Below are 144,179 nucleotides of genomic sequence, written 5' to 3'. Positions count from 1 at the left end.
GAGCGTGCGTGCGTGCGTGAGAGTGTGTCTATGTGTGTGTGTGTGTGTGCGTGAGAGTGTGTCTATGTGTGTGTGTGTGTGTGTGTGTGTGTGTGTGTGTGTGTGTGTGTGTGTGTGTGTGTGTGTGTGTGTGTGTGTGTGTGTGCGTGTGCGTGCGTGTGTGTGTGGTCCTGTATTGTTGCGCCAAATAATCCTCTATGAATTATCTCAAATCACTTCTTATTCCTATTTCTATTCAAGACAATTCAGGCAATCTTTTGTATGTATAATATAAGAACCATTCATTTAAACATGTATCCCTTTATGTATGTGTGTACACATGATCTTTATAGTCATGTGATCAAGATGGATCTGTTTGATTTTTCATATTCCATCCTGATTGGCTAAAGTTAGCAGGAGTGGCCCGTTTTTAATGAAATGCCTCAAATCATGGACACAGCGTGCGATTTCCGTGTAATTGTGCACTCACATTCCCACAAGGCCAAGGAAGAAATACCACTTCAACTTTTTCAAACCAGCCTTATGGTGGCGCTATAAGAGGTCGTGCTTTTACCTATGATTGCACCGATCTTTTTTACATCTGCCTTTTATAGCGCCACCAGGAGGCCGACTTATTTGATACATATCACGCAAATCGGTAAACATGCTCTTTAGAGTCATGTGATCAAGACGGATATCTGTCAGATTCTTCATATTCCATCCTGATTGGCTAAGATTGGCATCTAAAGTTTGCAGGAGTGGCCTGTTTTGAAAAAAAAAGCCTCAAATCATGAATGCAGCATCTGATTGTGGTGAAACTTTGCACACACAATCCCACTACGTTGAGGAACAAATGCCATCATTTTCACATTGTCCTATTTTAGTGCCACTAAGAGGCCTATTTTTACAACAAAAAAACGGTATAGTCATGTGATCAACACGGATCTGTCCGATTTTTCATTTGCCATCCTGATTGGCAAATTCCGAACATTGCTGGCCCACAATAACCTAGTCTGCCATGTTTCAATATGCTGTTTTTCACCTGAAGTAGAAAACCAACTGCAAATCAGCCTAGGGTGCTGTATACCCCTTTAATGTAATAATCTCATGTTTATTAATGTAATAAATGAATATGCATTAATACACAGACAGGAATGTATCTATCCATGTTGCCTAATAATCTCATGTTTATTAATGTAACACATACATATGCATGTCTTTGCAGTATCGTCGTGCACAGACAGGAGTTTATCTCCAGATCTTCAGGACTCGGCTCAGGACGACATCAAAGAGACGCTGGACAATAATTCTAATAATTCCTCGGACAAAGAAACGAACAATACAGAGAACGAGGAGCAGAACGGAGGGACGAAGCGCAGAGGACCCCGGACCACCATCAAAGCCAAACAGCTGGAAACGCTAAAGGCTGCTTTTGTGGCGACACCCAAACCCACCCGACACATCAGGGAACAGCTGGCCCAGGAGACTGGACTCAACATGAGAGTTATACAGGTACGACAGATCCATAAGACCACACGCACGGCTCCTCACTATGCTATGTAAGACCACACACCGCCTAGTGGTGGAAAAGGTACTCAAATGTTTTCTACTTAAGTAAAAGTATCAATACCGCAAAGTAGAAGTACTCTGTTACAAGTAAAAGTCCGGAATTCAAAATTTACTTCAGTAAAAGTACAAAAGTATTGGAATCAAAATGTGCTTAAAGTACCAAAAGTAAAAGTACTAACATGTTTGCAAATAGCAGATATACAAGCTCACAACACGTCGCAATGCGACGCGTTGTGAGCTTGTACATCGGCTATTTTCAAATAGCCAATGTATAAAATAGGGCTAAAGTGGTTAATGTATGTAAAGATTTCAAATAATTGCAATGGAGTAAAAGAACAATATTTGCCTCTGAGATGTAGTGGAGTAGAAGTAAAAGTATTGGAAATTGGAAGTACTCAAGTAAAGTGGAAATACCTCAAAATTGTACTTAAGTAAATGCACTTAGTTACTTTCCACCACTGTCTATAAGACCACACACGTCACTATGATAGCAGGTCTGTTAGACCACACTGCACTGATCACTAGAGATCTGTAAGACCACAAAGCACTGATCACTAGAGATCTGTAATACAGATCTCTGTACTAGACATCGACGTGTCGTCACCTTAACAATAGGCTCTATGCACAGCAGCCATATTATCACTTCCTTCCCAGGTGTTACCAATGATACTAATGAAGGCTCTGTTCCATTTAATCTAGCACAGTGGTTTCCACGACCCCCATAACTCTGAGAGTGTACAAATGGAACCAAATGGACCCTTACGGGTCCATTTGGTTCCATTTGTACACTCTCAGAGTTACGCACCTGTAAGGGGCCATTTGGAAGCCCATGAGGGTCCCTGGACCCCAACTGTAGACCCACTGGTGTAACAGAGTGTTTCCTGTGGGCCAACATGCACAATACCAGCACCCTGACTCTGTTTGACCAGAATGGAACAGAGCCTTCATTAGTATCATTGGTAACACCTGTGAATGTCTTCATAATATGGCTGCTGTGAATAGAGCCTATTGGGTATTGTCATCATGCATGTCAAATGAAAATATGAATTTGGCGATGGTAAAAGAAAAGCATTTCATCTAAATGAATGACACATTTAATTTAAATTTTTAATTTGTCTGAAAACCTGAAGGAGATGTCATCTTAAATCATGATATGATCAATCATGCAGGTTCTATGGCCTGAATGAACGTGACAGCAAATGTCATCATGGACAATTTTACATATTCCTTCGCCCCAAAACAAAGAAATTGTCCTTTTAAAAATCAGTAATGATGGTCATCCATAATGCTTATGGCCTATATAACTGACAGGGGAATGCTCATTCACCATGTTTTGTGTAATTGCCTATTGATTAATTCATATTAATAATTAAAAACAAAATAATTGAAACCAATCTAGGCCCTGAATTACGAAATTTTAGCTAATGGAAATTGCTTCAATTCAACCATTGTCATTCTGTAAATGTTACATAGCAGCTATGCTAGCAGTAAAATGCAAATAGGCCTACAGTGCAAAAATAACCGGGTGTCTTTTTCACTTTAACACAAACATATGCTTTTCTCTGTCACTGTCTTTGGAGTCGACACACTACACACTACACACACACACACACACACACACACACGCACACACACACACACACGCGCGCGCGCGCGCGTGGTGGGTGTTAGCTGTGTCGGGATGATTAGCACCATCTCTGCCAGCTGTGATTTGGCTTTTTGTGCGCTGAGTGTAATTATCACTGATTTCACTGATTTACATATACTCCCCCTCCACACGCGCACACACACACACGCACGCACGCGCGCGCGCGCACACACACACACACACACACACACACACACACACACACACACACACACACACACACACACACACACACACACACACACACACACACACACACACTCACACACACACACACACACACACACACACACACACACACACACACACACACAAACACCTCTCTACTTACACACTCTAAGCCCATCAAGCCCTTATCAGTCCACACCAGAACATCACTGACTGATAAACATCTCTCTCGAGCGCGCATGTGTGTGCGCGCATGCGTGTGCGTATGTATGTGTATGTGTGTGTGTGCGTGTGTGTGTGTGCACGTGGTTGTATGTCTCGCCTGAAAAATAATCTATTAATCAATCACCCAATTTATCCAATCAATGCAGCCGTCATCCCCTCCACATGAATTAAATATATCTGTTAATTGTTTTACTGCTAAATGTAGCAGAGACACCTTGAGACAAAATGGAGGCTCCGCTTTCTTCTCTTTGGGCTGGTGTGTGTGCGCGTGTGTGCGTGTGTGCGTGTGTGCGTGTGTGTGTGTGTGTGTGTGTGTGTGTGTGTGTGTGTGTGTATGTGTGTGCGTATGTGCGTGTGTGCGTGTGTGCGTGTGTGTGTGTGTGCGTGTGTGTGTGTGTGTGTGTGTGTGTGTGTGTGTGTGTGTGTGTGTGTGTGTGTGTGTGTGTGTGTGTGTGTGTGTGTGTGTGTGTGTAAATAAATAAATGTCTCCCAAAATAGTTCAGCGTGGGTGTGTGTGTGTGTGTGTGGGGGGGGGGGGGGGACGTGTGTGTGATCCCTATATACGACAGACAGACAGACAGACAGACAGACAGACAGACAGACAGACAGACAGACAGACAGACAGACAGACAGACATTAACATATAAAATGTATCCTCCAGTCAGACATTGTTCTCAGTAAGCAGGTGTCTCTCCTTTTGCTGTTGAAGCACGGAGCAAAGCCTAAGTGCTTTTTAGGTGTGTGTGCGTGTGTGTGTGTGCGGGTGTGTGTGTGTGTGTGTGTGTGTGTGTGTGTGTGTGTGTGTGTGTGTGTGTGTGTGTGTGTGTGTGTGTGTGTGTGTGTGTGTGTGTGTGTGCGTGCGTGCGTGTGTTTGTTAATCTGCAGCACAGTGGGACTCTCTCTGCCTGTGGTCTGAAGCTGCTGTTATAACTTCATTATGCAGCAGCCATGCAAAACCACACAGTGTGTGTGTGTGTGTGTGTGTGTGTGTGTGTGTGTGTGTGTGTGTGTGTGTGTGTGTGTGTGTGTGTGTGTGTGTCTGTGTGTGTGCACGTGCACGTGCACGTGTGTGCGTGTGCTTGTATTACTATACTTGCGAGGACCAAATATCCCCACAAGTTTACAGTAGAAGAATATGAGAAATAGACATTCTGCGATGTGTTGTGAGCTTGTAGATCGGCTATTTTACGGCTTTAGGCTTACACGGTTAAAAATGGCTCTGTTGATTAAAACTAGAGGTCCGCCATGCGGCCCTCTCTCCTACGCCGATCCGACCAATATGTCTGAGTCATAGTGTGGGGAGATTTTTCCTGCTGTACCCGTCTGTCTGTGTCTTTTGAATACGTCTGTTCATGTCCCTTTATGTCCATACATGGAGTTCCCTGATGCGGTCAGTAGGCTATGCCCATATTAGGGGTGGGCAACTGTGATGATGGAGAGGGCCACTATATTTCCACACTCACTCCAGAGCCAAATGTCATATACTGTTGGGCAGACACCTCTTATCTCTGTATTTTAACTTTTTTCATAAATTAATGCCGTATTTCGCCTTTCTATGTCACACAAAGGTAGCAAAAATAGCCGATCTACAAGCTCAAAACGTGTCGCACTGCGACACGTTTTGAGCTTGTAGATCTGCTATTGTTGCTATTTTTGAATTGGAATCCTGATTTACTTCTTTGAACCTAAATACAAATACATTGGACATAAAAAAGACAATAGAATTTTAATACTAGTCATTATTAAGCTACTAATATAGACTGAAGTAATTAAAGCGGGTCATGTTTGCATGTTTGTAATTGAACAGCTGAAATAAATAATATATCAGTATTCCCATATTAACCTGTGGGCCCGCATTAAATGAAGGTGGGGGCCGCCAGTTTCCAATGTATGCCCATATATCGGCATATTGGTTGGATTGGCAGTTCTGTATGGATATCACTGATGTCATCAGTATATGCCCATATAAGGGCATGCTCCCTTGTTTGCCCATATATATATGGAGCTGACTGATTTGTTTGAGCCTGATGCCATGATGACACATTGAGGTGACAACACACTCCATATGTGATTATGTCAGAGTGACGTGACCGTGGTTTGTTTATGGTTATGTCCGAGTGACATGGCCGTGGTTTGTTTATGGTTAGATTGTCATAGTGACGTGGCCATGGTTTGTTTATGGCTATGTCAGAGTGACGTGGCCGTGGTTTGTTTATGGTTGTGTTGGCATAGTGACGTGGCCGTAGTTTGTTTATGGTTATGTCAGAGTGACGTGGCTGTGGTTTGTTTATGGTTATGTTGTCATAGTGACGTGGCCGTGGTTTGTGTGTGTGTGTGTGTGTGTGTGTGTGTGTGTGTTTTATGCTAAGCTAAGCTTATGCTAAGCTATTCCCACCATATGTTGACATTCATACTTTTATGTATCTCTCGTTGTTCCTCGTCAAAGACAAAGATTGACTATACAATTCAACCCTATTATTAAAAAAAACTCTGCCACAGGTACACACAAGAACAGCTCCAAAATGTGTCTCTCAGTTAGATTTTTTTTTTCCTTCTGGTTGCCATTTCAAAATGTACCTGTTTTAGTCTATTATACACAGCAGAATATTCAGATAATGAAATGGAAATGACTCTCCCTCTTCCTCTTCCCTTCCTTAACCCATTCAAGTGTCGTTATAGATTTTAGCTATATATATATATAACAGCAACATACGCAAAACTCTTAAGATTTAGAACAGTGGTTCTCAAAAATAGCAGAGACACAAGCTCACAGCGCGTCACTTTGTGTTGCGCTGCGGGCTCGTGCATTTGCTATTTTTGGACATTTTTGAAGAAATCTTGAAAGGGTTTGAAAAATGTTGAATCATTTTGAACAAATCTTCTCCTCTTGGGGGGTCCCTGGCACAAAAGATGTCCGGCCATATCATTTGGGGGTCCTTGGCCTCAGGTCTTCATGGGTTATATACTGAAGTTCATCATTATTTATTCATCCATATGTTCGCTATTAAAAAATAGCAGATGTGCATGTTTGTACATCCGCTATTTTTGTTTTGTGTGGGAAATGTTGAATCATTTTAATCTCTTCTGTCGGGGGTCCCTGGTACAAAACATTTTCAGGTGGGGGTCCGTGGCCAAATACGTATACATTTTGGGGTCCTTGACACTCAAAAAATTGAGAAACACTGTTTTAAATGAACACGGATGAAAACAGTTGAGAATCTTTTTTTTCTTCTTTTGTTTTCTCCGTATAGGTGTGGTTCCAGAACAGACGGTCTAAAGAGCGTCGTATGAAACAGCTGAGCGCCCTGGGGAACCGGCGCCACGCCTTCTTCAGGGGCCCCAGGAGGATGAGGCCCCTGGGCAGCCGGCTGGAAGACGCCGATATCCTGGGACCCGGAGCCTACGGCTACTACGGAGGTACACGATCTGTTTAACGTTATGGGTGGGACGATCCAGTGTTCATTTCGTTGGAAACTACGACGAAAAATGTTCGTCGACTCCCTTTTTTTCACTGACGAAAACGGAATATAAACTAAGCCATGATGACTAAAACTTTGACTAAATATATTGACAATTTTGTCAACAAATACAAACTGGACAACAATGTTAGTGAGGGACTAGTGGAGAAGAGATCCAGTAGAACTAAGACAAGTCATTTTATGCTTGACTGTGCGTGCGTGTGTGTTGCGCTCCGACAATAGCAGATGTACAAGCGTTTTTTCGGCACGCAGCTAAGTATAAATCAGGCATTGCGGCAAAAATACATTTTAGTCGACTAAATCAACTGTAGCCGACTAAAATCTTACTAAAAGACTAACAGTAAAACATTACAGATGTCTAATATATGACTAAAGATTAATGGAATTCTATTCAAAAGACTACGACCAAAACAAAATCGAAATTTGCTGTCAAAATGAACACTGACTGTGACGATATTTGGCCCTCGATATAACGGTGATATCGCGACACAAGATATCTGCGATAATCGATGTGTTGCAAAGAAATGCCATCCGCCCTACATGTAACTGAAGACGGAAAACATACCCATAAAAAGGGAAAAATAACCTAATCCTAACCCTAACCCAGGCATTATGCATGTCTTCACTATGTCTTCCACGTTGCATTGTTGTTATGCTACGGTTTGAATTCACTCCTTATGTTCAGCCCGTTCCTGCTTGGAAATACTGTCTGTGTGTGTGTGCGTGTGCGTGTGCGTGTGTGTGCATGCGTGCGTGCGCGCGTGTGTGTGTGTGTGTGTGTGTGTGTGTCTGTGTGTGTGTGTGTGTGTGTGTGTGTGTGTGTGTGTGAGATTTCTGTCTGCAAAGGTTATTCACACCCTCCCACACACTCACTCACTCTCTCTCTCTCTCTCTCTCTCTCTCTCTCTTTTTCTCTTACACACATGCGCGCGCACACACACACAGACGCTACATGTCTTATTCTCAAGGTCGATCAAACCATCAAGGTTCTGTTTGTGAGATCCGGTAATGAGCTTGTTTGTGTCAGACTCATTATTCATTCTTATTTTTCATTACGTTACAAACACTCACAGACACACGGTGGAATGCACGTTGTGTCTGTTCATATTATCCTCCTTGTCGGGTTCAATCACAGGGTTTTCCCCAAACCTTTTCGGTTCCAGACCCAAAAGAGACGATGTTGATGTATCCCTGGCACCCAACCGTACCAAAATACACGATGAATTAACCAATCTGTTTTCTGTTATTGTGGGGAAAGCTTTAGCTGGATATTGTCGATCGACAACGCATTTTTTCGATCTCATATTTCCTGCGAAAGCTTTCCCCACAATGCAGGTGCTGTTGATTAACCCATCCAATCCGGGGACGCATCTCTGTCATTTTAGATTTCTTTGGCTATTCAAAAATATATAGATATACAAGCTCATAGCGCGGCAGTTTGTAGATCTGCAATTTTTGAAAAATCGTGAAAATCTTTGAATATATATATATTTTGAAAGCAAACATTTGTAAAATATTTAGTTCCAGGGAACCCCCCCAGAAGCAAAGATGTGAGTTAAAAATGTTCGCTTTAAAAATATATTCAAAGATTTGCACAAATCTTCAAGATTTTTTAAAAATAGCAGATCTACAAGCTCATAGCATGGCACTCAGTGCCGCGATATTAGCTGTAGTTCTGCTATTTTTGAATAGCCAAAGAAATCTAAAATGACAGAGTTCCCGGATTAAATGGGTAAGTGGTTTAAAAAGAATAGTGAAAATAGGCAAACTAGGGGCCACAATGCGATGTTGCGTTTGGGTAGAATCTATAATCTATAATTCATAACATTGAATCATATTTTTCAGTTGCTCATTGAGTGTGGAACCAGGAATTATATTGTGTCTCTCTCTCCATCCGCACATGAAGAGATGCAAATTGGAAAGCAGCAAGGCATATTCCGACAAAATATATAAACATCAGTCCTGTCACTTATTTTTGTGAAATTGAAATGAATATTGATGTTTTCTTAATCTATCGTATTATATATTAATGTTATATTATACAGTATATTAATGTTATATTAATCTATGATAATTACTGAGAATTACTATATCAACCCTAATGGGTGTCCCTAACATCACAGAATCTGACAGGGCACATATTTCAGTGTAACAGCTGCTGCACTTTCAAATTCCAAGAATACATGAATTTGGTTTTGTTTTTAATATATTGGAAGAATCCACTTTGTTTGCATCAATGTATCTGTTTATGTAGTCGTTACTTAGTGAAATAGCCCTATGGTGACCACCAGGTAGAAAACAACCCAAGATTCAACCACAGATCAACATTTGACCATTATGATATTCTGTGTTTAAGTCTTTTTGTAGTCCGACACCAAGCACCGTCCACTCTTCATTGTAAACAAACATGTTGGAACCCGTAAATCTTTTTACAATAACCTCCTTTTTCAGAAAGGAACCATTGAGGGTTAAAAAGGGTCGTAATGCTAATATTATAGACAGTAAAAAGTAGGCTAATACATATATTTATATACATATTCATGAATATATTATTATTTATTATTAATATTATATTCTTATTTTTTTATATAATATATATATATATATATATATATATATATATATATATATATATATATATATATATTTTTTTTTTTTTAAATATTTATGTATATATATATTTATGATATATATATATATAAAATAACGATTTCCTCTTCTCTTTGTCATTGCCAGGAAAGGGGTAGAATGACACTTTAGTCGTTATTTTAGTCTCAGATCTGTTAAAACAGCGAGGGACACAGCTCTGCGCATATTGGCAAAACACACACTTGGACCCGAAAGTTGTTCTTACGGGGCGCATACAACAGAATTAAGACGGGAATACATGGGTCCCCACTGCGCTACCAACAGTGAACTATTGCAGATCGGCTACGCAGAATTGTGTAGCGCAGATCTAGTTTGTGAAATCTGCTTCGTGTGTACTTAATCCGACACAGGGGACCTGATTTACACTTTGTCGCGAGGCGCTGTCACACTTTGAAAAAATAGCAGATGAAGGCTGGTTAGATGTGCTATGTTCGCCGCGCGATACCGACGTACAAACTGAGGCGTTGGCAGTATGAACCCACTGTACGTGGGGAAGTGTGTGTTGTTGACAATGGGGGATGTGGAACACACAATGATATAAAAAAAAATAAAAAATAAACTCCAGGTGATTTATGCTCTGTTGGCAGGCTGTGAGAGATGCGGGTTTTCAGTTGTGGTGAAAGCCTTGTCAGGAACCGTATCTCACTATAGCGTCAGATTGTGCAGATGAGACTAACATTAGACCGTTGGTTCTCAAAGTGGGGTCCGAGGACCCCCAGGGGTACTTGAGGGGGTTCCAGGGGGTCCCCAGCTAAATGATGGACAGGGACCAAATGGACCAAGAGTTAAATTAACATTGATTTTACAATATGAAGTGGGGTCCAAGAGACATACATGCCATTAAATGGGGGTCCGTAGCCCTAAAGCATGTCAAACTGCGGGTCCTTGAAATTAAAATGGTAGAAATCACTGCTAGAGAGCCGTAAAAATCTTCTATTATGGGGGTCCCTGGCTTATTTCTTCAAATGGGGGTCCGCGGTTTAATAAGTGTCTATTTGGGGGTCCTTGGCACGAAAAAGTTTGAGAACCACTGCATTAGACTATAGAGATGATGTGGTTCTCAACTTTTTCTGGATTCAGGGCCCACTTGAAAATCTCGAAAATGATTTCACACGGCAGCCATTCAGCACGTTCAGTTCATCATGTTTATTTCAATGGTCAATCAATCTGATTGTGTTCATGCTTGGATCAATGGAAGTAGCCTATTATACAGTATTATTTAGGCTACCTTATACGTTCCTATTTATTGGCATAATAACGAAAACACATTTTTCAAGACTTTTTCCCCATACATTTTTAATACTACATACATACATAAAATGTATATAGAACTGTTCTAGGTACTCAAACTCGCTCTACAGAAACAGAATAAAAACTGCTTTATTAGAAAAAAGAGGAAAAAAACAGTTAAAGGTGGGGTACGTGATTTACTTTAGTTAAACTAAGTGTTAAATAGCTCTATATTCTGATAGTACTCATTTCTATAGAGTGTTTGTTCAGTAAAAGGAGTCTCCCATGTCTCTCCAGCTCTTTAATAAACAGAAAATGCATTTTCAGTGCTATCTCCTGATTGGCTTAAATGTTGTCACCTACCTGAAAATGTAGGTGAAAATGTTCTGTTAAAGAGCTGGAGAGACCCCTGTGACCAAACAAACGCCCTGTAGCAATGATTACTATCAGAATATAGTAATTTAACCTTTTTAACAATAAAAAAAAAACAGTTAACAAAAAATATCACTTACCCTACCTTTATTTAAGAGAAAAAAACAAAAAAAAGAGGTTATGGGTAGGGTTGCGTTTTGAGTGTGGTTTTAAACGTGGTGAGGGTGGGGGGGCAGCTTTGATGTGTTTAAGATACCAATGTGATGTTAGCATTCAAATCTTAACGTTTTGCCAATAGGCTCTATGCACAGCAGCCATATTATCACTTCCTTCACAGGTGTTACCAATGATACTAATGAAGGCTCCCTACGGGTCCATTTGGTTCCATTTGTACACTCTCAGAGTTACACACCCGTAAGGGGCCATTTGGAAGCCCATGAGGGTCCCTGGACCCCAACTTTAGACCCACTGGTGTAGCAGAGTGTTTCCAGTGAGTCAACATGCACAACATCAGCACCCTGACTCTGTTTGACCAGAATGGAACAGAGCCTTCATTAGTATCATTGGTAACACCTGTGCATTTCTTCATAATATGGCTGCTGTGAATAGAGCCTATTATTTGGGGGCCCACTTGCAGTATCCTCACGGCCCAACAGTGGGGGCCCGGCCCACAGGTTGAGCATCGCTGGATTATGTGATTAGTAAAAGGAAATTATTTTGAACACGTCTTGTGGTTTATGAAGGGCTGTTGTTGAAGGACTCGTTTTTTTTCTTATTATTTTTTCTGATCAGGCGCCGTCTGCAGAAAGTCGGCCACAGATTGTGATCCGTGAGGGAGACAGCCGTAAGGCTCAGCGTTTTTTTTGTTTGGGAAAGCAGCACACATGTTCGTCTAAGCCGTCGCAATTGACAATGTGTTGACATTGCGGGGTTGAGGCCGGCTGTTTGGGCTGAAACGGCTTCCTGAGGGGCTTTCGGGGATGGATTTATGTATTTGTACTTGGAGATGTCGCAAGATTAGTGCTGGGATGGGATCTGGAACCAGTGGAACCCCGGAGGAACCGGATCCAACGTTGAGGATCCTTGGAATCGGGTTCCATCACACTTGAAAGCGTTTCTGGAAACCATTTTTTTTTATAACACTGTCAGAGCTGGTATGTGGCTCTGCTATGCAATCACAATACCGGAGGTTCTCAAACCTTTTAATTTCAAACTACAACTCTGAGAGTGTACAAATGGAACCAAATGGACCCACAAGGGTCACAAGGGACCCACAAGGGTCCATTTGGTTCCATTTGTACTCTCTCTCAGAGTTACATACTTGTAAGGGTCCATTTGGAACCCCTTATTGGAATCGTTAAGGAATCAGAATCGTTTAAAATCCTAAAGGATCCCAACCCTACACACGATGTCACAAGATGTCTTGGTTGAGGAACAAAGCTGAGCATCTCTCCAGAGTTTTGTCAGAGGTGGATCTGAAGGTCTGGGCAGAGAGAAGACTGTCCTAGATCATGTAGCCTGGGATCAATACCATTTTCGGGTTTCTGATCCGGTCAGGTGCATGCATCACCCCAAAATAATTCCCCGCAATCAATGGCTTTTTAATTATAGGGCCAACCAAAAAAAAAACCTTGATGCAGCGTTATTTAGCTTGTAGAAGACTAAGAAGACTGGCGAGACTAAACTAGTAGTTATACTCGATTTAGCATTTCAATGCTAACAGGGGGAACGAAAACAAAGCGGCACCGAAGAGAACCACAGGTTTTGTTTCCTTTCTTTTTCAGTAGGCGTGGCCTAGACCTTATCACACAGGCCATTTAATAACAAATACCAGGCTTTCCTCCGAGGTGGAAAGTCTGGTGATGCGAGGTTAGCTGTGGAGAGGAGACATTTAACCACTCTCCCACTGCATTGTTTTAGTGTGTCTGATGACAGCAGTCTAAAACAGAGTATGCTCTGGAAGGGTCCCAGGATGGCTGAGCGCTGGCATCTGGACCGCTTGGAAATGCCAGCCATGGTGTTATAGAGCTTCGGACCAACATAGACGTTGTGGTCATATTTCTCAAGTTGACGTGGGAAGTGTCTGTAGCATAATGTTTGCATTATAGAAGTGAGGTTGCTCCGGAGGTTTTAGTCAGGACTCGATTCTACTCTGATGTGGGGGCTGAGGTTATGGAACACTCTGAATCTGAAGGGAATGAATGAATGAATGAACGAACGAACGAACGAACGGCTGAGTAAATAAAATAAATAAAAAACACGACAGGAGAATAAAGATTTTGAATGAAGTGGACAACAGAATCATATGTGATCAGACTGGTTGTTGTGTCAATTAACAAACAGTAGTGATGAGAACAGTACATAAATCAACTGATGTGAGGAGGCAATTAATTGAATTCACTGCACAGCAATATGCTCATAGAAACATGGTGTACTTTTAACCACACAAATTCCTATTCTGAATCAGAAACAGAATCGCTTTTATTAGTATTATTACAGGCTTAGGCTTCATGGTGCAAAGAAGTGGTTGCCCGATACAGCGACTTACAAGGGTTGAGGGACTTGATTTTACCTAACCAATCACTACGAGAGATCAACATACCCGGTGCTCTTGGTAAACTGTGTGGTTTGGGGCCATTCGTCAATTAAATAAACATGTTTACATTATTGAAGTATGAGGCACATTTCCAAGTGCCTGGTGTTTAGATCCCATAGCCTGAGGGGGGCGTTTGGCTGAACGTGTTGCGTTGATTGATCCAGTACGTATGGCTGGCTGTTTCAGTTCAGTGAGTGACTACAGTGAGTGCAGGCGGAGCTCTAGCCAAGCGCTGAACAAACTGATGAACGAATCATTTGAATGGAATGTTTTAGCTTTTTTTCCTCCTCACCAGTCATCTCAGCTGTCAACTCCTGTGAACAGTTCACTTCTATTCTTCCTGACAACCGTCTGTGGCGCTGATTGGCTAATTCTTAGACACCCCCCATACACCCAATTGGCACCCACTGGAGAATCGCTTTATTCAAAACCCAATGCCAGTGTGCGCGCCATCATTTCGGGTTAGAACCCACTTGAAAATCCTGAAAGTGATCGCAGTCAGTAACAACATCAGTAAAGTATAGCAAAAAGAAAATAATTTATATATATATAACATACCATATACAATATACAACACTATACACACCCTCAGCAGTGCTAGCTTAACCCATTTAGACCGGGAACGTATCTGTGTCATTTTCATTACTATTCAAAATTCCCCCCCTAAAACATGATCATCAGGTATTATGGTTATACTAGGAGGAAGATTTTTTTCAAAAAAGTGTACAGAAATTGTTAAAATTATGTTTTTATGTGGACACGCCGCCAGTTCATTAAGTATACCTGGTTCTCACCTTAGCACCTCCTCCACCACCTTAGCACCACCCATCTGTCCTAGTCCCTCCGCCTCCTCATGCCCACACCTGTTGTGTTATGATAATGAGGGGGAGGGTATGTTTTTACTATGTCACTAAAGCGCTGTTTCTCTATTGGCACGTTTGACCCTCAAGGTTTCAGCCTCCAGGTAGTAACTCAAAATAGTCAGAGAAAAACAGAAAAAGTGCAAAACTATGGCACCACCCCTTTAAATTGTTTGAAAACCACCGCGTTTGAAGCCCTAACCCTGTTTGAATTGTGTTCCCCACAGACTACCAGGGCGACTATTACGGACCGGCCGGCGGCACCTACGACTTCTTCCCCCACGGTCCCCCCTCGTCACAGGCCCAGTCTCCGGCCGAGTCCCCGTACATCCTGGGGGGCTCCTCCGGCGGCCCCGGCGCCACCCTGGAGGGCTCCGTGTCGGCCCACCACCACCACCATTCCTCGGACGACCAAAGGTTCACGGACATGATCTCCCACGCCGAGACCCCCAGCCCGGAGCCCCCCGGTCTGCCCGGCTCCCTGCAGCCTGTGCCCCCTGGGGGCGGCGGCGGCGGTGGGGAGGCGTACGGAGGGGGTCCCAGTCCGCCGTTCTCCCTGGCGAGTAACTCCAGCTACGGCAACGCTCCCATGTCCCACCAGGGTCAGGACATGGGGGGAGAGACCGCCGTGTGGTGAAACCGCAGCACAGAGAGAAAGAGGGTTGGAAAAATAGGCTCTATGCAACAGAAGCTATATTATCACTTCCTTCACAGGTGTTACCAAAGATACTAATGAATGCTCTGTTCCTTTTCTTCTGTTCATTTAGTGTAGCACAGTGGTTCTCATATTTGTTTAATTTCCACGACCCCCATAACTCTGAGAGTGTACAAATTGAACCAAATGGACCCTTACGGGTCCATTTGGGTCCATTTGTAAACTCTCAGAGTTACACACCCGTAAGGGGCCATTTGGAAACCCCTTAAGGAACCATGAGGGTCCCTGGACCCCAATTTTAGACCCACTGGTGTAGCAGAGTGTTTCCAGTGAGCCAACATGCACAATATCAGCACCCTGACTCTGTTTGCCAGAATGGAACAGAGCCTTCATTAGTATCATTGGTAACACCTCTGAATGTCTTCACAATATGGCTGCTGTGCATAGAGCCTATTCCGTTTCAGTCCAATCGACTCCTGAAGACGAATCGGACATGAATCGCCGTTCAGTCTTTTTTTTTAAAAACCACATACTGGATTTCAGCGATTTTAGCGATCTGGAACGGACTGGAGATGGGGAGTCGGAGCGAGACACGCGGTGGAGAGTCGGGTGGCTCGCCGGAAATAAGACTTAGACGCTCGATTTATAATTCATTGTAGGGCGGTGTCGCGCACCAACATTATCCGATCTGCAAGCTCAAGACGCGACGCGTCGTGAGCTTGTAGATCGGCTATTTTTACGGCACGCGACATTGTCATGTATAACTTTTGGCATGAGTAATACTTGATGCCTCCATATCCTCCTGGAACAATGGTCTGGAAATATAGATAATATACAGAAAGTAATGTCACTCTAAATGCCATGGAAACACATTCCAGACAGACAGAGTCTGCAAGTCAAAAGGGAAACCCTAAATACTCTTAATTTCTTACCTTTTATCTTCTTTTCTTCTTTTTGTTTTGTTTTTTGTTTTGTTTTTTATCTTGAAAGCATTTAATTCCAAACAATATTTTGGTTCCCCTGTTCTATGCTGCCTGGCCTATATGTAAACTACAATTCATGTCCATAAACAAAATCACATTGCAATCAGAAGAATTCAACCCATTTTCAACCTATCTTCATATAATCCTAGGTCCTCACTAATGCTCATTATACGATGCCACTATTTCCATCTACTCACTCTGATGTCACTAGTATACAGGTTGCTGAATTGTCCTCAGCCCTCCTCTGAGACACAGAGTGAGTAGACAGAGATGCTGCCATCTTATTATGAACATTACTGAGGACCAATTATACGCCAATAAGGTTGAAAATGGGTGAAGTGCTCCTTTAAGCATGGTTTATACTTTGTCATTCAACGGTGTCGCCGGTAGTAGATCTACAAGCTCAAACAAACGCGTTTATTTTCAGTGAGCGACACTGGCGTACACGACAAATTATGAATTGGGCGTTTCGTCTCGTCCAATCACCTCGTAAACACCATATCAAACATATTCTCTGTTTTATGAAAATTAAAACAAGGATTTCAGCGATTTGGACGGCAGGTCCCCCCTCTATATAAAACTACAGAGACTTTCATCACCTCTGTTATCAAATAGAATCCTCGGTTTCAATTCATATTGTCGCTGTCTGGTGGAAACCTTGTATGTCCAAAACATAGTTTTTAGTGAACATCTACAAGCTCTCAACGTTTTGGGCTTGTAGAGCGGCTATTTTAACTACCTTGGCGCTACACTCTTGTGTGATGAAGCGGGGCGTTAATTTAAGATAAATAATATATGGAGATACGACGTTTCAGCTCTACCGCGACTATATAAAATACGCATTCTTTATAATAATGCCTTAAAATTATGCTCTCTCTCTCAATCGCTCACTCATACACAAACGCAAGCAGGCACGCACCCATGCACACCCCACACACACACACACACACACACACACACACACACACACACACACACACACACACACACACGTACACACTCGCACGCGCACGCGCACATACACACACACACACACACACACGCACACGCACACGCACACGCACACGCACACGCAGACAGACAGACAGACAGAGAGACAGACAGACGGCCCTGACAGTCTTTCTCTCCACTCCACTGCTTCACCTGACCTTCTCTTTTGTGTCCCGCTTCCCTTAAAAAAAAAAAAAAAAAAAACATGTTTTAATGGAAATGATTTTCTAAAAGAACATTGGACCTATAATGGAGAATCTCCTTCAACAGCTGAGGTCTCTCCTTCCCTTCTATAGAGGCAAAACAAAAGGCGGGGCGAGGGTGGGGGGGGGGGGGGGGGGGGGCAATGGCCACATCTGTGACTTCTCTGCCACTACAATAGTGTGCCGCTCTGAGGCAGGCATCGCCATCTAGTGGCGAAGAGTTGAAATGCAAAGCTATTGTGGCTATTGTAGAAGCTAATATATATAGTTGCCTCTGGTGGAAAAAAAAATCACATGTCCAATTACGGTTCAAATTCAAAAATAGCAGATCTCCAATCTCGCTGCGATGAGCTTGTCGATCTGCTATTTTTTGCTACTTTTGTGTGACTTTGTAGTATGAGGAGGAAGGGCATAAATTTCGAGAAAAAAAAACCCCAAGACATACACATTTAGAATATGGAGATATGAAGAAATTATATCTGAAGCGGAATCAAGGTGCAAAAGAACCACACACAAAAAACAACAACATCACTGGAATGTAAACGGCAAAAATCTACTTTTATAGATAATTCTCAGGGCCAAGTGTGCCAACATGGCCTATGTTTCAATGCCAAAGAATGCATTGATCTATCTCCATATTTCAACTTTTTATGATTTCTTTGTAAATGAATGCTCTACTTTGTCATACTGCAGTGTCATACAAAAGTAGCAAAAATGACAGATCTACAAGCTCACGTTAACGCCTCATTTGAAATTAGATAAAAATGCAAAAATGGCACAAAAATAAATTGGATTCCAATTCAAAAATAGCAACAACAAAAAACGCATCACACTGCGACACGTTTTGAGCTTGTAGATCGGGCTATTTTATCTACGTGTGACATAGAATGACATGGTAGGGCATTAAGTATGAAACAAGTTAAAATACGGAGAGAAGAGGTGGCCCTCTGGAGTGAGTGTGGAAATTTAGTGGCCCTCTCCATCATCAAAGTTGGCGACCCCTGCTCCAGACTGTATGACGTAAACATTTGAAAATTGTGGGGGGCAACAGTCTGGCTCGCGAGACTATTGGAACACAGGTCTTTTTTTTTTTACATTTTATTCCTGAAAAGTAACAGTTTTGGACATGCAAGGTTTCCACCCGACAACGACGATATTGATCAGTGGTATTACTTATGTTAGGCGTCCCCTTCACAATTGCTGCTGTTCAAAAAAAAGATGTACAATTAGGGTCAATTGATCCTGATAATGAAAAAATGTCCACAAATATTCCATGCATTCTTATGATGAATTAATTTAGTACTTGCTCTGCCAGCTTCATCTCTAATCTAGGGCACAACGTGTCATTATTATACGTGACATTACATTTAACCTTTTGAAATACATGCGCTTTGTTCCCCAACGAGTTTAGTTTTGACTTGAAATTTGTTTTTTTTTTATGATGAGTTGTGTTTCTTCTGGACGTTGTACAAGATCTAGAAAGAATGTATCTTTATTTCTCATGTACCGAGGTATTCTCCTGTGTGTGTGTGTGTGTGTGTGTGTGTGTGTGTGTGTGTGTGTGTGTGTGTGTGTGTGTGTGTGTGTGTGCGTGTGCGTGTGCACATGTAAGGGTAAAAAGTGGCTATATTATTTCACTGTAAATAAAACTGTAATAAAAACAAACAAACAAAAAAACAACAACAACAACCTGGCAATGAGAAATTAATTTCTGTTCCGGCTCGAACCAGTGTGTGTTCCAGGAGAAGGTGCAAATGTTGCCTCTGTCTTATTGACAATTTGGCCAATGTTTGACCAGTTTCTATAGTATAGTTTCGATAACTGTTGATGCAGTAATGGTCTTTTTCTTTTCTTCCTTTCCTCTCTTTTTTTTGTCTTAGACCCCCCCAGGGGTCCTTTCATTTTTACGTTTAGCCGACAATTAGCCGATCTACAAGCTCAACGTCACCCGGGTTTATCCTCCACTGGTCTGAACTGTGTGTGTGTGTGTGTGTGTGTGTGTGTGTGTGCGTGCGTGCGTGCGTGCGTGCGTGCGTGCGTGCGTGCGTGCGTGCGTGCGTGCGTGCGTGTGTTTGTGTGTGTGTGTGTGTGTGGGGGGGGGGGGGGGGGGGGGGGTGTCAGGTGGGTAGGATGGTGGCCCAGGTCTGCTCTCATTTTCCGCATGACTGGTTTTAATGTAAAGAGTAATGCCCCCCCTCCCCCATCTGTCTGTCTGTCTGTCTGTCTGTCTGTCGCACGACGCACGCACGCACGCACGCACGCACGCACGCACGCACGCACGCACGCACGCACACACACACACACACACACACACACACACACACACACACACACACACACACAGTGTACCATGGATCTCTTTATTCTGTAAATGTAGTCTCTCCAGAGTCTATAGCCTCCAAGCCTCCTAGCCTTCTAGCCTCCTAGCCTTCTAGCCTCCTAGGCTCCTATCCTCCTAGCCCACTAGCCTCCTAGGCTTCTAAGCCCCAAGCCTCCTAGCCTACCAGGCTCCTAACCGCCTAGCCTCCTATCTTCCTAGCCTCGTAGCCTCCTAGCCTCCTCGCCTCCAGCAAGACCGAGAGCAAGGCAGTGGAATTTGCTTCATCTCAGTTAAGTGCACAAACAAATCAATGACATGAACAAATGAGCACACACGCACAGACACACGCACGGACACACGCACGGACGCACGCACAGACGCATGCACACAGAGAGGCATGGACAAATGGGTAACCGCCTTCCATTCCGACATCCCACTACTCCGACTACGTGGCTTCCGCGTGCGGTTAGGGTTAGGGTTAGGTATAGTAACCGTCGGAAAGGCGACATGTCGGAAAGCCGACATGTAACCGGACAAATGGACGCACGGACGGATGGACACGCGCACTACTACTTGCCTTCGGAACCAATATATCTCTATGAAACCTGTCATAACCTTCACCTTCCTTTCACCAGTAGCCCCCCCAACAATGGACGTGTTGTTGTTGCTGTGTGTGTGTGTGTGTGTGTGTGTGTGTGTGTGTGTGTGTGTGTGTGTGTGTGTGTGTGCGTGCGTGCGTGCGTGCGTGCGTGCGTGCGTGCGTGCGTTCATGTGTGCTGCTGTGGCTCATAGTAGCTGTTATAAATCACTCACTTGTTCCCCCTCCCCCTAACACTCATGCAACACGCACGCACGCACTCACTCACTCACTCTCTCACACACACACACACACACACACACACACACACACACACACACACACACACACACACACACACACACACACACACACACACACACACACACACACACACACACACACACATACACAATCCTATTAATGTATGAGGAAGAAAGACACACCATTAATTAAAGAGGTGGTGCCATGGTTTTGCACTTTTTATGTTTTTCATGTGTCTATGAGGTTGATAGAACTTCATTAAGGCCCCCGCTGGTGGTTTTATGGTGTTTCATGTCTTCTCTGACTATTTGGAGTTTTTTCCTGGAGGCTGAAACCTTGAGAGTCAAACGTGCCAATCCAAAAACAGGGGCATAGTGACATCACAGAGCCCCCAGAAAACATACCCTCCCCCTCATTATCATAACACAACAGGTGTGGGCATGAGGAGGAGGAGGGACTAGGACAGGTGGGTGGTGCTAAGGTGGTGGAGGAGGTGCTAAGGTGAGAACCAGGCATACTTAATGAACTGGAGGCGTGTCCACATAAAAACGTTTTTTTTTAACAATTTCTGTACACTTTTTTTTTTTGAAAAAAATCCTTACATAATAATAATACCTTATGATCAGGATTTAGGGTTGAAAAATATCATGGCACTCCATCTTTAATAACTCCATTGGATCCTCAAACTATCGATCAAACTAGCCTGGAAACCAGACGACCACCTTACCCCAACTCACTTAGTATTTCCTCGTCTGAATTTGTCATTCTAATCAATGATTGACAAAACCATCTCCGCATTAATGGAGCCCCAAAACCCCAAAGTGCACTTGAACTGTATTTGGGTAAAGTGATGATAATATAAGGACACATTCAAGTATCTGTATAAAGTCCCCATTCTTTCTTTGATGAGGCAGTTTTGTGCTTCAGAATGGGCCCTAGGCAAAGCCAGATTTTCGGATGTACAGTAGTCACAGTCAAAAGCAGTGTTGATATTGTCGACTAAAACTATGACGAAAAATATTCGTCGACTAAATATATTGACAATTCTGTCAACAAATAAAAACTAGACTAAAATGTTAGTGAGGGACTAATGGAGAAGAGATCCAGTAGAACTAAAAGACAAGTCATTTTATGTTTGGTTGCGCTCGGGTGTTGCGCTCTGAAAACCGCAGATCTACAACCTCACAACACGCGTTGTGAGCTTGTAGATCGGCTATTTTCAGCTTGCAACCAAGTGTAAAATCAACCATTACGACGCCATCAAGGCCCGCCAAAATACATATTAGTCGACTAAATCAACTGTAGATTTAGTCAACTATAATCTTATGATATTTAGTCGACTAAAACTAGACACAAACTGAAACATTTCAGATGACTATTAAAAATATGACTAAAACTAAATGGAATTTTATTCAAAATACTATGACTAAAACAAAACATTGCTGTCAAAATCTACACTGGTCAAACGTCACAAGCCAAACATGCATGTTTGCCCTTGTCCGCTAAATACTTTGGACGTCCGTGGACAGCAGAAGACAAGAAAGTGGTCCATGAAAGCTTAGCAAACTACATTGCGTCAATCTGTCACCACAATTAGGATTTGCTTCAACACGCATATTGCTATTTTCTTTACCTCAGTATAAAACATTTAAGACAGTGTGTGTCTTAGGCTACTCTTTCTTTACCATCCAAAACAAAAACAAGAATTACTTGGATAACATATCCAATGTGAGAGTGTGTGTGTGAAAAATATCAATATAGCAACCAATAACTTATACCAAATATCAAAAAAACGTTTTAGAAACAGGGACAAACTGCAACCACCAGTCTTTACAAGCACCTTCACTGAAAAACAAGGGCAATGTCGCTTACAATAAGTAGACATGGCAACCAAACACGCCCCCTTTCCACAGCCACGCCCCCACCATATATATATGGCAAAATTCAGTCTAAACACACCCCACCAATGGACAGGGTGTTTCATAAGCTGAATTCCAATCCCCCAAACTCGGTCACTCGCTCACTCTCCTTGCGTCCTCCACTCGCGCCTAAGCCCCGCCCCTGCGAGGAGGAGAGGATTAAATGCGAGGACGGAGTGGTCGACCCGTTGGCCTCACAGGATCGGAATGCACTCTAGCATCATTTCAAAGCGACGGCAAATTCCGCGACCACTTATGACGTCTCAGACAGCAGCTGAAACCAGAGCCGTGGATGAAAATATACATGCATAGAATAATATGCAGGTGTAGAATAGTACAGATATGTGGATGGCCACATCCTTATCTTTATAGTTAATGTTGTACAAAGCCATTTATTCCTGAAATAGGAATGAAGCGCCAGGATGCGCAAACTTACATTTATGAATGGAATTACCCTCCCTGTTTTTGCTCGTACTGTCCCCAGAACCCCACCCCCACCCCCCGCAGCAGTCCCGCACGGCACTGCTGCTTTACCACTGTATATAACAGAGTGTGTCTGACTCTGAATTACATCATATTCAGTCCACATATAAATACAATACATTATTTTAAACATAATCTTTGTCACAGTCATTTATAGTAGTCCGTGCACTGCATTGAGGCATGCACGCCTCACGAGAGAAATGAACTCAGCTTTTGAGACGGAAGAAGTGTGCACAATTATATTACAATATATAATTGTATTATGCTTCATATCATACAACGCAATAAAGCCAGTGGCTTGTTGCGGTCTTGTCAGTTACTTAATCAGCTGAAGCTCTGTAATTCAGCATTAAATGAGTGTCTTCACTTCACTTTTTAGTCAAGCGTGTGCGTGTGTGCGTGAGTGCGTGTGTGCGTGTGTGTGTGTGAGAAAGAGAGAGAGAGAGAAAGAGATGGCCAGCGAGTGAACGGCGGCGCCAGCACGCAAATGAACAATTGGGCCCAGACTATTTCCGGGTCAAGCTGGAGTGACCAAGTGGGAGTGAGCGAGTGGCCGAGATTTTGGGTGTTGGAATTTAGCTTTAGAGAGTGTTACAAATACTCAGCTGATGTCACATCAGAGGCCTCACTGCCTGGCCCACAGCCCCACCTAGAGCCTTCTCAAGGCACAGCAAGTTGAGGATAAACAAACAGAAATTGAACCACTGAGCAGTAAGCTAAGGGCAGTGGTGTAAAGTAACCAAGTACATTTACTCAAGTACTGCACTTAAGTACACTTTTGAGTATTTCCCATTTTCAGTACTTTTGCTTCTACTCCACTACATCTCAGAGGTAAATATTGTACTTTTACTCCACTACAATTATTTGAAAACTTTAGTTACTAGTTACTTTTCAGATATAAATCATGATATTATGAAACATTAACCACTTAAGCCCTATTTTATACATAGGCTATTTGAAAATAGCTGATCTACATGCTCACAATGTGTCCCATCGCAAAAAAACTCAAAAATAGCAGATATACAAGCTCATAGCGCGTGACTTTGTGCTGCACTGCGAGCTTGCACATCTGCTTTTTGGGGGGCATTTTATGCCTTTATTGATAGAATAGTAGTTTGACAGATTGATTGATTAATTGATTGTTTGATTGATTGATTGATTGATTGATTGATTGATTGATTGATTGATTGATTGATTGATTGATTGATTGATTGATTGATTGATTGATTGATTGATTGATTGAATACTTTATTTAGAAAGACATGGAAACAGTACATGGAAGTACAATTCACAATACAAAGGTCCTCTAAACTGGATCGCTCATAAAAGCACAAAGACTTATTTAAAATGAGATCTCCATGCACTCAAATCATGCTGACATTTAAGAAGACAGACAGATATACATATTACTATTCAGAACGTCATACAGTCAGTTTACAGGTTACTGGTATGAAAAACAAGAAATATGTACAATAAACAAGTATAGATAATTGGAAATACTCCAGTAAAGTAAAAGTACCTCAAAATTGTACTTCAGTACAGTACTTGAGTAAATTTACTTAGTTACTTTACACCACTGCACAGGTGTTACCACTTACTAATGAAGGCTCTGTTCCATTCTGGTCAAACAGAGCCAGGGTGCTGATATTGTGCATGTTGTTCTCACTGGAAACACTCTGCTACACCAGTGGGTCTCAAAGGGTGGTCCAGGGACCCTCATGGTTCATTGAGAAGGGTCCATTTGGTTCCATTTGTACACTCTCAGAGTTATGGGGGTCCTTGAAATTAAAACGTTTGAGAACCACTGTGCTACACTAAATGGAACAGAGTGCCTCAAGTCTCCATTGAGTCTCCTATGAGACTCAATGGAGACTTGAGTCTCCTACCGGAGACGCCACTGGTCATCAAATTATTGGCTCAGGAATGCGACAAAAACAAAACAATCTTTATGAATTCAAAGCTTCATGGGGTGTGTAATTGTAAAAAAAATATATATATATATATATATATATATACAATTGAAAATAAGTAATTTTTTTGGTGAACTATCCCTTTAAGGTCCAGAGTTACATGTATGAAACAGTCCACTGTCAAGTTCTGGATGGAGTTGTGTCAGGCACAATTCTCAGAGCTAAAAAAGCGATGTTTTTCTTTACCTTTTTCAGCAGCATATCTCTAGTTAGTCGTCCCTTTCGGGCAAATAATGCATGTGTACAATTTCACAGAGCCTTCTGAGATTGTAGATAGGCTTCTCCTGCCATCTGCTGTCTTCTATTGGAACAACCGGACAACCTATTTGAGAAAATGCCATCAGGGGTCTTCAACGTTTTTCAGGACCCCTTAGCACAGAGAGATGAAGCAGGGACCCCCACTATAAATTGTATAAAATTGTGTTGCAGATTTTTTTTTATTTTTTTATTATCTTTAATAGTGTGGTATCTTAAAACCACAGTTTACAGGTTTTAATGCACTATACTAATTGCCAACAACGCCATATTGTAAAGTTAGTTTGATGTTCCAGAGATGTGAATGAATGGTGAAGAATGGATGAGACATCACTCCAATAGTGAGGTTCGTTGCTTCGGATTTATTTCATGGAACAGACAGAGTACAAACATCTTTCCTGGGGAGCCTCAGCTCCCCTAAGCGCTCCGGCCTCGGACTAGCACACTAAGTTAGTTACATTTCAGTCAGTCCTTTATAGCAGTGGTCACCTTTGAGATCTAAGAGGGGGTACGTGTTGAGTGTGACAGCCCTCAAAGGTGAACCCCCACTTCCCCTGGCCCTCCACATTTGCAACTGTAAAGAGGCAGGAAAAGAACGGTGTCAGCCTTGATCCCAAATGCATAGCCGCTATGTCTATCAACTAGAACAATAGCCAATGTTAATTGTCACCCCCACCAGGCTCCTCTCTGTCTGCTATCTGTACAGGACAAAGTAGACCTGTAATAATTCTAACATATGACTTAAATGTGTATCCTATGTTGAGAAATATACTACAATAGTAATATTTTGGATTCATTTATGTGTATATCAGACATTTAACCACTCAATACATAGTCAACTTGACCTTTGGCTCTGTACTTGGTCTGCCCTTTTCCCCCCTCTACGCCAAATCTCTTTGGCGAATCTACAAGCTCACAATGCGCTGCGAGTCTGCGACAGGTTGTGAGCTTGTAGATCTGCTATTTACTTTCTTCAAATATGATAAGATAATACATTTATTTAACTGTTTTTTCACAGCAGTTGAACAGCAAAGATACTGCACAATGTCGGTGAAATGGAAACATTTGAATATGAATACAAATTGTACCAGCATCTAAACCAGGGGTGATGCAACTTTGATGATATTTCCACTATATTTCCACACTCACTCCAGAGAGCTAAATTGCATATACTGTCGGGCAGACACCTCGTATCTCCATTGCCATTCTATGTCACACAAAAGTAGCAAAAATAGCCGATCTACAAGCTCAAAACGCGTCGCAGTGCGACTCATTTTGAGCTTGTAGATCTGGTATTTTTGCTATTTTTTAATTGGAATCCTGATTTTTTTTGGTGCTATTTTTTAATTGGAATCCTGAAAAGTTTCATTTTTATTTAATTTCAAATGCATTTAGTTATACTTATGTTAACTTTTTGAACTTAAATACAAATACATTGGAGATAAAAAAAAAAAGACAATAGAATTGTAATACTAGTCATTAAGCTACTAATATAGACTGAAGTAATTAAAGCGGGTCATGTTTGCATGTTTGGAATTGTAACAGCTGAAATCAATAATATATCACTATTCCGATATTAACCTGCGGGCCGCATTAATTGGGCGCGTTCGAAAATACAGCACTGAGCGCACTGGCCAATACAAACTAATAGGCGAGTGTGCTCCGGTGCGTAATTTCCGAACGCACCCCTATGTGAAGGTGGGGGCTGCATGTGGCCCCCCGGGCCGCCAGTTGCCCATGTATGCTCTAAACACTTGCATCAAGCCCTAAGAGGCATTGATTGATATCATCTCTGTCGAGTGGAAAATGTCCAAAACGGTTACTTTTCAGGATAAAAAACAACAACTAATAGCTAAAGTAGCAGATCTACAAGCTCAAATCGCCCAACAGAATACTAGACTACGCCTCCCTGGGAGAATACCATATTAATGCACAGTTCAGATTGAATACCTAACAACATCAGGTTTGATAAGGAAGAAGCAGCAACAACAACGTGTGTTTCAAGTTCTAAACATATATTTACTTTATTTTGGCTCCGAGCAGTATACTTACATGAATGACTTAAAACTACAAAGAAAGGTCATGAGGTTATAAATATCTTCATTTATTACAAAACTCTTTAACCCATAAAAATATATATTTTATGTCCGATAATAGGCCTATTATAGGCCAAAACGTGAATGTAGGGTGGCATTTCTTCCTTGGCATAATGGGGATGTGCGTACAAAGTTTCACTGAAATTAAAGGCTGCGTTCATGACTTTATACCAATGGACCGAATGCCCCCACCCCCAGTTAACAATCACTAAATCATTAAAAAACGATAGAAAGCAATACGATGATTTTTTTTAACACTCATTCTTTACAAACTAATAAAATATCCCTTGATGTAAAAAAAATAAAGTTGTCCTTTAAAATGACTGTCTGTGTCCAACACTTTACCAGTAGGCTGGGGTGCCAGTGTTGTTACATGATTTTTTTAACACTCATTCTTTACAAACTAATAAAATATCCCTTGTTGTAAAAAAATATAAAGTTGTCCTTTAAAATGACTGTCTGTGTCCAACACTTTACCAGTAGGCTGGGGTGCCAGTGTTGTCCACACAGTAGGAAGACAGGGAGTGAGGGAAGGCCTGGTCTTCAAGATATACCACAACATTGGGATCCCCCTGTATTTGTCAAAATACTTCCAAAATGTTAATGATGTCCATGATCACAATACCAGAGGCAGCTCCACAAACCTTGTCCAACCCTTTTTTGGCTCAACAAAGGGAAGTAACTCGTTCTCAAGCTATTCATCAAAAATGTGTAACGCCCCACCAAAAGGAGTAAAGGAGTGTAAAACCCTACTCTCTTTCAAAACTGCCCTAAAGATACACCTTCAGGAGGCTGCAATTGGAAAATGGCCCCTGTCTAAGTCCTAACCTAACCTACCCCACCCCCCCCTCTCTCCTTCTTCTTTTGTACATATTTCTCTCTCTTCATACCAGTAACCTGTAAACTGATTGTATGACATTCTATAGTAGTTGTGTATATCTGTCTGTCTCTTATTGTCACGGTCCGCTCCTCGGGCCGTGGACTTTGACTTTATTATTTAGACCTTGAATGCCCTTATATGGTCATGGTCATGGACACTTTAGGCCGGGTAGGCCGACTTTATTGTTTAGACCTTGAATGCCTTATATGGTCGTGGACACTTTAGGCCGGTTAGGCCTAAAGTGCATACTGCATGTTCTGTATTCTGTTTACTGTATGTTTCTGAATACTTCTCGCCTTATTTGTATTGGTGGTTACTGTTGCCTTCTGCCCTGATGTTGTGTACCTTATTTTGTAGTCTTGTCTGCCTTGTTATCGCTTCCTGTCTTGTCTCAACAGTTTGTATTTGTGATTGTTCTCCACCTGTGTCCTGTTGTGCCCCAGCCAATCCCTGTGTTGATTGTAGCTTGTGTTCACCTGTGTCCAGTTAACCCTGTGTCTATATATATTCCCCTGTTTGTTCAGTGCCTTGTCAGGTCGTCGTTTATTGTCAAGTGAGTTGTTGTGTGTTGGCTACAAGCCTTTTTGTATTTGAGCCATTTAGTGTTAGTGTGTAGTAGGCTGAAACTAAGCCATCTGTATATTTGAGTCTTTGTTTTGACATCCCCATTTTATGGGAAGTTTGAGTTTGTTAACACATTCCCTGCCAGAGTTTATTCATAAGGTACTCACCCACTGCCAGCGTTTTTGAGTTTTATAGCCTTTTGAACCGTTCACAAAAAAATTATATCCATTAAAATCCGCGATCGGATGGTGTTTATAAACAGCAACGACGGACGTACGAGCCCTCATAATGTTTACACTTTTTTTTTTCTTCTTCTGTGTTATCAGCGGCGAAAAGAGGCTGCAAACGTCATATCCGTTTGGCTGTGACGTGGCTGTGACGTTTCCCCACCGGCCATCTTAGATTAGCTTAGCCACCGATCGGCTAACAGATCGTTTTTAAACACAAAGAGGATAACCGTTCGTCGATCAAAGAAAAGAAAATACAACCGGAGCTTACCATTCGTTTTTTAAACCGTGTGAAAACCATGATCTTTAGCCAAAACCAGGGAAAAACTGTTTCAAGATAAAAAACGAACCGGAAACGGTTGTCGGAAATTTTCTCATAGGATGGGTAGGAAGCGTCATGGGGAAAAAAAAATAATCAAGGATGGTACCAAAAAAAAATGTTTTCGTTATCAAAACCACATTAAAAGACGATCCCGAGATATCTCGGGATACGCAGGTAACGGGTGGATTTAATGTCCCGAGATATCTCGGGATTGGCAGTATATGTGTTAATAAACCTCCTGAACTTGGATTCCTGTCTCGTGTCGTACTGCATTTGGGTCCTCTGAACTCGCACTACAGTGAGACTGCATCAGCCCGGAATCCATGGATTGGGTCTCGCTTGGCCATCGTCAGGGGGAACCGGGCGAGGGGGTGGCATCGTCACCGCTCACGCCAACGATCTCCACCGCGGCCCAGCGACGGAGGCGACGTGCCTCCACTGCGGCCCAGCGACGGAGGTGGTGACTGTGAGCCTCCACTGCAGCCCGGCGACCAGTGTGCACCACCGCCCGGCGACCAGCGTGCACCACCGCCCGGCGACCAGCGTGCACCACCGCCCGGCGAGCAGCGTGCATCTCTACCCTTCGACGGTGAACCTCCTCAGCTGCCCAGCAACGGTGGCGGCGAGTCTCCACTGCTGCTGCCCAGCAACGCCGAGGTACTGCTGGTGCTGAGCGGCGTCCCGTTTTTCCCTGCGCCGGCGAGCCACGCCGACGTTCTGCCTTTCCCTGCGCCGGCGAGCCACGCCGACGTTCTGCCTTTCCCTGCGCCGGCGAGCCACGCCGACGTTTTGCCTTTCCCTGCGCCGGCGAGCCACGCCGACGTTCTGCCTTTCCCTGCGCCGGCGAGCCACGCCGACGTTCTGCCTTTCCCTGCACCGGCGAGCCACGCCGACGTTCTGCCTTTCCCTGCGCCGGCGAGCCACGCCGACGTTCTGTCCTCCCCTGCATCAGCGAGCCACGCTGACGTTCTGTCCTCCGCTGCATCAACGAGCCACGCTGACGTTCTGTCTGAAATCGGGACGGCCGATCCTGCCGACAGTCTGTCTGGACTCTGGTCGGCTGTCACTGCTGATGAACTTTCTGTATTGCCACTGTTTGTCGCTGCCGAAACCAACCCAGCACTGCAGCCGTTGGACTCAGGGCCCGCACCCCAGTCAGCGGGTCTTGGGCCTGCACTCCAGCGGTTGGATCCCGGGCCTGCAGTCCTGCGGTTGGACCCTGGACTGGCTCACCAGTTGCCAGATTCAGGGCCTGCACTCCAGCCGCCGGACCCTGGGACTGCTCTTCTGTTGCCCGGTCCCCGCTCTGCACCGCTGTGGCCGGTCTCTGTCCCCGACCCCAGGTTGGTTCCTAGCCCTGTTGTTAGCCCCATCCCCAATCCTGTTGTTAGACCCATTCCCAACCCTGTTGTTAGGCCCATTCCCAACCCTGTCTGTAGCCCAGTTCCCCAGCCTAACTCTGTTTTTCCTCCCGTCACCCAGATAGCTGCTCTCCCTATTTGTTTATCTGCTTGTCTCCCCGTATGCGTGTCTGCTAGTATGTCTGCTACTCTGCTCGTCCGTCTATCTAATCCCCCATCCACCAGTTTCCCTTTCGACCCTTTTACCCGCCTGCAGTGTCTAACCTCATGTTGGTCCGCCTGCATGGCTGTCTGTCAATTGATCTGTATGTGTCTCGGTCTGTCTCACCTTTTACCTGTCTGCTTGTCTGTATGTATGTCCGCGTGTCTGCCCTCCTGTCTTTCTATGTGATTCCGGTTGTATGATTGTGTGTTCTGCTGTCTGTCTGTCAGTGTTTTCTCGTTCTCTGTCCGGTTTTCAGCATTACAGCTAGCTGTCTGCTCGTCGGCTAGTCTGTTTAATATCTGTTGCCTGTGTCTCTTTGCCTGGTTTGAATGTGCTTGTCTTTGTATTTGTCCTTTTGAATGTCTGTTTTTTGCTCTGTCTTTTCCTACTTGTCCCCCTTTCTGCCCGTTTTTGTGTTGCCCTGCCCTTAACCCAGTCCAGTCCTGCCCTGTACAGTTCTGCTGGCCCAGTATTTTTGCCCTGCCCCAGTCAGTTCTGTTTCTGTTCTTTGCCCTTTTGCTGCCCCAATTTTCCCTGACTCTGGCTCCCTCCTCCTGGCCCCCACCACCCACCCTGTTTTGGTAGTCATGTGGGACGTCTGGAATCCGTCCCTTGGAGGGGGGGTACTGTCACGGTCCGCTCCTCGGGCCGTGGACTTTGACTTTATTATTTAGACCTTGAATGCCCTTATATGGTCATGGACACTTTAGGCCGGGTAGGCCGACTTTATTGTTTAGACCTTGAATGCCTTATATGGTCGTGGACACTTTAGGCCGGTTAGGCCTAAAGTGCATACTGCATGTTCTGTATTCTGTTTACTGTATGTTTCTGAATACTTCTCGCCTTATTTGTATTGGTGGTTACTGTTGCCTTCTGCCCTGATGTTGTGTACCTTATTTTGTAGTCTTGTTTCCTGTCTGCCTTGTTATCGCTTCCTGTCTTGTCTCAACAGTTTGTATTTGTGATTGTTCTCCGCCTGTGTCCTGTTGTGCCCCAGCCAATCCCTGTGTTGATTGTAGCTTGTGTTCACCTGTGTCCAGTTAACCATGTGTCTATATATATTCCCCTGTTTGTTCAGTGCCTTGTCAGGTCGTCGTTTATTGTCAAGTGAGTTGTTGTGTGTTGGCTACAAGCCTTTCTGTATTTGAGCCATTTAGTGTTAGTGTGTAGTAGGCTGAAACTAAGCCATCTGTATATTTGAGTCTTTGTTTTGACATCCCCATTTTATGGGAAGTTTGAGTTTGTTAATAAACCTCCTGAACTTGGATTCCTGTCTCGTGTCGTACTGCATTTGGGTCCTCTGAACTCGCACCCTGACACTTATATGTCATCATGATTTGTGTGCGTGGGGAACTCATTTGAAACAAGCTCAGTGCTTTTATGAGTCTTCCAGTTTAGTTGACCTTGTATTGTGAATTTGTACTTCCATGTACTGTTGTTCTCATGTCTTACTAAATAAAGTACATCAATCAATCAAGATCAAAGGTTTCACCGCCACCAGGAACGCACGCGCACACAAACACACGCACGCACGCACGCACTTACTGTAAAGGCCCATACATACCGGTTAAACGCACTCAAAACCGGTCTTGTTCATTCCTAAAGGAGATAAGCATGCCGTTACGGTAAACAATTAACATGCACTACTGAACGCCAATGAACCCAATCACCCGTTAGGACTACTACTAAAAGGCCCACCCTGTGAAAAGTAACTAAGTATATGTACTCTAGTACTGTACTTAAGTACAATTCTGAAGATGTTTTACTTTACTGTATTTGAAATTTTCAATACTTTGACTTTTACTCCAATACATCTCAGAGGCAAATATTGTACTTTTACTCCATTACAATTATTTGAAAACTTTAGTTACTAGTTACTTTGTACATTTTGATTATTATTACAAAACATATTAACCACTTCAGCCCTATAGTCTTTTTGAAAATGGCAGATCTACAAGCTCACAACGCGTTGTGAGCTTGTAGATCTGCTATTTTCAGAAGATTTGTATGCGTTTTGAAAACTTGTGAAATGGTAAATTCTGCGTAATGAGTACTTTTACTTTTGGTACTTTAAGTATGTTTTGATGCCAATGCCTATACTATACCAAGGCCTCTTCCGCCACACACTATTAACGACAAGTTGGTTTGCACGCAAACAAAATAACCAAATAATCAACCAAAAATAATAAGGACAAAAACATCAGAGGCAGCAGAGAGCTTCTCCTAACAAAACGAAAGGACAATATTAATAACTGATCAATGATTTTTTAAACAAACAAAAACTACACTATAAGCAGCCCAATGTTGGCCTTATACCTCTATTGGATATAGCCGCACTAAAACAATCATAAACGCCACGTTATCATCCTTGCTCCCTAGCGGATCCTAATATAGTGGTATAAGCAATATTCATGTTATACTATACATTTATTTATTTACTTGCAATATAGGGAAATATGCTTAGACAGGCTGTTCGGCTGCAGCATATAAATCATTGTGAGGGGCATGTGAATTAATGTAATATGTGTGGGACGGTAACCGGAAGACTAGCCCCAAAACACGCTCGCCCCCATTTTTTCTGTGGACCGCTCGACCGGCGAAAGTCACCGATTATTACCCTTTTCCGCACATCGTATCCAAAAAGTAAAAGCAGTCCGTTTACATCGTTTATTTAGTCAGCCTGTGCCATGTTTACTCATTGCAGCCGAATTGGGGGCAGTATTGACAGCTGCGGTCGGCGGTTCCCCCGGGTTGAATGGGAAACATGGCACAGGCTGATGGAACCAAATGGACCCGTAAGGGCCCATTTGGTTCCATTTGTTCACTCTCAGAGTTATGGGGGTCCTTGAAATAAAAAAAATATATATACGTTTTTACCACTGTGCTACATTAAATGGAACGGAACCTTAAATAGTATAATTGGTAAGACCTTTGAAGGAATTAAGGAAGAGGCCCACTTCTTTCCAATATGGCTGTTGGTCACGTATTTTTCCCCCCATTCTGAATTCCCATAGACGTGTTCAATATCGCGTCATATAAGCGAATATAAACGAATGGCAGTTTGACTTATATGGTCAACTGACGGCGAGAAAACGCTAACGTTACCGCCGCATTAATAACATTTTCGCCCGACTGACTATCGAAAACGATACAGAGGCACCTCCCTGACAATAGCGCCGGGACAATTTGTTTATTTTGGGACCACAATTCTTATATGAGACGATTCTAAGATGACCCAATGTTATTCTCGATAGAGAAATGACCTCCGTGACCCAGGCGATGAACGAGTGACGTCAGGACTTCAGTACTCTATTGCAGTGGATTTCAACCCTTTTCATGTCAAGGACCCCCAAATTGACACTTATTAGCCTGCGGACCCCCATTTGAAAAGATATACCAGGGACTCCCATAAGAGAAGACTATTTTTTACATCTCTGGCAGTGATTCTCAACCATTTTAATTTCAAGGACCCCCAGTTTGACATGCAGTAGGCTACGGACCCCCATTTAATGACATTTCTGTCTCTGGGACCCCAATTTATATTGTAAAATCAATGTTAATTTAACTGGTCAATTTGGTCCCATTTGTACACCCTCTGAGTTACAGACACATAAGACCCTTATGATAAGGGTCCATTTGGTTCCTAAATATCTATCATTTAGCTGGGGACCCCCTGGAACCCCCTCAAGGACCTGCCATCATGACTTCTTTCATGTCTCTCTCCTTTATTTCCCATTTTGACCAATTCTTGCAGGCTAATTCTGACTTTGACCTTGATCTTCAACGTACTCGACACAAAGGTTATGCATTGCTTGAAGTTGTTATTTCTTTTCTTGTTGCTTGTCCGTGTGCACGTGCGAGTTGTACAGCACGTCTGTACATACCGTACAAAATATACTTAAAGTACCAAAAATAAAGTAAACATTATGCAGAATTTCCCATTTCACATGTGTATAAAATGTATACACATATTTTGAAAATAGCAGATATACAAGCTCACAATAGGCTCTATGCACAGCAGCCATATTGTGAAGACATTCACAGGTGTTACCAATGATACTAATGAAGGCTCTGTTCCATTTAGTGTAGCACAGTGGTTCTCAGATTTTTCAATTTCCACGACCCCCATAACTCTGAGAGTGTACACACTCATAAGTGGCCATTTGGAAACCCCTTAAGGAACCATGAGGGTCCCTGGACCCAAATTTTAGAGCCACTTGGTGTGTTTCCAGTGAGCCAACATGCACAATATCAGCACAGAATGGAACAGAGCCTTCATTAGTATCATTGGTAACACCTGTGAATGTCTTCACAATATGGCTGCTGTGCATATTCGTCGCATCGCAACACTATTTTGGCTCATTTCAAATAGCCAAAGTTTAAATAGAGCTGAAGTGGTTAATGTGTGTTTTGTAATAATAATCCAAATCTACAAAGTAACTAGTAACTAAATGTTATGCGGGCGTGATCTAGGTGCCGTCTGTGGGTGGGGTGACAGGCCTGACTCTGCCACCTCACAGGCGCACCTGCAGCACATAAGAGAACTAATATATTTTTGCTCTTGGTTGCAGAGCCACACACGCACACACGTCCACATTCTCATGATTTTACTGCAATGTGTTGCAGGTTCAATGTCACTCTGTGACTGTTTCACTTCCATGTTATTGGACTTATGATAAGGTGACTAGTTACTTTGTCTCTGCTCCTGTGGCTGACCGTTTATTTTGATGCATTATTCCCTGGAATAAAACTACTTACTGTATATTACTGTGGAATAAAACAGCGGCCCTGTGTTGTGTCCTTCCTTTGCCCTGGGTGGTGACTAGTTGATCACAGCATTACACTTACGTTTTCAAATAATTGTAGTGGAGTAAAAAGTACAATATTTGACTCTGAGTAGTGGTAGTAATGAGTAGTGGAGTAAAAGTAAAAGTATAAACATTTGGAAATACTCCAGTAAGGTAAAAGTACCTCAAAATTGTACTTAAAGGGATATTTCACTTTCCAAAAAATGTCGGGTCATTTTATCTTATTCTCAAGCTTTTGTAAGCCCCCCCAGACAGTTTTTAAGTTGCTTAATTCAATATTTAGACATTTGATTTGATTTTATCAGACACGCCCCCTTCCTATACAAACACATTATAACTCCATTTTTAACATGTTAGATTCATAAAAAACACCCGTCCTTGGTTCTCGTGACTCATCCTGCCCTCCTAATACGTGAGGGAGCCATGTTTTTTCAATACATTTTTTCATTTATTTAATTACACATTTTTAATGTATTTTTTCCCAGAAGAATATAAAAAATACATGAAAAAATGAATTGAAAAAACACGGTCTCCTCACGTATTAGAAGGACAATATCAGTCACCAGAACCAAGGACGGGTGGTTTAGAGGAATCTAACATGGTTAAAATGGAGTTTGAAGTTACAATGGGTTTGTATAGGAAGGGGGCGTGTCTGATAAAATGAATATCAAATATCTTAATACCGAATCAAGCAACTTAAAAACTGTCCGGGGTGCTCCCAAAAGCCTGAGTAGACGATAAAATGACCCAATTTAGCTTTGAAAGTGAAATATCCCTTTAAGTGTAGTACTTGAATAAATGTACTTAGTTTACTTCCCACGCCCAAACCAGATGTGCAACTTGATGTTCAGTGAAGGGAAACAAATTAAGAGATACTGTTTTCTTCCTCATGCCTTCACAGTTGGTTCTGTCAAACTGTGATTTATTTATTTAGTGATGTATTTATTGGTGTCAGTTTCATCCTCGTTTCCATCACACTGTCACAAAGTGAGAGAAATACCATGACCTGGCACGTGACATAGGCGGACGCCTTTTTAGGAGACCGGAATTAGGTTGGAGGCTATACATTCCAACTCATGTATGAAATGTGAGTACTTTTCCTACCACTGATAATAGGATATTGCACTCCCCTCCCTGCACTGTGATGGCCATTATTATGAGGATGACAAATGTGTATACAGTATTGGCCCAACTCTTGAAGTGGCTACTGCAAATTTGCAGACTGCCTTCAATACGTTTCAATTGGCTCTTGAACTCTGACAAAAACAAAATGCATGCTATTTACTAGATCTCCAAACACAAATCCCTCTACAGGTATTCATATTCTAAAAGGTTGAGACATTGAGCTGGTGACGTCTTATAAATGTATGGTCATTTGGCTAGATGCCAATAGGACAGATTGGTTTCCTCTACAGAAAACAAGTCTAGTTTTCCTCTTGTTAGTAGAAAGACTATTGTTCAATCTGTAATAATGTCTGTTTTTGATTACGGTGATGTGCTGTACATGCATGCTTCACTCTCCACGCTGAAGCCTCTTGAAGCAGTCTACCACAGTGCTTTGCGACTCATAACTGCCTGGCGATGGTTTTCACACCCATCATTTTATGTGAAAAGGTGGGTTGGTCATCTCTCGCAGTTCGTAGAGAGCAACCTTGTATTTTATTTATTTATAAGGCTTTGTGTGGCAAGCTTCCCTTATCTATCCTATCGATCCTCCCTTTTAAAACCAAATGTTACTGGACATTCAACACGTTCACAGACACACATTAGTAGATATATCAGTCCAGGTGTGAACAGTGAACAAGTCAAGCCTGCTTTAATTTATTATGCTCCACACTTTCAAAACAAACTCCAGGACTCTCTGAAACTGGTTGGATTGGTCTCCATGGAGACATTTAGGGTGCTTCTTGAGGACACACTAGTGACTGCACCTGTTTCATGTCACCCTATATGTATCTGCACCTGTCACATTCTAATTGTTTTTCATTATGTATTGTGTCGTATAAGGCTGTGATCAGGGCGTCCTTGAAAAAGAGAGCTTGCTCTCAATGGGCTTCCCTGAATAAATAAGGGAAAAAGAAAGAAAGAAAGAAAAGTGTTTAAAAGTGTTTAATATCAGAATACTGATATATTATTGATTTCAGCTGTTACAATTCCAAACATGCAAAACATGACCCTCTTTTATTACTTTAGTATATTAGTAGCTAAATGACTAGTATTAAAAAATATTCTATTGTCTCTTTTTTTATGGCCACTGTATTTGTATTTAAGTTCATACAGTTAACATAAGTATAACTAAATGCATTTGAAATGAAATACAAATGTTACTTTTCAGGATTCCAATTCAGAAATAGCAAAAAAAAAATCTGGATTCCAATTCAAAAATAGCAAAAATAGCAGATCTACAAGCTCACATCGCTTGTAGATCTACTATTTTTGCTACTTTTGTGTGACATAGAATGGCGAAAAATCAGATTTATGGAAAAAATGCAAAAGCATCAAAATGGAGTTAGCTGGTTTCTGCCGGACAGCGACGATATGCAAATGTGGCCCTCTGGAGTGAGTGTGGAAATATAGTGGCCCTCTCCATCATCAAAGTTGCCCACCAAACATTTTTAACTCAAATCTTTGCTTCTGGGGGATACTACAAATGTCTTCTAAATCCTAACGTTGCAATCCTGCTATAATATCAGTGGTTATCAAACTTTTTTCATGTCAAGGACCACGCATAATGATATGTATTTGGCCGCGGACCCCCATCTCAAAATATGATGTTCCAGGGACCCCCACAGGCAAAGATTTTAGTTTAAAATGTTCGCTTTAAAAAAAATATATATATTCAAAGATTTGTACAAATGTAAAAAAATAGCAGATCTACAAGCTCATAGCGCGGCACTCGGTACCACGCTATGAGCTTGTATATCTGCTATTTTTGAATAGCCCAAAGAAATCTGAAATGACACAGTATGCGTTCCCGGATTGAATGGGTTAATAGTGGTCAAACTGATTGCTTTTGGTCATTCCGCCTAGCCAAATGGGAGGAGATGTGTTCGTCCTGTCTTTGACTGTGATGTGGGAAAGAACCTTTAAAAAAAAAAAAAACTGTCAGAAACTTTGCATTACCCCACTGAGCCATAGTCGGCTATTAGACCTCCGTCTAAAACCGGGTTATAATTGGTCTAACAGTGAACGTTTTTTAGCGGTCTAGGCTTAGCCTAGACGTTGATTAGCTGTTTTTTAAGCGTCTGTAGCCTATATAGACGTCTATATTATAGACGTCATTTCATAGACGGTCTATAAATAGACCGTCTATAAATAGACGCTTAAACATCTAATCAACGTCTAGACTAAGCCTAGACCGCTAAAAAACTTTCACTGTTAGACCAATTATAAACCCGTTTTAGCCTAGCCCTTAGGTCTAATAGCCCGAAAAATGCTCAGTGGGACATTGTATAACTCTGTACTCTTTGAATAAAGAAAAAAAAAAAGTTTGATAAGAAACACAACAGGAACTAGGAAATACTAACTAAATTACTGGGAACACTAGGTACACAAGGGAAATCTTTGTGAGAACTAAACCCTGGGAACAGGAGGTAAACACACACACACACACACACACACACACACACACACACACACACACACACACACACATACATACACACACACACACGCACGCACGCACGCACGCACGCACGCACGCACGCACGCACGCACGCACGCACACACACACACACACGCAGACAGACAGACAGACAGACAGACAGACAGACAGACAGACAGAGAGACAGACAGACGGCCCTGACAGTCTTTCTCTCCACTCCACTGCTTCACCTGACCTTCTCTTTTGTGTCCACACACACACACACACACACACACACACACACACACACACACACACACACACACACACACACACACACACACACACACACACACACACACACACACACACACACACACACACACACACACCTTTGATCTTCTTCCTCATTCTTAAACAAATCAAGATTATAGCTGACGTCCATTGAGAGAATCAAGAAACAAATAGCAGAGGCTTTTAAAAATCAATTGTGATCACATTTTGTTGGTAGGCTACTCGTGAGAATGCGAGCTTAGCGGAAATATGTTGCTGGTTCCTTCCTTTTCTTTTTGTCAAGCCTAAGTATTAGCCAGAGCTCTGATCAATTGTCTGTGGCAAGTTTGGCCACAAACTTGTTCGCTTGACGTTTATGCCAGACTCGCATGATGTGTGTGCAGAGCTATTGTACATCTACATCTCTTCAGGGGCGTCACAGGCTCTCAGAAGGTGGGGGGGATGGACTTTTGGTGGACTCATGAGTTAAGGCCCACCCCATGGCTGCACCCATGATACACATGATGAAAACAGAGCTATATTGTCCAATTTGACCATACTGTACAATACCAAATTACAGTGGGTTTGGATACAATAATAAGTCCTGGACTCATGGACTAATTTCGCGTTTTTTTGGGTGGATTTTGATAACGTTTTTCTGTTTTTGGCAACTTTATTTCGGTTTTAGGGTTAGGGTTTGGGTTAGGTTAGGGTTATGTTATTTAATTATTATTTTTGCCTGATTTTACCAATTTATCATCAAAACATTTAAAATTAATTAAAATATATATATTATTATTTTGCTAAATCGATTGGGTGGGCCAGCTTTCTATGTAGGTGCACCCATGGCTGCACCCATGATACACATGATGAAAACAGAGCTATATATATTGTCCAATTTGACCATATTGTACAATACCTAATACTCTAAAACCAGTTCACCCGTGATGCAAGCTTGTACATCTGTTATTTTTGTGCAGTATTTGAACATTGTTTTTATACTTTTTAATTTTTAAGACAAATGTTCTCTTCTGGGGGTCCCTGGCACAAAACATTTTCAGATGGGGGTACATGGCTAAAATCAAATGTATTAAAATATTTTTGTCATAATAATTAAAATCTACAAAGCAACTAGTAGTTACTAAAGTTTTCAAATAATTGTAGTGGAGTAAAAGTATAATATTTGCCTCTGAGATGTATTGGAATAGAAGTAAAAGTACTGCAAATTGGAATACTCCAGTCGAGTAAAAAAATACCTTAAAATTATACTCAAGTACAGCAGGTACTTGAGTACATGTACTTAGTTACTTTCCACCTCTGTCAGCATTAGATTAATTACTTAAGTTACTCACCTTCTACAAAGATGACGAAAGAGAACACACTTTTGTTCCATATGCCAACATTGTCTTGCTTTCAGAGAGCATGGTGGTAAATATGAACTTTTACCCCAAAGTCTTTATATTCCATAATATGTCCCACGTCCGTCCGGTGTTGTTTACTTTTTGAGAACGTCAACGTAAAGGCTTGACGCTGTGACGCACGTTAGTCAAGGAGCCCCCAGAAAGCTGTTTCCATTTAAAAAAAATGCACATTTCAATAAGAGTTATTTTAATCTATACTTGTAATGTTATAATTCAACACACATTTTATTTTGAAATACTACTGGAAATAGAAGTAGCCATGTAGCCTATTTCACGCTATTGGGAAATCAGCAGCTTTAAGTTATGGTACGGGGAAAAAAAAGAAAAACAGCCAGACAAAAAGTGGGGGGTATGAAATCACGGATCTGTGCAAGTGGGGGGGTCCCACTTGCTAGTTATTATTATTCTAGATGAGAGAAGAGGGAATAAAGGAGAGGAGAGGAGAGGAGAGGAGAGGAGAGGAGAGGAGAGGAGAGGAGAGGAGAGGAGGAATTAATAGAGTATAAGGCATTTCACCCTATATATATATATATCTGCGCCTGTGACGTTTTAATGTAGGACGTCCTTGAAAAGGACAGCTCTCTCTCAATGGGCTTTCCTGAATAAATATAGGAAAAAGAAAGAAAGAAAAGTGTTTAATAACAGGATGGGTTTATGTAGAACTCTTTGAATAAAGGAAAGAGAAAAACAAAGTTTAATAACAAACACAACAGAAACTAGGAAATGCTAAACTAAATTACTTGTAATTACGAGGACTATGAAAACTAAGCCAGATGAATTACTCAAGGAACTGGAGTTAAACAGAACCCAAACAGGCAAGAAAACCCCGGGAACAGGAGGTAAACACCCACACCCACACAAACACACACACACACACACACACACACACACACACACACACACACACACACACACACACACACACACACACACACACACACACACACACACACACACACACACACACACACACACACACACACACACACACACACACTAGGTACTAGGTAACTGGACACAGGTGAACATAACCAATCAACAGGGATAGGTTACTGGTAATTACGAGGATTATGAAAACTATAAGCCAGATGAATCACTCAAGGAACTGGAGTTAAACAGTAAAACCACAAGAAAACCCTGGGAACAGGAGGTAAGAACACCCACACACACACACGCACGCGCACGCGCACGCACGCACACACACACACACACACACACACACACACACACACACACACACACACACACACACACACACACACACACACACACACACACACACACACACACACTGACACAACCTGTCAGGTTGTGTCAGGTTAGCTTTCTCCGTTACCATCAACAAAGGTCAAGGCCAAGAGAATGACAGAGTTGGCATCTACTTACCTCAGCCTGTGTTCGCTCATGGCCAACACACAGCCTTCCCAAGGGGAAAGAGAGCCAGCGCTGTCAAAGTTAACATTGAGGGTAATGATGATGGAACAACTGACAATATTGTTTACACAGAACTCTTTTAATTATTTTTCATTATTATTTATTTTTTAATTAGATTTTTTAAATAGATTTTAATAGATTTTTTAATAGATGTGAGGGCCGCAAAGCGGCCAAAACCTCTAGTTATTATTATTACCCTACTACTCTAATTGACAAGACCTCCAAAGTACGTCCGGGGTTGGTCAGCACACGAGCACTCCACTTGCCTCCAAACTTGCCACAGACTATTGATCAGTTCTCTGACTAATACTTAGGCTTCTTTCTTTCCCCACCTTGATCAGTGATCAGACTCTCAGCTTGACTGATTCCCTGATAGGGGAGAGGAGGAGAGGAGAGGAGAGGAGAGGAGAGGAGAGGAGAGGAGAGGAGAGGAGAGGAGATCACAGGACTGGAGACAGAATCCCCAGCCAAGTGTGTTAACTTATATTAACTAGACCATACCCGGTCGACGCAGCCGTGGGGGGATATGCGCACATGATCTGGCAACCCGGGAGGCAGTTCGTCCCATAGCTGGGCAGCCCCGTAACCATGGCGACAGTGTTTGACACAAAAAGGCTAATAAGAAGCTGAGATTTGATGAAATTGAAAAAGGGGCTTCACAGTTGCGTTCAGATGGTAATGGTCAATGGCTGTGTGCAAAATCAGGGCAATTGGTCCAGCCAGTGAGGAGAACCGGGTGTCTTCACCACCACCACTACTACAAACGCACAGAGGTTACTAGAATTATAGTAGGATAGTAGGATACATGCGTCACAATCATGTTAACCACTTTCTACATTTTTTGGATGTTCACTATTCAAAAATAGCAGATATACAAGATCGCTGCACGTCACTTTGTGCCACACTGCTGTGGGAACCACCGTTTGGGAACCACCGTTTGGGAACCACCTCTCTAGACCACCGTCAACCAGTGGGGTCAGCACCCACAAGCGGCCAACGAACATCATATTTTCTGACCTATGTCTTGATCAACACCTGCCATTTGTTGGTATGGAAACATTGGCGTTAGACAGAAAAATGCCCTTAACAGGGTTGGCCCTTAATGGGGTTGTGAGGGGGGCTAGCAAGATTGTGGGGGTACAATTCAGCTGTCTGAGTCATATATACGACCAGCAGGTGCTTAAGAAAGCATCATCTATTAGAGCGGACAGCTCTCACCCCCTAAATCCTGAATATGAATTATTGCCTTCCGGCCAAAGGTTAAAGACCGGACCCCTGCAGCTAAAAACAATAGGTACAAATTCTCATTTGTACCTACTTCCATTCGTCACTGTGTCAGTACAGTTTCCATACCAGGCCGGGGTGCAGTCAGAGAGAGCATCAACGCAAAACCAAAATTCTATTTTTAGAAGTGAGAGGGAGCATTCCATTTGAACTTCTTCCTCATTCTTAAACTGATCAAGATTATAGCTGTCCACTGAGAGAATCCAAAAAACAAATAGCAGAAGCTAAAACAAATATTTTTGTTTTTCTTCTGGGGGTCCCTGGTAGAAAACATTTTCAGATGGGAATCCGCGGCCAAATAAGTCAATCTGGGGGTCCTTGACATGAAACAGTTTGAGAACCACTGGTATGAGGCATTGCAATAATCAGGCCTTGAGAGTTTGGAGGACAAGAGAAAACTGCATTTGCCCAAAATCTCCTATCATTGTAGGCTGTGGTAGAAAGTAACTATACATTTACTCAAAACATTGTTTTTGAGTAAACCTTTTATGGAAAGCATCTGTGTCATTTTAGATGTTTGCATTGGCTATTCCAAAATAGCAGATATACAAGCTCACAGAGTGTCACTTCGTGCCACTCACGCGAGCCTGCACATCTGCTATTTTTTAACATTTTTGAAAAATCTTGAAATTGTGAGAACCACTGATTTAGAAGCCATTTGTGGAATCGGCCCACAAGTCTTAATGGGTTAATGTGGACTGGACCCATCCAAATCAAATCAAATCAAATCAAATCAAATCAAATCAAATCAAATCAAATCAAATCAAATCAAATCAAATCAAATCAAATCAAATCAAAAAATCTGTACGAGTACTATTAAAAAAATATGTTTTGCAAAAAAAAGGCGTCCTGGTGGTGCTATAACAGGCCCATGTGAAAAATGTGGGGCAGAGGTTCTGCTCTGGTATCCAGGGGTTGTGTGCGCTGTGCGCACAGTTTCGCTGCGATCAAGCCAATGGTGCCGGAGATTAGCTGCTCAAAGAAGGACACACACACGGACACACACACGGACGGATGGACGGGACGGACGTACGGGACGAACAAACGGGGTGCAAAACAGCAACATACTAAAGCCTATACAACTTGTGCTATAACCACGCCCCTTCTGTGACCAACGCGGAAGTGCCTCTGCCTGCAACAACTGCGGGCTATTTTTTGAGCCCGTATAGTTCTGGACCGCGACGGAGGCGCGCCGTCTCAAGCGAACTCGAGCCACGTGAGGCACCACCGAGCGAGCTAAAGCGAGCGAGTTGCCGTGCCGAACGTTGCGAAGTTCGCTTGGGCCGACTCAGCGCCGTCCAAGTTACGTACCCATAGGGACAGAATCGTTAAATCATATTTTGGCGAGAGCGTTTGCCTCAACTGCCACTCAAAGTGGCTACTGGCCAATCACAGCGCGTCCTTGCACAAGCGTATTGGCCAATCACAGCGCGTCCTTGCACAAGCGGTATAGGTTTTTGGATCACGCCGCAAAACACAGTCTACCCATGCCTACGGCCTGGCGGAGACAATAACAAGGGAACATATTTATTGGCCAATAAATGTCCTCTCTCTCTATCTTGTTCCATCTCTGAACATCAAGTTTAATTTATAGCTTGGGGGCGTTCATGCGCTCATTGTAGGTCGATTACGGTAAGTGTATGCTTCTGTGGAAATCCTGCTTGTCTTGCTGGGTTGGATAGACATAGAGTTGTGTTCGTGCAGACGCCCCGAGCGTCCAGCTGTTTATTGGCTGCTTGAAGCGTCCTTGTACGTAGAAATACTCTGTTACAAATCAAAATGTACTTGAGTAAAAGTAGAAAAATATTCATATTAAAATATACTTAAGTGAAAGTACTCATTTTGCAGAATGTCCCAAGTTTCCAAATGTATAAAAATGCATTGAAAATAGCAGATCTTCAAGCTCACAACGCGTCTTTTTTTTTATATACTTTGGCAAATTTTCAAATTGCCCTGAAGTGCTTTTGTAATAATAATTAAAATCTACAAAGTAGCAAAAGTTTTCAAATAATCATTGTGCAGTAAAAGTACAATATTTGCTTTTGAGATCTATAGTGGAATAGAAGTAAAAGTATTGACAATTGGAAGTACTACTCCAGTAAAGTAAAAAATACCTCAAAATTGCACTTAATTGTTACTTTCCACCACTGCCATGCATTTCTACAAGCATGCCTAGGAAGATGCAGGGGTCAAATAACCTCACCTTAACGTTCTTCTAACTTTTTTATAACAAAGAAAATATAATAGACTCTACCCAGAGGAAAGCATAATCCAAGTTTGAGCTCTCATCTCTGGCTCATTTGTTTCTTAAGCCATAAATGAGATAAATGTGAGGCAAAAAGGAGATATCAGCTTATGGCTCCTGTTTCTCATCGTTTTCTCCTGAGAAATAGACTCAGTATGTCTCAGATGGAACCTCTGATGAGCCATACAGGATATCTCAAAAATGGCTTAAATGTTGCTCAATGTAGCAGCATTGTTGCATCTCAAATGTATGTTTCTCATTGTTTTCTCCTGAGAAATAGACTCAGTATGTCTCAGATGGAGCTCTGTTGAGCTATACAGGAGATATCAAAAATGGCTTAAATGTTGCTCAGTATAGCAGAATTGTTGCTTCTCAAATATAGCTCAGAGTGAGAGCTCAACATAATCTCATTTAGAGCTCTTTAATACTGAGATCGATCAAATCCCATAAGACTCAGATAGGCACCAGACCTTAATTATTCATAACATATCAAAAGTCTACCAAAGTCTGACCACTAGAAATGACTCAAAAGACTCCTTAATTTATTATTCATCATAGACAAATCATTTTGGTGATCCAATTAGCACATATCAATTATATAATATAGTTAAGTCATTATAAGCATATTTATTCATATTTATGGGTGGCAGTGGCTCAGGGGTAGAGTGGCTCACTGTGGCTGGATGGTAACCACAAGGTTGCCAGTTCAAACCCGGTTTCACTGAACCTCTACAGTATATTGCTCCTGATGTGCTGGTTGGTGCATTGCATGGTTTCCGCCGCCATCGGTGTGTGAATGGGTGAATTGATGCACAATCTATGTAAAGTGCCTTGGATAAAGGCGCTATATAAATGCACGATTTACCATTTATGTTAAAATCTAAAAAAGTCCAATGTAATTGGACATTTCTCCTTTTTCCACAAGACAAAATGTCCAGTATCAGTGATTTAATTTCAGTTATTATTAACAATTTGTTAAAGCCTTCAGGATATCTCATTTGACACCAATAAGGAATGAATTCATTATTTCTGGGACTTACTATGAAATACAAATACAACAAGACCAGGAGACCTGGTTCTGCCAGACCCAGAATAAATTCCCTTTTATGCCCATGTATGGACGAAAGGGGGACAGACTTTTACGCCCATGTATGGACGAAAGGGGGACAGACCGTGTTATGCCCATGCATGGACAGTGAGGTCTACAAACTTACAGTAGCTTGTGTTATGTCATAGAGAGTTATGTAGGCTACAACCTCGCTGGGTTAAGGATATAAACCCGACACTCCAATATTAACGTGGCGGCAGTCGCGGAACGGTATCACTGCATTCCGCGAGTCTCATGACTGCTTTATTTAGTGTAACTCGAACACGCACTGCTCGGTATGGGTTGAATAAATGGGTATACAAACGTATTCCATTCATGGCGATATGATTGGTATCATAATATGTCATTCATGTAGGCTACAAACCTAGCCTGACACTCAGCCTGAATTTTCAAAAAAAAAAAATAGCTGATCTACAAGCTCACAACGCCTTGCAGCGTGAGGCGTTGTGAGCTTGTAGATCTGCTATTTTTGGCTAAAGTTCTCCTCACAAAAGGGATGCTAAGGTTCAATTGGTTAAGGTAAAATAAATAATCATATCACACAAAGATTTGGCGGACCCCCTGTAGTAATTCTGAGGACCCCCTAGGGGTCCCGGACCCCCTGTTGAAGACCCCTGCTTAAGACAGTTAAATTAACATATAATCATATCACACAAAGATTTGGCGGACCCCCTGTAGTAATTCTGAGGACCCCCTAGGGGTCCCGGACCCACTGTTGAAGACCCCGGCTTAAGACAGTTAAATTAACACTGAGTTTAGTCTGCACACTTTTTACTGTTTTTTTCTAATCTGTTTTAAAGCATTGCAAATACGGAGACTATATGGAGGTCATGTTTTAGTTTAACAGTCTATTGTTATGTGGAAAGCAACAGACAAACACTGTTAACATGCAAACCATATATGTCAAATTATCTTTAGGTGAAGTTCTCACAGCTACACAATGGATGCTGAGCATTGAGGTCGGTCGTTGTGGCTCCACAGATCAACTTCCTGGCTGGAATGGCAGTTTTCCAGTTATTACAACTTTGGTGTACCAGGAGGAGCACGCCTGTTACACACTGGAATTCATTCAAAGGTAACTTTCTGCTTGAAGTAGAACCATCATGTGTAACTCGAAAGATGTGCTCTCTTGTAGAACAGCTGTGAGTGCACCTTTTCCATATGTGTTTTGTATGGAGCTCGGAGCACAGCACTCGGTGCTGCGCTATGAGCTTGTATAGTAGCCTATAGTTTTGATGATTTTTGACCAAGTACAATTAAGGGCCTTTTCTCTTTTCTGCACAGCCGTATGCAGCTACATATATGGACTTGGATCAGTGGAACCAAGAAACACCCAGTGTACTGCAACCTCCATCTCCGTCCAGTGATACTCCAGTAGAAGGTGTGGTTCCTCAGCTAAGTGTCAGTAGACTTGGCACTGTTGTCCTTCAAATTCAGGATTCATAGATGAGTTTTGCATTCTACTTTTTTTTTAAAAACTTTTCTTTACAGTTTTTGACGTGCTTTCAATCTTTCCAGGTCAACCAAATCCATCGGACCAGAGCATACCAGAGGGTCAAGGGTGGCAGCCTTGCGACTCTTGTCGGTTTGAGGTGGAGAAGCTCCAGCTCCAGTTGAGGAGGATAACCACTGTGCTCTCCAGTATCAGTAAGTTTTTTTGCCTGTAATGTTGCAGTTTTCAGTTGTCTGCTAATGTCTTTGTCTCACTTGAAACTTTACTTTATCCTGTACCTCTTTTGTGAGTTCTCTGACATGACTGGAAAACTTTGGTATCCCAAAATATCCCTACATTTTCTGTTTACTGAAGAGCAGGGGAGATCGACCCCTGCTACTGAACAAATACTCATCAATGACTGCTATCAGAATAGACTGTAGAGCTATATAGAACAGTACTCAATCTTATTGTTTTACAAATACACTCAGTAGACTCAGATTTGTTTGTCTTTTTTCTAGGCTCTGAGCAACTAGACACACTGAAGGGCTTTATCACCCTGGTGACCTAGAGTCTGGAGTGTCCAGTCTCGGGCAGCAGGAGCTATATCCAGGTATGGATGTTTACGTTTGCCATACATTTCACACTGAACCTGACGTTCTTGGTAGCGAGTGATCCGTGTTGTGAGCTGCAACTAGATAGTGAAGTTTTCAGAAGGTCACAGTTGTCTGTTTTCATGGTGCACTGAGCACAGAAAGGGGTCAATGTAGCTGAGCCTTACAAGTGCAAAACTGATGTCTTAAAATGCAGTTGGTTAATTGCTCGCTCTCTATTCACAGGCTGTGGACAGTTGATTTCCTCTGTGCAGCTGGCAGCCATACACCAGCGTGCCAGGAAGGACTGCAAGAGGCTATTCCACGCGTTGTTCGAGGTGTTCTTCACCCATGAGGAGTGCCGCAATGCCGTCATATGCGGAAAGCATGGTGTCATCCCAGAGGGGAAGAACAAACTGGATGAGGCGAAGAGGGATGCACTGTTCAGTAAGTATTTGTCACACCACTAGTTCCTCAGAGTAGTGTTATAGATGGCCAGTCAGTGGAGTTGGTAACCACTTATAGATATCTTGGGACCATAATCGACAATCGTCTGAAATTCGATTCCAATACTGAAATTGTTTGCAAGAAAGGCCAGCAGTGCCTTTTCTGTTTAAGGAAGTTAGCCAGGTTTCAGGTAAACAAATCAATGATATAGAGCCTTCATTGAATCTGTCATATACTTTGCTGCTATTTGCTGGTATGATAATCTAGGTATTAGACAGAAAATGCCCTTAAAGGAGAATTCCATACTAAAAGGCTTTCTTACCTTTCTTTGTAGTTGTTAAGTACACACCAAAGAGGTCCAGGTGTTATTTTGTGCAAAAGCTCCTTATTGGCCTTATTTCCCCTACCATGAGCCCTAAATGAATTGCATTGAATGGGGCTATGGGGTGTTGTGCTAATTCGCTTATTTCTTTTGCTCAAAATTATTATTATTTTTGTATATATCCTCTTTTCATAATGTAAATAATATCCCAAGCGGCACACTTTACTACTTATTTCGATGGAAATAAGCGAATTAGCACAACACCCCATAGCCCCATTCAATTCCCATTCCATGTTTATTTTATGCAAAAACTCCTTATTGCCTATTTCCCCTACCATAGGCCCTATGGTAGGGGAAATAGGCAATAAGGAGTTTTTGCATAAAATAAACACCTGGACCTCTTTGGTGGGGACGTAACAACTACAAAGAAAGTTAAGAAAGCATTCTAGCATGGAATTCTCCTTTTAAGGGGGCTAGAAAGATTGTTGGGGGTATCTTGTGACAATATATACATGTCTGTCTTACTGTATTGTGTTTTAGGGCGTTTATTATCTGCTGTGAAAGGCCCAGCTTGGGACATATAAATATACTTGATCCTTGACAAATCTTGGTTTTGTAGATTATATTCTCAATTTATGATGTCACCAATACATTATCATTGGGCAATTTGGCTGCCTTTGTGCAGTAAAAAAAATGCATGTTCCAACATGTTGCGCTGGTGGGACGTACAGTACACTCTGAACCAGGTTGGCCTCGTCTGTGGCTATGCTGTGCTCAGTCTGTAGAGTCATATAGTCTTTAAAATGTATATATTTAACCGGGGGAAACCCATGTTGACTGACTTGTGTCATGTCATCTTCTCTGTCTGCAGACTACATCTTGTGGTGTTCCTCTCTGGCATCGTGGACCAATGGTTTCAGTGAAGAGGGCTTGAAGAAAGCCATGACCAACAAGTGCCGGAGCCGTGCTGCAAAGGACTATGTACTCCCCAGTGTTTTTGGCAGCAGATTTTAGTTTTAGTCATTAGTCTCTTGAATAGTTTTCACTTAGTTTAGTCACCTGGAATGTTTTAGTGTTAGTCTAGTTTTAGTCAACTAAATGTCATAAGATTTTAGTCGACTAAATCTACAGTTGATTTAGTTGACTAAAAATGTATTTTGTCGGGCCTTGATGCCGTCGTAATGACTGTTTTTACACTTGCTGAAAATAGCCAATCTACAAGCTCACAACACGTTGCACCGCGACACGTGAGCTTGTAGATCTGCAATTTTCAGCATGCAACTAATTGTAAGATGACATATACTAGATCGCTTGTCCACTAGTCCCTTCCTAACATTTTAGTCTAGTTATTTGTTGACGAAATTGTCAGTATATTTAGTCATCATAGCTTTTATTTAGTTTCCATTTAGTTTGTCAGTGGAAAAAGGTAGAACATTTTTCGTCTTAGTTTTAGTCTCCCCACTCCCAGTATACCTAAGTTTCAACTTTTATGTAAATTGATGCCAATACATTTTTGTTTTTGTACATATAAATATATGTTAAAGCTGCCTGCTGTTTGTGGATACTTCAATAAATGTGTTTTTGCCACAATTAATGCTGTTTTTTAAATATTTATTAGCATGTTCACTCATTTATACCTCAGTGAGAAATGGGAAATTAAATCTCAATTATTGCTAATGTATGTCTCAATGAGAAGCTAAAGAGACTTAACAAAGCCAATAGGGAGATCTCACCTATGCCTCATTTATCACTCAAATACAGCTCTTAATGTATCTCGCCTATGTCTCATGTATCTCTCAAATACAGCTCTTAATGTATCTCGCCTATGTCTCATGTATCTCTCAAATACAGCTCTTAATGTATCTCGCCTATGTCTCATTTATCTCCCAAATACAGCTCTTATTGTATCTTGTCTATTCCTCATGTATCTCTCAAATACAGCTCTAATGTATATACCCCTGTCTCCCCCTATGTCTCGCTTACGGATCCTAGTATTCAAGTTAGGAGCCATAAAAAGACATAGGTGATCTTTAAGTGATCTTCAAATGAGAAATAAAAGCTGGTTGCTCAAGAGAAGCATCTGAGATTAAAATGAGAAGCAGATTTTTCCTCTGGGTATGCACAATAGCCACAGTGGAAAGACATTCGGCCTCTCCCTTAATTACTTCCTTCAGGTGTTACCAATGATAGGCCTACTAATGAAGGCTCCATTCCATTCTGATCAAACAGAGTCAGGGTGCTGATACTGTGCATGTTGGCTCACTGAAAACATTCAGCCAAGAGTTCAGCCGTAAGTGTAGAAGCTTAAAATCTATTCTGTATTTAACCGGGAGCCAATGGAGTGATGCCAAAACTGGGTACGATGTGCATCACATTTCTTTGTGATCCATCCAGGCATATAAAATAGTTTAAATGGGATTAGTGAAGATATGAGGAAGAGAAACAAATGATTCGGACTGGACAACAAGGAAACTACATTTTCCAAAGCAAACAAAACCAAAAGAAAATCCCCTCTCATTGTGTGCTGATGAAGTGATGCCACAAATATTGAAAATATGAGGAAGAGATTATGGTGCAGGTGGAGGTAGCATAACAAGGAAACTAAATATAAATAAATGTGCCCTAGCTCTCTCTCTCTCTATCTTGTTCCATCTCCGAACATCAAGAGTAATTTATAGCTTGGGGGCGTTCATGCGCTCATGCTTCCGTGAAATCCCTGCCTGTCTTGCTGGGTTGGATAGGCAAACACTCATGTCACAGCAGTGACGTGACATAGTTGGCAGCAGGCTGCGCAACCCCCCCCCCCCCCCCCCCCCCCCCTCACACACAGTGGTGTAAAGTAACTAAGTACATTTAAGTACTGTACTTAAGTACAAGTTTGAGGTATATTTACTTTACTATTTTAGTATTTCCAAATTTCGTTACTTTTACTTCTACTCCACTACAAGTATTTGATAACTTAGTTACTAGTTTCTTTGCAGATATAAATGATGATTATATAATATATATACTTTTTCCACCAGTGCGTGCGCGCGCACACACACACACACACACACACACACACACACACACACACACACACACACACGCTGGCTCCTAAGTAACCACCGTTCAGTTCCATTAAACCCATTGACCAACGGGGTTCTACAAATCTACAAAATCAGTAGCCTAGTTCTCAAACTCTTTCGTGCCACAGTGGCCAAAATGATATGATACGTGCTTGGCCGTGGACCGGAATGTTCTACCTGAGAATGATCAAGTGAATATTTGAAACTGACATGTCATATCTCTTGGTGATTCATGACATCAGCAGCATGTCAACTATGGATACCTTTCGTTTCGGTTCATGTGATGATGATGAGGTAGTTAATTAATTAAGACCCAGTGTAGCCCCAGGAGTTAAGTTATGAGTGTGTGTGTGTGTGTGCGTGTGCGTGTGTGTGTGTGCGTGCGCGTGTGCGCGTGTGTGTGCGTGAAGTGGCCAGCACCTTTGACTCTATAGCTTAGAGGAAGCTTTTATGACTAAAGTCATGAAGTACCAAAAGAGCTAGGTTATAGGTGCTATCTACTTTGTGTTTATCTTTGGCAGCATATGCGTTAATCCGACAGACCTTTTCTCCGACTATGTGGCATCCGCGTGCGGTTATGGTTAGGGTGCGGGTTTGGTTCGGGTTTACTGTTTAATGTCGGAGCACTGCGCTGTCGGACTAACGTATTGCACCCATATAGGACATGTAGGCTACACATAGGTTGGTTTGTGTAGAGGCTTCCAACAACTTGGGACGCCAAAGAAAGCAGCTAAACGGCTTGCAAGATGCTGTGCAATCGCTTCCATTGGCAGCCACAAAATATGTCGAAGACGCTGTTATTTGTACCCCTGAGGGGTGTTTGGGAAATTGTCCAAGATTTACTGACAGTACATTTTTGCAGCACCTTGTAAATATATGTGTGTGCGTGTGTGTGTGTGTGTGTGTGTGTGTGTGTGTGTGTGTGTGTGTGGGTGTGTGTGCTTTGCTACCAGCCGAACCTGCAAGAGCTTAAAGATGTTGCAAATTCCAAAAAAAATGTTTTTTCCAAGGAACAAGGAAGTTATAGGGCAGGACATGGCGACATCTGGCTGTGACCTGCCCACATCCCAGAAAGTATAAAGCATGTGGCCTTGCCTTCCACTTTCTTCACACCTCCCTGTGGAACGTGAGAGATGACTTCTCCTTCTCCCCGTCTGCAGCCAGGCATGGCTACCAGCATCCGGCTGCTGTGGCTAACCCTGTCGGCCACTCTGCTTGCTACCCCACTCATCGGTACGTACTACTACTACACAGTCCAGTCACAGCGGCGGATTGCCATGTCCGCGTTTTATAACATTTTTTTTTTATTCTTACAAGTCGTTTGTAAATATTAGTATTCGCGGGTTGCGTTTTTTTTTTGGGGGGGGGATTGTTTCTATAAGTGTAGTTGCTTATTTGGGCTTGCTGTCTAAGGTTGTTTTCTCAAACATTTTCATGTTAAGGACCCCCAAATTAATATGTTGTTGTCCGCGGACCCCCATTTGATTTTTTATTTTTTTAATACAAGATTTGTGTATTTAAAATATTTTAAAATGATTCAAGATTTTTTGGTTGAAAATAGCAAATCTACAAGCTTTGTAGATTTGCTACTTTCAAATAGGCGACGGATATGGGTTCAAACGCTAAAACTACTTTTTGATGCTATATCAACTCATTTAGCTTGTTTCTCCCACAAAATCTGGCAACACTGTTATTGAGCCTTTAGTATGATGTCAAATATGATGAATGGATGCTTGAGTAGATGAGGCAGATTGTCTTTCACACGAGGAGCAGAAACATATTTTTCAGGTCAGGATGCCAACATTTTCTTCCGATCCAAGTGCAGTTAGACGTGATGCAAAATTGAAGCTGGTGAATGGGTTCTCTCTCTTGATTGGGTATAATGTGTATCCCTGATTCAAATGACTGATATTGTCCTTCTAATGCGTGAGGGGCCGTGTTTTTTTCTTTCTTTAATTCAATTTGTGTATTATTTTTTTTCATTTTCCCCAAACATTTGACATAATAAATGAAAAAAATAATTGAAAAAACACAGCATTAAATGTGGCATCGGGTCCAAATGTATTCAGTTTGGGATTTCAATAATTGAGTCGTATCAGTACAGAGAGTAGCTTCCATCGCAGAAGGGCCACTTAGTTGCAAAGGTGAGAGGGTGCGTATTATACACCATATGGCTATCACAGAGCATATGGGTCTTCAGGGGGTCTGGGACCCTTCAGAGTTACTACAGTTGGGCCGCCAAATCTTTGTGTGATAGGATATTTATTTTACATTGACCCATTAAGACCTGGAACTGTGTCATTTTTAGATTTGAGCTAAAAAGCATTATTTTTCACTTTGGGCTATTCAAAAATAGCAGATCTACAAGCTCATAGCTTGTAGATCTGCTATTTTAGAAAAATCGTGAAAATGTGTGAAAATGTGAAAAATCGTGAAAATGAGCACCACTGATATAGAAACATACGTTTTTCAGAATACTGTTGGGATTTTTAGGAGACATGTAGAATCGGCTTCAGGTCTCAATGGGTTAACTACTTGAACCCTAGAATCCCTATTCTGAGGAGAACATTAGCCGAAAATAGCAGATGTACACGAGCGCAGCGCCTCGCAGCGTGAGGCGTTTTGAGCTTGTCGATCTGCTATTTTCGGCAAAGAGGTTTGGTGTGGAGAGGGAAAAAAAGAGCAGATCAAGTACAGAGTGAAAGGTCAAGTTTACTAAAGTATTGACGGTTTGGAAGTGGTTAAACGTCTGAGAATGCACATGAACACGAATCCAACATGGACTGACGATGCTGTCAAACAAGTCTATGGAATCTGCAACACAATTTTAAACAATTTGTAGCCGGGGGGGGGGGGGGGGGGGGGGGAACTACTCATTATGAGGAGTGTCCCATTTAACTTTTAAAATGTATACAAATCTTTTGAAAATATCAGTTCTACAAGCTCACAATGCGTCGCATCGCGACGCATTGTGAGCTTGTAGATCGGCTATTTTCAAGTGGCCGGAATGTATATAGGGCTGAAGTGGTTAATGTATGTTTTGTAGTAATAATCAAAATCTACAAAGTAACTAACTAGTAACTCAAGTTTTCAAATAATTGTAGTGGAGTAAAAGTACAAAATTTGCCTCTGAGATGTAATGGGGTAGAATTAAAAGTACTGAAAACTGGAAATACTCCAGTAAAGTAAAAATACCTCAAAATCGTACTTAAGTACAGTATATGTACTTAGTTACTTTACACCACTGAATGCGTGTGCGTTCAGTGGTGTACGTTTGTATTTGCACATGCACGTTTGTATTTGCACATGCACTCCATAGGGCTGGACCCTATGGACAAATGACATCATCAACGTGCAACTGGCGTTGTTGCCTTTGAGTGAAAAATGAACTATCAAATATTTAAGGTGTTTTTAATTATTATTTTTTTTGTTATACAGGGCAATTATAATGTATTAAAGCGCATAAGGCTTATTAGCCAGGTATCTTTTTAAGGACAGGAGGGAGTTTTATACCAGCTAAAACCATTTTGTTTGGTTTGGCGAGACAGCTTCAATAGTTGTGGCTTCCATGAGGTTAACAGGTATTCTGTGTTGATGAGAAAGTAAGGTATGCCAATGGAACAATGGAAAATAAGACACACACACACACGCACACACGCACGCACGCACGCACGCACGCACGCACGCACGCACGCACGCACGCACGCACGCACACACACACACACACACACACACACACACACACACACACACACACACACACACACACACACACACACACACACACACACACACACACACACACACACACACCACACGCTACACACACATTTGATTTGATTGATTGGTGGTGGTTAAAAGAAAACCACATGTTGATGGACTGTCACGGAAATCTAGGATGAAAAAATCACAACAAAGGTATGCCGGTATGCTAATTACAGGCTACAAGGAAAACAATAAACTTGAGAGCAGTGGTGTAAAGTAACTAAGTACATGTACTTAAGTAAAGTTTTGAGGTAATTTTCTTCTTCTACTCCACTACATCTCAGAGGCAAATATTGTACTTTTACTCCACCACAATTATTTGAAAGTTAGTTTTAGTTAGTTAGTTACTTTGCTATTATCAATTAAAATATTATAAAACATACATTAACCACTTTAGCCATATTTTAGGCTATTTGAAAATAGCAGATCTACAAGCTCACATGTGACGCGTTGTGAGCTTGTAGATTGGCTATTTTCAAACATTTTAGTACTTTTACTACTGGTACTTTAAGTACATTTTGATGCCAATACTTTTGTACTTTTACTGAAGTAAATTTTGAATTCCTGAGTTTTTGTAACGGAGTATTGATACTTTTACTTAAGTAAAATATCAGAGTTCTTTTTCCACCACTGCTTGAGAGTCATCACAGAAATATGCACATGGCATGCCAGGATTTTAATTGAATGCAGTGTCACAATAGGGCATCGCAGTTCCCGCCCACTTCCTGGTTCCACTGCAAAATACTCAATGCATTTTTCCCATTGACATTTCCAAAAATATTTATATCAATTAATGTAAGCCTAGAATCAAGCTATCCAGGGTCCTGGTGAATCATGACCATAAAACGTTTGATTCTGTGAGAAAAAAAAAGTGAAAACGGCAAAACAAAGGGTATTTATTAAACATAGTATATCATATAATTAAATATAAAATAAAATAAATCACAGGAAAAAAATGTTTAATGGTCATGATTCACCAGGACCCTGGATGGCTTGATTCTAGGCATAAATTAATTGATATAAATATTTTTGGAAATGTCAATGGGAAAAATGCATTGAGTATTTTGCAGTGGAACCCGGAAGTGGCCGCAACTGCGATGCCCTATAGTTTTTATGTGAAGGCACCTGACCTTTTTTTTGGTTGGAGGTCTGATGGGTATTGCGGACCCCCAGGCTTGTGGATCAAGGGTTTCCATGGATTATGATTGTGGAGCGTTATTGTTGTTGTTGTTGTTGTCATTATTGGACACTTTGAAACACTTCATTTCTCTCAACTGACGAGCCATCTGTTTTTGCTCTTTTCCTGCACCATTTTTGCACTGTGGTCCCTCGCATGCCGTTGACTTTAATAGGCTCTATTCACAGCAGCCATATTATGAAGACATTCACAGGTGTTACCAATGATACTAATGAAGGCTCTGTTCCATTCTGGTCAAACAGAGTCAGGGTGCTGATATTGTGCATGTTGGCTCACTGGAAACACTCTGCTACACCAGTGGGTCTAAAGTTGGGGTCCAGGGACCCTCATGGGCTTCCAAATGGCCCCTTACAGGTGTGTAACTCTGAGAGTGTACAAATGGAACCAAATGGACCCGTAAGGGTCCATTTGGTTCCATTTGTACACTCTCAGAGTTATGGGGGTCGTGGAAACCACTGTGCTACACTAAATGGAACAAAGCCTTCATTAGTATCATTGGTAACACCTGTGAAGGAAGTGATAATATGGCTGCTGTGCATAGAGCCTATTGTTTCGTTGTCTGACCACACCACATACACTCCATTAATCCGTTGTCTTAAAAAACAAACAAAAAACTGAGGATTGAATGCATATTGTTCTATTTTCACAGTATTACGGCAGCTAATAGCAATAATTTCTATAGCTGTCTTGTTGTCTTCACCTGATACAATTGTAGATATGCAATACCACAAATCTCCTGCTACATACTAATGAGCATGTTACTTTACGAGTCACCAAAATTAGGCTATATTATGCCTATAATTACAACATATAGCCTATGTTGTAAACCCCTCAGGGAGACCTCTGTTACTGAACAAACACTCTACAGCAATGATTACCATCACAATAGTGCTATTCAACACTTATTTTAATAAAACACGATCACTTACAAAATCTTTAACGATTATTACTGGGTAGGTATACAGAGAAGCGCTTAATCAACCCACTTATTTGCAGGATACCTTGTCATGTGAAAATAGCTTATCTAGAAGTAGGCCTATGACAGCTAGGGTCATGTGAAAATAGCTGATCCACAAGCTTGCAGATCTGTCATTATCAGGGGCATAGCCACGGGTGGGCATATAGGTAGGCCTGGGCCCACCCATTTGTTTTTTGTGTCCACCCCAAAAAAAAAGAAATATTTTTTTAATCTCAAACTTAAGCCATTTTCAACTAAAATAACATAATGTGGACAGCAATCACTGCATTCAAATTCACACTGTTAAGCTGCTAAATTAGGCAGTGGGTGTCATTTCTTACTGATAAGGAGATGACAACCTGCCTATTATCTACTCAACCAATACAAATTCATTGTGCTATAGTAAATCATGTGCAGATAGGCAAAAATAAAAATATATAGTGCGCACACACTGTGCCCACTATGATTTTTGCCAGGCCTACCTACTGCTTAATTCCTGGCTACGCCACTGGTCATTATAGACATTTTTGAAAATCTTTGACAAACATTTGACGGCAGGTTGAAAGTGGTTAACGCTCGGCTTATGAACAGACGTTGTCCTGTGATCTTTCTCAACAGATGCCTCAATGTCCATGGTAACCGTCATCCCTTCTCTGTCCCCGATGCCAGACCTAGCAGGTGAGCCGCCCAATGCAGATACTAGTCCCGGGGGTGTCCACACATTGTTAAAAGGGGCCCATATTTCAAAATATGCTGTGTACTTTTTCTTTCTTTTATTATTTCAAGACCCCGTATAGCTCTGAGAGTGTACACAATGGAACCACATGGACCTGAGGTGTCCATTTTATTCCATTTGTACACAAAATGTATTTTCTGTTTACTGCAGAGCTGGAGAGATGGGGTGACCCCTGTTACTGAACCAAACACTCTATAGGGCCTCTTCTTACTTCCTTCACAGGTTTTGCCAATGATACTAATGAACGGGTCCATTTGGTTCCATTTGTACACTCTCAGAGTTACACACCTTTTAAAATGCACAACAGTACCCTGACTCTGTTTGACCCGAATGGAACAGAGCCTTAATTAGTATCATTGGTAACACCTGTGAAGGAAGTAAGAAGAGGCCCAATTTCTATCCAAAATGGCTGCTGTGCATAGAGCCTATTGTTATGTGGCCATTGAATGAGTCATTATCTAGGCCAGTGGTTCTGAAAGTAGGGTCCTTGAGGGGGTTCCAGGGTGTCCACTATTTGAAAATAGCCGATCTACAAGCTCACAATGCTTCGCATCACGACGTGTTGTGAGCTTGTAGATAGGCTATTCTCCAAAAATCTTGAATTTAAGAAAATATATATTTTTGAAACATTTTAACAACACACATCTTGTATGTGTCAAACTAAATGCAATGCCTCAACTCCTACAATAGGCTCCATGCACAGCAGCCATATTGGAAAGAAATTGGGCCTCTTCCATACTTCCTACACAGGTGTTACCAATGATACTAATGAAGGCTCTGTTCCATTCTGGTCAAACAGAGTCAGGGTGCTGATGCTGTGCATGTTGTTCTCACTGGAAACACACTGCTACACCAGTGGGTCTCAAGGTGTGGTCCAGGGACCCTCTTCGTTCCTTGAGGGGGTTTAAAATGGCCCCTTACGGGTGTGTAACTCTGAGAGTGTACAAATGGAACCAAATGGACCCTTACGGGTCCATTTGTACACTCTCAGAGTTATGGGGTCCATTGTGCTACACTAATGGAACAGAGCCTTAATTGGTATCATTGGTAAAACCTGTGAAGGAAGAGGCCCAATTTCTTTCCAATGTGGCTGCAGTGCTGGGGGGGGGTCCCAAGTTCAAATATGATTATTTGGGGGGGTCACGGCCTGAAAAGTTTGAGAACCACTGCTCTAGACAAACTATACAAAATTGTCCGTTGTCGTGCACAGATTTGAATCCCGTCCATAACGACCGCGTTTGCAGCACCTGGGGCAACTTCCACTACAAGACGTTCGACGGAGACGTGTTCCAGCTGCCGTCCACCTGCAACCACGTGCTAACGTCGCTCTGCAGCGCCGCCTATAGCGACTTCAACGTGCAGGTGCGACGCGGCGTGCTCGACGGCTCGCCCGCCATCAGTGGCATCGTCATGAAGCTAGATGGCGCCGTGGTGGAGCTCTCCAACGGCTCTGTCGTCGTCGACGGGAAGGCGTAAGTCACACAACCAGAAGCACAACTCAATAAAAGTACTCAAATGTTTTACTTAAGTAAAAGTATCAAAACTGCAATGTAGAAGTACTCTGTTGCAAGTAAAAGTCCCGAATTCAAAATTGACTTGAGTAAAAGTGCAAAAGTATTGGTATCAAAATGTACTTAAAGTACCAACAGTAAAAGTACTAAAATGTTTGAAAATAGTAGATTGGCTATTTTCAAATAGCATAGTTATAAAATAAGGCTAAAGTGATTCATGTATGTCTTATAATGTAATAATGTATATCTGCAAAGTAACTAGTAACTAAAGTTCAAATAATTGTAGTGGAGTAAACGTACAATATTTGCCTCTGAGATGTAGTGGAGTAGAAGTAAAAGTACCAAAAATTGTACTTAAGTACAGTACTTGAGTAAATGTACTTAGTTACTTCTCACCACTGGTAACACTTGCTATGCATCCCACGTATATTATGCACTGTTTCCGAAACAGTGGGTCGGGACCCATGTTTGGGTCGCGGACCAATTTTTATGGGTTGCGAGTGAATATTTTCAAGTCTTCATCAACATTCCACTACATTTCATCAATTAAAAACAATTCCAAAATTTAAAAAAATATATGTCACAGTTTGAGGGGAAGGGATAGTGAAGATATGAGGAAGAAAGCCAAATGATGGTGGAGATTGGGATGACAGGGAAACTACATTTGCCAAAAATCCCCCCCTCTCTATCTTCTTCCATCATTTCCTCTCTTAACAGAAGAACACCAAACTATGTCCTCCCTCTCTCTGTCTCGTTCTATCTCTGAACATTAAGTTTAGATACTGTAGCTTGGGGCTATTAGGAGTAAAACTTTATTTTACTCCTAATAGCGTTTGTGCGCTCATTGTATGTTTGCTAAAGTCATGCTGGTGTAGAAACCTTGCTTGTCTTGCTGGGTTGGATAGACCAGTGGTTTTCAAACTATGGGTCGGGACTCAGGGGTGTCCCCAAATGTTTTTTGGGGGGTCCCCACATGATTAGCTTACCTGATGAGTAGTTCACCCAAAGAAATACTTATTTTCTATCACACCCCGTGGAAACCTTGAATTCATGGAGATGTTTTAGTTTTTGTCGCATTCCTAAGCCAAAAATTTGATGACAAGAGTCTTCTACTGGAGACAATCAAATCAATCAAAATGTGATTGATTTGATTGATGATGATTGATGACCCCACATACAAAATTGCCAATAATTTAATTATTGGCTTAGGAATGCGACAACATCAAACAAATCTTCATGAATTCACTCTCAGAGTTACGGTGGTCTGTGGTCTAATGCAGGGGTTAAATTATGTATAAAGTGTAGTCAGGGTGTATGAAGTGTGGTGCAGGAAAAACCTGTTGAGAAGTCAGCCCCCGATTAACCCTGTCTGGTGCCCCAGGGTGACCTCAAGTTCAAGTTCAAGTGCCTCATTTGCATTTATAAGTTTAGACGTTGCAACATCACGTTATCAGGTGAGGGACATCAGGACATCCAGAACAACAAGACAGATACAAGCAATGTTTGCTAATAGCTGCCTTTATTCAGGAAAAACCTGTTGAGAAGGTCAGGCTCGGATTAACCCTGTCTGGTTCCCCAGGGCGACCTCAAGTTGATGTCCCCCCCCCCCCACTCCCACTTTCAACCGAACCGAACAGTTACCATAGGACCAAAAACACGAAAAGGTGTGATTATGTGCTTAACCCTTGCATTGTGTTAGAAACCTGCTGACACTGTTGGTGTTAGCCGGTCAAATTTGACCCGTGATTTAACCCAGCCCAAAATACTATTTTTTTCCTCCACCTCTTTCATATCCATGTAAACACTTTTTAAAATATTATTTTGGGTTAGGGTTAGGGTTTCATCTCTCAATATAGCTCGTTTTCAATTATAAAAATGTTAGAATTCACTCATTACATTTCCTATAATGAAGACAATGGATAATTATGTTATCTAGCTATAATAATAATAATAATAATAATAATAATAATAATAATACATAATAATAGCTTATAATAGCGCCTTTCATAAACCCAAGGACGCTTTACATCAAAAACAATGAACAACTAACAGACAAATGAACAAACAAAACAACAAACAACTATATGCCAGAAGCCTGAGAGAATAGGTGTCTTTTCGAGGCAGCTTTAAAAGAGTCCAGTGTTGGAGCATGGCGAATCCCGATTGGGAAGGAATTCCACAGGGTGGGGGCTGCCACACTGAAGGCTCTGTCCCCGATGCTTCGCTTGTTTGCCTTGGAATCAGAGAGGAGGTCCAAGTCTGTGGACCGCAGGGTCCGTGACAGAGTCGGTTTATGGAGTAGGCTTGAGAGGTACTGTGGAGCGAGGACGTTTTGACATTTGTAGGTGAGAAGGAGGAGTTTGTAATGGATGCAGAATTGAACAGGAAGCCAGTGCAGTTGTTTACGGTTAGGGGTGATGTGCTGCCAAGGCTTTGTGTGGGTTAATAGACTAATATTAGAACACACTTCCAAAAATAAAATACTTCCTTTAAAAATGGTCAAAATTTTACAAAAAATAGTGACATCTGTGGTGTTAAGGGTCAAAATGTACCCATATACCATAGAAGGTAACCCCCTACGGCCTATGGGTGATCCAGCCTTCAGAAGGAGCTGTTTGCTACCAAGGCAAAGTGGGGCACAAGTGGACAAGTAAAGAAGATTTTCATCAATCGAGAGAAAGTGTTTCAAAGTGTCCAATAATAACAATTTAGTTATTAGTTCAGTTTAGTCTTTCTTCCAGTCGTTTCATACTGAATTCATCAAAACATGTTGGCCTGTCTTTTTTTTTTACTGAAAAAAAAAAAGGTATCGACTGAAACCTAAGTTTATTACGTCTATCCTTCTGTAATTTAACTTAAAAATACACCTTGCCCAAGTATTCAAACACATCAATTCATGTAACTAATTTCCAATCAACAATACCAATGTTCCAAAAATAGAAAGATAGAAAAAAAAATAGAAACTATAATAACACCACAAAGTCATAATCCACCTCGATCCGTATAGCCTCAAGGTCCACAATCACCTTAAAGTTGGCTCACCGCCGATCAACGTTTCGTGCACTTTGCATCAAACTATAGTCGTGACACTGCATTCCTTTCAATTCTGTCACACCCTGCAGTATCTAATAACTCATCATGTACGTTCACGCTCACCTTAATTTTCCCATTGTTCAATTACCATAACTATGCATGGTGTAAGACTTTCTCCTCAAGATAAGGCCTTATCTGGATGAGATAAGACTTTCTCATCATCGAGAATACCTGCACGTCCTCTGAAAATAAACGTATGACCGCACCCACTCACCTTTGCAGCGAAGTGGCCTTTTTTGCTCATGTAGCATGTGACGGTAGCACTTACTGTCCTGAAAAGACCCAAACGCAGAATAGAATTGGACCATATGCCACAATTATCCCATTAAAACTGGGAAATTGTTGGCTATTCAAAAATAGCAGATGTACAAGCTCGAGCTTTAGATTTTTTTCAAAAATGATTTTTTAATCATTTTTTAATCATTTAGAATTTCTTAACACAACTCTTCTCTTCTCTGGGTCCCTGGCACAAAACATTTTCAGACTGGGGTCCGCGGCCAAATTTGACTATCTAAATATGCTGGCAGTTTAGTTGCCTTTTAATGAATAAAGACTGTTCTTCCTTTTAACTGCTGTAATATAACTCAATAAATGATAACTGTTGTTATATAACTGCAAGAGAAGGCAACTGGCACCGATTAATAAGTCACAGTTTGAAGGTAACGAATAGGGAACAAAACCAAACAATGTTGGAGGGTGGATGACAAGGAAACTGCATTTCCCCTCTCTCTCTCTATCTGGTTCCATCTTTACCAGAAGAAAACCAAACAGTGATGGTGGAGGTGCGTCACAAGGAAGGAAATAAATTGTTAAAAAATGTCCCCTCTCTATATCTACTGTATATACACTGGCAGATAACTGGCACGTAACTAAAGGAAGCAGTTTGTCTTTGTCTTCTGGTCAAATCCAAGATGTCATGATTACCATAGTCTGGACGACAAGGAAACTACATTTGCCAAAACAATTGCCCCTTTCCTCGCTATCTTCTTCCATCTTTTCCTCTCTTAAGAGAAGAAAACCAAGCTATGATGACGAAGGTTGCACGACAAGGAAACAAAAAAAATATGTCGGCCAAAAAAATCCGCCCCCCTCCCCCCTTCTCTATCTTGTTCCATATCTGAACATCAAGTTCAATATCTAGTTTGGGGTGTTTGTGTTCTAATAATAGGTTGATAAGGTCATGCTGTTGTAGAAACCCTGCTTGTCTTGCTGGGTTGGGTAGACATGCAGCACTCCGGTGCACGTGGAGTGGCACTGGCTGGAGTTACATTTTTCAAGACACTTCATTTGGTTACGCTGGTAAGCGTTGGTAGAGAAATATGTCATGTCGCTTCAGTCACTTGTATGTCAAAAACACTTTTCAATTATATTACGCTGTTTATTAAATGTGTCAACTTCTGCCTTTATTATTAATCACAGTAGATAGACAGTGTGAGGTCAAATGTAACAGATGTATGTTGGTCAGTGAAAAATATTTATATGTGCCATTTTTGATTCATCTGAAACAAATAATGAAACAAATAGGATGCGTCCCCTGGGTGCCTCTGATACATATATGGGCATATCGGTCAGATCGGCGGCGCGTTTTATGTGTGAGGGCCACGTAGTGGCCCAACCTCTAGTAATAATACAACCAAATACAATAGGGTGCCTATACGCACTTCATGCTTGCCCCCCAGTAAAACTAACAAATACAAGTGCTTGGGGCCCTATAATAATAATCACCATCATGATCATCATCATCATCATAATAATCTAATCTGTTTTGTGTGTAGGATCATCCTTCCATACAGTGATCTAGGAGTCCTCATTGAACAGACAGTCTCCTACATCAAAATCAAAGCCAAGCTGGGGCTGGTAGCGTACTGGAACCAGAAGGACTCTTTCCTGGTGAGTAGCACTTCAAATCAATAGCACCATTATGGCAAACCTTTGCCTCCGTTACGATTAACGACTTCAACCCCAGCATCTCTATTCTTGGATATAGGGCATTGGTTCTCCGGGGACCCCCAGGGGTCCCCAGCTAAATGATGGATAGTTAAAAACCAAATGGACCCTAACGGGTCCATTTGGTTCCATTTGTACACTCTCAGAGTTAAATTAACATTGATTTTACAATATAAATCGGGGACCCAGTTGTGGGTTGTGTTGTGAAGCACTTTGTAAACTTGTTTTTAAAAAGCGCTATACAAATAAAGATGATTATTATTATAATAAAATCCAGTCATCAGGTTTTTGACCCTGGATTTTGTAGCAGCCTGAAAAATCTAGGTATGAAGGCCGCGTACACATACAAAGTGTTGTATTCATAATGCACGTTTTTCCCACTCCAAGAAATGTATGTATGGAGTCAAAAGTACAATATCTGTTTTTTAAATGTAGTGGAGTGAAAGTATGCAACAAGTACAAAAATACTCAAGTAAAGTACGGATACTCAAACCATGTACAGTGCTGAAGTAGATGTGCTTTGTTGCTGTCCACCAATGCAGGTGGAGCTCGACGCAAAGTACAAGAACCAAACCTGTGGCCTGTGTGGCGACTTCAACGGAGCCCAGCTCTACGGCGAGTTCTACAGAAATGGTAACCTTTTCATTTATGAATGTACAGTGTGTGTGTGTGTGTGTGTGTGTGTGTGTGTGTGCGTGTGTGCGTGTGTGCGTGTGTGCGTGTGTGTGTGTGTGTGTGTGTGTGTGCGCGTGCGCGTGTGTGTGTGTCAGGCTTGGAACCAGCTCTTGTGTTTCAGTTCATCTGTACGCTCTCTCAGTTACAGACACTATAAGGGTCAATAGGCTCTATGCATAGCAGCCATATTGGAAAAAAATTGGGCCTCTTCTTGCTTCCTTCACAGGTGTTACCAATGATACTAATGAAGGCTCTGTTCCATTCTGGTCAGGGTGCTGATATCGTGCATGTTGGCTCACTAGAAACACTCCATTTTGGTTCCCAAATGGCCCCTTATGGTGGGTGTGTAACTCTGAGAGTGTACAAATGGAACCAAATGGACCCGTAAGGGTCCATTTGGTTCCATTTGTACACTCTCAGAGTTATGGGGGTCCTTGAAAATAAGACAACCACTATGCCACACTAACAGAGCCTTAATTATTAATTATTATTGGTAACACCTGTGAAGGAAGTAAGGAAGAGGCCCAATTCATTCCCAATATGGCTGCTGTGCATATGAGCCTATTTGGTTCCCAACTATCAATTTGGCTGGGGAGCCCCCCCCCTGGAACCACCTTGTGGACCCTTGGGGTTCCCCGCACCCCACATTGAGAACTGCATGCCGTAGGGTAACATTTCAACCTTTTTTTAATGTCCCAATAGGTGCCAGGCTGACCCCCTCAGACTACGGTAACATGCAGAGAGTCAACGGTCCCACTGAGAGCTGCTCTGACTTCATGCTACCTCCGACAAAGAGCTGCGACAACATGGTAGGCCTACAATTAACTATTTCTCTGCTGTCCGGCAGGAACCAGCTAGCTCCAAAATGTTCATTTTTCAGGAAATGAAAAAAAGTGGAGTTACTGTAGGAGGTTTTGTTCGTCATTGATAAGAACAGCTGAATGGACCTCCAAGCTCACAATGAGGTTGGAGGTCAAAGGGGGGTGGAGCCTGGAGTCAGCAAAACCAGCTAGCTCCACCCCCGCCTTTGGTGGAGTTACCTGGTTTAGCAGAAAGTTAGAGGCTGGTTTTGTCAGTAGCGCTTTTTAATGCTTTTCATTGGTTCAATATTTTTGAACAACACACAGACGTAAGGTGTTCAATGGCCCTGATTTATGGAAAAAAAATGCAAAAGCGTCAAAATGGAGTTAGCTGGTTTCTCCCGCACAGCAACGATTTACAATATAGGTATTTAGAAGACGCTCTTATCCAGAGTGACTTACTTACAAAACAAGGTAAACCAGTGGTGGGAAAAGTACTCTCATTTTGTACTTAAGTAAAAGTATCAATACTGCAATGTAGAAAGTTAAAGTCCGGTAATAAAAATTCACTTGAGTAAAAGTACAAAAGTATTGGCACCAAGCTCAAAATGTGCTTGTAGATCTGCTATTTTTGAAAAATCGTGAACATTTGTGCAAATCTAGTATAGTATATATTTTCTAAAGCAAACATTTGAACTCAAATCTTTGCTTCTGGGGGGTCCCTGGAACAACATATTTTGAGATGGGGGGTCCGCGACCAAATACATTGGGGGTCCTTGACATGAAAAACTTTGAGAACCACTGATATAGCAACATACGTTTTTTTCCAAAAACTGTTGAGTTACAATTTTTCGCTTTAATAAATATAATAAATAAATATATATATTCAAAGATTTGCACACATTTTCACGATTTCACAGATCTACAAGCTCATAGCGCGGCACTCTGTGCTGCGCTATGAGCTTGTATATCTGCTATTTTTGAATAGCCAAAGACATCTAAAATGACACAGATGCGTCCCCCGGATTGAATGGGTTAACGCATATTTTAACCCCGAACATATCGCTAAACCCTGCCTTTAACTTGGTCTCAAGTATATCTTCTCTCCTGTCCTGCTGTACAGAAGCCCGTGTGTGAGCAGCTGTTCTCGAATCCGGCGTTCAGCGGCTGCGCGGACGTGCTGGACCTGACCTCGTTCGTGGACGTGTGCGCGGCCGACATCTGTCACTGCGCCGACAGCAACGACAGCAGCCCGGTGACAGGTGACGAACCCGCTAACCGATGCATATCACTGTTATCATCGTTTCATTGTTTAATAGTCACTTGTTTTCATTATAGGCTCTATGCACAGCAGCCATATTATCACTTCCTTCCCATGTGTTACCAATGATACTAATGAAGGCTCTGTTCCATTTAGTGTAGCACAGTGGTTTCCACGACCCCCATAACCCTGAGAGTGTACAAATGGAACCAAATGGACCCGTAAGGGTCCATTTGGTTCCATTTGTAGACTCTCAGAGTTACACACCTGTAAGGGGCCATTTGGAAGCCCATGAGGGTCCCTGGACCCCAACTGTAGACCCACTGGTGTAACAGAGTGTTTCCAGTGAGCCAACATGCACAATATCAGCACCCTGACTCTGTTTGACCAGAATGGAACAGAGCCTTCATTAGTATCATTGGTAACACCTGTGAATGTCTTCATAATATGGCTGCTGTGAATAGAGCCTATTACTATATTGGCTTCTTCTTCACTTATTAATGTTAGGATGGATGTCTAAATGCACCTTTGTGACTGTTACTCTTTTGCATGTTACTCACTTGTATCGTCACTGTCGGGTGGAAACCTTGCATGTCCAAAACCGTTCCCTTTCTGTTATACATTTTTTAAATGATTTAAAATAGTGAAAATAACCGATCTACAAGCTCACACCGCCTGTGAGCTTGTAGATCTACTATTTTCATTACATTTGTGTGACACCCTTGTATGGTGTATGTAAATATGGAGATATGAGGTTTCTTGCCTGACAGCAACGATATGTAATGTTGTAACATTGTTTTATGTTAATATGTATGCTTTGCCATGTAAAACGTATGTTATCATGCCAATACAGCATTTTGAATAAAAGCGATGTATTGACCGTCGATGTCGATGAATTGACAGGTGCCAACAGCAGCGCGGTGACGGCCAGCCCGCCGCTCAGCAGCGGTGACGTGTGTCTGTGCAACACGTTGACCGAGTTCTCCCGGCAGTGTGTCCACGCCGGACGCACGCCAAGACAGTGGAGGACCCCCCAACACTGCTGTAAGGACGACGCAAGCCGACACAGGCTTTCCTTTAGGGCTGCAACTGTCGATTGTTTTGCTCAAATTAAACGAGTGAAATTGGAAGCGATGATGAAAAGAAATGAGCAGAGAAAATTGGAAATGAAACACAATTCAAGCTGACAAATGGGTAGTCTCTCCTCATTGGCTGAAAATGGCAACCCGCCTGAAAATGTATTTTCGGTTTATTTAAGAGCTGGAGAGACAGGGAGACCCCTGTTACTGAACAAACCCTTTATAGCAATGATTACTATCAGAAGAGATTTAATTTAACCCCCCAAAAAATGGTACTTACAAGACCCTACCTTTAACCATTTAAAGGGATATTTCACTTTCAAAACATTGTTGGGTCATTTTATTGTCTACTCTCTTTGTGAGCCCCCCAGACAGTTTTTAAGTTGCTTGATTCAGTATTTGATATTCATGTTATCAGACACACACCCTTCCTATACAGACTCCATTTTAACCATGTTAGATTCATCAAAAACACCCGTCCTTGGTTCTGGTGACTCATCCTGCCCTCCTAATACGTGAGGGGGCCGTGTTTTTTCATTTATTTAATTTATTAAATTTTGAATTGTATTTCATTATTTTCATTTTCCCCAAAAAATATTTAAAATACATGAAAAAACACGGTCACCTCACTTATTAGAAGGACAATATCAGTCACCAGAACCAAGAACGGTGTTTCCGATTAATCTAACATGGTTAAAATGGAGTTTTAAATTACAAAGGGATTTGTATAGGAAGGGGGTGTGTCTGATAAAAGGAATATCAAATATCTATATACTGAATCAAGCAACTTAAAAACTGTCCAGGGTGCTCCCAAAAGCCTGAGTAGACGATAAATTGCAAAACACACTTTTAAAAAAAAGTGAAATATCCCTTTAAGCCACATAACCAATTATTTTATACTTCTATACAGTTCTGGCGTGCAAGCAAAATTGTGAAAATAGCAGATCTGCAAGCTCACAACGTGTCGCATTTTATTAATTAAAATCAGTCCCAGATTGTAGCTTTAAAGACAGGAAAACACATGACGATATTGACCAGCTGTGATGTGATGTTTGTCCACAGGGAGGCGCTGTCCCGCCAACATGGAGTACAGGGAGTGTGGCAGCCCATGCACTGACACCTGCTCCAACCCAGCTGCCAGCTACATCTGTGACACCCACTGCACTGACGGCTGCTTCTGCCCCCAAGGTACGGCGCACGTACACACACATGTGACCTTCCGTCCAGTACATCCACGGTTCTCAAACATTTTTGGCTCAGGGCACCCCTATACATAATTGATTCACCCATGGCACCCCTAAATTGCATTATTACTTTTCACACCTTATATTTATGCCTCATTTTACAACTTTGACCTTTAACATAACAGTTTGATAGGCCCTATTTATTAAGTATTTGTTTCATTATAATGACACACAGTCCTACTAATAATGTATAGGGTAACATAATGCTGTGTAACCTTCATATTAATAACATAATGTATGGGGTAACATAATGCTGTGTAACCTTCAGGCACGGTGCTGAATGATGTGAATAACATAGTGTATAGGGTAACATAATGCTGTGTAACCTTCATGTTAATAACATATTGTATAGGGTAACATAATGCTGTGTAACCTTCATGTTGATAACATAATGTTACTGTATAGGGTAACATAATGCTGTGTAACCTTCATGTTAATAACATTTTGTATAGGGTAACATAATGCTGTGTAACCTTCATGTTATTAACATAATGTATAGGGTAACATAATGCTGTGTAACCTTCAGGTATGGTGCTGGATGATGTGAATCAGACGGGCTGTATCCCGCTCAAAGACTGCTCCTGCACCTACAACAACAAGATCTACACAACTGGACAGTCCTACGATGGAAACTGCAAGACCTGGTAGGACACTGCATGGAGCCTGTCTGTCTGTCTGTCTAAACATGTTTATGTCAACAGGTGGTCCTCAGAGTTACTGCAGGAAGGGGGGGGGGGGGGGGGGGGTCACCTAATCTTTGTGTGATAGAGTTTTTTTTGTGAGTTTGTAGATCTGCTATTTTCGGCTTGGTGTACAGTATAAGGCATTGGTTCTCAAAGTGGGGTCCGGGGACCCCCAGGGGTACTTGAGGGGGTTCCAGGGGGTCCCCAGCTAAATGATGGACAGGAACCAAATGGACCCTTACGAGTCTGTAACTCTGAGAGTGTACACATGGAACATTTCCATTTGTACACTCTCAGAGTTAAATTAACATTGATTTAACAACATGAATTGGGGTCCCAGAGGTATGAATGCCATTAAATGGGGGTCCGTAGCCTAATGCATGTCAAACTGGGGGTCCTTAAAATGGTTGAGAATCACTGCTAGAGAGCCGTAAAAACCTTCTCTTATTGGGGTCCCTGGCTTATCTTTTCAAATGGGGGTCCGCAGGCTAATAAGTGTCAATTTGGGGGTCCTTGACATTAAAAAGTTTGAGAACCACTGGTATAAGGGAAAAAGAGAGCAGACCAAGTACAGAGCTAAAGGTCATGTTTACAAAATATTGAGGGTTTAAGTGATTAAATGAAAATACACATTAACATGGATCTAACATAATAATAGAACATATAATGTGTAAAGAAAGAAACAAACAAACAAAAAAACATTACTTCACACAACACTGATGATAGTGTTGTCAATGTATCAATCTATGAAAAAGTGTAATAATAATAAATAATAGTAATAATAAAAACGTTGAAGAGTCCCGGCTTACAATGTTCCTCATTTTACTGGGGACCCCCTGGACCTCCCCACAAGGACCTCTCTGAGATCCATCAGTGTTTAACATCGTCATTCTCTCGCCCTGCAGTGTGTGTGAGGCCGCTCAGTGGAACTGTCAGGAGAAAGAGTGCACAGGAACCTGCTCTGTGGAGGGAGGGGCTCACGTCAACACCTTTGATGGTCAAATCTACACCTTCCACGGAGACTGCTCCTACGTGCTGGCCAAGGTATTACAGCTACTTTCTCTCCAAACATTCTGTTTTAAATTGTATACTTTTTTTTATTTCATCAACATACTTTTTTTAAAGGCATGTTACTTTGCCCTGTGTTTAGCTAAACAATACAGTATACATTTTGATCCATCAATTCTCTCGTATCAGCCACTAGAGTAGTGTGGTGGTGTTTACCTGCAGAAACACATCACCCTCTCACTATATTTGGGTGTTTTCACTGTTTGGTTTGGTAGAAGGGGACATTAATTTTGAGCAACCAAAACAATCAGTGAAAACAGCAAAATACAGTGAGAGGGCAGTGTGTATGTATGCAGGTAAATACCACCACACTACTCCAGTGGCTGCTGGTATAGAGGGAAATGACTGGTAAATAAAAATGCATGTATTGTTTTGTTATGTAAAACACGTGGTAAAGTGACATACTATGCCTTTTATATAGGTTGTGAACTACAGAAATAAGTGTCTTTATGTGTATTTTATGTATTCTGTGTAAGTTGCTCATACTTAATGAGTGTAGTCTTCAAAGGTCTGTATACAGTATGTATGAGTCCATTTCACTGAAGTGAACATCACTGTTTGTGTCTTCAGAACTCTACCGGCAACCAGTATGTGTTACTGGCAGATCTGGAGCAGTGTGGACTGACAGACAGCCAGACGTGTCTGAAGTCTGTTACCCTGGCTCTGCCGGAACACAACACAGTGAGTAGTACGCACATCACTGCACTACGTTTGTTTTGTGTTTAACCAGAGGCGTCCAACCTGTTTCTGAATCTGGGGGAGCAGTTGAAAATCTTGAAAGTGTCCGCGGCCCACCCATCTGACCACCAACTCAGAAATAAAGATATCTAGCTGAGCCTTACTAGCTATTGTAGCCTACAGTACGTGTTCCAAACATTTGCAAGTTACTGCCATCGCTGCTCTCTTTGCCACTCATAATAAAACGCTTGCAGGAAGATAATTATGTGGTTGTATGAAGGGGTACCTTAGCCCAGTGGTCCCGAACCCCCAGGGGGGTCCCCAAATAATTTTGGGGGGTCCCCAGATGATTTGCCTTATCTGCCACATTGTTTTCTCACTCAACAGTAAACAAACCAATATACAGTGTAAGTGTATAGGGTATCTGTACATGTTTAAAGTGACAATTTAAGGACTTTCAAGACCTTTTTAATTCCTCCAAAAAAAAAAAAAAGAACAATAAGACCATTACTGCGTCAAAGGTAATCAACAAACTATACTATACAAAATGGTCAAACATTGGCCAAATTCTCAAATATCACTATAGAAAAACGCAAAAAGTGGGAAAACAGCTGAGCTACCTTGCAATACTTATCTGTGGAATGGAGTCAAACTAAATGTAATGCCTCAACTTCTACTATAGGCTCTATGCACAGCAGCCATATTGGAAAGAAATTGGGCCTCTTCTTACTTCCTTCACAGGTGTTACCAATGATACTAATGAAGGCTCTGTTCCATTCTGATAACGTGTATGTTGGCTCACTAGAAACACTCCATTTGGGTTCCCAAATGGCCCCTTATGGTGGGTGTGTAACTCTGAGAGTGTACAAATGGAACCAAATGGACCCGTAAGGGGGTCCATTTGGTTCCATTTGTACACTCTCAGAGTTATGGGGGTCCTTGAAAATAAGACAACCACTATGCCACACTAAATGGAACAGAGGCTTAATTAGTATTATTGGTAAAGGAAGTAAGGCAGGTGCCCAATTCATTCCCAATATGGCTGCTGTGCATAGAGCCTATTCCAAGTGCTTGTCAGGGAGTTCAAATATGAGGGGGTGGGGGTCACAGCCTGACAAGTTTGAGAACCACTGCCTTAGCCAACGTTGCAGCTGCAGGAAAATGCATGGAATGCATTGAGGCATGCAAGTGAGTGCAGGAAACTTGGCAGCACCTGCAGGAAATCTGATGTTGACTGGGGCTATCGTGTGCACATATTTCAGAGAAGTGTATAGGCATGCCAAAGCTTCTGAGGTGTTGGCAACGGGTGAGGACTGGGCAGGAGATCAAAGTAGCCGCACACTCATAGTTTCAGTGGCGGAAACTTTTCTTTATTGCCGACGACAAAGGGATTGAAACGCTAACCTTTCCGCTAGGCCTGGTGCCACTACGCTACAACACGCCTGCCAAAACGCTTTTTTTTTTTTTTTTTTTTTTATCTCTCTGTTGTCAACAGTGTTGATTTTAACAGCTAAGTTTGATTTAGTTTTAGTCATAGTCTATTTTAGTTTTTTGTCATATTTTTGTCATCTGAATTGTTTTGTTTTAGTCTAGCTTTAGACTAGATATCATACATTTTAGTAAACTAAATCTACAATTGATTTAGTCGACTAAAGTTTATCTTGGCGGGCCTGGATGACATCGTAATGCCTAATATATACTTAGCTGTCGAAAATAGTCAATCTATTTAAAGTAAAAATTCTATTCTAAAGTAAAAAATACCTCAACATTGTACTTAAGTACAGTACTTGAGTAAATGTACTTAGTTGCATTACACCACTGTAACTACGTAACAGCCTCTCTGAACTCATACATCAGATACTGTATGTAACATGTTCTTTTCTTTCATACAGGTCATCAACATCCTGCCCAGCGGCAAAGTCTTTGTGAATGGAATCTACTCTGAGCTGCCCATATCCGTTGGTGAGATGTCTAAAATGACATTTAGTTTTAGTCATATTTTAGTCATCTGCAGTTTTAGTTGATTAAATATCATAAGATTTGACTCAACTAAATCGAGTTGATTTAGTCAACTGTTGGCAGGCCTTGATACCGTCGTAATGCTTATAGTTTAGCTGCCGAAAATAAGATGACTTGTCTTAGTTCTACTGGATCTCTACTGGAACATTCTAGTCTAGTTTGTATTTGTTGTCAGTATAGTTGTCTATAGTTAGTCATAGTTTTTCTTACTTTACTGGAGTGCTTCCAATTTTCTACACTTTTACTTCTACTCCACTACCTCTCAGAGGCAAATGTACTTTTACTCCACTACAATTATTTGAAAACTTTAGTTACTAGTTACTTTTTTTGAAGTATTATTACAAAACATACATTAACCACTTCAGCCCTATTTAAACATTGGCTATTTGAAAATAGTCAAAGCTCAATAGCTGTTGGAACGCATTGTGAGCTTGTAGATCTGCTATATTCAAAACATGTAATACATTTTATATATATAAATGATACCTTTTCTATGATTCTGCCTAATGACTACTTTTACTTTTGGTACTTTAAAAATACTTTTGTACTTTTACTCAAGTCAATTTTGATTACCGGACTTTAACTTGTAACAGAGTATGTCTTCCTTGCGGTATTGATACTTTTACTTAAGTAAAAAACAATGTAGTACTTTTTCCACCAGTGGGTGCACACATGCAATGAGGTAAGTCCTCTCCTTCTTTCTCCACCTTGCAGCTGGTGTGTCCATTTTCAGAGCGTCCTCCTTCTACCTGGTGGTCCACACGCCAGTGGGTGCGCAGTTGAAGGTCCAGATCCAGCCCGTCATGCAGCTCTACATCACTGCAGACCACCGGCACCAGGGAAACACCCGCGGTACGTATTACGGCCTCACCCGTGACACATTTCTCCAGTGTAATCCCCTCTGAATCCTCTGTAATCCCCCTGAAAATCCCCTCCCATCCACTTGCATTGAGTTGCTCACCCAGCGCATGAGGCGAAATCACCCCTTCTTCCGGGTTTGGAAAAATGGGATGGGCGTGGCCTATTTGGGGCCACTGTGACACGTTTTGCGTCACCTCGGTGCGCAGCCCCGTGCGCAAGCTTGTGAGTCGAGCCCATTGGTCGAAACCGTTTCCGCCCGTTCATGCACAGTGGCCCCAGCCGTTTTAAGCTGCGGTACCCATGAATGGCCAGCATGTCCAATGCGCTTCAATGCAACCACTGGGTTCTGGGGGCTTGGTCCATTCGCATGTTGGAGAGTCCTAAACTAGTGTTCCTCAACCTGTGGCCCGGGGCCCCACTGGCCGGCCGTAAGAGGCTCTATGCACAGCAGCCATATTGGGAATGAATTGGGCCCCTTCCTTACTTCCTTCACAGGTGTTACCAATGATACTAATTAAGGCTCTGTTGCATTTAGTGTGGCATAGTGATTGTCTTATTTTCAAGGACCCCCATAACTCTGAGAGAGTACAAATGGAACCAAATGGACCCTTACGGGTCCATTTGGTTCCATTTGTACACTCTCAGAGTTACACAGCCACCATAAGGGGCCATTTGGGAACCAAAATGGAGTGTTTCTAGTGAGCCAACATGCACAATATCAGCACCCTGACCAGAATGGAACAGAGCCTTCATTAGTATCATTGGTAACACCTGTGAAGGGAGTAAGAAGAGGCCCAATTTCGTTCCAATATGTCTGCTGTGCATAGAGCCTAGTGGGACCCCAAATAACACAAACAAGATTGTAATGATAAAATTAGTGTAGAAACAATTTCATATTATTTTTTTCTTCTTTGAAACCTTGAAAGAAATGTGTTTAGAGCTTTATTGTCACGATCTGGTGGTGTGGTTAGAACCCAAATGCAGACAGCCAGGCAGAGTAGTGTTCAACACCCATGATTGGGATTTTATTACAGAATGAACATACAGACAAACGATGTGACACAAACAATGATCCGACATGCACTGACTAGGGAACAAGACTAATACACACATGAGGGCTGATTACACATAAGATACAGCTGGGGAAGACAACATAGAACCAGAACAACTAGAACACAACATAGAAATACAACACCTAGACAGGCACAGTCTGTGACTGTGACATTTATAAAGAGCTCCCTTCTTTGGCTTCATAATTTCAAGGACCTCAATTACCGTACTGTGTGTGTTTTTTTTTAGGTATGTGTGGGAACTTCACCAGTAACCAGGGTGATACTTAGGTCATTATATGGCTTTAATTAAAGTTTTTTTTTGTTTTTGTTTTTAGGTCTATGCGGGAATTTCAATTCTAACCAGGGTGATGACTTCATGACCCTGGGTGGGGTCACCGAGGGCACAGCCGTGGGCTTCGTCAACAGCTGGAAGAACCTTGCCAAGTGTGCCGACGTCAAACCACACTTTGACAAGCCCTGCAGCCTGAGCCTGGAAAAAGGTACACAATATCATGATCTCTGCGTACACAATACAATGTCATTTCTACACTCTCGCAGTTACAAATGCATCATTTAATACCTATTAATGTTACTGTGTATAAATAAATCATTATTTTCAATCAATACCTATTCTCCACTTGTATCAATGTGTTTAAACATGTTATCATGGATATTAGCTCCAAAAGTTAATGTAGATGTGCTAAAAATCTTTCAAAGTCACTGTTTATATCAGCTTGTTTTATTGTAAGCTCCAGCAGTCTAATTCATTTAATAATTCATTGTCATGAAATAGAAGTGATGTCAAGACAGCAGATATGCAATGTAATTAATCATTACACTGCAATTAATGGTCTATTAAATAGAGATATGTAAATGATGTAGGTATGTACATTTTTCTTCCTTACAGAACATCTACTGAACTAAACAAATTATTGTTTGATGAATGAACTAATTGTTTGTGTGCTGTTCCAGAGAAGTACGCTCAGCACTGGTGCGCTCTGCTGACCGACCAGCAGGGTGTGTTTGCTCCGTGTCACTCCGAGATCAGTCCTGACACCTATAAAGACGTAAGTCCTGCAGCACAATGTGATGCGATGTGACGATGCTATGTGCGAGAGTACTGTCTATAGACCATATTCACACGGCGGCCATATTGGAATTTAACATTGAAAGTGCCGCCACCCGGGGTGGCTACTTTCATTGACTTCATAGAAACATGGCCGCCGTGTGAATATGGTCTATAGCCAACACCAACTCGGGACTCCTGAGTATAGGCTTTATGCACAGCAGCCACATTGGAAAGAAATTGGGCCTCTTCCTTACCTCCCTCACAGGTGTTACCAATGATACTAACGAAGGCTCTTTTCCATTCTGGTCAGGGAGCTGATATTGTGCATGTTGGCTCACTGGAAACACCAGTGGGTCCCAAAGTGTGAACCCTCATGGTTCCTTGAGGGAGGTTCCTTGAATAAAAAGTTTGAGAACCACTGTGATACACAAAAATGGAACAGAGCCTTAATTAGTATAATTGGTAAGACCTGTGAATTAAGTAAGGAAGAGACCCAACTTCTTTACAATATGGCTGCTACGCATAGAGCCTATAGCAGCCCTCCACATCCTCCTGTCTAGCATCAGGGTCTTGAGCTCTGCACTGTTGTTTCCTGGCTGCACCCTGGGTTGGCTACCACGGTGTCAGTTTGTTTGCCACCAGTTCGGAGTGCCTGACACAGCGCAATACTTTTCAGCGTCACAGCAACAGCACACAGCCAGTGCTGGGCTGGTAGCTTAGCTATACAGTATATAGCCTAGGGATGGACCGATATGAAAATGTCATGTCACAATTATTGTGATAATCCAAAAGCCAAAAATAGCAGGTCAAACCCCAAAAAATGCATATCTACAAGCTCGCAACACAGCGCGTTGTGAGCTTATAGCTCTGCATTTTTTTTTGGCGAGTGGTCCAAGTACGGAGCCAACGCATGTCCAGTGTATTTTTTTGTATCACAATAAGTGATTATCGTCCCGGCCCTAATGTAGCCCTGTCTGTGACCTCTCCCTCCACTGTAGCTCCAGGATGGTGTCGCACCGCGTTAAGATCCGGTTGGTTGATTCTCTGTAGTCACACACGTATGGCACTATGCTATGCTGTTTATGAGTTGTTTCTGTATTCTGTCTCCTTTCCATAACTGCATGTATGGCACGTGTAACTGTGTTGTTTCCAGAACTGCATGTATGACACGTATACATGTCTTGTTTATGTTGACAGAACTGCATGTATGACGCATGAACCTGTGTTGTTTATGTTGAGGTAAACATGTACCTGTGTTGTTTATGTTGACAGAACCGCATGTATGATGCATGAACCTGTGTTGTTAATGTTGAGGTAAACATGTACCTGTGTTGTTTATGTTTACAGAACTGCATGTATGACGCATGTACCTGTGTTGTTTATATTGACAGAACTGCATGTATGACACATACTGTGTTGTTTATGTTGACAGAACTGCATGTATGACGCATGTACCTGTGTTGTTTATGTTGACAGAACTGCATGTATGACACATGTACCTGTGTTGTTTATGTTGACAGAACTGCATGTGTGACACATACTGTGTTGTTTATGTTGACAGAACTGCATGTATGACGCATGTACCTGTGTTGTTTATGTTGACAGAACTGCATGTATGACACGTGTAACTGCGAGAAGAGTGAGGACTGCATGTGTGCTGTCATGTCATCCTACGTTCACGCCTGCTCTGCTGCTGGTGTCCAGCTCAGCGGCTGGAGAAACTCTGTCTGTGGTGAGTATTAGGTCTTAAAGGGATAGTAGGGAAGTTCAGAACTAAACAAACACCGCCACTCCAGCAGTTCTTTTCCCCGACCACCAGGGGGTGACGCAGGAGGGAGTTCCATAGAGCAAGGGTACATTTCAAGGAACCGTGCCCCAAACAGGTTGCTTTATTGGGATACAATATGCGGAAATGCCTGCCCTGCTGGTTCTCTGAATTTTTATTTTTAAATAGGCTCTTTCATGATAAATTGACCACATATATGAAGTTAAACAACTACATTCTATCCACACGCTATCTTAAAAGTAAATTCGGTGCCTCAAAAACGAAGTTTGAGAGCGTTTTAAAACCGAAAGTAAAACGTTCATACGGGCACGGACGCGCACGGACGCGCACATGCGTGCGTTAATTTACGTCCCGGACATAAACATATAACACATAAACATTAGGGAAAATACGGATTTCAGAAAGAGGGCTGTGTTTCAATGAAGGAAAACACCCCAGCATCATTATATAGTGGCTGATAGAGGGGAGAAAATGCAAAATATATATATATAAATATTTTTTAAATTTAGGCTTAATGTTCCCTACAATCCCTTTAAGTAAACGGGAGTAATGCACGTATTGTAACAATAATCCAAATCTACTAAGTAATTGTAAAGTAACTAAAGTTTTCAATTAATTGTACTGGACTAAAAGTACAATATTTGCCTGTGAGATGTAGTGGATTGAAAATGGACATACTCTCAAAATTAGTATTCAATGTACTTGGTTACTTTACACCACTGTTTCCCAAACAGCGGGTGGGGACCCATTCTTGGGTCACGGACCCATTTGTATGGGTCACATGTAAATAGATATATATAATAATTATCATTATTTCAAAACATTTTCTGAAATGTAAAAGAAATGTAAAAAAATGTGGATTGCGACACATTGTGAGCTTGTAGATCTGATATTTTCACTAGTTTGGGTCCATCACATTTCTCTTTTGGGGTCTTTTTAACCACTGTGCCTCACACCACTGCTCTTGCCATATCCTCTTCTCAGGCGTGAAGTCCTGCCCCAGCACCATGGTTTACAGCTACAACGTCCCCACCGCCAGGCGGACATGCCGCTGCCTGGCCCAGTCTGACCCCACCTGCTCCGTCGTCTTCTCCCCCACGGACGGATGCGTCTGCCCCGACGGGACGTACCTGGACGACTCCGGGACCTGTGTGCCCCCCGCCAGCTGCCCCTGTTACAACAAGGGCTCGACACTGACGCCCGGCGAAGTCGTCATCAACAAGGACGGCATCATGTGGTACGGACTGTTGAATTCAAAGATTTTAATCCGAAAAAGAAAATCTAAGTGTACATATAGGCCTATCGATGGTGTCTACATGTATATCTATATGGTAGGTCACCATGATATAGGCTCTATTCACAGCAGCCATATTGTGAAGACATTCACAGGTGTTACCAATGATACTAATGAAGGCTCTGTTCCATTCTGGTCAAACAGAGTCAGGGGACTGATATTGTTGCATGTTGGCTCACTGGAAACACTCTGTTACACCAGTGGGTCTACAGTTGGGGTCCAGGGACCCTCATGGGCTTCCAAATGGCCCCTTACAGGTGTGTAACTCTGAGAGTGTACAAATGGAACCAAATGGACCCGTAAGGGTCCATTTGGTTCCATTTGTACACTCTCAGAGTTATGGGGGTCGTGGAAACCACTGTGCTAGACTAAATGGAACAGAGCCTTCATTAGAATCATTGTTAACACCTGTGAAGGAAGTGATAATATGGCTGCTGTGCATAGAGCCTATTCCACCTGTACAGTGAGTGTTATTAGGGATCTGCTGCACACAGGTTTAAGACATAAAAGTATATGATCCCCCGCCCAAAAACAAAAAAGACTATGTATGTACAGTATGTATATAGATAGAGTTTATGTAACGCATACATCGTAATTCATAATTATGTATTCATTCAGCACCTGTAAGATGGGACATCTCAGCTGCCTTGGAGAGCCAGACAAGCAGTCATGTAAGTTTAATGTTTACAAATCAACTGTTCCTCTTTACACTGCACGTGTACACTGACGTTAACTAAACCAATAGGCTCTATGCACAGCAGCCATATTGGAAAGAAATTGGGCTTCTTCTTACTTCCTTCACAGGTGTTACCAATGATACTAATAAAGGCTCTGTTCCATTCTGGTCAGGGTGCTGATAACGTGCATGTTGGCTCACTAGAAACACTCCTTATGGTGGGTGTGTAACTCTGAGAGTGTACAAATGGACCCAAATGGACCCGTAAGGGTCCATTTGGTTCCATTTGTACACTCTTAGTGTTATGGGGGTCCTTGAAAATAAGACAACCACTATACCACACTAAATGGTACTGAGCCTTAATTAGTATAATTGGTAACACCTGTGAAGGAAGTAAGGATTCATTCCCAGTATGGCTGCTGTGCATAGAGCCTATTGATCCATCTAGTGCACATACTGTAGTGAGTTATGTGAGTGCAAAAAAAAAACATATTCCTAATTTTAATGCATCAAAATGATCTGATAACACTTTCAAAATACGTTTCTTAACTAACGACTATAAGATGACTACTTAAAGGTAGGGTAAGTGATTTACTTTGGTTAAATTAAGTGTTAAATAGCTCTATATTCTGATAGTAATCATTGCTATAGAGTGTTTGTTCAGTAAAAGGAGTCTCCCATGTCTCTCCAGCTCTTTATTATACAGAAAATGCATGTTCAGTGCTCTCTCCTGATTGGTTTAAAGTTTGTCACCTACCTGAAAATGTACTATATTCTGTTTACTAAAGAGGTGGAGACCAAACATACGCTCTGTTGCAATGATAACTATCGGAATTTAGTACTTTAACCTTTTTAACAAACAAAACAAAAATACCAAAACAAATCACTTACTCTACCTTTAAAGAAACACAACATGCTTAAATATCCTGTAATTTGTAGATGTTTTAAACCAGTGGTTATCAACCTTTTCTGGACCAGGGCCCACTTGAACATATTGAAAGCATTCGCGGCCCACCCATCTGACACAGCAGCCGAAAGACAGATGGGTGGGCCGTGTGCATTTTCAGAGCATGTTTATTTGAATAATATAGGTAGTATACTGTCAATTCTTATTTATTGTAATCACTTTTTAATATGAATATATCATCATTACAATCTTAGTGTTTGGCCAATTATTTGGGGGTCCCACTTGCAATGCCCTCGCGGCCCACCAGGTTGAGAATCAGCTGCAACCAGCTCTCCACTGAATAACAGCAGGTGTATAACTTTGTAACCCTTGCAGCCTGCAGCCATCCTATGGTGTTCTACAACTGTTCCAGAGTGGGATCCGGAGCCAAAGGTTCTGAATGTCAGAAGAGCTGCCACACTCTGGACGCTGAGTGTGTACGTACACAAACACGCACGCACGCACGCACGCACGCACACACGCACGCACGCACCAAGGTTATCATAGTTAATTATTTCACAGATCTATTCATTCAGATGTTATATTATTTTCTACTTTACCCCCCAGGTGAGCACAGAGTGTGTGTCTGGGTGTGTTTGTCCGTCTGGGTTGGTGTCGGACGGTAAAGGAGGCTGCATCAAGCCAGACGCATGTCCATGCATGCACAACCAGGCCCCCTATCAGCCTGGAGCCAGTATCAAGGTGGACTGTAACACCTGGTAAGAGTCACAGCATGGGTCCTCAAACTTTTTCATGTCAAGGACCCCCAAATTAATTTTGCCACAGACCCCCATCTGAAAATATTTTGTGCCATTCAAGATTTTTCTGTCATTATCTTCTTCCTCCATGCACAGTACCTGTAAGGCAGGTGGCAGGTGGCAGTGTTCCAGCGACCCGTGTTATGGAACGTGCTCGGTCTACGGCGACGGACACTACATCACGTTTGACGGGAAACGCTTCAACTTTGAGGGCAGCTGTGAATACACTCTAACGCAGGTGGGAATAATCTTGTATGCTGCACACTGGCAGATACAAGGCCATAGTCTAACATCCATTTTCAATGGAAGGCAGCCGACGCTACAAACCCGACGTTAGTAGCTGCTACAAAATCAAGTTGAGCTGGCTTCAACTGCAGCTACAAGGCTAAAAATGCACCCAAGTGTTGTTTAACCATTTCCACTCACCTTCTCTCTTCACACAATAGGCTCTATGCACGGCAGCCATATTGGAAAGAAATCGGGCCTCTTTCTTACTTCCTGGTGTTACCAATGATAATAATTAAGGCTCCGTTCCATTCTGGTCATACAGGGTGCTGATATTGTGCGTGTTGGCTCACTGGAAACACTCTGCTACGCCAGTGGGTCTCAAAGTGTGGTCCAGGGACCCTCATGGTTCCTTGAAGGGGGTTCCAAATGGCCCCTTATGGGTGTGTAACTCAGAGAGTGTACAAATGGAATACACTCTCTGAGTTGTGGGGGTCCCTTGAAATTAAAAGGTTTTAGAACCACTATACTACACTAAATGGAACAGAGCCTGAATTAGTATCATTGGTAACATCTGTGAAGGAAGTAAGGAAGAGGCCCAATTTCTCTCCAATATGGCTGCTGTGCATAGAGCCTATTCCTGCTTGTAATGGGGGGGGGGGGTAATCATTTCTGTCAGCCAATTCTCTGTTATTTTAAACCCCAGGCTTTATATTTACGGGGACAGAGCTCTGCTCTGTACACGTATTGTTATTGGCAGTATTCTGTCACTTCTTCTTCTTCTTCTTCTTCTTCTTCTTCTGCCACTTTTCGCAGTTCTGGCTGAACCGCGCTGTCGCTTTTTACGAAACTCGGCCATATGGTAGATGGTCATGAAAAACGATCAAAAAATAATTCTCACAATCTTTCGTCCAAAGGTGGCGCTATAGCACTCAATTGAAAATGCCAACTTTGACCAGGTACAACTCATGCCCTGTTTGACCTACAGCCATGAAACTTGGATACACATATGCGTCTCCTCATGCTGAACAACTTTCACCCTCTGACTTTTGACCTCTGACCTTTAGATCTCCCACCATTTTGAATTATATGAAAAACAGTCATTGGCTCCTAACTTCTGCATTTTTTCACTTATGGAAAATCCGTTGGAAATTTTTATAGGCAGTGGTCCAAGGTTCAAGTGCTAAACGTTTCGTGCAGATTGCTCAAAAATCCCAGGAGGAGATAGATTTTAACTATTACAGTTTTATGAAAATTATTCATCTGTGCCTAAAACATACATGCAGACTCACATTTCTTTGAAACTTTGCAGAAATGTACAGGGTCATTCCAAATATCACTGAAACCAATCTTACTCCAATTGGCCAAAAGGGGGCGCTATAGCAATTTTTTGAAAAGGCAGACTTTAAACAGGCATAAGTCATGCCTCGTTTGGCCGAAAGTCGTGAAACTTGCTTACACATGTGCCTTGACTCATGAGGAACACACGTATCGATTTGACCATTAAGCTCCGCCCATAGATTTTCCGCAATTTTGAGCAGTTTGAAAAATACTTGTTTTTGCCAGTTCTGGCTTAACCGTGCATACGCTTTTTACGAAACTCGGCCATATGGTAGATGCTCATGAAAAACTACCAAGAAATAATTCTCACACTCATTCGTCAAAGGGTGGCGCTATAGCACTCAATTGAAAGTGCCAACTTTGAACAGGTACAACTCATGCCCTGTTTGACCTACAACCATGAAACTTCGATACACACATGCGTCTCTTCATGCCCGACAACTTTCGTGGTCTGACTTTTGACCTCTGACCTTTAGATCTCCCACCATTTTGAATTATATGAAAAACAGTCATTGGCTCCTAACTTCTGCATTTTTTCACTTATGGAAAATCCGTTGGAATTTTTTGTAGGCAGAGGTCCAAAGTTCAAGTGGTAAACGTTTCGTGCAGATTGCTCAAAAATCCCAGGAGGAGATAGATTTTAACTATTACAGTTTTATGAAAATTATTCATCTGTGCCTAAAACATACATGCAGACTCACATTTCTTTGAAACTTTGCAGAAATGTACAGGGTCATTCCAAATATCACTGAAACCAATCTTACTCCAATTGGCCAAAAGGGGGCGCTACAGCAATATTTTGAAAAAACAGACTTTAAACAGGCATAAGTCATGCCTCGTTTGGCCGAAAGTCGTGAAACTTGATTACACATGTGCCTTGACTCATGAGGAACACACGTATCGATTTGACCATTAAGCTCCGCCCTTAGATTGTCCGCAATTTTGAGCAGTTTGAAAAACACTTAAACCCAGGATTTTTCAGCTATTTGCGTGAAACTGTATCATCTGTGTGATCTCCTTTTTCACAGTTACTTGTCTGTTGGGCCAATGGCGTCTCCCTTAAATGAATGCCTCACAATCTCAAGGTTGCCAGTTCAAGCCTCACTTGATGTAGACTTAATATAAGTTGAATTGCAAACAACATGACTGTATCAATGAATACATGTGCAAATGGTAAAGATAACCTGAAATGCTTATTTGAGAGTACGTTTTTTACGTATGACATACTTCATTCTGAAAATAGCTGATCTACAATCTCACAACTTTTCATGGTTTGTGAGCTTGTAGATCGGCTACTTTCATTAGTTTTGGTTCTGAGGAGATGTACAATTTCTTCATTGGTAAATGGCTTGTGAACGAGTGATCTTAGTGTTAGTGAAACAGGGGCTTGGTTCATGAAAGAAGGCAAGAGTTTATGATCTTCAACAGACAATATCAGCCTGGACAAAGCTATAGCACTATAGGTAGTGTTGCAGCCTATTAGTCTGAAGGTTGAGAGTTCGAATCCTGTTAATGGCAGTAGGTTGAGATGTCCAATCAAACCATTATGTTTCCATCTCTCTCTCTCATCAATCTATTGTTTCCATGTCACTCTCTCTCTCTTCAATCTATTCCGTTTCCATGTCTCTCTCTCTCTCTATTCACTGGCCCCGTATTATCGCTGCTTGCAGCTATATTTTCCTTTATATTTGTCTTTCTTGTCGGACACTTGCTGACGTCAATGAGCGTGTTGATTAACGCTTCAACATGCAAGCAGTGACAGATTATAATATGTTGCTTTGTATCCTTGTATCTTTTGTAGCTGCCAGTTTGAGATCTTGGTTTCCTCTAATGTCCGCTTATGTTATCTAATGTTCTCTAATGTTCTCTAATGTTCTTTATTGTCCTCTAATGTTCTCTAATGTTAATTGTTCTCTAATGTTCTCTAATGTTCTCTCTATTGTTCTCTAATGTTCTCTAATGCTCTCTAATGTTCTCTATTGTTCTCTAATGTCCTCTAATGTTCTCTAATGTTCTCTAATGTTCTCTAATGTTCCCTAATGTTCCCTAATGTTCTCTATTGTCCTCTAATGTTCCCTAATGTCCTCTAATGTTCTCTAATGTCCTCTATTGTTCTCTAATGTTCTCTATTGTTCTCTAATGTTCCCTAATGTTCTTCAGGACTACTGTGGCAGTCAACAAGCCAATGGCAGCTTCAGAGTGATCACTGAGAACGTTCCCTGTGGAACCACAGGAACCACCTGCTCCAAGTCCATCAAGATCTTCCTGGGGGTAAAATTACACCTTTGTCTTAAAAAAAATAAAAAAAATAATAATCTAAAAAGATAATCAATATAATAACATGTGCAATCATCATGTATCCAAATAATGATGAATATGAGTGGGATATGAATGGGAAACAAAGGAAGGGTGATACTATCACTGTACATCAGTGATTCTCTTTCTCCCTTTTACACCCAGTTTGATATGCATTAGGCAAAGGATCCCGATTTGATAGGCCTATATTTCTTTTTTTTAATCTCTGGGATCCCAATCATGAATCAAATCATCAGTGTTTATTTAACTCTGAGAGTGTACAAATACTTCTTTTAGAAACATTAGCATCATATAAAGGTGTGTGGAAAACGTGCTGCCATGAGACTGTGTGAAAATAAATTATAAAAATAAATGAATAAATACATAAATAAATACAAAATAAAAATACATTAAAAAGCAGCAGGATTCACCCATTGCATGTATTTGTGTCCTTAGGACTCAGAGTTGCAGCTAAGTGACGGCAGCTACCAGCTGGTCCACAGCGGCGGGAACCAGACAGTCCCGTTCCACGTCAGTTCTTTAGGAATCTACCTGGTGGTGGAGGCCGACAACGGACTCATCCTCATGTGGGACAAGAAGACAAGCATCTTCATCAAGATCACACCAAAATACACGGTACACTAACCACCTAATAGTCAGCTTGAGGTACAGTACAGCAACCGCCTAGTAGTCAGTACAGTAACCACCTACTTTGACCTCACTTTGAGAACCACTGAATTAGAGAACTGTAAAGCAGTTCAGAATTCTGATCAATCAGGCCAATATAAGCCTAAACTAACTTAAAGGGATATTTCACTTTATAACATGTTTGGGGTCATTTAAACGTCTACTTTGTGAGCACCCCAGGCAGTTTTTAAGTTGCTTGATTCAGTATTTAGAGTGATGTGATTTTATCTGACACGCCCCCTTCCTATACCAACCCATTGTAACTTCAAATAATAATATTGTCCTTCAAATGCATGAGGGGGCCGTATTTTTTCAATTCATATTTTCATTTATAAAATGATAAAATAAATCAATTGTAAAAACGCCCCTCACACATTAGAAGGACAACATCAGTCACCAGAACTAAATATATCATGGTTAAAATGGAGTTTGAAGTTACAATGGGTTGGTATAGGAAGGGGACGTGTCTGATAACATTAATATCAAACTGTATCTAGATATTGAACCAAGCAACATAAACACTGCCTGGGGGTGCTCACAAAACCCTGGGTAGGTGTTAAAATGAGCCCAAAAAGTTTGAGTTTGAAAGTGAAACACTTTTTCGGACAGAAAAATGGGCTCTCGGACCAATGGGCAGAATTTAGAACCCCTTTTTGTACTTCCTGAAAAAGTAACAGTTTTATAAATTCAAGGTTTCCACCCAACAACGACAAATTATGCCAGGTTAGGGTTCATGATCATTCATTCCAAATGACATAAATTGTTTTGTTTCCTTCCCCCATACGCAGGGTCATTTGTGCGGTCTGTGCGGTAACTACGACGGCAATGGCAACAACGACTTTGCCACCAGGAGTCAGGCGGTGGTGGTGAGCCCCGTGGTGTTTGGAAACAGCTGGAAGCGGTCCAGCAGCTGTCCGGACGCCGCGGCCAACAGGAGTCCGTGCTCCGCCAACCCGTACCGGCTGTCCTGGGCCCAGAAACAATGCAGCCTCATCCAGGGCAAGGTCTTCTCCGCCTGCCACGCCGTGGTACGTTGTCTGGGTGAAATTCAGTGATGGAAGAAGTGCTCACATGTTTTACTTAAAGGAGTAGTTCACCCCCCAAAAATACTTATTTTCTATCAAAAACACACCCCATGAAGCCTTGAATTCACTGAGATGTTTTGGTCGCATTCCTGAGCCAATAATTTGAGGACCGTGTCGTCGGTCAATAGGAGACACAAAAGGTCATCAAATGATGTATTGTCTCTTATTGTAGGCTTTTAAGCCAAACACGATAATTCTCGTGTTTGCAAATACACCTGTCGAGTGCCATGAACGAGAATTCAGATGTTTCAAAAGAAAACTTTCTTCCGTCCTCTCCAATGATAGGATCTGGAGAAAAAGCTCCACATCTCCATATCTTTTTACCGTGGTGAAAACAAGCCAATTTTTACGTGCGATCACTCTGCAATGGCGGATCGCGTTAGAAATATTATTGTTCCAGTCGTTAGTCGGGACCCTCGACCATCGCGCGCACTTTGTTTACATCCGCATCCTCGTGGAGGCTTCTACAGCTCTAAACAGATCACCGTAAGCGGTAAGAACGGTGGCACTGGATGTACCCTGTTTAAAAAACCTCTGGCTCTTGATTTGTTAAGTAGCAGCTATACAGTAGATTCCCTTATGGAGTAGCCTATAACTGGCCCGTATACTGTACTGGTAGAACGGCATTTGTACCAGCAGTTGTCATTATTAGATTTGTCGGTGGGTTCTGTAATATCTCAGAGCAAAGCCCATGCGGTACACGCCCTAACCACTCGGCTATCGGGTGATTCCTGTCACCCCCAGACTGTAGCTTGTACAGACATGCTATATATTATCTCAGAATTATATCTAAGGGGACTAAATTATGATTTGTCTGTAGGTGGATCCCACTCCGTACCATGATGCGTGCGTGTTTGACTCGTGCGCCTGCGACACCGGTGGAGACTGCGAGTGTTTCTGCACGGCTGTGTCTGCGTACGCTGAAGCATGCAATGCAGCTGGTGTATGCGTCGCATGGCGAACTCCCAGGATCTGCCGTGAGTATACTTCCACCATGCTGATTTAACCGCTGGTATTTAACCAAAGGTACACACAGTAAAAACCTGAGTGTAAGTAAAAGGGATAGCATTTCACTTTCAAACATGTTTGGGGGTATTTGAACGTCTACTCAGACTTTTTTTGTGCACCCCAGACCCCAGTTTTAAGTTGCTTGATTCAGTATTTCGATATTTGATATTCATTTGATCAGACACGCCCCGTTCCTATATAAACCCATTGTAACTTCAAACACCATTTTAGCCATGATTGATTCATTGAAAACACACTTCCTTGGTATTTTTTTCATTTTTTTTTTCACATTTATTCTATTTATTCATTTTTTCATTTTCCCTAAAAAATAAATATGTGAAGTTATAAAAGTTATAAAAACATCCCCTCACAAGTTAGAAATAATATAGAACCAGGGGTGTGTGTTTCCAATGAATCTATAATGGTTAAAATGGAGTTTCAAGTTTACAATGGGTTTATATAAGAAATACTTAATCAAGCAACTTTAAAAAAAAACTGACTGGGGTGCGGGTGCTCACAAAAGCCTGAGTAGGCGTTCAAATGACCCCAAAAGAAAGTGAAATATCCCTTTAACAACTGAGAGAGTACAAATGGAACCAAGGATCCATGTGGCTGTGGATTGGGTTTCAAGAACCTCACATTTTGTGTTGGAACACCAGGCTGAGCTTGTAAAAGTCCAGCAGACTAATACTAGCAATACTATTTGTGTTTTTCAGCTCTCTTCTGTGACTACTACAACCCCCCTGGTGGATGCGAGTGGCATTACAAACCATGTGGATCTCCTTGCCTGAAGACCTGCAGAAACCCCTCAGGAACCTGCTCTTCACAGATACCTCCGCTAGAAGGTACTTTGTGCAATATACCTCCTCTAGAACAGTGTTTCTCAAACTTTTACATTTCAAGGGCCCCCTTAACTTTGACAGTGTACAAATGGAACCAAATGGACCTGTTAGGGTCCTTTTGGTTCCATTTGTATACTGTCAGAGTTACAGACTTTTAAGGGTCAATTCAGAACCCCCTCAAGGAATACTGAGAGTTCCCGGACCCCACTTAAAGAACCACTACTTTATAGAACTAGGTTTGGGCTGCTACTTGGCCATCACATCTAGAGTTCGGGCCGCTACATGGCCCTCACCCCTATATCACACCGCCAATCCGACCTATATGCCCATATATAGATCCCTGATGTCATCAGTATATGCCCATGGAGATCTCTGGATCTGTTTGTCCTTGTCCCTTGTATGCCTCATAAATGGAGATCCCTGATGTCCATATATGCCTAGATATATGGACATATCGGTCAGATCGGCGGTTCTGGACAACCGCATATCCGAACGACTTGGCGGCGGGACCTTCGATGGCGTGCGCCGAGTTTGAAGTCGGTCGGTCCCATAAATGTGCACGACCAAATACGGGCATAGCCGTTGGATCTGTGGCTCTGGACAACCGGATTTCCATGATACACCTATATATGGGTGTGTCGGTCAAATCGGTGATTCTGGACAACGCCTATCTGACTGACTTACAGTAGTAACCATAACGACCGGAGTTCTAAGTTAGCCATACCCAAATGTATATGGATCCTTATATGATTTGTTTGATCGCCTACAATCATTGTAGAGATTGAAAATAAATGTACAGCCTTTCTATGTTTGACATGAAGCTATCCTGAAAGTAATTACCGCAGTGTGTCGCCTGCGTACCCTCCCCTACGCCACAAGATGGATTCAAGCCAGTTAGCCAGATAACTAATCAATATAAAACGGTATGAATGCACCGGGATTGAATCCAAGGATTTCACTGTGTCTTGTTTTCCTAATAGGTTGCTATCCAAAATGTCCTCCCGCTCAACCCTACTTTGATGAGGATTCCATGAAATGTGTGACAAAGGGACAATGCGGCTGCTACGACCAGGACAGGGAACACTACAATAACGGCGACAACGTACCAACGACGGAGAACTGCCAGACCTGGTAGGCCCAAACACCCACTACCATTGTCACTTACACATCTCTGTTAGACACATCCAAAAATGAAATCTGAGAATACACCTTTTATGTTTTGTTGTTGTTGTCGTTTTTCCCTCTCCTGAAGCGTTTGTAATTCCTCTGCCATCGAATGCCATCCTGATGCCCAAGGTATGGACGCATTACTACTCATTGAAAACAAAGTTTTTTTGTTGGGAAATAGGGAGGGCAGGTTCAAAGTGGTTAACATGCTGCTGATAATATACCATATGTGTTCCACGTTACAGAATGTTATTGTACATACAATCAGAAGAAATATCCCCCTGGCCAAACCATTTACAACACAACAGATGGACACGGTAACTGCATCATAGCTGTCTGTGGGGCCGATGGTACCATTCAGAGGACGGTCTACCCGTGTGCAACAACTCCGTCACCAACCTCTACGACTCTACCTCCCACCACGTTTGTCTTTACAACAACCACACCACGTATGAGACATTTTTACTACTGTTAAAGGAGCTTCACCCATTTTCAACCTTATCTTTGTATAATTCATTATAAGATGGCACCATTTCTGTCTACTCCCTCTGGGTCTCATGGGAGTAAAGTGGATAGTTCAGAAACCTGCCTACCAATGACGTCATCAATACAAAATCAAAGAAAAGGTTTGAAATCTGGTTTGAAATGTCCAAACCTGCCTAACGACGATGTCATTGGAGGAAGGTTTCTGAACTGGGCTCAGCCCTCCTCTGAGATACAGAGCGAGTTAACAGGAATGGTTCCAGTTATATTACCTAACGACAGAGTGTCAAACATAACAGATGACCAACACCTGCATTGTGTTTTTCAGCTTCCACAGTAACACCAAATTGCAGTGAATGCTCATGGTCACCGTGGTTTGACACCAGCTTCCCCACGCTTGGAAATCCCGGAGATGTTGAAACCTACCAGAATATCCGAGCGGCAGGACACTCCGTCTGTGGTAAACCCAGTCACATCCAATGCAGAGCGGAGAAGTTCCCCAACATGACCATAGGGGACGTGGGTCAGGTGGTACAGTGTGACCCGGCCAAAGGACTGACCTGCAGGAACCAGGACCAGCCGGGTCCGCTGCAACTCTGCTTCAACTACCAGGTCAGGGTTTACTGTTGTGACTATGAAGCCTGTTCGACGACACCACCAACTACAACAAACCCAACCTCAACTACAACAACGCCACAAACTACAACACTAACCACTACAATTACTTCTCCTACAACTACTACAACAACGACACCAACTACAACACTACCTACTACAACGACATCCCTTACTACAACTACACCACTGACTACAACAACAAAATACCACCCTACCACCACCCCAACCACAACCTCAACTACAGCAACAACATCATCAACTCCTACAACGGCCTACTGCACTGTGTGTAAGTGGTCCAGCTGGATCAATGTGGACTACCCAAAGTTTGGAGGCATTGGGGACAACGAAACAATCCAAAACATAATCAAGCATGGCTATGATATCTGTGAGAATCCAGTGGCAGTGGAGTGCCAGGCTACTGGCGCAGTTGGAGCTCCAATATCTCAGGATGTAATATGCAACAACGAAGTTGGGCTGTTATGCCGGAATGACAAACAATTTCCCCCCATATGTTCAGACTATGAGATAAAAGTGAAGTGCTGCAAGACCGTGAACTGTGAAACAACAACACTTTCTACCACAACGACAACCCCTACCACTACCCCGACCACAACCTCAACTACAACAACGACAACCCCTACCACTACCACGACCATCACTCCAACTACAACAACGACAACCTCTACCACCACCCCGACCACACCAACGACAACCCCTACCACCACCCCGACCACAACCTCAACTACAACAACGACAACCCCTACCACCACCCCAACCACAACCTCAACTACAATAACGACAACCCCTACCACCACCCCGACCACAACAACGACAACCTCTACCACCACCCCAACCACAACCTCAACTACAATAACGACAACCCCTACCACCACCCCGACCACAACCTCAACTACAACAACGACAACCCCTACCACCACCCCAACCACAACCTCAACTACAATAACGACAACCCCTACCACCACCCCGACCACAACAACGACAACCTCTACCACCACCCCAACCACAACCTCAACTACAACAACGACAACCTCTACCACCACCCCAACCACAACCTCAACTACAATAACGACAACCCCTACCACCACCCCAACCACAACAACGACAACCTCTACCACCACCCCAACCACAACCTCAACTACAGCAACAACATCATCAACTCCTACAACGGCCTACTGCACTGTGTGTAAGTGGTCCAGCTGGATCAATGTGGACTACCCAAAGTTTGGAGGCATTGGGGACAACGAAACAATCCAAAACATAATCAAGCATGGCTATGACATCTGTGAGAATCCGGTGGCAGTGGAGTGCCAGGCTACTGGCGCAGTTGGAGCTCCAATATCTCAGGATGTAATATGCAACAACGAAGTTGGGCTGTTATGCCGGAATGACAAACAATTTCCCCCAATATGTTCAGACTATGAGATAAAAGTGAAGTGCTGCAAGACCGTGAAATGTGAAACAACAACAACACTTTCTACCACAACGACAACCCCGACCACAACCTCAACTACACCAACGACAACCCCTACCACCACCCCGACAACAACAACGACAACCCCTACCACCACCCCGACAACAACAACGACAACCCCTACCACCACCCCGACAACAACAACGACAACCCCTACCACCACCCCGACAACAACAACGACAACCCCTACCACCACCCCGACAACAACAACGACAACCCCTACCACCACCCCGACAACAACAACGACAACCCCTACCACCACCCCGACAACAACTACAACAACCCCTACCACAACGACACCACCTACAACACCAACTCCTACAACTTCAATCTGCCATGGTCAAGTAACTTGTTACTGGTCAAGTTGGATAAATCTCCACAAAGCCACCCCTGGTCCTGAAGGTGGAGTCATTGAATCCATGGATGACATAATTTCTGCTGGTCATAACATCTGTTCAGCTCCAGAAGACATCCAATGTAGAGATACTCTGTCCCAGCATGCTCAAAATGTGACTTGTACACCACAACGTGGTTTTTCATGTTTCAACTACAAACAACTGTCACAGCAGTGTGACGATTATCAGGCCAGAGTCAAATGTTGTCATTGTACAACAACGACAACCCCTACCACCACCCCAACCACAACCTCAACTACAATAACGACAACCCCTACCACCACCCGAACCACAACCTCAACTACAACAACCCCTACCACCACCCCAACCACAACCTCAACTACAATAACGACAACCCCTACCACCACCCCAACCGCAACCTCAACTACAATAACGACAACCACCACCCCGACCACAACCTCAACTACAACAACCCCTACCACCACCCCGACCACAACCTCAACTACAACAACGACACCAACTACAACACTAACCACTACACCAACTACAACCATTACTACAACTACTACAACATCAACAACCACACCTACTACCCCAACAGAAACAACACCAACTCTTACAACTCCAATATGCCTTGGTGAAGTAACTTGTTACTGGTCAAGTTGGATAAATCTCCACAAAGCCACCCCTGGTCCTGAAGGTGGAGTCATTGAATCCATGGATGACATCATTTCTGCTGGTCATAACATCTGTTCAGCTCCAGAAGACATCCAATGTAGAGATACTCTGTCCCAGCATGCTCAAAATGTGACTTGTACACCGCAACGTGGTTTTTCATGTTTCAACTACAAACAACTGTCACAGCAGTGTGACGATTATCAGGCCAGAGTCAAATGTTGTCATTGTACAACAACGACAACCCCTACCACCACCCCAACCACAACCTCAACTACAATAACGACAACCCCTACCACCACCCCAACCACAACCTCAACTACAATAACGACAACCCCTACCACCACCCCAACCACAACAACGACAACCTCTACCACCACTCCAACCACAACCTCAACTACAGCAACAACATCATCAACTCCTACAACGGCCTACTGCACTGTGTGTAAGTGGTCCAGCTGGATCAATGTGGACTACCCAAAGTTTGGAGGCATTGGGGACAACGAAACAATCCAAAACATAATCAAGCATGGCATTGACATCTGTGAGAATCCGGTGGCAGTGGAGTGCCAGGCTACTGGCGCAGTTGGAGCTCCAATATCTCAGGATGTAATATGCAACAACGAAGTTGGGCTGTTATGCCGGAATGACAAACAATTTCCCCCAATATGTTCAGACTATGAGATAAAAGTGAAGTGCTGCAAGACCGTGAAATGTGAAACAACAACAACACTTTCTACCACAACGACAACCCCGACCACAACCTCAACTACACCAACGACAACCCCTACCACCACCCCGACAACAACAACAACAACCCCTACCACCACCCCGACAACAACCACGACAACCCCTACCACCACCCCGACAACAACAACGACAACCCCTACCACCACCCCGACAACAACAACGACAACCCCTACCACCACCCCGACAACAACAACGACAACCCCTACCACCACCCCGACAACAACTACAACAACCCCTACCACAACGACACCACCTACAACACCAACTCCTACAACTTCAATCTGCCATGGTCAAGTAACTTGTTACTGGTCAAGTTGGATAAATCTCCACAAAGCCACCCCTGGTCCTGAAGGTGGAGTCATTGAATCCATGGATGACATAATTTCTGCTGGTCATAACATCTGTTCAGCTCCAGAAGACATCCAATGTAGAGATACTCTGTCCCAGCATGCTCAAAATGTGACTTGTACACCGCAACGTGGTTTTTCATGTTTCAACTACAAACAACTGTCACAGCAGTGTGACGATTATCAGGCCAGAGTCAAATGTTGTCATTGTACAACAACGACAACCCCTACCACCACCCCAACCACAACCTCAACTACAATAACGACAACCCCTACCACCACCCCAACCACAACCTCAACTACAACAACCCCTACCACCACCCCAACCACAACCTCAACTACAATAACGACAACCCCTACCACCACCCCAACCACAACCTCAACTACAACAACCCCTACCACCACCCCGACCACAACCTCAACTACAACAACGACACCAACTACAACACTAACCACTACACCAACTACAACCATTACTACAACTACACCAACAACTACTTCAACATCAACAACCACACTTACTACCCCAACAGAAACAACACCAACTCCTACAACTCCAATCTGTCTTGGTGAAGTAACTTGTTACTGGTCAAGTTGGATAAATCTCCACAAAGCCACCCCTGGTCCTGAAGGTGGAGTCATTGAATCCATGGATGACATCATATCTGCTGGTGATAACATCTGTTCAGCTCCAGAAGACATCCAATGTAGAGATACTCTGTCCCAGCATGCTCAAAATGTGACTTGTACACCACAACGTGGTTTTTCATGTTTCAACTACAAACAACTGTCACAGCAGTGTGACGATTATCAGGCCAGAGTCAAATGTTGTCATTGTACAACAACGACAACCCCTACCACCACCCCAACCACAACCTCAACTACAATAACGACAACCCCTACCACCACCCCGACCACAACCTCAACTACAACAACCCCTACCACCACCCCGACCACAACCTCAACTACAACAACCCCTACCACCACCCCGACCACAACCTCAACTACAACAACGACACCAACTACAACCCTAACCACTACACCAACTACAACCATTACTACAACTACACCAACAACTACTTCAACATCAACAACCACACTTACTACCCCAACAGAAACAACACCAACTCCTACAACTCCAATCTGTCTTGGTGAAGTAACTTGTTACTGGTCAAGTTGGATAAATCTCCACAAAGCCACCCCTGGTCCTGAAGGTGGAGTCATTGAATCCATGGATGACATCATATCTGCTGGTGATAACATCTGTTCAGCTCCAGAAGACATCCAATGTAGAGATACTCTGTCCCAGCATGCTCAAAATGTGACTTGTACACCACAACGTGGTTTTTCATGTTTCAACTACAAACAACTGTCACAGCAGTGTGACGATTATCAGGCCAGAGTCAAATGTTGCCACTGTCAACCAGTCGTAGTAACAGTCGGAGAAACTACACGTACCCAACCTACCAGTCCCCAAGTATGTAGCTGCCATCATAATGGAGCAAGCTTTTCTGTTGGTAAGTTCAGTTATGCTTGTTGTTATTTCCTGTCATATACATTATGTTACAATGTTGAATGTTAAAAGTAAACTTGGCCAAAGTTTCAAATAATTCAGACTGCTCTGAACGCCAGGTTTTTTCTACCTGTGAAGCTGACAGTAACTTGTGACAGAACTCTTTGGTCATCTTCTTTGCCTACATTGCTTCTACAAGGTTCTCATCCATTAAAAAAAAAGGAATTTGGCCAGTCAGAAGAAAGTGTGTTTTAGACTTAACTTGGCTTTTTTCAGATAGAGGCTGAACTGAAGGGCTGCATAACGAGTCATAAAGTCGTTTTAAGCTACAGTAAATAAGGATTGATATACCTTTTAATATGTTTCATGTGAATCATACAAAGCTACTCTACTGGAGTCCCATAAGAATAATAATATAGGTGCTGGACACAAGCTTATACGGTCCCTCTTAACTAAATGTGTTCCTTAATGTGGTTACTTTAACCCACTACTGTACAGTAGGATTTGTGGTCGAATACACACTCCTGCGGAAGAGTTGAAATGATTGTCTTATCTAACATCAAACATTTATTTTGTCTTAATTAAAATATACGCATAAGAGGTATTAAAAATTGTGTTGTATTGTAAAATTGTATTCCACTGTGTGTGTGTGTGTGTGTGTGTGTGTGTGTGTGTGTGTGTGTGTCATACAGCATTAATACCACAGCTCTATTCTCATCTAATAAGCGTTCGGTGCCACTGATCTATTTAATCGATTGTCCCTCCCAATACCGTCTTTAGGTTCGGTCGTCTACAACGTGTCTGATCAGGCTGGCTGCACTTACACGGGTTACTGCAATGACAGCTGTCAAGTAGAGATCCGCAGCTACACCTGTCAAACCACAACAACTACAACTACAACAACCACAGCTTCTACTACCACGCCCCGACCTACAACTACGACTACACCAACCACAACTTCTACTACCACGCCTCGGCCTACAACTACGACTACACCAACCACAACTTCTACTACCACAACTACGACTATATCCACCACACCCTACTACCACAACCCGAACTGCACCAAAACTCATCCTCACCGAGAGGTAAATAGCGGCAATTGAGAACCGAAGTCTGACCTCACTGGGTTATTTTATTACCATTGAAAATACCATAGTGTCTCAATATAAAATATTGTATTGTGTGTCATTGTGATTTGTTCCCAATTACAGAGCGGTGAAAGTTGGCTGGAAAACAAGTGTCTCAGAGCGCATTGTTTCAACCAAACGATCACTTATGAGCCCTTAGGCAATGACTGCCCCGATAAACCGGTGTGTGCAAACGGATTCCCTTCTGTCCCCGTCAATTCGTCTGGGTGCTGTGATCAGGAACAATGTCAATGTAAGTCCTACCTGTTACCAGGGACAATCTTTAAACAGGGCAGCTTTTTTGTTTTTGCTTTTTAGCCCTTTTTCTCCCCAATTTAGTCGTTGTGCCAATTGATTCATCCCCACACACATTTTAACTGTGTTGTCACTGCTGTTGCATCCTACTGGCTCATCAGTGAGGAGCCCCCACCGGGAGGACGTAGAGTCCTACTCCTCCCACCCAACAGTCTCCGCTGAGTTTCTTTTTCTTGCACGTTTCTTGTTCTTGCATTACGTTGCAATAGCTCTTTCTCAAAAGACATATCAGCCGGTGTTGTGTCCGGAATCTTGCATGTAAATCCTGGCTACACCACTACTGCAGATATGCTCTTTATATTGTATTAACATAACCTACCATACATATCTATAAGTTATAATATAGTTATTAATACACTCTGTCATACAGCTTGGTTAAACCAACCTTTCATTCATAAAAAAATGTAGGCCCCGGTTTGTGAAATTATTGGCTTAGGAATATGACAAAAACAAAAAAATATCCATGAATTCAAGTCTCCATGGGGTGAAAAAGATTTTTTGGGGGTGAACTATCGCTTTGAATATTAATTTGTACATGACACCAACCTCTTTTCCTCTCTAAAGGTGTCTGCTACGGCTGGGGCGACCCCCACTATGTCACCTTCGATGGCACCTACTACAGCTTCCAAGGCGTCTGCTCCTACTGGCTGGTGAAGGAGATCGTCCCCACGTACAACTTCAGCGTCCTGATCGACAACTACGCCTGCGGCAACGGCCAGTCCTGTCCCGGGTCCATCGTGGTCTTCTATAGGAGCTACACGATCCGGATCACTCAGGAGACCATCGATGGCGTTCCCACCAGCGTGGTAAACAAAATGGCTCTTTTCAACGACAACATTCAAACTAAACAGTTTCCGGAACTGGGTTTTGTCAGAGCTGGCACGTGGACTTCATGTCTGCTCTACAATTACAATACCAGTGGTTCTCAAACGTTTTAATGTCAAGGATCATCATAACTCTGAGAGTGTACAAATGGAACCAAATGGACCCGTAAGGGTCCATTTGGTTCCATTTGTACACTCAGAGTTACAGACCTGTAAGGGTCCATTTGGTTCCATTTGTGCACTCTCAGAGTTAGAGACCTGTAAGGGTCCATTTGGTTCCACTCTGGAACCGTTAAGGAATGGGACCGGAATCGTTATAATCCTAAATGATCACTCATCTCGGTTCGGTTTCAAATAAAGTCTCGGTTTCAAATAAGGTTCTGGATTTGTTTCCATAAGCTATACGTCTCGGTTTCAAATAAGGTTCTCAGAACCGAATGTGGGCCCTGCTCAGGAGGAGGTGGTACTAACCCTTAGTTCTGGGAGCTCAGAACTTACTCTTTATTTCTGCGTTTATCTTTGTTCTGATTTTTTCTTTATTTCAATGTTTGAAATGGTTTACAAGCTTTCGTAACGGCACAAATCCCATTCTCTCAAAGGTGAACGTGAACGACAAGCGCGTGAATGCCGTGGCCTACAAGAACGAGGACTTCGTGATCACCACCACCAAGGGTATCAACACGCAGATGCTCGTCCCCGCCATCGGTGCCAAGGTCACCTTCTCCGGGCTGATCTTCAGCGTCTCGCTGGCCTACGACAGGTTCCACGGCAACACCCAGGGACAGTGTGGTCAGTGGCACTCTTCACTATCCTTCTGTAAAAAGAAGATCGCTGTCTATCTGTGCTGTCTGCAGTGGCGTAAAGTAACACAAAATTACATTTACTCAAGTACAATTTTGAGGCACTTTTACTTTACTGGAGTATTTCCAATTGTCAATACTTTTACTTCTACTCCACTACATCTCAAAGGGAAATGTTGTACTTTCACTCCACTACAATTATTTGAAAACTTTAGTTACTAGTTACTTTGCAGATATAAATTATTACATACAGTAACCACTTTTAGTAGGGGGTGCTAACCACAAAAAATGGCCAAATCGTTACGCGGCGGATAAAAGCATGAAATTTGATACAGATGTCCCTTGGGTCATCCTAAAACATCCTAGAAGGGGTGCCCAAAAAAATCTTAAACAGGAAGTGAGTTATGGTCAAAATTCAAAATGGCCACCTAAACTGTTGACCGTTGACTCAAAAGACACCAAAAGAATCTCCAAAAAGCATAAAATTTAGCACACATGTCCCTTGGGTCATCCTAAGACATCCTAGAAGGGGTGCCCAAAGGAATCTGAAACAGGAAGTGAGTTATTGACGAAATTGAAAATGGCCGCCTAGTGTTGTCGATTGACTCAAAAGACAACTAAAGAATCTCATAAAAGCATACCATTTGGCACACATGTCCCCTTGGTCATCCTAAGACATCCTAGAAGGGGTGCCCAAAAAAATCTTAAACAGGAAGTGAGTTATTGACAAATTTTAATATGGCCGCCTACAGTGTTGTCGATTGACTCAACAGACAACTAAAGAATCTCATAAAAGCATACAATTTGGTATACATGTCCCTTGGGTCATCCTAAGACATCCTAGAAGGGGTGCCTGAAATGATCTGAAACAGGAAGTGAGTTATTGACTAAATTGAAAATGGCCGTGTACAGTGTTGACAGATGATGCAAAAGACACTCATAAAAAATAATCTCATAAAAGCATGACATTTGGTACAAATGTCCCTTGGGTGATCTGAATGCATCTTAAAGGGTGCCAAAAAAAAGTTTTAATAGTCTCTCAATGGAAAACACTCCTCCCCCACGGGCTGCATTGCTACAACATTCAAATCGAGCAGTTTGCCAATCTGTCATTTGGTCCAGAAGCCTGAAAGCTATGCAATCTCTTCCATCTCCTAACAAATATGGATGGATTAAAGTAGCTGATTCGTGGACACCTTTATGGACACTCTTGCCAGAGGCTGCCAAAGTTTGTAGAGAACTCAAGTGTGGCTGCAAAGCTGAGCCCTTCTGTTCAAGAAAGTGTAGATGCCGGGATGCTGGGTTACCTTGCAGAGCATTATGCCAATGTGCTGGTAATTGCGAAATGGCACACATGAATACATGTAGTTACTAAACACTAATCACAAAAAAACAGTAATGATCAAGAAGAAAATACATGAGAAGATTGTATGTAAAGAAGATTGAGTGTAAAACCAGCAAGAAGATGTAGAGTGCAAAATAAATAAGATGCAGAGAGTAAAATAAGAATAAGCAGAGTAAGATAATATGCAGAGTAAAATAAATAAGAATATGCAGAGAGTTAGATAAATAAAGAAGATTCAAAGAGTAAAATAAAAAGAATAATGCATAAAGTAAAATAAATAAGATGATGTAGAAATTAAAACAGAAGGTAGACTACAAAATACGGCAGGTTATGCACTGCATAACCTGTCGTATTGAGTCTGCATAATATGCAGACTGCCGTGGTCAACTGTTTAAACAGCCATTTAGAATTTCTTCAACATGGTCCCTTCCTAAAAGGTTTAATAAACAAGCAAACAAACAAATACATAACCCCTTCTAGGATATATATTAAGAAGCACTCAATGTACGTACCAAATGGTACACTTTTATGACGTCCCTTTATGTTTTCTTTTGTGTCAACTGCTTTAGGCGGTCACTTCCTGTTTAAAACCTCTTTGGGCACCCCTTGTAGGATGCGTTCAGATCACCCAAGGGACATTTGTACCACATTTCATGCTTTTATGAGATTCTTTAGGTATCTTGCATCATCTTTCACACTGTAGGCGGCCATTTTCAATTTAGTCAATAACTCACTTCCTGTTTCAGATTATTTTGAGCACCCCTTCTAGGATGTGTTAGGATGACCCAAGGGACATATGTGCCAAATTGTATGCTTTTTGGAGATTCTATAGGCTTTTTGAGCCAATCGCCAACACTGTAGGTGGCCATTTTCAATTTTGTCAATAACTCACTTCCTGTTGAAGACTTTTTTGGGCACCCCTTCTAGGATGTCTTAGGATGACCCAAGGGACATGTGTGCCACATTTTAAGCTTTTTGGAGATTCTTTAGTTGTCTTTTGAGTCAATCGACAACAGTAGGCTGCCATTTTCAATTTGGTCAATAACTCACTTCCTGTTTCAGATTTTTTGGGCACCCCTTCTAGGATGTCTTAGGATGACCCAAGGGACATGTGTGCCAAATCTTATGCTTTTTGGAGATTCTTTTGGTGTCTTTTGAGTCAACGGTCAACAGTTTAGGTGGCCATTTTGGATTTTGTCCTTAACTCACTTCCTGTTTAAGATTTTTTTGGGCACCCCTTCTAGGATGTTTTAGGATGACCCAAGGGACATCTGTATAAAATGTCATGCTTTTATCCGCCGCGTAACGATTTTTCACTTAGCACCCCCTACTATTTAGCTCTATTTCATACCTGGGCTATTTTCAAACATTTCAGTACTTTTACTTTTGAAACTAAGTACATTTTGATACCAATACTTAATTTGTACTTTTACTCAAGTAAATTTTGAATTCCGGACTTTTACTTGTACTTCTACATTGCAGTATTGATACTTTTACTTAAGTAAAACATTTGACTACTTTTTCCACCACTGTCTGTCTGTCTGTCTGTCTGTCTGTCTGTCTGTCTGTCTGTCTGTCTGTCTGTCTGTCTGTCTGTCTGTCTGTCTGTCCTCAATCTATCCATCACCTCCTCAGTGGATTGACCAGTTGATCTCAAATTGCAGGGAATGATTCTTCACTTTTCCCACTTTATTTTGTCTGTTTATTTGCATTTATGCCACAGAGTAGACTATGGAATCTGTAAAATGCATTCAGGCACGCCTTAATGGCGTCGTAATGCAAGATTTATACTCTTGGCTGTGTGCCAAAAGTTGCTGATTTTATCTACAAGCTCACAACGCTGTGAGCTTGTAGATACGATCCTTTAGTGTTCATTTAACTTAGAGGCTCTCAGAGTTACAGAACCGTAAGAAATGCTGAGAACCGTTGGAATAGACTTGGCTGTGGCACGTTACAGTACATTATTGGTGTTACAGTACATGTCTCGTTATGGAATACAGGTACATGTGACAACAACAAAGATGACGACTGCATGCTGCCCAGTGGCAAAATCGCCTCGTCCTGTCCCGGCATGGCAAACGAGTGGCGCCTGAACAATACCTGTGGCGTACCCCCTACCCCCGGACCCACCCCCGGACCCTGCCATCCGGACATCTGTGATGTCATCATGAGCAGGTATGTGTGTGTGTGTGTGTGTGTGTGTGTGTGTGTGTGTGTGTGTGTGTGTGTGTTTGTGTATGTCATACCTGCCAACACTCGGCTCCTGAATAGAAAATAATCGTGAAATGCTTCCTATTTTTGGGCAAGTCAGCCCAGACTCTTTGCCAAAAGTTAGCATGCAAATGTAACAGCGATTGTGTGGCTTTGTACACTGTGTACGCTCTATATGTATAAAAACATTTTCAAATAGTTCAAATAGCCAATCTAAAAATCTTAAAAATAGTAAAAAAAATGGCAAAGAAGTGTAGGGATAATGGGTAAGGCACCGGCAAAAATAGAGCCCTATATCTATTTCACCAAAAAGACGCTTTGTGAGCTTGTAGATCTGTTATTTTTGGTTAATGTTCCGCCCCCCAGAATTTGGATGCTGGGGTGCAAGTGGTCAACAAAAGTGGTATTTTAAAGAGTTTTAAGGCTATTTGACTATCCTTAATCACAATTATTTTGGCCACAATAATCGATTTAATCGTCAAATCGTCCCACCACTATAAGTGTTGATTTAACCCATTGAGACCTGAAGCCGGTTCTACATGTCTCCTAAATCTCAACAGTATTCTGAAAAACGTTTGTTTCTATATCAGTGGTGCTCAATCTTTTTCATGTCAAGGACCCCCAAAATTATATGTATTTGGCCGCGGACCCCCATCAAAACATTTTGTTCCAGAGACCCCCCAGAAGCAAAGATTTGAGTTAAAAATGTTCGCTTTAAAAATATATATATTCAAAGATTTGCACACATTTTCACGATTTTTCAAAAATAGCAGATCTACAAGCTCGTAGCGCGGCACTCGGTGCACTATGAGCTTGTATATCTGCTATTTTTGAATAGCCCAAAGTGTAAAATAATGCTTTTTAGCTCAAATCTAAAAATGAGACAGTTCCAGGTCTCAATTGGTTAACGTGTTGTCTGGTCCTCGCAGTGTGTTCGAGGCGTGTCACAAGGTGGTCCCCTACGAGCACTTCCTGTCGGCGTGTCAATATGACGTGTGTGAGACGAACAGAACCGCCATCGGCTGCACCACCTTGGAGACGTACGCGGACGCCTGCGCCAAGGCCGGAGTGTGTCTGGACTGGAGGAAGGACGCCCACGGTCAATGTGGTGAGCTTTGATCATGTGGTTTATTGATTGATTGATTGATTGATTGATTGATTGATTGATTGATTGATTGATTTAATACTTTATTAGTGAGAAATGTATACAGCACAAGGTACAGTCAGACATTAAGGCTAATAGGACAGTGTTTTCAATGCAATTCAATCAGCAAAGCATTAAGAAATAACACAATAATTACATGTCATCAGCAAATACAAAACGTTATATGTACAAGAGTCCAGCGATTTACATCTTTTAATGGATGGTGTCAGGGTATTCCACATGTTGGTGGCAGAGTAGTAGAATGAATGTTTTCAAGGTATTTTTCCCCATAAAGACCTGAGGCTGATTCGAGAAATGCCTTCTAAATCAGTAGTTCTCACACTTTCACAACCCCCCCCCCCCCCAAGATTTCCTGATCTGATCGGATATCAGAGGGATCCCAATCCTGATTTTTGGTTTTGAACTGCCCCACAATCCAAATCTGATCCGATCACATAGGGATTAACATTCATTCACTGCCAGAATTATTTCTGGCCGTGTTTGCCCACTGCCAAGATTTTTCATTGAAAAAAAAAAGTACTCAGGAGCCGAGATACAGCATTTTTAAGTTTTAAGTTAACCATGGAAGTGGATGGGAGTCTAGATCTTCGAAAAATCATATCTCCTTGGTCTTTGGGTCAAATAAAAAAAAAGAAAATGTAAAAAAACAAAATATATATATATATATATATATATATATATATATATATATATATATATATATATATTTTTTTTTTTTTTTTTTTTTTAAGTATTTTTAGTCGTTCTAGGCAGGCATGGCTTATGGACAGAAGTCGTTTCAGTCGTTCTAGGCAGGGAATGAGTTAAAAGTTTTGAACTCGTGACTCGTGGGCAGGCGCTCAAATCTGGAGTCGGAAACCCTAGTGTGCCTGCTCGGTGCTCAAGTCTTCCGCATTTGGGCACCAACATGTGGTGCCCAAATGCGGAAGAAGAGCATATAATGTGCTTCATGCGCTGTTGAACTACTTCATTGAAATGAATAGCTGGGGGCGGGGCTGTCTGTTACTCTAGATATATTATAACTCTATGGTGTAAAAAGTTTACACCACACGGGTATCAGCATTGATCATAGTGTACACAGATTATAAATGTCATAATCCTAAAGTGTACAATGTTTACTGTGTCTCTATACAGATTATGACTGTACCAGTCCCAAAGTGTACCAGGCCTGTGGTCCCGTTGTGGAGTCCACATGTGATTACAGGTACTGTTTTCATTGTGGTCATGATGTCATAATGTGTACTGTGTGTGTGTGTGTGTGTGTGTGTGTGTGTGTGTGTGTGTGTGTGTGTGTGTGTGTGTGTGTGTGTGTGTGTGTGTGTGTGTGTGTGTGTGTGTGTGTGTGCGTCTGCGTCTGCGTCTGCGTCTGCGTGTGTGATAGGCTATAAGTTTGGCCATTTTCACAATGTTTATCTGTGGAACTAAAAGTAATGCCTACAATTCCAAGTGCTTATCAGGGTGGGGGGTCCCCAGTTCAAAGATTATTTTGGGGTTTCACGGCGTGAAAAGTTTGGGAACCCTTGCTGTACGTTATGGTTCTGACTAGGGCTGTGAGTCATCGATTTTTACGATTCAAATTCGATTTTTTTTCGAGCCCAGAACTTGCCACTTCTCATTATACAATTTCATTATACAAAAAATAAAAATAAAAATGTTTCAGTTTAGTTGAACCGATAAGCGATAACAGATACAAATTGCAATGTACTGTATGTATATATTGCCCATTTAGACCGGTTACACCTACTAGACCACACCCGGTCGACGCATCCGTGGGGGGATATGCGCACATGATCTGGCAACCCGGGAGGCAGTTTGTCCCATAGCTGGGCAGCCCCGTAACCATGGCGACAGTGTTTGACACAAAAACGCTAATAAGAAGCTGAGATTTGATGAAATTGAAAAACGGGCTTCACAGTTAAGTTCAGATGGTAATGGTCAATGGCTGTGTGCAAAATCAGAGCAATTGGTCCAGCCACTGAGGAGAACCGGGTAGCTTCACCTACTCACTCACTCACTCACCACTACAGACGGACAGAGGTTACTAGAATTATAGTAGGATACATTGTTGGAAAAAAAAAGAGAGAATCGATTCTGAATCGTCCAAAATTTGAATCGCGATTCGAGTATGAATCGATTTTTTTCCCCACACCCCTAGTTCTGACCCAGTGTGATGTTGTGTACTCAGTGGCTCTGACCCATTGTGTTTTTTGTTGTGTACTCAGGTACAACCAGGAGTTCATCCATGACTGTAAGAGTGACTTCACCACCTTGACGAAGGTGGAGCCTGAAGGATGTTACTGTCCCAACGGAACCTTCCTGTTCAACCCAAACTCCAACGAATGCCTACCCAGCTGCGGTAGGGGACCCCCCTCACACACACACAGAGACCACCTCACACACACATAGACCACCTCACATACAGAGACCACCTCACACACACACATAGACCACCTCACATACACATACGGTAGACCACCTCACATACTACACATACTGTAGACCACCTCACATACAGAGACCACCTCACATACAGAGACCACCTCTCACACACATAGACCACCTCACACCTGCACGGCTACCAACATGAACTGAGGGTGTCATTTATGGATTTGATCTATTAGAACAGCGATTCCCAACCCTGGGGCACGTGAGGACATTGCAAGTGGAGATTTTAATCCATTAAGACCTGAGGCGATTCTTTTTTTTAATTTTTAATCCTAACAGTTTTTTGAAAAAAATCTAAAACATTTTTTTCAAGATTTTTCAAAAAATAGCAGATATACAAGCTCATAGCACGGCACCGAAGAAATCTAAAGTGACACAGATGCGTTCCAGGTATTAATGGGTTAATAAAACCTTAATACAGAAAAAAAAAGAAAAGGAAAACAATCTTTAAAACCTTGGAAATTGTGTTTTCATCGTGAATAAATAAGAACGTAACATAAACTATGTTGGTTCCATTGATCCAAGCCAGAACACAATTGATTGATTGATAATTAAAAAATAAACAGAAAAGGGGGCTACAAATAAAAACAAACAAACAAGCCCAAAGGAACTACCTTGTTTGACCATTCTAGTATGTTTCCATTGCTTGTGTGTTGTAATGTATGTTGTACTTAATATTTGCTCCTGTATCCAAAGACACACGTAGGCTAAGCACATTTTTATATATCCGTGTCTCTTTTCCAACAGACATTTGCTCGCTGCCTAATGGAAAATGGAAGAAGGTAAAATCACTCAACAACCTGTTTTGCAATTTGATGGACTCTCACATTAGTTAGTAATGGCAATACCTTATCCCATTTTGAACTGAGGCCGATTCTAAAAATGCTTTCTATTTTTTTGAAAAACTTCAAATCTTTATTCAAAAAATTACATAAGATTTATGTTGCTATGTATATAGCAACAACTAAAATGACATAGAGGTGTTCCCGGCTTTAACGATATAACAATGTATAGGTGTAACCGGTCTAAATGGGCTATATATAGGCCTACATACAGTATTGCAATTTGTATCTGTTATCGGTTCAACTAAACTTACACAATAATCCTACGATAGAGAAAGAAACAAACTAATGAAAACGTTTGATAATAGGCAGCCATATTGGAAAGAAATTGGGCCTCTTCTTACTTCCTTCACAGGTGTTACCAATGATACTAATAAGGATAAGGATAATTCCTTTTAACAGGTCGTTCATGAAAGTCCTTGCGGTCTTGTTTCCAATGAGAACCTGTGAGCAATTTGGGGTTAAGAGTCTTGCTCAGGGACAAATTTCATTTCATCGACACATATGCTGACCTGGCCTGGAATCGAACCTGGGGCAACCAGGGCCTCTGGCTCCCTAGGCAGGCTCACTAACCATTCAGCTATGGCCGCCCCACAATGAAGGCTCTGTTCCATTCTGGTCAGGGTGCTGATATTGTGCATGTCCCAAATGGCCCCTTATGGTGGGTGTGTAACTCTGAGAGTGTACAAATGGAACCAAATGGACCCGTGAGGGTCCATTTGGTTCCATTTGTACACTCTCAGAGTTATGGGGGTTCTTGAAAATAAGACAACCACTGTGCTACACTAAATGGAACAGAGCCTTAATTAGTATCATTGGTAACACCTGTAAAGGAAGTAAGGAAGGGGCCCAATTCATTCCCAATATGGCTCCTGTGCATAGAGCCTATTGGACAACAATATCATATATTATGTTTTGAGGAGTGTAGATGTGATTATCATGTTTATTGTTATTCTTAATATCATCATCAGGTCAATGACAGGTGGGAGGAGGGCTGTGACGAGTGTCAATGTGAGGAGACGTTGCAGATCAGCTGCAAGAGGAAGTCATGTCCACGGCTGCCACCAATCAGCTGTGACCAGGAAGGTCAGGTGAAGGTCACCGAGACCCTGGGCTGCTGCTCATCGCAGAGATGTGGTATGTACCCTACTACCCTTAAATCATTATATACCCTTAAAATCATTAAGTACCCCCTAAAATCATGAAAATCATTATGTACCCCATTGTGTACCACTTAAAATCATTATTTCCCCCTAGAATCTAGGGGGAAAGTTCATTAAGTATACCTGGTTCTCACCTTAGCACCTCCTCCACCACCTTAGCACCACCCACCTGTCCTAGTCCCTCCTCCTCCTCATGCCCACACCTGTTGTGTTATGATAATGAGGGGGAGGGTATGTTTTTACTATGTCACTAAAGCGCTGTTTTTCTATTGGCACATTTGACCCTCAAGGTTTCAGCCTCCAGGAAGACACTCAAAATAGTCAGAGAAGACATAAAACACCATAAAAACACCACCAGGGGGCTTAATGAAGTTCTATCAACCTCATAGACACATGAAAAACAGAAAAGGTGCAAAACCATGGCACCACCTCTTTAAATTTTTGCATGCAGGCCTGGGCCACAGCGTGGCGGTCCATGCACCCTAGGCTGCAATGCCAGCCTGACAGCGTGTCGCGGGTTCGACTCCCGTTCCCGACGGCCTTTGCTGCGTGTCACCCCCCCCCCCCATCTCTCTCCCCATTTCCTGTCAGCCTATTTTCCCTATCCCTCTCTAATAAAGGCATAAAAAGACCCAAAAAAAAAATCATAAAAAAATGCGTGCAGCGTGGGGAGGAAAATATTATTTGCGGGTCACACTATGCCTTAAATACCGGACACCGTGTCGTGGAAAATAGGGCCCTTTGTGTCCATTTGGATACACTTTTTACAAATGAATTTTGTCCAATGACACACAAGTGTATTAATGATAATGAGCAATAGACAATAGCATTGATAATGTCGTTTGTGTACCAGAATGTGCAGTGAAGCAGTGTCCAGACGCACCCACATGTCCTCTGGGATTCTCCTTACACACGACCATGGGAGTCTGCTGCCACAACTACACCTGCGGTGAGTGTGTGTGTGTGTGTGTGTGTGTGTGTGTGTGTCTGTGTGTGTGTGTGTGTGTGTGTGTGTGTGTGTGTGTGTGTGTGTGTGTGTGTGTGTGTGTGCGTGTGCGTGTGTGTGTGTGCGTGTGCGTGCGCGCGTGTGCGTGCGCGCGTGTGCGTGCATGCGAGCTGCTCTGTGATTGGTTCCCATTATACAATAAGCCATAGGTGATTTCCCAGTCATGCACAGTATGTTAGCTAAATTCTGTAAGTTTCATGTTTCATATTTACTCACTGCACATTATGTTGAGTTTCTTTTTCTTTACCTTTTTTTGTATTGCGCCTGTAAGAGCTCAATTAGAGTGTCATTTGCCCTGGCAATTTCTTTTTCGTATGCCGGTTGGTGATCTTGCCTAGGATGCCAATATGACCAGAAATGCCACTGTTGGTTACTTTTTAAATGTGAGCAGTTTTATAAATGTAACCTTTTTCTCTTGCAGTTCCTAAAGACATGTGTGTTTACAACAACCATGAGTATACGGTGAGACCTTACACCCCGCTCCTCTCACTCATAATAATAATAATAATAGCAGCAGTAATAATTTTACTCAATAACGATCAATGATTCCTCCAACAGGTGGGTGACTCGGTCCCCGTGAACCCATGTGAACAATGCACGTGTGGTCCTCATGAAGATGCCAGAACCCACCTGCACAAGGTGGTGTGTGAACTCTTACCCTGTGACACACAATGCCAACAGGTAAGAAGACGCACACACACACACACACACACACACACACACACACACACACACACACACACACACACACACACACACACACACACACACACACACACACACACACTACACGCATGTGTTTCCCCCTGTTTATTGTGTATTGTATTTACTCTTGGTATGTTTACTCTATATTTGTTACTGAGCGTACCACACTTTGGTTCAATGCTGTTGTATTAAATGTGCTCTATAAATTAAGTGGATTGGATTGGAGTGGAACTTTGGTTTAAAGATAACTTTACTGTCTTTTCATATACAGGATTATTTCCTAAAACTCTTTATGCCTTGTCTTCAACTATTCCCAAATTGATGAACACAAGGCTAACACAAATAACCAAATGGGCCCTTACAAGTCCATTTGGTTCCACTTGTACACACTTAAGAGTTAAATGAATACTGACCATTTTACTGCGTAACAATGGGTCAAATTCTGGAGTGACCTAAAGCGTTGTAGCAACAGTAATAAACGTGTGTGTGTATGTGTGTGTGTGTGTACACAGGGTTATGAGTACCAGGCTGTTTCTGGACAGTGCTGTGGAAGTTGTGTCCAAACCAGCTGTGTGGTCATGCAACACGACAACACCACGCACTCCTTTAAGGTTTGTTACATTGTTGTGTGTTTGTTGTGCCTACATGGGGGACATGCTTCTCTATTTGTTGTGACATTTTGTGTGTTTGTTGTCTACATCAAGGGCTCCCAAACGTTTCAGGCCGCGACCCCCCAAAATAATCATATTTCAACTGGGGACCCCCCCCCCCCCCCCCCAAAATAATCATATTTCAACTGGGGACCCCCCACAATAATCATATTTCAACTGGGGATTTCAACTGGGGACCCCCCAAAATAATCACATTTCAACTGGGGACCCCCCCAAAATAATCTTATTTGAAATAGGGACCCCCCTAAAATAATCATATTTGAACTGAGGACCCCCCAAAATAATCATATTTGAACTGGGGACCCCCCACCCCGACAAGCACTTGGAATTGTAGGAGTTGAGGCATTACATTTAGTTTGACTCGATTCCACAGATAAATATTGTGAAAATAGACTAATAGATCGGCTATTTTCACAATGTTTGTGCCTATTTCTTATTTGAAAATTTGACCAATTTTGAATTAAAAATGACTTAAAAGTCCTAAAATTGTAACCTATCCACTTATACTGTATGTTTTGTTTTTTGTTTTTTACTGTTGAGTGAGAAAATAATGTTGCATATATTAAGCTATTCATCTGGGGACCAACCCCCCACCCCCGTGTGTGTTGTGACATTGTGTGTTTTTGTGTGTGTTTTCAGCCTGGTGACATTTGGTCCCCTAAAGGCGACAGTTGTGTCACATATGAGTGTGTGAAGATTGGAAAGCAGTTCATCACCTTGGAGACCAAGACCCTCTGTCCTGCTTACGACCCCGCAGAATGCATGCCTGTAAGCACACGCACCCACACACACACGCACGCGTATACTTTCGCAAAAATGTTGGGAAGGGTTCATGTGGTTTACATTTTCACTCTGTCTTTTTCAGGGAACTGAAACCATCGCTTCTGATGGCTGCTGCCGTTCTTGTAAGTCTATCGTTCATTTATACCCTGATATATTTTACACTACAATAAATAAAATAAAGTTGTACACATGTTGGAACCATTGTCCACTATTCAATCTACATACAGGATATTTTGTGTTCTCTGCAGGAATATTATTGAGCCTCTTTCTGATCATATATGCTACATAAACCTCATTTCAGTAGCAACTATAGATTGTAAAAAAAATATATATATGGATAAGACCTGTTTTGAAGCCACTATTTCAGCTAAGTCACTATTTCAGCTGAAGACCCGCGTGGGCGGGTCTTCACTTAGTAGAATCAGTAGAAGCCCTAGAAACATACCTTACATACTTTATCGTCAATTTAAACATTAATGAGAGCATAATTTACGAAAACGCAAATCATGATAATAGTCTCTATGCACAGCAGCCATATTGGGAATGAATTGTACATTTGTACACTCTCAGAGTTACACACCCGCAAGGGGCCATTTGGAACCCCCTCAAGTGTTTCCAGTGAGCCAACATGCAATATCAGCACCCTGACTCTGTTTGACCAGAATGGAACAGAGCCTTCATTAGTATCATTGGTAACACCTGTGAAGGAAGTAAGAAGAGGCCCAATTCATTCCCAATATGGCTGCTGTGCATACAGCCTATTGAAAGAAGACTTTAAATTAGCGACTGGAAGCATATAGTATTTATGGCAATGTTTACTAAGGTAACAAAATCAAGTGTAAAGTCTGGTCAAATACCCATTGAGTTTGATGGCATGAAAAGTATTCTGCCACCAGCAGGAAGGGAAATAGCGACACCTAGGCCACTAATGACGGAAACTTACCGCCTAGTACCAACTCAAACTCAACACAACTAATATAATGAATGGTTTCTCAAATAAAAACTAGACTAAAAAGAGGTCCAGTAGCTAAAAGACAAGTCATGTTTGTTCATGTTTCCAACTTAAATCGGCTATTTTGGCTTGGGTGCTGAAAATAGCCGATCTACAACGCGACGCACTGCGACGCGTTGTGAGCTTGTAGATCGGCTATTTTCTGCATGCAGGCAAGTGTAAAATCAGCCATTACGACGGCATCAACTAAATCAACTGTACATTTAGTCGACTAAAATCTTATGATATTTTAACTAGAACTAAAACTTTTCAGATGGCTAAAATACGACTTATTGAAATGACTAAACTACATCAAAATTTGCTGTCAAAATTAACACTGGTTTGTGCTCTTTCTATACCTCTGCTTGGTGCAGGTGTAAAACGGGATCGTCCGTGCAACATCATCAGCAAAGAGGTTCACCTGGAGAACCAGGGCTGTCGCTCCAAACAGCTGGTCAACGTCACTACCTGTGCGGGCGCCTGTAGCAACTACGCCTCGTGAGTATATTCATCCATATATGGAATTTGATGATGTCATGTCCGGACAAGAATGTAGATATTTTTTTGTTAATAACTTTGATTATACAGTGTAATGCTAACATTGACATATGAACCCCCATTTCTCTATTATGCCTAAAATTATACTCTGTTATACAAATTGTGTCCCGTGGCAAAAAAATGCTGATCTCACAGCGTGTCGCAATGCAACATGTTGTGAGCTTGTAGATCTGCTATTTTCGAAAAGGTTTTGACACATTTTTGAAAACCATTGAAATGGGTCACTCTGCATAATTACTTTTTTTTCACTTTTGGTCATTTAAAGGTAGGGTAAGTGATTTACTTTGGTTAAAATTAGTGTTAAATAGCTCTATATTCTGATAGTACTCATTGCTATAGAGTGTGTGTTCGGTAAAAGGAGTCTCCCATGTCTCTCCAGCTCTTTAATAAACAGAAAATGCATTTTCATTGCTCTCTCCTGATTGGCTTAGATGTTGTCACCTACCTGAAAATGTACTATATTCTGTTTACTAAAGAGCTGGAGAGACCCCTGTGACCGAACAAACGCTCTGAAGCAATGGTTACTATCAGAATATAGTACTTTAACCTTTTTAACAAAAAAAATAATAAAGATCATTAAGCTTACAACCCGTCACTTCGTGACTGATTTAACAATTTTATACATGTAAAAATAGCAGAAATAGCAGATCTACAAGCTTGTAGATCAGCTATTTCTTCTATTTTAGCATGTATAGACCCCTTAACAGACGACGTCATACTGGCTGCGTGCAGCCAGTATGCGCGCAACGAAACCCATTATATCAGGTCTCGTTAGGACGCGTCTCACTAGCCAACACACACAAGAGGGGGTTGGGGTGTGCTGAAACCAGTGCACCCCGAAACAGGTTGGGAATTTATTGCGTGAAACAATCACCTGTGCGTCCAGGCTCAATGTTAGTAAACAAATAATTGGTCTATACAATTATTAAATATGTAAATAATTCCTTTGCATATTTAAGTTATTTGTCAGTTACACTGCCCTTTGAAATTTTTGATTACGATGCCTAAAAGGCAAACAGAAATATTATTTTTGTTCATTTGTTCCAAAGTTCAATGCCAAACACAATTAAACCGTTAATCGCAATTATTTGATTGATCGTTAACTTACATTTTTATTGTGACAGCCCCTACCTAACCCTTGTCCTCTCCTCTGGTAGCCACTCCTTGAAGTTCCAGTCAAACCCTTAACCCGTGTCCTCTCCTCTCGTATAGCTACTCCATGCAGCTCCACACCGCGAAGCGCTCGTGCTCTTGTTGTCAGGAGGTGTCCACGTCGCAGCGCTACGCCCAGCTCTCCTGCGCCAACGGCACGGAGCTGACCTTCGCCTACACCCACATCCACACCTGTGCCTGTCTGAAAACAGAGTGCAGGGTGCTGGGCCTGAGCGACGTGGTGGCACCCATCACCCCCACCAACCGGGCTCCGTCTCCAACTTAATTCTTTGTTCATTTAGGCTTAAGACCGAAATAAATAACCATTCATTCATTCATTCATTCATTCATTCATTCATTCATTCATTCATTCATGCATTCATTCATTCATTTCATAACTCATAAATTGACTCCATAACTCATACCATAAATCAGTGTTTTTTTTTTCCTTTTTTGCGTCAAGGACCCCCAAATTGACATATATTAGCCCACGGACCCCCATTCGAAAAGATATGCCAAGGACTCAACCATTTTGATTTCTTGGGGGTCACAATCGACACTCTGTTGGACTCTCTGTATCAACCTCTGTATCATCGTCATTAATGTTCTCTCTGAGAGTGTACAAATGGAACCAAATGGACCTGTTAGGGTCCATTTGGTTCCATTTGTACACTCTCAGAGTTACAGACACATAAGGGTCAATTTGGTTCCTAACTATTAGTTTGGCTGGGGACCCCCTTGAACCCCCTCAAGGACCACTGGTGGTCCCCGGACCACTGGTTGAGAACCACTGCCATAAATCATAATTTAGCTCCTTAGCCTCATACTTCATTCCATAGCTAATTCCATAGGTCCATAGCTCAAAACATATAGGTTCATATAGCTCGTAACTTGGCTCCATAACTCATAACTTAATTCCATTAATCGTAATGTATCTCCACAGCCTATAACGTAGCTCCATAACTCATAACCCAGTTCTATAACCCGTAACTTAAAAACAAAACACATTTGGAAGGCCTTTTTTTATGTTAAATGATTGTGTAGGTATTGTCAGCAATATCCTTTTGTGCTTGGTATTTTTAAACCCTGCTTTTATCCTTCTATGATTGATTATATGTTTTAACTATGTAGCACTCTTCCCTGTGAATGAAAAGTGCAATACAAATAACTTTATTCTCTATAACTAACAGTCATAACTGAATAATGTAAACTTCTTATTAAGTGTACCGTGTGACTCGTTTGTTGATTAATTTAATAATGTATTTAATTACTAGTGGTTCAGGCTTGTTTTTCTCAATGTTGTTTTGCACAGCCATCCAGAAATAAAGCTCTTGGCTACAAGCTAAGCATAACATCCACTTTTGCCCTGGGTTTATTTATGCAAGGGTGTGTGTGTGTGTGTGTGTGTGTGTGTGTGTGTGTGTGTGTGTGTGTGTGTGTGTGTGTGTGTGTGTGTGTGTGTGTGTGTGTGTGTGTGTGTGTGTGTGTGTGTGTGTGTGTCGTCAAGTAATCCAGTAAGCCAGTTTAACCAGCCAATTATGCAGTATGCACTTGGGTTATGCAGTCACTATCATCATTCTCTGACTACTCTGGAAGAAACTATTGTGGAATCGTCACATTCCTAAAGTTGACACCGTCCAAAGACAAGTAGTGCAATTCAGAGAAGACCAGCTGATGGCAGTTTTAAAGTGCAGTACATTGACCATTTAAAATATATCCTCAGACATATCAAGTGTATTAATCCAAGCTGTGACTGGTTGTGACACGATTTATCTGATTTGCAAATAGCTTGTAAAAGTTGATCCTCCTTTGGTCTATGAGCTTGTAGATCGGCTACTTTCTCTAGGAGTGAAAAAGTAGCCGATCTCTACCCATTCATAGCTGAATGGGTAGAGAGTCCACTTGGGAAACTTAAGGTCCCAGGTTTGATTCCTGGCCCCAGCTATGTGTTGAGTTGTCCATGAGCAAGGCACTTAACCCCTAACTGCTCCCCAGCACCAGTTCAGGCAGCCATTGGCTGGGTGAAGCTGAAATCAATAATGAATGCTGCTCCAGAAGCAAGGTCATTCATAATAACTTCTGCACTGCCTACAAGACACTCCGCTGCTTTTGCAGAAGATATGGACAACCATGTAGGCATACTACTGTCTGTGGACTGTGTCAACTTGAGGAATGTCTCAATTCCATATAAAAAAAGGAGTCGGAGGATGACGATGAATAGTGATTGTAGTCTGTATAACACAAGTGCCTACAATGGGTTTGTACCTGCTTATTGGATTACTTGACAACATTGTGTTGTCAAGTAATCCTGTGTTATTTAAGTAATTAAATAACGTAAGTAAGTAAGTCATATCTTATGACAATAAGATATGACTATGACAATCTTCATGATGTTTGTTCATATTCCCTCCCAGCTATGTCAACTTGAGGTGTGTCCCAATTCCACATACAAAATTAGTCAGAGGATGACTCCTTTTTTGTTGTCACTAAGTACATAATCTTTGTAATTATTGTACATATTCCCTCCCAGCTATTACAACTAGAGTTTGTAGCAGTTTGTCCTAGCTAATCTCGCAAACTGTTGGGCCGATCAGCACCAAATTACTAAGTGCACATTGCCAGTAGGTCACAGACGTATATCTCCACTATTTTTCCCCACACACTTTTTGAAATATCTAACTGTGATTGTATTTATCGTGTAATTATTTTCCCAAATGTGTTCAAATATGCAAATGATCTCATTAAATATGCACAATTCCTAAATTTCCTCAACATAAATGGATTCTACTGGTAACATTACATTAGGGTCAAATGTTTATAAGACCATAGCTATCCAAAAGGTATTGTCTAGAAGTCATATAAATGATTCACACACATCACAGTTTCATATAGAGCATCGCAGTTGCGCAGAATCCGGGTGCCGGAAGTAAATACTCAATGCATTTTTCCCATTGACTTTTTCAAAAATATTTATATCAATGAATTTAAGCCTAGAATCAAGCCATCCAGGATTCTGGTGAATCATGACCATAAAACCTTTTTTTCTGTGATTTTTTAAATTTTATATTTAATGATATGATATACTATGTTTAATAAATACCCTTTGTTTTGCCGTTTTCAAAAAAGTTTTTTCACAGAATCAAACGTTTTATGGTCATGATTCACCAGAATCCTGGATAGCTTGATTCTAGGCTTAAATTAATTTATACAAATATTTTCGGAAAAGTCAATGGGAAAAATGCATTGAGTATTTACTTCCGGCAACTGGAAGTGGGCGGGAACTGCGACGCTCTATAGGGGTAGGTTTGTTTAGAGAGTGATAACTGCCATTAGGCTACTAGATTGGCAGGATTATCATATAAAATATAAACTAGAGACATGTAGGAAGACAAAATTACAAAACATTTACGGTCACCTTAGGTGGTACCAAAATCTGTCTTGGCCCCTGGACTAATAAGTGCAGCAAGGTTTTGTCATATCAGCAGATCTCCAGCTCTCTGATATAAAACAATAAAGGATGTGGACTTTAGTCCACAAGCATTCCTTACAGCAGGTTGATGATTACACAATGTTCTTAATTATACAGCAGGGATGTCCAGTTTTCAAAGGGGACCATATTTTTTTATTTGAAAATACCATAGGGCCGACTGCATCTGTCGTAACAAAGTTACATACAAATGCATCACATTTTTATTTAACTATAGAGCAACGGTCACACAGAACTATGGCTGCAGGCTGATAAAAGCATTTTGTGCGTGGCTGCCCGTTTTGTGCAGCCAAAGCAGCCTAACAAACAGAGTAGCTTGCAGCGCCTAACTGCTTCAAATTTACTTATCATCTATTGGAGGCGCCCTGGCACATAGAACGCATAAACGCAAGGTGTCCGCAACACATGGAAAGCTGCGCAAGGGCAGCAAACTGCTCCACTCTCATTGGAAAGCATTGGCAGAATCAAAGTTCGGTGTGACCCCCAGGAGTCCTTGGGGGCGTTCCAGGGGGTCCCCAGCTAAATGTGTTAATATAGCATCACAATAATTTGAACCACTTTAACCATTTATACTTTGGCTATTCAAAAATAGCAGATATACAAGCTCATAGCACGGCACCAAGATCTATGAGCTTGTACATCTGCTATTTTAGAAAAAAATGTGGAAATTTGTGAAAACCATATTATATAAATGTTTAAAGCGAACATTTGTAACTCAAATCTTTGCTTCTGGGGGTCCCTGGATCTCAAAATATTTTGAGATGGGGGTCCGGCGGTCCGTGGCCAAATACATATCATTTTGGGGGTCCTTGACATGAAAAAGTTTAAACTGGAGCTTTGACTCAGGAGTGGAGCTTCATTGCCAGATCCTCGTCAAAAAACTACAACTACTCAAACAGAGCTACACTTGAATGCACATGAAACACAGAATGCAGCAGCAAAATGGCTGCTCGTTACAGATTAGGAGCACCTGAAAAGGAACAGAGGTGCTCGCTCACTCAAACAAACCAACTCCAGGGAGAAGGAGACTCCAGAGAGGAGAGAAGAAACTTCAAGTTTCCAACCAAGAGTTAAGCCCAAAGACGCCAATGGTCGGTGAAATGGTTTTATTTAATGTTGCTTTGAAATGCTGTTTAATGTTTGCAATACTGCTTAAATGTGTTCATGTGTAGGCTACTGCTAAAGTTTAAGTTAAGGAACACATTGCAGCATCGGTCAAATAACTCATTACATTGCAACATTGATTTCTTGTGTTTGAAAAGTTAAAAGTGTGGAATACAAAAGAATAATACAAAGTTAAAAAGGCTAAAATCCTGATTATGATTTAAAATGTAGACAATTCATGCAATTACCATGTTGTGGTTTATTTGATTTAAAACTACTAAAATGTGGAGTTCATGAATTTGCCATGTTTTAAAAAAGGTTGAAAATGCCAAGTGGAAAAGAGCCGATCTACAAGCTTGTGGATCAGCTATTTTTCTGAAGATGTGTCTTTATTGTTGTTTACATTGTTTAAAGACGCTTATTGTTTGGTCTAAGGGCTTTAATTGTTTAAAGCATTTATTGTTTTAAAACATTTATTGGTTTGGAACATTTATTGTTTTTAGACATTGTTTTGAAACATTTCTTGGTTTGGAACATATATATTGTTTGAAACATTTATTGTTTTTAAACATTTATTGTTTTAAAACATTTAACGTTTAAAACATTTATTGTTTAAAACTTTATTGTTTTAAAACTTTATTGGTTTGAAACATTATTGTTTGAAAACACAAAGTTGTTAAAAAATCAGTTTGAAAAATGATATGATTTGTTGTAAAATGGCAATGTTGCTAATCTGTATTTTTCTCTGTGTTAAAGGTTTACAACCTAAACTTCTAACTAAACTACTAACAGACCAGACCAATCAACAAAAGAAGCCAACCAATGCAAAAAACAGAGTTGGAAAATAAAAAGTTGATTGAGTTTGGAACTTTGAGTTGCGTCCTTGTGTCCTTCGGAGCATAACTAGAAAGGGACTTGACACACACTTCAATGTATGAATTTCTTTTCATTCAGATTTTCAATAACAAACAAGAGGCAGATTCTAAAAACGCCTTCTAAGTCCCGACCTAAGTTTTCTGAAAAAATATTTCAAAAATTACAACACATGTATGTTGCTGTATACTGTACATAGCAACAAGAACCCCAAAAAAGGGTTCCCGTCCTGAAAGGTATAGTTACAGATAGAGGAAAAGACCTTTGCCTTATCGATTTGTTATGTGTTTATTTATTTACACAACTGGTGATTGAGAAGTGCAACGTCTCCAGTTTGTGCGAACCATTATATGGTACAGTATGTCGGGCGGAAACGTCGTATATCCATTATTTCATTTTTATGTTCTTCTTCTTTTCTATATTAATGCCCTACATCATCATACAAGAGTTTCACACAAAAGTGTGCAGTTGTGAGCTTTAAACCTGCTATTTTCACTATTTTAAAATAATAATGGAAAAGGAAAAAAACAGCACAAATCTTGTATGGGCGTAGCTGGTATAACATATTTTCAGATGGGGGTCTGTGGTCAAATACATATTAATTTATATAAATACCTAATTTATATAAATACATATTTATTTGGGGTCCTTCATATGAAAATGTTTGAGAAGCACAGACGTAGAGGAAACAGGAACCATCAACATGAACCTGACCACAACTTCCATATGAGGAAATCCTTTCACTTCTTCACAAGACTTTATCTCTCCTGATCCAATCTCCATACATCCAATAACAACATGCAGGTCGATTAATCACATTTATTTTGATTACAAGCACGATTCATGGCCAGCCATCGACATTGGCTAAATGTACGCCTACTACACGTATGACTTTTGTTTTAATGTGTGAACACACACCTTTGTGGTGATTTACACTAATAGACAATTAAATAAGGCTCAGGTGGTTCATTAAAGTATTTATATAATTTTGGGTCCCAGGGAGACGCCAAATTAATCTTTTTGTTGTTGAGCTGAAATGTTTGTGAACCCCTACTGTATACAATTCAAATGCAGGATATGTCAAGTCAAGTGCAGCAACTATATCTGGTGATATCAGCCACTCTCCAGCTCTCCAATATAAAACAATAAAGGATGTGGACTTTAGTCCAGAATAATTTACAGCAGGTTAATGATTACACAATGTTCTTCATTTACAGGAATCACTTGTCAGTCATACATACTGGAGGACAAAGCGTATAGAGTCTGGACTTGTAGACACTAATAAGGTAAGCAATGATCTGACTATTATTCTATACTTTTTTATTATTCTATTACTATATTACTTCTGTGTTGGGCATTAGTTGTTATCAAGATTATTAAGTTATATTACATACAGTATTATACATATTCTACTTCTACTGTAATAATTATCCTTAGGAGGAGTAGAAAATAAAAAGGTTAGTTGAATATGTTTCTGCCTGTAAAAGGTTTACAATGGACAACAATGTCTGTTTATGTCTTTGACTGAAACAAACTCAAAACAATGACACTGTTGTAAGTTTGTTTGTCTTCTCCCTCATGATTGTCTCCGCCAGGCCGAAAGGCATGGCGAGAGAGTATGTTTTACCCCCTGTCCGTCCGTCCGTGTGTCCGTCCGTCCATCTGTCTGTGAGCAGCTAATCTCAGGCACCGTTGGCCCGGTCGCTGCGAAACTGCACACACACTCCCTGGATGCCAATTCAAAACCTCTGCCCCAAATTTTTCAAATGGGCCTATTATAGCGCCACCAGGAGGCCGATTTGTGCAAAACCCATTGACTCCTACAGATTTTATCCAAACGTCATGCAAATCGGTACACAGCATCTCTATAGTCATGTTATCAACACAGGTCTGTCCGATTTTCCATATTCCATCATCATTGGCTAAGGTTGGCTTCCAAAATTTGCAGGATTCGTCCGTTTTGAACAAAATGCCTCAAATCATGAACGCAGCTTGCGCTTTCAGTGCAATTTCACACGCACATTCCCACTAGGCCGAGGAAGAAATGCCACCCTTTTCTCATTGGCCTGTTATAGCGCCACCAGCAGGTATAATTTAGCAAAACACATTTTTGGAACAAAATGCCTCAAATCATGAATGCAAGGTCCGATTGCCGTGAAAGGCCCAAGAAGAAATGGCACCCTTTTCACATTGGCCTATTATAGTGCCACCAGGAGGCCACAATAACCTACCTAACCTGTGCCTGACCTGTGCTCCGAGGAGCACTTTTTCTAGTTCAGTCCTCCTTTATGTTTAAGCTACACACAGAGCACAGACCTGTCTGTCTCAGACCTGCACATATGTCATAAGTTTGCATGATGGCACATGCTTAAAAAGAACAGATCTATAAGCTAATAATTTTTAACATCGCATTGTGTTGACATTGTAGATCTGTTCTATTTGTACATGTGACAACCTCCTTCTATAGCGCTTGAATGTGCTGCTCTACGCAGCTGGACACACACACCTCATAGACAATAAAACTATGCACACGCACGCACGCACGCACGCACGCACGCACGCACGCACGCACGCACGCACGCACGCACGCACGCACGCACGCACGCACGCACGCACGCACGCACGCACACACACACACACACACACACACACACACACACACACACACACACACACACACACACACATACAGCTCTGTCAGAAACTAAAATAAACTAGAAAAAGTGCACAGAAAAAGAGCACAGGTCTCCGCCAGGTCAGGTACGTTATTGTGGCCTCCTGGTGGCGCTATAACAGGCCAATGTGAACTGGGTGGCATTTCTTCCTCGGCCTAGTGGGAATGTGCGTGTGAAATTTCACGGAAATTGCAAGCTGCGTTCATGATTTGAGGCATTTTGTTCAAAACGGACCAATCCTGCAACCTTTGGAAGCCAACCTTAGCCAATCAGGATGGAATATGGGAAATCTGACAGATCCGGGTTGATCACATGACTTTAGAGATACTGTGTACCAATTTGCATGACGTTTGGATAAAATCTGTAGGAGTAAAGGGGTAAAACATACTCTCTCGCCATGCCTTTCGGCCTGGCAGAGACAATCACGTTAATTGAAACAGTAATATGGAAAACATAATTGAATAATATGTAATAATATTACTGTTTAGGCAACAGTAATACGTTACACTACTTACTACTAGGTAATACTATTACTGTATATTACTAAGTAACACAACAATGTTATTAGTTAATATAGTCAGTCAGTTTAACAAACCCTATATACGTTGGCTATTTGAAAGGGTTGCACTGTGACATTTTCTGAGCTTGCAGATCGGCTATTTTTCGGCAAAGAAAATGAATATTTTTGAAAATTCAAAAGGGCAAATACATTTATTTTGAGGGTCCTGGACACGAAAATGTTTGACAACAACTGATCTAACGAAAAATATGTCACATTGTGACCAATCCAGCCTGTGACCTAAAATCAGTCTGACACCTCTGATTAATATAAAGGTAAACATTTGACCATTGTTTTTTAAAACAAATTGCTATTTATAGGGTTAGGCTTCATCAAATGGGTACCCAGATTGGGTTTATAATATATCAGATTTATACACTGGACCCTGATCTATAAATGAGATCTTGAATCTAGAATCTAGAAGATGCTGTTACAATACATAACTTGTATGAGTGTGAGAGATGCGTATGTGTTTTATACGAAATTCAGGTCAAAATGGGTGGAGCCTGGAGTCAGGAAAACCAGCTAACTCCGGTGGAGTTAACTAGTTTAGCAGAAGGTTTGAGGATCCAATGGAGTTAGCTGGTTTTGTCAGAGGCGCTTTTAAATGCTTTTCATTGGTTCGATATTTTTTTTTTACCAACACACAGTGTTCAATGGCCCTGATTTATGGGGGAAAAAATGCAAAAGCGTCAAAATGGAGTTAGCTGGTTTCTGCCGGACAGCAACGACAGTGTCTATATTTTATATCTATATTCAGTATCTATATTCACAGCATTGTGCTACCACTGACATTACAACTAAATTCTGTTGAATGTTTATGTTCTTTTAAGAAACCTGTACTTTACATGCTGGACACTATCCTGATCTGTCCTCATGTCATGTCATTATTTTGTTTGGTATTCTGGCTGTATGATTTTTACAAACACACAACAGCAAAATCCTGATAACTGTTTAATTTCCTAGGATACATTATTGAATTGCAGTGTATACGAAATTAACATTTAAAAACGTGTTATCTAAATCTATAGAACTTTAACTGAGATCAGATACATAGCTGTTTATATCAGATGTATCAGAGATATTTAGTTTGAGCATAACAACTTCAATAATAATAATAATGATCATCATTATCATCATCATAATCATCAACATAATCATAGTCATATATTATTATTATTATTATTATTATTAATTATTTATTTATTTATTATTATCGTTATTATTATTGTTATTTTCATGTGTATTTGCCAGACCCAGGGGGTCGGCCTACATGAGGCTTTGTCGGTCGGTCGGTCGGTCTGTCCCTCTTTTCCTCTGCACACACGTTTTTTTGAAGTGAGCTTCCATCAGCCAAGCTAACATTGGTCAAGTGACACGTGACAATATGTAATTTAGATAGGTAAGACAGGATTAATCAGGAACAGTACTGGCGGAGACCTGTGCTCCGAGGAGCACATTTTCTAGTTATTATGCTGACTAAACAATGTTTTCTCTCACAGGAATGGCTGGCCTCAGGATTGTGTTGTTGGGAGAGTATCAGTCTGGGAAGAGTTCAGTAGGAAACACCATTTTGGGAGGAAGTGTTTTTAAAACTGGATTTCCAAGGTCAGGGCAGTGTGTAAGGCATGGTGAAGTAGCAGGGAGACATTTGACAGTGGTGGACTCACCAGGCTGGCTCCACAACAGTCCACTGAAGGACACCTCAGAGATGGACAAACTGGAGATCCAGAACAGTGTGTGTCTCTGTCCACCTGGACCACATGCTGTTCTTCTGACGGTTCCTGTTGATAAAGCATTCACCAAAGCACAGAGAGAAGCAGTAGAGGAACACATGTCACTTCTGTCACAGAGAGTGTGGAGTCACACTATAGTACTGTTCACCCATGGAGACCGTCTGGGAGACACAAGCATTGAGCAGCACATTGAGGCTGGAGGGAAAGACCGCCGCTGGCTTGTTCACAAATGTGGGAACAGGTATCATGTCTTCAACAATGAGAAGAGAGATGACACTCAGGTCACACAGCTGCTCGAGAAGATAGAACAGATGGTGTCAGGAAACAGAGGTGGACACTATGAAGTTGATGAAGATGTTGCAGAGAAGTTGTCAGAGAGGAAGAGGAACATAGAGGAACATGTCCTGACATTGACGACCAAGACACACAGACAGAGAACAGTTCTGAAAGCTCTGTTTGAAGGTAATGATTATAAAACCAATCAATCAGTCATTCAGTCAGGCTGGTAATTTATTAAACTGATAGAATAACAATAATACATCACTTGTAGATAAGAGCAGTGGTTCCCAAACTGGGTGTCGGGACCCCCAGGGGGGTCCCCAAATTATTTTGGGGGTCCCCAAATGATTAGCTGAATGTGCAACATTGTTTTCTCACTCAGCAGAAAAACAAACCAACATACAGTATAAGTGTATACAGTGTATCTGAATATCTCTAAAGTTAACATTTTATGACTTTTAAGACCTATTTAATACCAAATTGGCCAAATTGTCAAATATTACGTAAGAAAGAGGCAAACATTGTGAAAATAGCCAATCTACAAGCTCAACGCCTCGCTGCGATACGTTGTGAGCTTGTAGAGCTTGTAGAGCTTGTAGATCTTGTAGATCTTGTAAATCTTGAGATTGTAGATCGGCTATTTTCACATTATTTTGGGGGGTTCCCAGATGATTAGCTGAATGTGCAAAATCGTTTTCTCATATATAGAGCATACTGTATGTGTATATGGAGATGAAATCTCTGCGTTTGTATATCGGCCCACCCTTAATGTCTAACCTGCCACCGCCACTGTGTAGTGTAGTGACTACCCATGTCCGTCATTTTGCGTCATTAATGGGCGACGCCTACCCTTACTTGTCACAACGCATCGCAACGTATTCTGAGCTTTTAGATCAGCTATTTTTGGTACTTTTGTGCGACACTCTTGTATTTCAACATACAAGAGTGTCGCACAAAAGTACCAAAAATAGCTGATCATCTGTAGGGCGTTCATTTATGGAAAAATACATGAAAACGATTAAATAAGCTTCAGTACAATTAATGTCTGTTATAATTCATTTAATAACCAAACGATTTACATATCCCAGACATTAATTAATAATTAATTAATTATAATAAATATTTTTTTTCAATACATTTACATAATTGATCACATGAGAACATACAATACCATGTGATCAATACGTTACTTTGTGATCAATTCAGCCAGAATTGTTAGTAATAATTAATATACTGTAGCTTAACTCTTTAACTGCCAAAGTAATAGTGTAATAGTGTGACGCTACTACGCTACTGTGGCCAGTTGAATGTGCCTTGTTTTTGCCGTATTGCAAGAGGAACGGAGATATAGCCATTTTCCCACAGGAATATACAGGAAGTAAACAAGCCGGTAATATGGACAACATATTAATAAGTAATATGTAATAATATCACTGTTTAGGCAATAGTGATAAGTTACACTACTTATTAATACGGAATGTAGTACATTACTGTTATTAGTTAATATAGCATAAAAATCTGTTTAACCAACCTTACATACTGTACGTTGGCTATTTGACAATGTGAAAAAATACGTCAATTCCGGGTCCGCTGTCATCTGGCAGTGAAAGTATCATTCATAAGATAGCAAACAGCGCCATCTGGTGGAGAACCACTGAAAACACAAATCTAGTCATTCTCGTCAGTGGCAGGCTACGCCTTGACAGAAAAGGGTTAATCTCGGAATCCTGTCCTTAAATAGTGCAATAATGAACTAATGTAGAGTTTGTGTGTCAGGAGAACATCAGAGTCTACCAGATGTGAGGCTGATGTTGGTTGGAGGAGGCCAGTTTATGAGGAGCTTGGCTGGAGATCTCATACTGCAGGGGAAACTGTTTCCAGAATGGAAGGTGAGTAATAGTATATCGTTGCTGTCCGGCAGAAACCAGCTAACTCCATTTTGGCGCTTTTGCTTTTTTTTTTCCATAAATCAGGGCCATTGAACACCCTTTACGTCTGTGTGTTGGTAAAACAAATATTGAACCAATGAAAAGCATTAAAAAGCGCTTCTGCCAAAAACAGTTAACTTTATTGATCCTCAAACTTTCTGCAAAACCAGCTAACTCCACCGGAGTTAGCTGGTTTTGCTGACTTCAGGCTCCACCCCCTTTTGACCTCCAACCTCATCGTGAGCTTGGAGGTCCATTCAGCTGTTCTTATCAATGATGAACAAAACATCCTAACCCCAATTTTTTTTTATTTCCTGAAAAATGAAAGTTTGTAGCTGGTTTCTGCCGGACAGCTGAGATATGAACTTCATGTTATAATGAATGACCTCAAAGTAATAATAAAAATTGTAAATACAAATTGTGCACCTTACGATTCAAGCATACAATTTGGTACACTGTTAGAGCAAGCCCTAAGAACCATTTTTGGCTATAGGGCCATCGCAGATTTGTCACGTAATAACAATAAAATACATTTTAGCGAAAATATACACATTTTCCTTAATTACAGAATCAGCCAATGACGTGTGCAGACGTGGTGCCCCCAAGTGATGGCCAGAGTGGCCATGGCCTTCATGACAAAGTTACTGACCACCTCAATTGCCACCCTTGCCAGTCACAGACTTCTGTGTAATAGTCAGGACCACATTTTTTGGGGGAAATCACCCTGGAAAACAATCTAGCTGGCATTGTTTTATATAAAGTACTAAATGTGTTGTTTCCATATGATTTGTATGCGCTGAATCCATTTCTGCTGTATGCCGTCACTGTTTAGAAATGGCTATAAGTTTGCTTGAAGTTAACTTGTAAAGAAGACCGTAAGGTCTAGGTCCATGCTTGTGATGTCCAGAAATTAATCTATTACCATGGTGCAGTCATGACACCTTTTCCAATTTTCATAAATTGCATGAATTATGTAACAATTAGGGAATTAAAAAAATGAATAATTGTCTTCATTGGTATAATTGCATGAATTATGTATAACAATTAGGCGAAAATATATAAATATACCAACAATTGTCACATTTCTATTAAATGCAGATCGATCTGAAGTACATTTCTGTATAATATTTTGGTTAGTCCATTTATTATCATTTTTCTATAATTTTATAACAAGCTGTAAAAGTAGATGGTTATGCTCTACATACACATCCCAGCGCATTGTCGTATATCCTAATGCACACAATAATTGTTCTTCACTGCATTAGAAGCAGTGCAGCAACCACTGTTGTCTCTGCATCTGACATCTTGCTACTATTGATTGGCTATTCCCTCATGATGCCATTGCGTCAAACAACACATCAAGATGAAAGCAGGGACAGCAAAGTCCCTCCAGTTTTTAAGAAAGTACATCCAGTTGATGTGATAGTGGGAAATGGAAGACCAGGTCCTCGAACTATTTCCGGGTTTCTATGCTCTGACTGGGAGTGACTCAATCTCATACACTGCAGGATATATGATTCAGACATGCTAGGATATGTTTGTAGAGCATAACCACCTCTTTAAAGGGCTTGGTGAAAGTCCTGAACTTAGTGACCACACCATTCAGGATGCAAAAGTGTTTTTTTGCAAATTGGTGCGATGATGGCTGACAACATCAATGAAGTTTGTACAAGCATGTTCATTAAGGGTATCAACCAGAGATTCTCTCTACTTTCACACTCAGCATCAATTCCAGCATCCAGTTCTGCCATCCCATGAAAATGTGGGATAGTAGAGGGAGGACAATGTGCTTGTTCCGGACTTTCTGCTATTTAAATACTTTAAGAACCTGTGAAATCAAAGTTTGGTTTTAATTAGCGCTGTACCACCCATATGTTTGCTTGGTTCTTGCTTTTTAATTATAAAACACAAAACTGTTTAAGTGGCCTTCATTGTTATTATTATTATTAGTACTACTATTATTAATGACACATTTTTTATCAAACAGAAACTGGATTCAGCACCTAAATATAATATAGAAAAAACAAATGTAGTACTTCATATCCCTATCGTATTTAATATAGATTTCATTGTTGGTATATTTCCTAGTTTTGGCCCTAATTATTACAGAATTTGTGCAAATTATGCCAATGAAGAAAATATTTATTTATGACATGATGAATTACTCGACTTTAAAACTTAGAGTTAAACCATTTAAGATCATCTTTCTAGGTTGACTTAAAGGAAAAAATGTAGCAATTTCTTGTTTTTTACATTATCTATGCACATTATGCTAATAAGGAAAGATGTCATGACTACACCATGGTAATACATTCATTTTTGAACATCACAAACATCGACGTAGCTTCTTAGATCATAGTTATAAGTTAACTAGAAGCACAATTATATAATGATTATGTGTGTTGCTAAGTGCTTATGTTTATGACTAAACAGGGACGTTTACAGCTTGGCATACAGCAGAAATCAATTTAGAAACAACATAAGAAGTAGGCGTTCCCTTAAAATGCCTACCACGTTCTTTTTCAGGGTGATTTTTCCATTTTTGGTCCTGACTATTTCTCACAAGACTGACTGGCGAGGGTGGCCCTTGAAGTGGTCAGTAAATTTGTCAGGGAAGCCATGGCCACTCTGGCCACCACTTTGGAACACCACGATTGCACACGTCATTGGCTGATTCTGTAATTAAGGAAATGTGTATATTTTCGCTAAAATATTATGTTTTTACTCTTATTTAGTTCTCTGGATGCCAGATATATATAGTTAAGTGCTGCCAACATGTTGTAAATAGTACCACTGTATTCCCCATCCTTGAAAATGTAGGATTAGACACTGGAATCATGATCCTAGGTGGTCTAGAACTTGAGTTACTGGTCAAATAAGAGCAGGTGGTGGCCATGTTGGAAACTAGCTGCCATGGTTACAACGGGACAAATCTGCGATGAACCTATAGCCAAAAATATAGGTTCATAGGGCATGCTCTAAGAGTGTGCCAAATGTCATGCTTGTATTGTCTCCCGCATAGCCGCTGGACTAAATAGATCAAATATAAATGTGTTCTGATGATAATGTGAATATGCTGTCGCAATTGTTTGAGCCATCATGTGACCAATGAACTGTCAGTGATCATTAATGCACGCACGCGCACACGCACGCGCACGCACACGCGCACGCACACGCGCACGCACACATACAGAAAAACACATGTTCTATCTAAATGAATGTAGAGTCATTAGATAAGATAGGAATACTTTAGCGTCCATTACATTTACATTCTTCTGTATTCTGGTAGACAGTTAACATTTCAAATGACAAAATTACTCTTGTACTATTCTTCCTCTGATACAATCAAATAGAATGATGAATTAATCCACTGTAGAACTGAGTTGTCTTTTTAGTTCTGGAATGACGGTTTACATTGTTCAGTATTGTGCACACACACTCCCTGGATGCCAATTCAGAACCTCTGCCCCAAATTATTCACATGAGCCTATTATAGCACCACCAGGAGGCCACTTTTTGCTAAACACTTTTTTTTTTACAGTACTCCTACAGATTTTATCCAAACATCACGCAAATCGGTACACAGTAGGCCTATCTCTATAGTCATTAAACAAAACAGGTCTTTCAGATTTGTCATATTACATGCTGTTTGGCTAAAAATATCTTCCAAAGTTTTCAGGATTGGTCCGTTTTGAACAAAGTGCCTGAAATCATGAACACAGCGTGCAATTTCCGTGAAATTTCATACAAATAAGCCTCATGGTGGCGCTATAACGGGCCGATTCATGTTTGTACCTATAACTGCATCGATCTGTGTAAAACGTTGTATGTGCACTCCCTAGAGGCCAAGGAACAACCTTTGCCCTGCATTTTTTACATCTGCCTTTTATAGCGCCACCAGGAGGCCGACTTATGTTCAAACACATTTTTTGATATTACTCCTTCAGATTTTATCAAAATTTCAGGCAAATCGGAACACATGATCTCTATAATCATGTGATCAAGACGGATCTGTTTGATCTTTCATATTCCATCCTGATTAGCTAAGATTGCCATCTAAAGTTTGCAGGAGTGGCCCATTTTAAACAAAATGCCACAAATGATGAACGCAGCGTCCGATTGGGGTGAAACACATTCGCACTACGTTGAAACAAATGCCACCCTTTCAACATTGCCCTATTATAGCGCCACCAGGAGGGCTTTATGTTTTTTTATATTACTTCTACAAATGTTGTCCAAACATCACGCAAATCGGTACATATTATCTCTTTAGTCAAGTGATCAAGACGAATCCGTCCGATTTTTCACATTTCAGCCTGATTGGCAAATTCCCAACATTGCTGGCCCACTAACCCACTGGCCCAATAACCTACCTGACCTGGTGGAGACCTGTGCTCCGAGGAGCACTTTTTCTAGTTTAATTTGTGGTGCTATTAGACAAAGCCTGGGGGGGGGGGGTCTTAATAGGACAGAATAGTCATTTAAATTGGTTTGGCTTAAAATCTCCACAAGTCACATGTACTGATTATTATAACTAACATACAGTAAACATGTTTACAGACTAAACAGACAAAATGTGTCAGACAACAGAGACGAGTTGCTGACATAAATGTGAGTGTGGTGATCTGTCCAGACTGGTCGACTACACCTCCATCACAGAAGATCAAAGATGTCCTTCTACACGGTGTGACTCTGTGTTCTCCTGGCCCCCACGCTGTCCTGTTGAATGTTCCTCTCTGGTCCAGTTTCTCTGAAGCTGACAGGAGATCAGTGGAGGAACACATGGAGCTGCTGGGGGACAGAGTCTGGAGACACACTCTGGTTCTGTTCACATGGGGAGCGTGGCTGGGAGAGAGACGTGTTGAGGAGAACCTCTGAGGTGGCTCCTGGAGAAATGTTCCTACATGTACCATGTTCTAGGCGGCTCCAACAGGGACATTTCGGGAGTAAAAGAGCTGATGGAGAAAGTGGAAGACATGGTGACGAGGAACAGAGGACACTTTGTACCTTCAGACTCAAGAGAAGACGGGTCTGTCAGAGACACAGGACACTTCAGGGAGGGACATGAGACAAGACAGACGACACGCTTTGAAAGACTGACAGGAAAGCCAGCATTTACTGCTGAAGAATGGAACAGACGAGAAGAAGAATGGAGGAGGAGAGAGGAGGAATGGAGGAGGAGAGAGGAGGAGATGATAGAGAAGGTGTTGAAGTTTGTGGTGAAGGAGCCTGAAGAACCAACCCTGCCAGCTGTCAAGAGAAGGAAGAGCAATGACTGGACTCCTCCAAGCAGTAAGTATCAATATAATTGATCTGATAATGATAACACACTTCAATGTGATCGTATCATACAGTGACTTTTATAAATGTAACATTTCTTTATCAGATAAACACACTAGAACAACACTAGAAAAACTGTGACCTAGATATTAAAAGACGGAATCATCATGACATCACAACCAAAAATGTATTTCCAGGTAGATGCTGGCATCGTTGCATTGGAGCAGTATTATGCATTAATACCGTGTGTGTGTGTGTGTGTGTGTGTGTGTGTGTGTGTGTGTGTGTGTGTGTGTGTGTGTGTGTGTGTGTGTGTGTGTGTGTGTGTGTGTGTGTGTGTGTGTGTGTGTGTGTGTGTGTGTGTGTGTGTGTGTGTGTGTGCGCGCGCCTCGGTGCTGATGACCTTAGCAGACAGCGCCTGAGTTCTGAATTGTAACTCTTAAACATGCAAATATAAACTTATAGTATTGATTATAGGATGTGCCTATTATTTTATCCCTGAGAACAATACATTAAACCCCTCACTTTAATTCTGCTTTTAAAGGACCACGAGGTAGGTTGTATAAGTGTGTATTTATTCACCTTTAAGCAATAATAAAATATAATACTGGTCAGTACACCTTAAATGTGCCCCATGCAAGGGTTAACACAGCCCTTGGAGCTTGGAGACCAGAGTGGAGAAGCCTCTTCACTCACGTGAGCCCGAGTGTCACTGGGTTACTCATTCATTCATTCAACCTTTATTTATTTTCTCGGAGATACATTGAGGGCAGAGCCCTCATTTTCAATGATGCCGAGACAACAGTGTAAATAATAATGATAAATAAAAAACAACAGGATAAACAAGTTATGTATGTGAAAAAAACAGAATAAAACAGTAATAAAGACAGCTTAATTAAAACAGTGACAATTTAAAACAACAAGATTAGCTAGCAAGTTTTTAAATTGACCCAGTGAAACCATGGAATCCATTTAAAGTGAGTTGAATTAATTCCACGTGAAGGGAGCGCTAAAACTGAAAGCTGTTTTGCCTAGCTCTGTGTTGGCCTTGGGGACCAATAATGGGATGTATTCCTGAGAGCGTGTATGATGGGTGGAAGTATTTGGTTTTAACAGAGATGAAATATATGTTGGTGATTTATTTAAAAGTGCTTTATAAATATAGATGTACCAATGATGGTCTCGTCTCATGGAGAGAGAGGGTCATCCAACTGTAGTGTATAAAGTGCAACGATGTGTTATATGGATCACCTGTGATGAACCTGAGAGCAGAGTGGTAGATGGCATCTAGGGGCTTAAGGGTGGTGGCAGCAGCATATCTATAAATGATGTCCCCATAATCTAGGACTGAGAGTAGGACAGCCTGTATAATTCTATTAATGCAAAATAAGGGAAAACAACATTTCTGTATAATAAACACAGTTTTGCCCGCAATGATTTGACTCACCCCAACGATATGATAAACGTTCAGTGTCTATTACAGCCGTTGCATACACAGCACGTTTCAGTGGACAAGATGACTGATCTATCCCACGACGCAGAGGTGCACCCAGCTTTCCTGGTCGCAGGGGCGCTATCTGGGTCTCTGAGACGAGTCTATGTCTCCCGACCGAGCACAGTGTCCAAAAGTCTTTTATATTCCAAAATTTCACGTTATTGCGGCTCCACTCAACGTTAGCGCCGCTAGCATGAGGCTACCAACAGTGGAACTCTAGACGCCTGCTTACTGCAGTAACTTTAAAACAGGACTCGACTTTACTCCAAAACAGGACAAATATGAATCACTGTCAATACAGGTGATTAAACTCATTCAAACTTAAAGTAATACTAGGTAACCTTTTCAACAAAACTAAAGTTAAATTGTATATCTTTTGTGGGTGGCAAATGTTTCACAACACCCACTCCATGAATTTCACCTCCGAAAGCCTTTTCTATTATAATTTCTATTGAAAAGGTGGCTCGGTGAGCCTTTCCCACGAAAATGACGCCATCCGGCCGGAAAACAAAAAGGAATCTCACACTGTTTTTAAGAGATTGTAGGATTTGAAGATCGAAAAACAACAGAAAAAGAAAACACAGCTCACGGTAACTAAAGCTCCACTGGCTAAGAGAAACGATCCACAGATAGTATAAAACAATTAAAAGAACGCTTTTTGAAACGCTTCTGTCTTCCGGTGAAAACAAATGGAATTTTGGGTAACGGAGGAATAATCGAACGGCCTGCAGTGACGGTAATGACCAGCAGAGGCTGCTAAAAATCGTTATTTATGGACCTGCATTGTATTACTTTAAGCACTATGTGTTACTGTTGGCAGGTAATGCTCCTGTTTTGATACTAAACGTGAGTTCTTCACACACACAAAACCTCTCCCTCCAAACCTTGGTTAAGCACACACACATTTCAGCTCGTCCCGCCCCCCAACCAATCATATGCTTTGAGTGATGGACCATCATAAAGACCAATCAGAGGTAGTTTAAAGGAACACAGTCTGAAACACAAGTTAAACTGATCTCTTAAAGTGGTAGGCCTACTAGCTTTTACAGACCTGTTGACTTATTACATTGACTGTCTAATTCTAAGGTTTTGAATTAGGCACATATTAACGCTAGGGAAATTACCCAGGGGTTACGTGTGTGTGTGTGTGTGTGTGTGTGTGTGTGTGTGTGTGTGTGTGTGTGTGTGTGTGTGTGTGTGTGTGTGTGTGTGTGTGTGTGTGTGTGTGTGTGTGTGTGTGTGTGTGTGTGTGTGTGTGTGTGTGTGTGTGTGTGTGTGTGTGTGTGTGGCTATGAGGAAGTGGTCGCAGTGGCTTGCAAAAGGAGAGAGGTAGACATGGATTTAGAGAGCGAAACGGAGCAGTGTTGTAAGACATGTCATGATGAATTCAGTGTAATGAACAGTTGTGCAAATACATTGCAGTGCATTTCAAAACAGTACATGTTCTCATACTAGCTTACAGCCATACAGTTATCTTACATAATGTAATGCCATCATACATGGCCTGGTGGATCGCTGAGCACATACCACATGCTATATTAAAATTGCCTAGTGGGTGGACAGTGGAAGTCACAAATGTATAACGTGCCACTATATGGAGGCTATTCTGGCACGCAGACAGTTATATAAACCAGTGGTTCTCAAACCTTTTCTTGTCAAGGAGCCCCACCTTGATATGTATTTGGCTGTGGACCTCCATCTGATAATCTTTTGTGCCAGCTAGGGACCCGAGGACATTTGAATTTCAGAAATTCTACATTAAAATTATATATTTCTTTCCCCCAAGATTTTTCAAATATTTTCAAAAATAGCAGATCTATAAACTCACAACTTGTAGAGCTGCTATTTTCGAATATAAAAGTACAAAAGTATAAAAGGAATTTGTTTTTGTATAAAACACTTACTTGATGACGTGCTGCTTATCTGCTGTGCTGCTTTAATGTGGAATCAGAATACCGGTACAGTAGGTACTTCCCTGAATAAAGCTGTGTATGGTAGTTCTTCCGCCTCTAGTGTATGTAGTTCCTACTCCTATACAAATCTAATGTCATAAATAATCAGCTGTTCAAGCACAATGTCCAACAACAGAACAGACTGTATTAGTAACATTTCAGATGACTCAAACAAGACTCAAAAGTTTTAAAATAGAATGTGTAGATGTGGATGCAATCAAGAGCAACTGTCATATTTATTACCTAAAATATAAATATTTTATAGTCTAGCTACCAGATTTTTCAGATCAGATTTGTTTCGCCCCCTTGTTTTTAGGGTCTTTTTTTAAGATGTGTTGTTTTTATGCAATTTTTTTTTTATTCTGTACTGCAGCACTTTGACATTTGTTTCAAATGTAAAATGCAGTATAAATAAAATGTATCATTATTGTTATTATTATCATTATTATGACTATTTGCTGCCTGGGCTGCCTGCTTTGCTTTTAGTTGCCTGGACGTCACTGGACCACTACTCGCGTATTAATTGAGATAAATTAATGGGCCAGCCTTTAGGAAAATCCAACTCCACGTTGACTGTCGTGAATACGATGACAATAATAGGTTTAATGCACTGTTTTGATAGACAGAAGAGGAGGAGGGACACTGGGTGGTAGTCCGGGGTGTGCGTGCCTCGGTTGCCGTTAGCGGGGCGTGTACACCTTCTGTGTATACCAGTGGTTCTCAAACTTTTTCATGCCAAGGACCCCCAAAATTATATGTATCTGGCCGCGGACCCCCATCTCAAAATATTTTGTTCCAGGGACCCCCCAGAAGCAAAGATTTGAGTTACAAATGTTCGCTTTAAAAAAAATATATATATATTCAAAGGTTTGCACACATTTTCACGATTTTTCAAAAATAGCAGATCTACAAGCTCATACCGCGGCACTCGGCTATTTTTGAATAGCCAAAGTATAAAAGGTCATAATTATTGTGATGCTATATTAACACATTTTGCTGGGGACCCCCTGGAACCCCCTCAAGTACCCCTGGGGGTCCCCGGACCCCACTTTGAGAACCAACGGTGTATACAGTCATGATTGGACAGCTGATAAAAAGCTCTCCACATCATGTGTACATTTCTGAAAAAAGTACTCTGTTAAGCCAGGAAATATGCTTTTTTTTTTAAGGGCCGTAGTGTGCATGCTACCTAACACTGGAATCCCCGTATCAGTTAATTAGTTATAGTTGGTTGGTTGGTTGGTAGGTTAGAATGGCAAATAACCCACAAATCATACGTGTTGGTTAAAAAAACATTTGATGATCAAACGCAATAAAGACTTATTTCTATTGTGGTCCTCTGACAAACAAACAAAACAAGTGATAACATTGGATATTTGAAAATAGCCGATCTACAAGCTCGCGTCACAGCTATTTTCAAAGCAAAATCTTGAACATTTTGAAAATTGTGGAATATTTCCCAAATCCACACAAATCTTGTATGGGGGTCTATGGCACAACATATTTTCAGAAGGGGGGGGGGGTCTGCAGACAATGACATATTATGTGTTGTTTAAACCACTGTTTTAAACAACATTAGGAAACAAGGCCAAATAAGCAACTACACTTTAGAAATATGCCCCCAAAAAAAACGCAACCCGCAACTACCAATATTTACAAGAAACTCTACAGAAAAACAAGCCCAAAGTCGCTTATGATAAGCGGACATGGCAACACTGTTTCTGAGTTGCATTGCGTATGCACTTTTAAGCTGGTTGACTTGTTTGTTTAATTGAGAGAGAGATAATAGAGACATAGAGATAAATAGAGAATTAGCCTATTTAATGTCAATCAATAGCGTCCTGTGTCTTGATCTCGCGTATATATCACGGGAGCCTTGCACGTTGCCGTGAGACGTCGGTTAAAATGAATTGGAATAAAAACAAATGTATGCATCGGGTCTGGATCGCATCCTAGTGACCTCGTGCAGTGTGTGATCCCTTCGGCGATCAATCGTACAGTATGAAGTGTGTGTGTGTGTGTGTGTGTGTGCGTGCGTGCGCGAGAATACGCGTCCTGTGCCTTCCCTGTAAGCACGGACTGCAGCATCACAGTCAGGTCCGCATCAGGCCAACCTCTCAAGTTAGTCAATTTTTCAAACAGTGAAACCTGTCCCCAATGTCAAATTTATAATGGTCAGCAATTTCTAGTAGCTGCTCCTTTGTACAGCGTTACAAAAAAATCTCCTGAAGGCGACGCAACAAATTCATCAATTTGAGCCATTTTAATTATCACTTGAATGTATACTGGACAAGTTAAATAAAACACTGATACACTTTAACTGAGTAATCAGGAGCGTCCCCTAGCTGCCTAATCACTTCTTATCTAACTCACCCCTAGCTCTTCACTTCATGAGGTGTTGCGGGGGTATTTACGCACTATATATACGCAGGGTACACCGTAATCAGTTGATAACAACGCTGTTAGCCACGTAACTACAGTACGCTGTCAAGACAACTGCTACTCTCGAGTATTTCCAATTTCTAATACTTTTACTTCTACTCCAGTAACTCCACTACATCTCAGAGGCAACTATTGTACTTTTTACTCCACTAGAATTATTTGAAAACTTTAGTTACTAGTTATTTCGTAGATTTCGATTATTATTATAAAACATACCATGTAACCATGTGAAAATAGCAGATCTACAAGCGCAAGGCATTGTGAGCTTGTAGATCTGCTATTTTCCACCACTGGAGGCTGGTAGAGTGTGTTGTTGTTACTGTTGTTTTATAGTAGTTTAATTAATTATTAATAAAAATTGCGTGCATGTGACCCGCATCGTGGAAACCCCCCGAACCCCCCCCCCCAGTGATTGATGCCGAGTGTGTGTGTGCGTGTGTGTGCGTGCGTGCGTGCGTGTTGGGGGGGGCTCTTTTTTGTTGTGGGGGGCATTTCCCTGGCATAGTTTGGGTTGTCCCATTAAAGCTTGGGTCTTCAACAGAGGGTCCAGGACCCTTAAGGGGTCCTCAGAGTTACTAAACTTGGGGCAAGCAAATACTTTTAATTTCTTGTATTTCTTTCACCATGTAGCTGGGTAGCTGTAGACAAAAGCCCCATCACTGCATTTTCAGTGGCACATCAGCATAAAATAGCACATGTGCGTTTTGAGTGCAGTTTATTATCACATTAAAGAAATAATTCTCCATCTTGGCTTAACTGAGTTTTCCATTGTACTTTCTTTCGGAATAAAAACAAATGTATGCATCGGGTCTGGATCGCATCCTAGTGACCTCGTGCAGTGTGTGATCCCTTCGGCGATCAATCGTACAGTATGAAAACCACAACGATATATGACAGCCGATTTCAAGAAAGAGACTCCTATATGTGAAAGGCCACTGTAAAAGTCCTACACTGTGTACCTGCCCTAACATGAATTAAAAAGCCTGTTGAGTTCTTTGACTTGGCTCCTACCTACAGTATGTGGCCCAAACCTGCATTATAGTGAGAACCTCATTGGTCTATTCTGAGCAGACTTGAGGAGTTGTTAAACTCCAAAACTTCAAAGTGCAGGTAAAGTCAAAAACGACAAAAGTAAAGAGTTGACTAAAACTAACCCTATCATGTAACCTAGAGCAGTGGTTCCCAAACATTTTCCTTGGAGCCCCCCCTACTTACAGCTGACAAAGCTGAGACTCCCCACACATACATGCAGACAAACCCTATATAAATAGCAAAAATAGCTGAACTTTTTGAAACATTTTACACGCACGCAAGTGCACACGCACACACACACACACACACACGCACACGCACACGCACACACACACACACACACACACACACACACACACACACACACACACACACACACACACACACAGTCTGAATGTACTATATTGCATCACACACAGACAACATTACCAGATCATGAGGACTTCCTCTAGAGGAGATTGTACAATAACCATGTGATGCATAACATTCTGTCAGTCTGCCTTCTCTTTAAAAAGCTGCAAATCCAACATATTTCAATGAATAGAACATTATTTTAAACAATGTTTATGGTAAAGTATGCTAATACAATATATATATATATATATATATATATATATATATATATATATATATATATATATATATATATATATATATATATATATATATATATATATATATATATATATATATATATATATATATATATATATATATATATATGTATGTATGTATGTATATATATATATATATGTATATATATATATATATATATGTGTGTGTGTGTGTGTGTCCAACACTGTTATCTTCAGGATTCAAATTCAAAAACATCAGAAGTAGCAGATCTACAAGCACGGAATGCGGCACGAGCGAGCTTGTCGATCTGCTACTTTTGATGTTTTTTTTGTGTGAGGCCGTAGTTTAGTAGGGCATTAATTTTGCAAAAATCACAAGAAGTTAGAATATGGAGATAAGAGGTTTCTGCCCGACAACAACGATAACTAAGCTATAGGCCTGTTAGGGGAGACCACCCTGACATTCAATGACTGATCATGCATTAATGCTTGATGCCTGTGTGTGTGTGTGTGTGTGTGTGTGTGTGTGTGTGTGTGTGTGTGTGTGTGTGTGTGTGTGTGTGTGTGTGTGTGTGTGTGTGTGTGTGTGTGTGTGTGTGTGTGTGTGTGTGTGTGTGTGTGTGTGTGTGTGTGTGTGTGTGTGTGCGTGCGTGCGCGAGAATACGCGTCCTGTGCCTTCCCTGTAAGCACGGACTGCAGCATCACAGTCAGGTCCGCATCAGGCCAACCTCTCAAGTTAGTCAATTTTTCAAACAGTGAAACCTGTCCCCAATGTCAAATTTATAATGGTCAGCAATTTCTAGTAGCTGCTCCTTTGTACAGCGTTACAAAAAAATCTCCTGAAGGCGACGCAACAAATTCATCAATTTGAGCCATTTTAATTATCACTTGAATGTATACTGGACAAGTTAAATAAAACACTGATACACTTTAACTGAGTAATCAGGAGCGTCCCCTAGCTGCCTAATCACTTCTTATCTAACTCACCCCTAGCTCTTCACTTCATGAGGTGTTGCGGGGGTATTTACGCACTATATATACGCAGGGTACACCGTAATCAGTTGATAACAACGCTGTTAGCCACGTAACTACAGTACGCTGTCAAGACAACTGCTACTCTCGAGTATTTCCAATTTCTAATACTTTTACTTCTACTCCAGTAACTCCACTACATCTCAGAGGCAACTATTGTACTTTTTACTCCACTAGAATTATTTGAAAACTTTAGTTACTAGTTATTTCGTAGATTTCGATTATTATTATAAAACATACCATGTAACCATGTGAAAATAGCAGATCTACAAGCGCAAGGCATTGTGAGCTTGTAGATCTGCTATTTTCCACCACTGGAGGCTGGTAGAGTGTGTTGTTGTTACTGTTGTTTTATAGTAGTTTAATTAATTATTAATAAAAATTGCGTGCATGTGACCCGCATCGTGGAAACCCCCCGAACCCCCCCCCCCAGTGATTGATGCCGAGTGTGTGTGTGCGTGTGTGTGCGTGCGTGCGTGCGTGTTGGGGGGGGCTCTTTTTTGTTGTGGGGGGCAT

General features: G+C 41.6%; 2 protein-coding genes and 1 long non-coding RNA gene across 3 annotated transcripts in view; all 3 read left to right on the top strand.

The window, feature by feature from the left end:
* lhx5 (LIM homeobox 5) overlaps window positions 1-15,412 on the top strand; it is a gene marked incomplete at both ends in the record, with an annotated part of 23,252 nt that extends 7,840 nt beyond the window's left edge. The window contains 3 exons of the mRNA XM_084046914.1: window positions 1,205-1,491; window positions 6,841-7,006; window positions 15,003-15,412. Of these exons, the coding sequence (XP_083903040.1) occupies window positions 1,205-1,491; window positions 6,841-7,006; window positions 15,003-15,412 (863 nt within the window). The remainder of the gene's footprint in view (window positions 1-1,204; window positions 1,492-6,840; window positions 7,007-15,002) is intronic.
* Window positions 15,413-48,669: 33,257 nt separating this feature from the next.
* On the top strand, window positions 48,670-49,886 carry LOC311037629. Its single transcript, XR_014599986.1, has 3 exons — window positions 48,670-48,852; window positions 49,159-49,250; window positions 49,477-49,886. It is a non-coding gene; the product is annotated as an uncharacterized lncRNA (long non-coding RNA).
* Window positions 49,887-54,185: 4,299 nt separating this feature from the next.
* On the top strand, window positions 54,186-117,548 carry LOC311038025 (mucin-5AC-like). Its single transcript, XM_084047320.1, has 49 exons — window positions 54,186-54,300; window positions 59,607-59,666; window positions 60,935-61,196; window positions 66,104-66,218; window positions 66,818-66,908; window positions 67,653-67,759; window positions 68,874-69,012; window positions 69,915-70,055; window positions 71,153-71,278; window positions 71,861-71,978; window positions 72,923-73,061; window positions 73,656-73,766; window positions 75,656-75,725; window positions 76,497-76,634; window positions 78,031-78,195; window positions 78,668-78,762; window positions 80,370-80,496; window positions 81,535-81,787; window positions 82,463-82,515; window positions 83,803-83,903; window positions 84,034-84,185; window positions 84,321-84,462; window positions 87,951-88,061; window positions 88,542-88,721; window positions 89,561-89,800; window positions 90,678-90,834; window positions 91,582-91,710; window positions 92,688-92,838; window positions 92,960-93,003; window positions 93,120-93,323; window positions 93,686-99,112; window positions 99,889-100,196; window positions 100,323-100,491; window positions 101,118-101,359; window positions 101,977-102,166; window positions 105,523-105,697; window positions 106,663-106,841; window positions 108,033-108,102; window positions 109,121-109,254; window positions 110,091-110,125; window positions 111,157-111,322; window positions 112,202-112,297; window positions 112,776-112,816; window positions 112,913-113,035; window positions 113,572-113,670; window positions 114,370-114,498; window positions 114,596-114,635; window positions 115,879-116,002; window positions 117,275-117,548. The coding sequence occupies exons 1-49, from the start codon at window positions 54,201-54,203 to the stop codon at window positions 117,498-117,500; spliced, it is 11,994 nt and encodes a 3,997-aa protein (XP_083903446.1). The 5' UTR covers window positions 54,186-54,200; the 3' UTR covers window positions 117,501-117,548.
* Window positions 117,549-144,179: the final 26,631 nt, after the last annotated feature.

This window comes from Gymnoscopelus microlampas (assembly GCF_963454915.1).
Source record: "Gymnoscopelus microlampas genome assembly, chromosome: 21".
Lineage (NCBI taxonomy): Eukaryota > Metazoa > Chordata > Actinopteri > Myctophiformes > Myctophidae > Gymnoscopelus > Gymnoscopelus microlampas.
The sequence above is the reverse complement of the archived record's forward strand: the minus strand, read 5'-3'. Positions and strand labels throughout refer to the sequence as shown.

What these genes read in the sequence shown, in the direction of transcription:
- LOC311038025 (XM_084047320.1), top strand. Translation starts at nt 54,201, where the DNA reads ATGACTTCTCCTTCTCCCCGTCTGCAGCCAGGCATGGCTACCAGCATC. An exon ending in TGAGCTGCCCATATCCGTTG is followed by an intron (nt 75,726 to 76,496) that starts GTGAGATGTCTA and finishes TCCACCTTGCAG; the next exon opens with CTGGTGTGTCCATTTTCAGA. An exon ending in CAGCCTGAGCCTGGAAAAAG is followed by an intron (nt 78,196 to 78,667) that starts GTACACAATATC and finishes GTGCTGTTCCAG; the next exon opens with AGAAGTACGCTCAGCACTGG.